Below are 144179 nucleotides of genomic sequence, written 5' to 3'. Positions count from 1 at the left end.
GAGAATCAGAGGGGGGATTACCATTTTAGTACCCCTTTCTGATACTCCTGTGTCAGTTTGATTCCCCCCTTTGATCCCCCTGTGTCATTTTAAGTGATCCCCCCTACCCTGTGCCAGTGGACAGTGGATTATTCAGTCTCCCCCCCCCCCCCCTCCTACCTTTACCAGACATCCCCCACTACTTTATCAGACATCCCGCCCCCCCACCTCAGTCACCCCTGTGTGTCCGTGCTGGCCAAATTCCACACAATGTGCCCGACTCCTGCCCCGCACGACTCACTCACTGTCTAATTGCGAGTCAGACAGATTCTGGCAGGGCAGAGCAAGCAGCAGGCGGCAGCTTGTCCTGGCGGCGGCGCAGGCTCTCTGATTTAAAGAGACCTCGCACTGCCTGAACAGTTCTGGCTGCACTGCGGCTAATCAGTGAGCTGCACGGCGGCGGCCTTATTATCGGGGAGGTCTTATTTTCGGGGGGATGCCTTATATTACAGCGAGAGGCAAAACTGGAAGTAGGTCTTATTTTCGGGGGATGTCTTATTTTCGGGGAAACACGGTAGTTATCAAATAACATTCACCATATGCCTACTTTATGTTGACATAATTTTGTAAATGTCATTTTTATTTTTTTATGACATTATGGTTTAGAATTTTAGAAGTAATTTTTAGAAAAATACTATTTATGACCAACTTAATACAATTAGACAATAGTTGCTTGTTAATACAATGCGACAGTAGTATTTTTGTATTAAGTTGGTCACATATGACCAGCTTAATACAAGCAACTATTGTCTAATTCGGGGATTGCCTACCTAGCGAGCGTCAGTAGAACAAGAAAGCCCAGCATCTGTCTGGGTTTATCTATACATTGAACAAGTACAGAGATATTAGTGGTGCAGAAAGGATCAAGCACTATATCTGGATGGCTGTCATGTTCTGTGATTAACCAAGACCAACAATCACCAGCCTGTTTACTGGATAATGTTACAGGAGTATCAAATCCACAACAGTGTTATTACCATGTCACATGTGCAGTATTTCTGTGAGAAAGCCAGTACTGAAGAGTGAGGGCGCGCAAGTCATCTGTAACCCTCTGGTACAGTGAGTAACTGATAGTAAAGACAAGTGATAAAAGTACAAAGTAGTTGACCACCCTATTATATACCCTATTTTAGCTCCATGCTCTCTGACTTGAAGTACTATATCCGATGGGACATTGTCCTGTTTATCATTTGTAAATTTTAACTAACGATTCATAATGGTGATTATATAAATTTACCATCCGTTGATATGTATTTTGGTGGACATTATGACACCACGTCTATGAGACATATTTATTGGAAATACATCCTACTGGATAAATAACGACTACTGTTGGCAAACAAAGGGACAATTCAGTTTATGAATTGTAACATGAATTGTTTAACCCCTTAAGAACCCGCGCGGTACATGTACAGCGCTGGTGGACGTGACTTAAGGACCAGCGCCAAACATGTAAAAAAAAATATGGCTCTAAAACATGCTTTTATTGTGTTAAATGTAAAAAAAATAAAAAAAAGTTGACATATTAGGTATCGCTGCGTCCGTAATAACCTGCTCTATAAAAATACCACATGACCTAACCCCTCAGGTGAACACCGTAAAAAAATAAAAAATAAAAACGGTGTCAAAAAAGCCATTTTTGTCACCTTACATCACAAAAAGTGTAATAGCAAGCGATCAAAAAGTCATATGCACCCCAAAATAGTGCCAATAGAACCGTCATCTCATCCCGCAAAAGTGATACTATACCTAAGACAATCACCCCAAAAATCTCAGACTATGGAGACACTAAAACATGTTTTTTTTGTTTCAAAAATGATATTATTGTGTAAAACTTAAATAAATAAAAAATTATACATATTAGGTATCACCACGTCCGTAAGAACCTGCTGTATAAAAATATCACATGATATCACGAACACCTAAATAAAAAAGTGTGTCAAAAATGCTTTGTCATCTTACATCACAAAAAGTGTAATACCAAGCAATCAAAAAGTCATATGCACCCAAAAATAGTACCAATCAAACCTTCATCTCATACAGAAAAAATGAGCCCCTACATAAGACAGTCACCCAAAAAATAAAATAAAAAACTATGGCTTTCAGGATATGCAAAACTGTAACAAACAACCAAAAAAGTCATATTTGGTATTTTTCGCGTCCGTAACAACCTGTTCTGTAAAAATACCACATGATCTAACCTGTCAGATGAACATTATAAATAACAAAACATAAAAACGATGCCAAAACAGCTACCATATTTTCCGGCGTATAAGACGACTTTCTAACACTAGAAATCATTTTCAAAAGTCGGGGGTTGTCTTATACGCCAGGTATATTCTAACCCCATTCTAACCCCATGGTTACATCAGTGAGAACATGAAAACTCAGATCCGATGGTATATTCTAACCCCCAGGCATTCCCTTGGTGACGGGGACGCTTGCCTGGGGGTTAGAAGCTCACAGGAGTATACATTTATAAACTGTAATCCGTATCCTGCAGTAACTTTAACTTTAAATCAGCACTCTCTTTACTACCTTACACTCAGTTCCGGTAACAGGCAGTGCAGGCGGCGCTCACTCACTGGCGTCACGCGCCTGCTCCTCCTACTAGGCGGCGCAGGCGTGTGACGTCAGTGAGTGAGCGCTGCCGCCCGCACTACCTGTTACCGGAGCTGAGTGTAAGGTACGGTAGTAAAGAGATGAGCGCTGATTTAAAGTTACTGCAGGATACGGATTACAGTTTATAAATGTATACTCCTGTAAGCGGCGGGGAGGGGGATCTGTGGATGGCACTGTTATGGGGTGGGGGATCTGTGGATGACACTGTCATGGGGTGGATCTGTGGATGACACATATAGCATAAGATGCTATACAGTGTCATCCATAGATCCCCCCATAGCAGTGTCATCCACTGATCCCCCTCTCCATAACAGTGCCATCCACAGATCCTCTTCCTTATAACAGTGCCATCCACTGATCCTGCTCCCCATAACAGTAGCATCCACAGACCCCCCCCCCCCAATAACAGTGCCATCCACAGATCCCCTCCATAACAGTGCCTTTCACAGATCCCCCATGGTAATGGACCCACCATCTTTTCCTAGCCCCTAGTGGTTCCTATGTGGGAAACTGGGAATGTGAAAAGAAAAAGATAGGTTACCATGGCAGCCAGGATGCTACTGAAGCCCTGGCTGCCATGGTCAGTTCCCTGGACTGGAGAAGATCGTCTTAGAGACAGGGAGGGCTGGGCAGGCAGGGGTAGTCTTATACAGCAAGTATAGCCCAAACCCTTTATTTTAAATGGAGAAGTTGAGGGTCGTCTTATGCACCCAGTCATCTTAAACGCCGGAAAATACAGTATTTTTCTTTACCTTGCCTCACAAAAAGTGTAATATAGAGCAACCAAAAATCATATGTACCCTAAAATAGTACCAACAAAATTGCCACCTTATCCTGTAGTTTCCAAAATGGGGTCATTTTTTGGAGTTTCTACTCTAGGGGTGCATTAGGGGGTCTTCAAATGTGACATGGCAACTTAAAAATATCCCAGTGAAATCTGCCTTCCAAAAACCATATGGCGTTCTTTTCCTTCTGTGCCCTGCCATGTGCCCGTACAGCAGTTTTTATGACCACATATGGGGTGTTTCTGTAAACTACAGAATCAGGGCAATAAATATTGAGTTTTGTTTGGTTGTTAACCCTTGCTTTGTTACTGTAAAATCTTTTATTAAAATGGAAAATCTGCCAAAAAAGTGAAATTCTGAAGTCTCATCTACATTTCCCTTTAATTCTTGTGGAACACCTAAAGGGTTAAGAAAGTTTGTAAAATCAGTTTTGAATACCTTGATGGGTGTAGTTTCTAAAATGGGGCCATTTATGGGTGGTTTCTATTATGTAAGCCTCACAAAGTGACTTCAGACCTGAACTGCTCCTTAAAAAGAGGGTTTTGGAAATTTTCTGAAAAATTTCAAGATTTGCTTCTAAACTTTTAAGCCCTCTAACGTCCCAAAAAAAGAAAATGTCATATACAAAATGATTCAAACATGAAGTAGACATATGGGAAATGTAAAGTAATAACTATTTTAGGAGGTATCACTATCTGTTTTAAAAGCAGAGAAATTTAAATTTAAAAAATTGCAAATTTTTCCAAATTTTTGGTAAATTTGGTATTTTTTAATAAATAAAAATGAAATATTTATACTCAAATTTACCACTGTGATTAAGTAAAAATTTTTGACGAGAAAACTATCTCAGAATGGCTTGGATAAGTAAAAGCATTTTAAAATTATCACCACATAAAGTGACACATGTCAGATTAGCAAAAAATGGCCTGGTCCTTAAGGTGAAAAATGGCAGGGTCCTGAAGGGGTTAAATGGTTGCTTCATTTTTATATCTTTTATTTACAGATTTTATTCTTCTTGTTATTATATAGATTTTTTATTTTTATATTCCCTTTTGGGGTAGTAATAAATATTTTAAATTGTCAAATTTTCATATTGATAGCATAAAAGAGCGAGCACTCACTCTGTGGCAAAATACTCAGATTTAATGATAAAAATCGATAATCAATAAACAATATAACAATAAAAAATATCACAATAAAAATATCACAATAAAAATAAAGTATTACAAAATAGTAAAATACTTGGTCGACCAAATTAGTATCGCATTCCACCTTGATAGGGGGGCATAACTCAATAGTAAAATAACGGTGTCTTAAATAAGAATAAACGTGATACTAAGCTGTGAATTTAAATATAAAAATATAGGTCCGATGGATTCTCCGTGTAAAATGAAAATCAACAGTGCTACAAATCAACAGTGCTGCAAATCAATCAACACAAATGTGCAATAGTGTAATCAACACATATTAATAACAACATATAATGCAAATAAATGTGAAGAGGTGATGGGACACCTGATAGGCTTTATGGGCCAAGAAGTTCCTCCTATAATATTGAATAACCGCAACCAGCAATGGCCAAATCAGCCGTTGGAATGTCTCAGCTTAATAGCTGTATCACTTTCAATGATGGCAATAATGTAACTGTCTTTGTTCCAAAAAGGTAAACTTTCCTGGGTATGGAGTCTTACCTCCTATGATGGTATACTGCTGCTGTGCACGTGTGTAGTCGTCCACTTACTGTTTGTTTGAAAATGCCGGCACTCCGCTGTACGAGACGCGCTGACGTCCGCGCTCTCGTTGGTGCTGCTTGTAAGGCAATGACGTCTGGTCTCGCGGTGTTACGAGTGAGACTTCCGTCCGATCTCTCTATCCGCTCAGACGCTATACAGCAGTTTGGTTATCCCAGCAAAAGTAATTTTGCTATTACCACTGAGGAAGGGACCGGAACAGTCCCGAAACGCGTCTGGGCGATACTCAGCTATAACCTCCAGGAGAAAGAATTTTCGCATGGCCATGCGCTAATAGACATTCTTAAAAAATTACTTTTGCTGGGATAACCAAACTGCTGTATAGCGTCTGAGCGGATAGAGAGATCGGACGGAAGTCTCACACGTAACACCGCGAGACCAGACGTCATTGCCTTACAAGCAGCACCAACGAGAGCCCGGACGTCAGCGCGTCTCGTACAGCGGAGTGCCGGCATTTTCAAACAAACAGTAAGTGGACGACTACACACGTGCACAGCAGCAGTATACCATCATAGGAGGTAAGACTCCATACCCAGGAAAGTTTACCTTTTTGGAACAAAGACAGTTACATTATTGCCATCATTGAAAGTGATACAGCTATTAAGCTGAGACATTCCAACGGCTGATTTGGCCATTGCTGGTTGCGGTTATTCAATATTATAGGAGGAACTTCTTGGCCCATAAAGCCTATCAGGTGTCCCATCACCTCTTCACATTTATTTGCATTATATGTTGTTATTAATATGTGTTGATTACACTATTGCACATTTGTGTTGATTGATTTGCAGCACTGTTGATTTGTAGCACTGTTGATTTTCATTTTACACGGAGAATCCATCGGACCTATATTTTTATATTTAAATTCACAGCTTAGTATCACGTTTATTCTTATTTAAGACACCGTTATTTTACTATTGAGTTATGCCCCCCTATCAAGGTGGAATGCGATACTAATTTGGTCGACCAAGTATTTTACTATTTTGTAATACTTTAATTTTATTGTGTTATTTTTATTGTGATATTTTTTATTGTGATATTGTTTATTGATTATCGATTTTTATCATTAAATCTGAGTATTTTGCCACAGAGTGAGTGCTCGCTCTTTTATTCTATCAGTCTTTTCTTACATTGAGGTGAGGCGTCCTCAATTTTAGCTTGCAGCACCGCATCATCCATTAACAGCAGTGAGCCGCGACATTTTGTCAAATTTTCATATTGCCTGTGTCTGAAGCGCCGACTTAATACAAGTCTCACGACAAATCAGTACAAATAAATTCAAGATTTTCTGATCAATTAAATAAACATAAATAGAAACAATTACCATTTTCATATAATATCAGACACTAATATCAGCAGAAACAATTTCAATGCATTTGAAGGTCCAATATTTTGCAATGCCGTCTGAACGTGCTATCAGCAAAACTGATCTAAAACTGTTTCTAAATTGTGCCAACTGCAACAGGGTAAACATTGTCTGGTTCCTCTTCCTATTAAAACAAAGTTATTCAAACAGACAATTTAGTTTCATTTGAACTTTTATAAACTCTCTTAAAGTGTAGATGTCAGTTCAGTTTATTTTTATCCCCTTAACTCATAATCATGTGCATGTGCATTAATATGTGTAAGGGATTGTATGGAGTGGGCTGCTGCATTGAGCCCTCTCCATTTATTGTGGGTGCCGCCTGCAATGATCGGGATTGGCGAAGATGCCAAACCCGGTCATGTAACCCCTCAGATGCCTCATTTAATAGCATCTGTGGCAGAGGGAACGGCTCCCACTGCCTTCACATCGGAGGCCCCAGAGCGAAATTAGATAGCCCTGGGCCTGCTAAAGGTTCTCATAGCTGTCATGGTTAACTGCCTATAAAGCTGTGTGAGAAGCACTGCCCAGCAGGAAGAATGTCAGACTCCCATAGATCGCAATAGTACTCTATTATGGTCTACGATCAGAAGATCACAGATTCTAGTCCCCTAAGGGGGCTAAAAGCTATAGTATAAAAAACATAAAATTAATAGAAAATTATAATTATCCCCCATTCCCAATATTACCAATTTTTTTTTAAAAACAATAAAAAAATGAATATGGCAGGTATCGCCACATCCAAAAATTTAAGAACTATTAAAATATAAAATATTTTTCCTGTGCAGTGTAGGCTGTAATTCAAAAAATTAAAAACACATTGTAACGGATCTCCTGGCACCCCGACCGGGTACCTCCGTCGATAGATGCTGCTAGTGCTTTCTGAGGACTCCAAGCACTCCACTTGACACCATATGCACTGCAGACCCCACGAACCGCCAAAGCTTGGTTGAGGTCTCACCATCTCCTACCCACCCTGGACCTACGACAAGGCTCCAGGCTCCAGTGGGTGAACCTCTCCTAAAACCAGAGAGCAGGAACAGCTCTTACAAGAGCTAGTAGTTATGCCAGGGGAGTATAGCAAATCTTCAGCGTATAGCAATCCCCCAGTGTCGATCAGTTACCCAAACACCAGCCTCAACATGGTAAAGGGTAAAAACAGGAACTCCTTATTTGAACACACAAGCATTGATTTATACACATCTTCCAACAAGGTTACCAACCACAGGGTTTTGTAAAAACAGCCAATAACCACGTACAATACGCTCAGACACTCCCACACAAAATCCGCCCCTCTGCCTGTGATACGATTACCTCACACTGGGTTGATGCAATCATCACAGGCAGGAGAATACACATTGTCTTCTGTCCTGGAGACAACCGAGACGTAATTCAATTATCTCTCAGGACAAAGGGACATCGCCAATACACACAGAGAGACAATGAAACAGACCTCACTACTCAACGTATACAATGTCCCACCCTTTACAATACACAGACATTTAACATCCCAAAATGGCACGAATTAGACCAGGGGTTCAAGAAAGTACAAGTCCTTAGTGAACAAAGGAGGCCTGGCTGATGAGAGGGCCCATAATCTGGGGCAAGAGGCTGGTAGCCAGGCCCCTCCAAAACCCAGTGGCGAGGTTGGTTTCGCCACACACATGATTTGTCATTTTGGGTCAGCTTATCCCTCCCAAAAATATTTAATAACAGTGATAAAAAAAGTTGTACCTACCCCAATAAAAACTACAGTTCATCCTGCAGAAAACAAGGCCCCATACAGCTCTACAGACAGAAATATAAAAAAGTTATGGCTGTCAGAAAATGTTGATGCGAAGAAAATACATTTTATGCTATCATTTTTTTAAGTGGTATTGACCCGCAGAATAAGGACATCGTGTCATTCTTAGCACACCGTGAATGCTGTAATATCAAAACCCAAAAAGCCTTGGCAGAGTTGTTGCTTTTTTTTTTTTTTTTTGACGTTTTGTTTAATATTTAACAGTGGTTAGCACTTGCAGCGCTGGAGTCCTATGTTCGAATCCGACCAAGGACAACATCTGCATGGAGTTTGTATGTTCTCCCCGTGTTTGCGTGGGTTTCCTCCGGGTACTCCGGTTTCTCCCCACACTCAAAAGACATACTGATAGGGACCTTAGATTGTGAGCCCCATTGGGGACAGTTGGATGCTAATGTCTGTAAAGCGCAGCGGAATATAGTAGCGCTATATAAGTAGATAAAAAATAAATAAATAATAGTTAAAGGGATTCTGTCATGACATTTGAGGCCTATAACCTAAACATATGGCCAGGTCCCTACTAATAACCTGAATCCGAAACTGTCCATATTAACTGTGCCTGTGGCTCTATTAGCACATAAAACAGGTTTTTATAACCTGTCATTCACCTACCTAAGGTGCCCAAGGGGACGTCGCTTCATACAGGGTGCCCGGCTGCAGCCCCCTTCCTCACCTCAGCGCCGCCTCCCTCACCTCAGCACCGCCTCCAAAATCGTCCGCTGCCTTCAGCCAGATCCCGCGCATGCGCAGTAGGTATAACCTGATGCGCCCGTGCGGACTCCTGGCAGCGGCCTCGTTAAGCGAAGTGCGCATGCGCCGTCCGGCGCACTTCGCTCAAACCTGCCTTGACCGCCCTATTGCAGCCATCCTCTCACAGCCGCACTGGATCTGGCTGAGGCAGCGGACGATTTCGGAGGCGGTGCTAAGGTGAGGAAGGCGGCTCTATAGAAAGGGAGGACGGCGATTTCTAGTGGGAAGGCGGCGCTGGGCACCAGACGGAGATGGCTGCAGCCGGGCACCCTGTATGAAGCGACGTCCCCTTGGGCACCTTAGGTAGGTGAATGACAGGTTAGAAAAACCTGTTTTATGTGCTAATAGAACCACAGGCACATTTAATAAGGACAGTTTCGGATTCAGGTTATTAGTAGGGACCTGGCCATATGTTTAGGTTATAGGCCTCAAATGTCATGACAGAATCCCTTTAAGGACCCAGGACGAGCATTCTCGTCCTGCGGTCCTTCCTCCCCCTGCCTGCAGGAAGAGATCCGTCTGTTAATGCCGATGACGGTGGATTAACCCCTTATATGCTGCGGTCAGCGCTGACTGCGGCATATGGGAGGTTTGTGCTCCCTCACCTCATCCACCTGGTCCCCGCGCTGTGGTGGGGATTTGGTTGCCATGGCAGCCCCAAGCTATTCCAGGCTGGGTCTCCTAGGCAACTGTTAGCGTCTTACAGTGTTAGACACTAACAGTTCAATACAGCACAATACAGATGTATTGACTTGCATTGAAACAGGGATCAGACCCTGTAATGTTGAAGTCCCAGAGTGGGACAAATAATAAAGTTCATAAAATTTAAAGTTTCAAGTAAAAAAAAAAAAGCGTCCTTTTCCCAAAATAAAGTAAATTTTTTTTAAAAAAACAGGAAAAAAAAGAAAAGTAGACATATTAGGTATCGCTGCGTCCGTATCTACAAGCTCTATAAAAATATCACATGACCTAACTCCTCAGGTGAACACTGTAAAAAAATAAAAACGGTCACCTTACATCACAAAAAGTCATATGCACCCAGTCAAACCATCATCTCATACTGAAAAAAATAAGCTCCTACAGTCAAAATTTTAAAAAAATATGGCTTTCAGAATATTGAGACACTAAAAAAATCTTTTTTTTTCATTTTTTTTTTAATGCTTTATTATGTAAAACTAAAACAAACAACCATAAAAGTCATATTTGGTATTGTCACGTCCGTAACAAAATATATAAAAATACTACATGATATAACCTGTCAGATGAACACTGTAAATAACAAAAAATAAATACGGTGGCAAAACTGCTATTTTTCACAAAAAGTTTAATATAGTCCAACCAAAAATCATATGTACCCTAAAATAGTATCAACAAAACTGCCCCCTTATCCTGTAGTTTCCAAAATGGGGTCATTTTCTACTCTAGGGGTGCATCAGGGGGTCTTCAAATGTGACACAGCAGCTTAAAATTATTCCAGTGAAATCTGCCTTCCACTACTGTGAGATCCCAAGAAGTCCATGCCATATCTTCAGTATAGCACAATTAAGTCAACCTGGACTACACCTGGCAAGGTGTATATAAATCGATCATTTTCATGGGAAAAATAGCCACTGAGGAAGGAGTCTTAGTTAACTCCGAAACGCGTATGGTGATCAACTGTCCCATGAAACAAAGTACAGGACCGGAACATTGAAGCGCTTCAACCAAAAATACAGGGAGAGGGATAGGTAAAGCCGAAATCCTACAAATCTAGTGAAACCTGACCTTGCGCTTAATCAACTACCTGCGCAGGAATAACATCAGGAAATCACTAGTACGGCACACCTACAAACGACTACCAAAGATCCCCAAACCCACAGACATTTTCCTGGAAGCCAGATTACTGCCTGCAGCAACCATACTACACGTGGGACGCCACGATAGACGCAACACAACCGGCAAAAAATCAACAAAACAGTGAGTAAAATCAGTGCCGTATGAGTGTATAAGCAGGCAGCGATATCTGAGGTACTATATCAAATATACAAAGTGATCTAAACAAGTAAATATAAGTGACTATACCGAGGATCTCATTTAACAATTTGACTACCTAAATATTACCGACTGTGATAGCAGTTGGGTCAGTGAATTCACCGGAGGAATAACATCATTCATTCATTTATACAGAACCACTCTAGAGGAAGTGCTGACCAAATACAGGGATCCACTAGGACTATCCCTTTTTATGTTATGTTTTTATTTCTATCAATTATATGAATATAATGTGGATATATTTTTTTTAATAAGTATTTTATGTATAATGTAAGCACTTTAGTTTGAATAAATCTATTATCTTCATAAACTCTCCATGTGTAGCTGAATGAAGGTATGCCCTACTACTTTTCTAATTTTTCAACTATCTTTTAGAAGATTGGGTGAATCTTCCTTGTAGGTGCACCCATCCCATCCTTTGATCAGTAGGTGAGCCTTCTCTAATACCTAATCGCAATTTTATACTATCACCCACTGAGATTGAGCTCCCTCTTTTCAAGAAATGGACATTTGGAGCCACATGGAGAATAAACGCCTTAAGGTAGAATCTTTCACACTTGAGGATGATGAGGAAGGGCAGATAAATCTACCAAATGAAAAGTGAATGGCAGATATATTTAAGAAACTTGAAATCTTATTGCAAAAACAATTAAAACAACGCTGGGAAATCAGAGCCCTTAGACAATATATTGCACAGGGTAAATTCCAACTGGACTATTATTAACTAAAACTCTAGTGTATGATTTATACAATATAGATTTTGAGAAAGAATGGGAGAACTTTTTACGAACACAGTCCATTACACTAATGGAGATGGTCATAAAAAGGAGATCCCAGATTTTGGAACAATTAACAATTCAAATAGAGGAAATGAAAATAACCATTGCAAATTTACCTTAGAATGATGAATACAAAATATGGCAAGAAAGGATATGTAGGAATATAGACAAGATAGAGCATGATATAATTACTAAAAAAGTTAAGAAAATTCAAAACACAAAAAAAAGAGCCTAAAAAACAACAACAAAAGATGACTAACAGCTTACAAATATCACAAGCTGTAGAGACAGAACCAACACACAATAGAGATCAAGGCGAATTTAATATACCAACTTTGAATAGATATGAGATATTTACAGAGAATCATTTTTTAGACCAGACCCCACCCCACCACAAAGTAAGGTCACGACAAAAGACACCGAGAAGATCTCCACAAACACACACAACACAAATGGAGTCCCCAACACATCGATACAATTTGAGACACAGAAACAACAGTCGGGATCACCATTATCCAGGGGCGTAGATAAGGGGGGGATAGGGGGGTTCAAACCCCCCCCCCCCAGAGTGTCTGTCCTCCTAACCTGCCAGAGAACGGCCCTGGCGTGCCGCTGCCTGCAATAGCAGCGCGGGCAGTGCAGCACACAGAGAGGTGATGGGGCCGGGCAGCGCAGGGGGCTAGGTACAGCGGCACAAGTAACTCACAGACACACACAGGGCAGCCAGGCAGGGATGACGCTGATGATCACATGGCATGCACGCTGCCTTCAGGCTCCGCCTGTTGTACTTCTGGACCCCGGCTAGCTTCCTGCCTGCGCGTGCCTGCTACTCCTGGGCGGCGGCTGACAGAGCACAGAGCCTGGAGATCTCAGAAGATTAGAAGAGAGAGAGAAGAAAGAAAAAGAAGTAGTTTGAGAGAGAGAGAGACAGACACCATGCTGGTCCACATCACTTATTGTGCAGGCTGCATGGTTTGATGTATTTTTTTTTAGTCTCCTCAACAATAAAGAAACACAATTTCTTATGGAAATTACAAGAGTAAGCTAGCATGTGATGTGTTATGCGTGCCATAGACTGTCACTCCAGACTGGAGTGGGTAGGAACCAATTCCGAGTCTTTTTAAAATAGTTTTTTTCAATATGGTGTCAAACAACTAAATCGGTATTGCTCAAGGTAAAGGATTGGTTTAGGAATGAGATGGCTGGTATATTTTTTTCAAACCCTGGTGTGTCTGCTAGATAAAGTCTTATAATTTGAGAAAGCTGAACCACCCCCCCCCCCAGTAAAAAAAATGATCTACGGCCTTGCCATTATCACAAAACACGTCAGCAATACAAGACACCACAATCATGAAAAACAACACGATACGGGGAGCCTCAGAATCCACAAAGACACCAACACAAATCACAAATACACGAAAGAGGAAATTACGTAGAGGACTTAAACAGAAGAAAATACAACACTCATTACAATTAGAAGAGTCAGACGCGATTGTCAATTTAAGCACGATCACTCTCACCCCATCACAGATAAAATTATTAAACAAAGGTCTTAAATTTGCACCATCGAATCAATTAAATAAATTTGATACCCTTATAGGCATAGAAAAATACATCAGAAAACTTTGCCTAAAAAAATATTTCATTAAAAACCCAATGATGAACGAAGTTAATTCAATAGAAGAAAGAAAATACATCCATACAGATGTGAAAAATAAATCAACAAAATACCCAAGACAGGAAATTAGCGAAGAAATTACCAATTTTAGACAAGCAGTGGAATACGACATTAGAAAAATATAAACTAATAACAGTAGGGAGAATAACCTATCCAAAGCAGAAATACAAGCAATAAAACAATTACAGAGAGATCAAAATATAACAATACGTCCAGCAGACAAGGGAGGAGCCATAGTGATATGGGACACAGAGAATTATAATAAAGAATGTATAATACAATTGTCAGATACAACCACTTATACACGATTACATGCTGACCCTACAATAGAATACCATAAAGAACTAGTAAATCTATGTGAAGAAGGACAAAAGCTAGGCATTCTATCTAAACAAGAATACTAATATATTACCAACAGCCAATGTAGATTACCGGTGTTCTACTGTGTCCCTAAGCTACATAAGGATCCCATTAACCCACCAGGACGACCGATAATCTCAGGAATAGGCTCCCTCACTGCAAACCTGTCACATTATATAGACAAACTTTTGCAACCCATAGTCAAAACAACTAAATCCTATATAAAAGATACCACGGCAATTATACAAACAATAGAAAAACTGCAATATAATCCCCAATGGATCATAGGGACACTGGATGTACAATCCCTATACACAGTGATAGATCACAAACAGGGGATAGAAGCAATGGGACAACAACTACAACAAGAAAGTCAATTACCTAAAGACCAGATAGAATATTTGCAAACAATTACACGATACATTTTGAGCCATAACTATTTCTGGTTCAATTCAGACATAGATCTACAAGTATGTGGTACGGCGATGGGCTCCAGGTTTGCCCCAAGCTATGCCAATCTTTTTTATGGCAAATTGGGAACAGGAGACCATTGATCCCAAGCTGGGGTCAGACCTGGTGCTCTGGAAAAGGTACATTGATGATGTCCTATTTGTATGGAAAAACAACCTCTGGATACATTTCTGGAACAAATTAACCAAAATAAATATAACTTACGGTTTGCAGCGAAGACTAGTCAAACGATGGTAGAATTTCTAGACCTACAAATTAAAATAGAGGATACCATACTACACGTGGGACGCCACGATAGACACAACACAACCGGCAAAAAATCAACAAAACAGTGAGTAAAATCAGTGCCGTATGAGTGTATAAGCAGGCAGCGATATCTGAGGTACTATATCAAATATACAAAGTGATCTAAACAAGTAAATATAAGTGACTATACCGAGGATCTCATTTAACTATTTGACTACCTAAATATTACCGACTGTGATAGCAGTTGGGTCATTATATAGACAAACTTTTGCAACCCATAGTCAAAGGGGCCCGTAACTAGAACTGACTGGGCCCCACAGCAAATTTTTTACAGGGCCCCCCTCCCTTAGGGTCCATTCAGACGTCCGCAAGTGTTTGGCGGTCCAAAAAATGCGGATCCGGAAAACACGGATACCAGCCGTGTGCGTTTCGCATTTTGATAGAAATGCCTATTCTTGTCCGCAATTGCAGACAAGAATAGGACATGTTCCATCTTATTTGAAATTAATGGGTTTGCACCTGTGTCCCGCAAAATTGTGGAACGGATGCGGACCCAGAACAACGGACGTGTGAATGGACTCTTACTTAAAATAAAACCTTTGAAAAAAACTATTTGTCTTTGTATCACCATTTTTTGACAGCTAAAACTTTTTTTTTGATTTCTGCCTAAAGAGCTGAAGCTTTTTTTCAAGTGGATGAATTGTAGTTTTTATTGGTACCCTTTTTGAATTAAAATTATTTATATTTTTTAATAGTGAAGACATTTTTGGACATGGCAATGCTTTTTTTAATGTTTATTTACCTATATTTAAAACACTGTGAAAGGGGGTGATTGGAACTTTCATCCCAACCTCTGCCCACTCCTTCCTCTGCCAGCCTCCTGTACTATAGTATGCGGTACGTGGCAGCCTCCCCTCTCTGCCTCCGCTGCTCTGCCATATACTAGTGCTTATTATGACACACATATGCATGCACCTGATGCCAGCCCAGAACCATCCTGGCATCACATTTGTGTATATGTAACTTAAAAGAGTGCCATAATAAGCACTAGTAGATGGCGCAACAGCAAGCAGAGAGGGGAGGCTGCCACGTACCGCATGCTATAGTACAGTTGGCTGGCAGAGGAAGCATGGGCAGAGGTTGTGATCTGGCTACCTGGCAGCTACATGCTGAAGGCTTCAGCATGCAGCTGCCAGGTGGTGATCCCAGAATCTGCCAGCCTCCTGTATTATAACAGAAGCAGATGAAGGCATTTTATTATATAGGAGGCTGGTGGGACTGGGATGACAGCCTGTGGCAGCTACATGCTGCAGCCTGCCATGGCTTTACACTTAGAACTTTGCCTGCTGCTGTACCTGGCCTTACCCCTTCTCCTCTCCAAGTCTGTGAACTTGACAGACTGGGAGAGGAGGAAAGGGTTAACTACTTTGACTCTGTCCTGCCCTCCTCTTTCCTCATGCCCAGAGAGGCACCAGAACCACTGTGCACTCGTGCGCAGCAGCAGGCAAGGGGGGAGAGGGGCCCAGGCACATACCTGGAAAGTGCTGTGCAGCATGCTTGTTGTGCCTCCCTTCGCCCTCTGCCATGATGCGCTGCTTCTCCCAGCCTCCCCGCCCCTTGAGGAGGGCTTCATTTGGGGGCGGGCTGCCACTGTGCTGCCTGAAGAGATTAATATGCATAGCGTGCTGCCGACTTGTTCTCTGGCAGGTGTCACGCTATGCAGGCAGAAGAGGCAGCACAGCAGATAATCATGCATGGAGTCGCCCGCCGAAGCGGGCCCTGTGTTAATGAATGGGGGTGTAGGATGGATGGGAGGGGTGGGCGGGCCTGGCCCCGGGCCCGGCCCCTATGTGACCACACCAAATGTAAAGGGGAGGGGATTTGGAGGGGTTGTTTTCGGGGGTGGAGCCGGCCTGAAAATGTAAAGTTATTTACACACAGTAAGTGTGTGTGAGACACTGCTCCCGGGCCCCTTAGCAGCCGCTTCCCCTGCTTCCCTGGTAGTTACGCCACTGATTCAATCATTTATAAAGAACCACTCTAGAGGAAGTGCTGACCAAATACAGGGATCCACTAGGACTATCCCTTTTTATGTTATGTTTTTATTTCTATCAATTATATGAATATAATGTGGATATATATTTTTAAATAAGTATTTTATGTATAATGTACACATTTTAGTTTGAATAAATCTATTATCTTCAAAAATTCCATGTGTAGCTGAATGAAGGTGTGCCCTACTACTTTTCTAATTTTTCAACTATCTTTTAGAAGATTGGGTGAATCTTCCTTGTAGGTGCACCCATCTCATCCTTTGATCAGTAGGCGAGCCTTCTCTAATACCTAATCGCGATATTATACAGATATATTATGTAATAAACAGTCGAGTCACATTATTATGACCACCAGCTAATATCCAGAGTAACAGAGTAAATGTATGCAACACAGACAGTAGCTAGATGGGCTGGAAGTAAGGTCCTGGTAGGTTGCCACAGGTATCTGGAACCAGGCTGACTGCAGTACATGCCACTGCTGGAGGATGCATGGTGAAGGATCCACGGAGCAAACACAATGATCGAGGTGGTCTCACAGATGCTCAATTATGCTCAATACTACTTTGAAGTCTTGATCATGCTCTTCCACTCAATATCAGACATTTCAAGCTGTGTGACATGTTGCATTGTCTTGCTGGAAGATTCCATCTGCCACTGGGAAGACAATCGGCATGGAGGGTGTTCATGATCTGCAGGGAAGGATCCATGCCCAAATTGCACTTAGTGCACTTGGAAGTGCTATGATTTCTGCCATTGTTTACATGTATACTGTTTTATCGTGTTGAACTGCAATTTATATATTTATTCTTATACAGTTTGGTTACACTGTTATTGCACTATATCTGCACTGCTCTGTGCAAGCAGGTATCTCCCAAGAAAGAAAATCATCTTGCAAGCCCCATCTATTGGAAGGGGCTTCCTATGAGTCAAAATCCTACTTTCCAACAGGCTATGGGATTTGACAAGGGAATATAGCCAGACCAGATATCCATCTGTAGACAGCTGTGGATCAGTGCGATGCCTTAGAAGCTGGCCAAGTCTCCATACATGACTTGATGCTTTAAGGACATTCAGCACCCTGCCTAAGTTGCACTGTGGAAAGTATCAATACACAGCCTGCTAATTCTAAGAGACTTTGGGACTTTCTACCTATGCATTGAGAAGCTAGTAATTTTCCACAAGAATATGCAGAATTAAAGGGGTATTACGGTTCCCTGAATTGGGTCTAGTTTAAAAGCACTGTGTAGGTTTTACAAATGTCTAATATACTGCAATAAACGTTTTAGCACTGTTCTCTTATAATATCTAATTACTTCTTAGGCTACTTTCACACTAGCGTTTTCCATTCCGCTATTGAGATCCGTCATAGGACCTCAATAGCGGAAGAAAATGCTTCAGTTTTGTCCCTATTTATTGTCAATGGGGACAAAACTGAACTGAACAAAATGGAGTGCACCAAAATGCATTCCGTTCATTTGCTTGCGTCCCCAGTCCGCGATGTGGTGCAGAGCAAGACGGATCCGTTCTGACACACAATGTAAGTCAATGGGGATGGATCCGTTTTCTCTGACACAATAGAAAACGGATCCGCCCCCATTGACTTTCAATGGTGTTCACGACGGATCCGTCATGGCTATGTAAGACATAATACAACTGGATCCGTTCATGACAGATGCATGCGGTTGTATTATTGTAACTGAAGTGTTTTTGCAGATCCATGACGGATCCGCAATAAAAGTTAGTGTGAAAGTAGCCTTAGTCAGGGGGGCGGAGCCTGGACTGAGAGCATGGTGGACGTGTGTTAGCTCGCTCCACCACACTAGGCCCGTGCACATCTCATACCTTAGCTGTTCTTGCTGCACTAATGGTCAAAACCGGCAAGGACAAAGCCAGAGACTCAAGAGACCTCACGAAACCTGATTTGAAAGGTGCCGACATGGAGAAATATCTCAGCAAAGCGGCCGCCACGGCGGGAGACCGCGAGCGCAAGATGGCGCCTGAAAGACGGAGAGACCAGTCGATTGAATCAGATGCAGGCAGCGTCTCTGACTCTACTGTTGCCAGCGGTAATGGGACACAGGACCGTATTACTAAGCGGTTCCTCAAGCAAGCGCTATCCCGCGCCATAACCCCGGTGATGAAAGAGCTGGCTGATATTAAAGGTGACCTGAAACAAATAGGGCACAGGGTCGAGACCTTGGAAAACAATCAAGCCGAAATGGTTGCGTTCAGCTCCCACCTGGAGAAGCGATCTGCCCTGCAAGCGGAATCCATTAATACTGCATTCACCCTCTTGGAAGACCAGGAGAATCGCAGTCGGAGGAGGAATGTCCGGATCCGAGGAGTCCCTGAATCCATCCTCCCTGACCAGATCCTGGAAGTGGTCTCATCTATTTTTTCTGATCTCCTGGGGGATGAAAGAGCGGCTACAATAGTAGTTGAAAGAGCCCACAGGGCGCTGAGGCCTGTGCCTAAGCTGAATGAACCCCCCAGGGACATTGTATGTGGCCTACTGAATTACCTGGACACTGCGGCCTTGCTTAAGGAGGCCAGAAGCCGCACTGACCTGCAACATGGCGGAGAACGTATCCAACTGTACCAGGACATTTCTCCTGCTACCCTCAACAAGAGGAGATTGCTACGGCCTCTTACAGATCATCTGAAAGCCAATAACATCATGTATCGGTGGCTTTTTCCGTTCGGTCTGGCGTTTTCCAGCAATGGCCGGAGGTGTATCGTTCGGAACCCGGCTGACTTACCTGCTGCTTGGCTCATCCTCCAGATCGCGCCAATAGAGATACCATCTTGGCTCCAGATTGATACCTCAGAGGACTCACTGCCGGACTTGCCGGAATCGGGACCCTGGTCGCAGCCGAAGAAAAAGAAATCCATCAGCCGGGACACTGCCAATCCGTGAGAGTTCTCAGCCTTTAGTTGCGCTGTATGTGCTACTGTTGCAAGTTACATGACCTCAAGTTAGAAGTCGCATGTTTTTGCGACCCGATTTTATGAGGCATATCCCGTTTGTTCGAATGGTGGAGGCGAGGGAGTATGGTGGTTTTCGCCTCACCACAAGAGTTGCCTTATCTAGGAGTAGAAACACATGGCGGGTAGTAGTAGTGCGAGCAGGTGTTTCGCCGCACCACCCTGCGTTCCCATCTCCGGCGTAATGTATTTTATACTGCCTATGCTTGTTATATGTCTGACTGCAGTTATGTTGTTTGATTTACAGTCTCTACTGTGCTTGAGAGGCACGGGCCTGATGGACCTCTACCAGGCTCATATGTTGCTCTCCTACTTGCTTCGTCTGGTAACCCCCATTGGTGACGGAGTGGATTTAAACTTCTGGGCAAACTTCTATTGCCTTTTGTCATTTTACTTTCACTCCATATTACTGTTTAGTTTATGTAGTGGTTCACAAATGTGGATCTTATGTTTGTTTGTGACTCTGTCTTCTCCCCCCCCCCGTGTTCCATGGCCTTTCCAACCCCCTCTTTCCCTACCCCCCTTCATTGCAGTATAAGGGTTGTGTGATGCCGCGTTCTGTACTAGAAATTTAACACAATGACTCAAGTAAACTGCACTACTTTTAATGTTAGAGGCATGAATACGCCACAGAAATGCTCCCAAATTTGTAGGTTGCTACGTCAGTCCAAAACTGACATATGTTTTTTGCAGGAAACACATTTTAAAATGGGTCGCATTCCGTGCATGACACAACATCATTTCAAAACGTGGTTCCACAGCACTTATGAGAAATCATCAAGGGGAGTAAGCATTGCCATTGCAAAAACTGTACCCTTTTCACATATTATGACGCAAGCTGACCCAGAGGGGCGGTTCTTGTTTGTTAAAGGAAAGCTAGGGTCAGATATAGTCCCTCTTGTGAACTTATATGCTCCCAACAAAGGTCAGGGGTTCTGGCTTAAAAGGACACTTTCCAAGTTGGACGTCTTTACTGAAGGTGTCAAGATTGTAGGAGGGGACGTCAACCTAGCCCTGTCGCCAGTTTTGGACACTTCATCTGGGTTATCCAGCCATTCTCAATGCTCTCTGGGAGGTGTGTATGGTACTCTGAAAAGAATAGGCCTGGCAGATGTCTGGAGGCTATTACACCCCACGACTAAAGATTTTAAATTTTTCTCGGCTGTACATGGCACCTTCCAGAGACTTGATTATGTGTTTATTTCCGAGCAGCATTTAGAACTAGTACGTTCTGCTACCATAGGTCCGGTGACTATTTCGGATCACGCACCAGTATCGGTCTCTATATGTTTTACTAATCTACCTGCCCGGGCGAAAACCTGGCGCTTAAACGAAACCCTTCTAGATAGGGAAGTAGATTGCAAGTCCTTACATCAAAAGCTCTCCCTATTTTTTCAGGAGAACCCCCCGGAAGACACCTCCATGATGACAGTCTGGGAGACCCACAAAGCTGTAATTCGGGGTGAACTCATCTCTCTAGGATGTAAGCTTAAACGAGATAGGCAAAAACAAATGCATTCCTTATTATCCCAGATCACCAGTTTAGAGTCCCTTCGCAAACAGGCTCAGGTTCTCGAGGTCCAGAAAGATCTTGCACTCTTGAGGGGTCAGTTAAAAGACCTACTCAATGTGCAGTCAGCAAAAGCTTACCAGTATGCTAAAGTGAAAATGTACGCTCATGGAGACAGGGGCTCGAAATATATGTCCCGCCTTATTAAACAACGTAAGGATGCTGCATATATTCAAGGGATCAGGACCTCGACTGGGGATAGGGTGACTAAAACAGCGGAGATAGCGGCGGCCTTTAAAGACTTTTATGCTCAGCTTTACAATCTGGGGGGTAGTGGGATGGTAAAGGGGTGTGAGGGGGTTAAAATGATGGATGAGTTTCTTGACTGACTACATCTCCCATCTATTAATGCCAGTGATTGTGATTCACTGCTTCAGCCTATCTCAGAGAAGGAACTCAGATCAATTATAAATTCCATGCCATCCGGGAAAAGTCCAGGACCAGATGGATTTCCTATAGGCTACTATAAGAAGTTCCTCCCTGTGCTCCTTCCTCATATGTCTAAATGGTGTGGTTCACTACTAGCAGGGGGTTCCCTACATGCCCAATCCCTTGAAGCTATTATAACCATATTGCCAAAAGAGGGTAAGGACTTGGAGCAATGTGAAAGCTACAGACCGATATCCTTGCTGAATGTCGATGTAAAGGTTTGGGTGAAAGTTCTAGCTTCCAGATTGAGCCGACTCCTACCTGGATTAATACACCCTGAGCAAGCTGGCTTCGTTCCGGGGAGGGAAGGCAATCCTGTCAGCCATGGCATATGCCAAAAAATGTTCTCAGCCCCTTGTATTTCTTAGTGTTGATGCTGAAAAAGCATTTGACCGGGTTGACTGGGTATTTATGTAGAAGGCACTTGGTCGTTTTGGCATACCCGCAACATTTATTACGGCGATCATGTCATTATATTCCTCGCCGGGTGCTAGAGTGAGGGTGAATGGCACTCTTTCAGCGGCGTTCTCCATAACCAATGGAACCCGTCAGGGGTGCCCGCTGTCGCCCTCACTCTTTGTACTGGTTATGGAAACATTAATCCAAGCAATACGGGAGCATCCTAATATACACGGGTTGAAACTACCAGACCCCTTGCCTCAACAACATGCGGCCGCCTTTGCGGACGATTTGTTGATCTTCATCACTAATTCCCTGGAAGCATTCCCGCATTTATTGGATGTATTTGACAAGTTTGGTGCGCTTTCTAATTTTAAAGTAAATTGCACTAAATCTGAGGCTATGAATTTTTCGGCCCACCCCTCGGTGGTTACCAAAATACAGGGTCTTACCCCCTTTAAATGGCAGTCATCATACCTTACTTATTTGGGAATTAAAATTCCCTGGGAACTTGTAAATACTTACAAAATTAACTTCCCTTCTATGGTAGCTAAAATTCAGAGCCAGCTTGCATCCCTAGCGGTCCCATATATTTCTTGGATGGGTCGAAAAAATCTTCTTAAGACTTTTATTATGCCTCAGCTACTATATGTCTTACAAATGCTCCCAATTTTCATCCCCAAGAGTTTCTTTCAACAAATCAAATCCTCCTTTTTGAAGTTCCTATGGAATAAGAAAAGAGCAAGATTGCCCTATGCTAGATTAGCTATGAGGAAGGAGCATGGCGGTTTTGGGCTTCCAGATCCATATGTGTATTACAAGGCAATACTTATGAAGAGGTGGCTCCAACTCAACTCCAGAAACAAGCAAATTTATGGAGTGGATATGGAACTCATCTCTGTTACTCCTCCTCAATTAGCAGGTCTTTGGGGTTTGAAAAAGAATATCCCTCCCTTCACTAACCCGATACTTCAGGGCATAGTAGTGATGATGCACTCAGTAACAAATGACAGGGACATCCTGGGTTTGCCTTCGCCTTTAATGCCGGCTTCACTGATTCCTTTCCTGTTGAGGCCGCAGTCCCTCAATGCGCCTCAGATTTGGAATAAGTTTAGGGATCAGACTTGGGCCAGTTTTAATGCTGATATGGTTTGTAGTGACGGGTTACCTCAACCACCAGACGTTGGCATGATCACGTCCAATTTTCTTGATAGGGCGGAACTATTGTCAGCGTGTAAGATCCTGTATTCCAATAAGCCGTTGATAAGTGAACTGACTTGGTTTGAAAAACTCTTGGCCAAGTCAGATCTGCCCAAGAAACTAGTCTCAATCCTCTAGCATTCCCTTTTAACTGGGCAAAGCAAAAGTACACCTACATATATACCCCACTGGTCAAAAGAGTTAGGTAGCACGTTCATAGAAAGAGATATAGTAAGGATGCATTCATGTTCACATGGGTTCTCGAGATGCGTTAGAGTTCAGGAACATTCCTACAAGGTCCTAACACACTGGTATAAAACCCTGCAACATTTATTTACAATAGGTCTTGCTGAGTCAGGAAATTGCTGGCGATATGGGGAAGACTCAGGCACATTGAGTCATATTTTCTGGTTTTGTCCTAGAATTGTTGAGTTCTGGCGTAGAGTGGCTTCGGAAACTGAGGGTATCATAGGCAAACGATTGCTGTTGTCCCCTGAATCCGTTTTGCTCTGGCTCCCCACCGAGTCTTAGTGCCCGGGCAAGAAGGATCTCGCGACGCAGTTAATCCAAGCGGCTAGATTGCTTATTCCTCTTAAATGGATGGATATCAACTCCCCGACACTGGAAATGTGGATTGATAAAGTAGACCAAATCTAGCGATTGGAGGAACTTGTGAGTTGGGAATTACGGAAACACCAGGGGTTTCTGAAGTTCTGGGCTCCCTGGAAAAAATATAGGACTCAAGCCCTTCCAGCTTGATTCTATGCTCTTTAATTCCTTTTGCCGATACTTTCAGTTTTTGGTCGCTGCAGCTTATTCATGTAAATCTGAGTCTTTAGTTCTATTGTGTTCTATTGATGAGCTCTGTTAGTGGAATCCCCCTCCTCCCTCTCCCCTTTTCCCTGTGTATTCCCCTCTTCATCTACCTGCCCCTTCTTTTTGACAGCACATATCTCTGCATGTTCTTCACGCTAGAGGATAATGTGCATTCCCTTATTGATATGTACTGTACAGTTACTGTCAGATGTAATGTCTTATTGCTTGTGTGAACCGATATGTATACCTCATATATGTATACCGTCTGTGTCGACGGTTATTCAGGGATGTTCATACCAAATTGAATTTTCAACCCGATGCTGTATTATCTGTTTTCGCTTTCAATAAAAAGAAATTTGAAAGAAAGAACGTAGCCTTAGTGTCCCTCTGCCTTGTTTACACTCCTGCATCCCTTGGTTAGGACCTGTCTGCTCTCTCCTGCTGCTGGTTGATCATGCTCAGTTTCTCTGCGTCTAGTCCCTGCTCTATGAATGTGCATTCTCTTGCACCTAGGACTAGCTCTGGTCAGGGCTTCTCTGCTCTGAACTTCCTGTTTGCCGAGAGCCAGAGCTGACAGCTGATTCCACAAGGCATGTAAGGGAGCTGTGCTCTACATCACCTGAAGTTGGTTTGCTGAATAAGCCTGACATGTAACAGTAAGCTGAGGTTTTGTTGTATGTTTCTTTTTTTAGCTTGCCTTTGTAGATCTTGCTCAGTGTCACTTGGTCTTTTCCTATCTACTTCATCTATTACTTGCTGCTTCAAACTGCTTTCATTGTCTGTCTTGATGTTGGTTTCGGCCTTTTACATAGATATCTGTATTTTTCTGTTTCTGTATTACTGTATGTCAATATGTCTGAGCCTGTCTGTCTGCAAATCTTACAGTATGTCTGTATGCTTTTCGCTATGTATCTCTCACTATTTCTCCATGTCTCTCTCTGTATCACTTGTTCTGTATTTCTCACAAACATCACATGACAGAGGATGCACTCTCCTCCACTGTGTGTTTCAAGAAAGAGAAGCAGACCTGGAAGAAGTGGGGTGCATAATTTAAAAACAGTCACTTCAGAGGCTGATATGTATCAGGTTAGTTTAAGTGCACTTAACCGGCAGATAGAGGAGGAAACCTTGTAATTCTTGGGCACCTCCAATACAAAATGATGTGCAGACAATTGTTAGATGACAAGGGCTGTTATCGTATTCTACCCTCTGATCCCACAGAGAGATTTCTTGGGGAACTCACATCTATACTTAATGATGGACTACTAAAGAGAGTAATCAGCGACGCGGAGAATCGATTCTTGTTGCCTAGCACACCCCAGACAGCTACGTTTTACGGGCTACCCAAGATTCACAAGGGTGTTTCTCCTCTAAAAGGTCGTCCCATCGTGTCTGGGGTGGGCTCGCCAATACAGAATAGTGGTATCTATATAGATAACATACTTAAGAGTTTTGTGTCCTCATTACCCTCTCATACAAGAGACACGATGGACTTCTTGCGCAAAATTGAAGCTCTCAACATTGATCCATCGTGTTCTCTTGGAAGTATAGATGTGGAAGCACTCTACAGCTCAATTCCCCATGAAAAAGGCCTCATGGCGACGTCAGAGTTCTTGAAAACTAGAGCCATCTGTCATAAATCACACAATATCTTTGTCGTGACCCTTCTCGAGTTCGTATTGACTCATAACTTCTTCCTCTTCGACGGGCAATTCTTCGATCAGCTCAGGGGGACTGCCATGGGGAGTCCTTGTGCTCCGACCTATGCAAATCTCCTCCTGGGCTGGTGGGAGGATGTCAAGGAACCATGAACCAGACGTACAACAAGAGATAAGTGGAGATAAGAAGGCTTTATTGAAATCAAGCTGTAAGCAAAAGTCCAAACGGATGGCTAAACCGAAGCAGGGTCTTGCGTAGCCAGAGGTCAGGAACCAGAAGGGTAGTCAGACGAAGCCTGGATCAGGAACCAGCAGGGTGGTCAGACGAAGCCAGGATCAGGAACCAGCGGGGTAGTCAGACGAGGCCAGGATCAGGAACCAGAAGCAGCAGCAGTCTTAGAAGCATGTGAACACAGGAGGACCAAGCAAGGAACTGAAGCCACAGACCTCCTATATATATGAGCTAGGCATCCAGCTCCTCCCAGTGGGAAGGAGAAGCCGCAGGGTGGGAGGCTACAAGAAACCCAGAAACCAAGATGGCCGCCAGCACATGTCAAACGAAGGAGGACGGCAAGAAGGTAAGACCATGACAGTACCTCCCCCTCAAGGGCCCCTCCTCCGCGGAGTAAGGAACAGTTTCTGAGGGAAGCGAAGCACTCGGAAGGGACCAACAAAGCGAGGCGCCAACTTGGGAGTGGGCACTCGAAGGTTGAGGTTGCGGGTGGACAACCATACACGGTCTCCGACCTGGTAGGAAGGAGCGGGCGCTCGTCTGCGATCAGCCTGGAGTCTCTGGCGCTGCGCAGAGACCTCAAGGGACCTCTGGATCTGTACCCAAGAAGCACGTAGGACGGAAAGGTGATCCTCCACAGCCGGAATATCCAAGGCAGGAGGTCAACCCAATTGTCTTGGTGATCGGAGACATAGCAACGAAGGAATTGCTCCAAGGCCTGATTGGATCGTTCTGCGGCCCCATTGGACTGAGGGTGGTAGGCCGAGGAGAAAGAGAGATGAATCCCCAACTGGGAACAAAAGGCGCGCCAGAACCTGGACACAAACTGACTCCCCCGATCCGACACAATCTCCTTGGGCAAACCGTGCAACCGGAAGACCTCCCTGGCGAAAATCGTGGCCAACTCTTGTGCAGAGGGTAACTTCTTGAGAGGAACACAGTGGCACATTTTGGAAAACCGATCCACAATCATGAGAATGACCGTATGGCCTCGGGATGCAGGGAGGTCCACAATGAAATCCATCCCCAGGTGTGACCATGGGCGCTCCCCGGTGGCTATGGGTTGCAAAAGGCCCAACGGAAGGTGCCGAGGGGACTTACTCTGGGCACAAACGGAGCATGCCGCTACATATGCGGCGATGTCGGAACGTAGAGAAGGCCACCAGAACAGACGTGAAACAGCCCAGGACAGCTGATTCTTTCCAGGATGCCCCGCGGCCTTGGAGTTATGGTAGGTTCGCAACAACCGAGTGCGCAACTCCTCAGGCACAAAACATCTGCCGTTGGGTCTCCCAGAGGGAGCACCAGATTGAGCCGCCAAAATCTGCTCACCCAGGGGAGAGGTCAGGCTGGTGCGAATGGCGGCCAGGATCTGATTCGGAGGTATGACCGAAGTCGGAATCGACTCCTCCCCGGACAGCTCGGAGTACTGCCGTGATAAGGCATCCGCTCTGATGTTCTTGGAACCGGGTAGGTAGGAGACCACGTAATTAAAACGTGACAAGAACAGAGCCCATCTGGCCTGACGTGGTGTCAATCTCTTGGCCTCAGAAAGGTAGGTCAGATTCTTGTGGTCCGTCAGGATGAGAACCGGAACCACCGAACCCTCGAGCAAGTGCCTCCATTCTTTAAGGGCCTGCACGATGGCCAATAACTCCCTGTCACCAATCTGATAGTTGCACTCCGCGGAAGACAGTTTCCGGGAGTAAAACCCACAAGGAAGCAGAGGACCCTCTGGTGTTCTACGCTGAGACAGAAGGGCGCCTACTCCCGTCTCAGACGCGTCCACCTCGAGGACAAAGGCAACCCAGGGTTGGGATGCGACAGAATCGGAGCCGACACAAAGGCGGACTTTAGAGCCTCAAAAGCTCGGATGGCCTCGAGCGGCCAGACCTGGAAATTACTGCCCTTCCTGGTCAGATCCGTGAGAGGCTTGGCTAGCATAGAAAAGTCCCTGATGAACTTCCGATAATAATTGGCGAAGCCCAAAAAGCGCTGCAGGGCACGGAGACCACTGGGCTGGGGCCACTGTAAGACAGCCGAAACCTTCTCAGGATCCATGGAGAACCCCTCAGCGGAAATGATGTAACCTAAGAAGGTTACCTGGGATCGGTGAAATTCGCATTTCTCAAGCTTACCGAACAGCCTGTTCTCTCGTAACCGTTGCAACACTCGTCTGACATCCATAATGTGGGCCTCCATGGATTATTCAGAATATACCAAGATGTCATCCAAATAGACCACCACACACTGCTGCAACAGGTCACGGAAAACATCGTTGATGAATTCCTGGAAGACTGCGGGCGCATTGCACAACCCAAAGGGCATAACCAAGGATTCATAATGACCGGTCCTGGTGTTAAACGCGGTCTTCCACTCATCGCCCGCCTTGATCCTTACCAGGTTATATGCCGCCCTCAGGTCGAGTTTGGTAAAGACCGTGGCCCCTTTGAGGCGATCGAACAGCTCGGAAATCAAGGGTATCGGGTAAGCGTTCTTGATCGTGATGCGATTGAGACCCCTGTAATCGATGCAAGGCCTCAACTCACCGCCCTTCTTTTTCACAAAGAAAAATCCAGCCCCTGCCGGGGACGAGGATTTGCGAATGTGTCCGCGTGAAAGCGCCTCCCTCACGTACTCCTCCATGGCCTCATTCTCCGCTACCGACAGTGGATAGACCTTGCCACGAGGAGGAACGGCACCAGATTGTAACTCTATGGCACAATCGTATGGGCGGTGCGGAGGTAGGGCAACCGCGCGCACCTTATCGAATACATCCCGGTACTCTTCGTATTCAGGAGGCAACAGAGAGTCCGAGGAAGTACACAGCAACTTGACAGGCCCATGGATGCAACTAGCCCCACACTGCGGTGACCACGAGAGGATCTCGGCCGATCTCCAATCGAAAGTCGGATTATGCTTCTGGAGCCAGGGGTACCCCAAGACCACCGAGTAGTGTGGAGACGAAATAACCTGGAGACAGACCGACTCTCTGTGAACGGCACCAATGGCTATCCCCACTGGAAGGGTCTCATGAGTCACGTGTGGCGCAGAAGGGGTCTGCCGTCTATCGCCTCAAGAGCCAGTGGGGAACCTCGAGGCTGCAGAGGAATGGAATTGGCGGCAGCGAACACACTATCAATGAACAAACCACCAGCACCAGAGTCCACCAACGCCTGGGTCTTCACCGAGCCCCCGACCCAGGAGAGGACAACAGTGATCAGTGGTTTGTCAACACGGGAAACCGGGGACGAGGAGACTCCACCCAAGATCTGCCCCCGACAGGATCTCAGGTGCGAGCGTTTCCCGGACGGTTCGGACATGCCAACCGAAAATGCCCACCGAGACCACAGTACATGCATCGGCCCTCGCGTCTCCGGAGTACCCTCTCCCCCTCGGACAGGCGAGCAAACCCCAGCTGCATGGGTTCACCCCCAGACAAGTCATCCCCAGGAGGCGTGGGAGGAGATGGGTCTCTCCCTGAGTCTGGTGTCAATCAAAATCAGGAAAGAAATAAGAGACTCGAGCTCCACTGGTAGGTCCTTAGCTGCAACCTCATCCTTCAAGGCATCCGAGAGACCATGAGAGAAAGCAGCGACCAGAGCCTCATTATTCCAGCCCACCTCTGCTGCCAGGGTACGAAACTCAATGGCGTATTCAGCTACGGATCGTGAACCCTGTCTGATGGACATAAGGAGCTTCGCAGCAGAGGCAGCACGAGCCGGCACATCGAATACCTTCCGAAGAGAAGCAACAAAACCGGAAAACTCGGCAACCACCGGATTGTTGTTCTCCCATAAAGGGCTGGCCCAGGCCAAGGCCTTGTCCGAGAGCAGCGAGATCAAGAAGCCCACCTTTGATCTCTCAGTAGGAAAGGCATGTGGCAGCAACTCGAAATAAATGCCCACCTGGTTAAGGAAACCTCGGCACTGAGTTGGCTCTCCCCCAAAGCGCTGTGGAAGGGGGGCAGAACCGGTCATACCCCGAGACACCGCAGGCGCAGCAACAGGTGTCAGGGTAGACTCTGGCGCAACAACCGGAGCGGCAGTAGGAGCGGGCCCAGGAGCGACAACCGACCCATCGGCAACGGAAGCGAAATGAGCCGTGCGTTCAAGCAGGGTTTGCAACGCCACAGCGAACCGACCCAACAGGTGATCCTGCTGATCAAGTCTGGCAACCAGCGTAGGTAGCGAGGATGGCCCTGTACCGTCAGAATTCATGGCTTGGTCCTAATGTCAAGGAACCATGAACCAGACGTACAACAAGAGATAAGTGGAGATAAGAAGGCTTTATTGAAATCAAGCTGTAAGCAAAAGTCCAAACGGATGGCTAAACCGAAGCAGGGTCTTGCGTAGCCAGAGGTCAGGAACCAGAAGGGTAGTCAGACGAAGCCTGGATCAGGAACCAGCAGGGTAGTCAGACGAAGCCAGGATCAGGAACCAGCGGGGTAGTCAGACGAGGCCAGGATCAGGAACCAGAAGCAGCAGCAGTCTTAGAAGCATGTGAACACAGGAGGACCAAGCAAGGAACTGAAGCCACAGACCTCCTATATATATGAGCTAGGCATCCAGCTCCTCCCAGTGGGAAGGAGAAGCCGCAGGGTGGGAGGCTACAAGAAACCCAGAAACCAAGATGGCCGCCAGCACATGTCAAACGAAGGAGGACGGCAAGAAGGTAAGACCATGACAGAGGATCAAGTGGTTTTTCCTGACAGTCAGAGATGGTGGGGTGACGAGATCGTCTTCTGGACCCGATACATTGATGACGTCTTTATCATCTGGAGTGGCACTCCAGAGGAGTTTACCCAGTTCGTTGGGGCTCTCAACACCAACGAGCTGGGACTCTCCTTCACCTCAGAGTTTCACCCTGACTCATTAACGTTTCTGGACGTCAGGGTCACAAAAACCGGAGGCGGTCTTGTCACCTCCACCTTCAGGAAGACCACTGCCACCAACAGCCTACTGCACTGGGATAGCCATCACCCAACCACCTTGAAGAGGGGTATACCCAGAGGGCAGTACCTGCGGATGAGGAGAAATTGTTCGAACCTAGAAGGGTTTCACCAAGAATCAAGGAAACTACAGAAGAGGTTTGCAATACGAGGCTATCCACAGCGCATCCTTAGGGAGGCCTTTCACAATGCATCAGCCTGTGAGCGAAGCTCTCTCTTGGTACCTAGAGAATCAAGGGGGAAAAAGGAAGAGATAGTTAGGATTATCTCGACATTTGATACAAAGAATCGGGAAGTCAGAGAGATCATCAATAAATATTGGCCTATCCTCCTGATGGATCCGGACGTGTCAGATATTCTATCTCCTCATCCCAGTATATCGTTCAGAAGGGGGAGATGTCTTTGCGATCGATTGGTTCACAGTCACTACTCAGGGCCCGTCCCGGGGGGAACCTGGCTCGATCGCAAGCCAATAGGCACCTTCCGGTGCGGGTCCTGTTTAGCCTGTAGGAACATTAACACTTCTAAACAGAATCTATGTTCACTCACGGGCAGAATTTACGATGTAAGGGACTTCATCAATTGCCGTAGTAAGGGAGTTGTGTACCTGGCCCAATGCACGTGTCCCAAGGATTACATCGGGAAAACCTTTCGGGAATTCCGCAGACGAATCCTGGAACACGTGAATGATATCAAAAACAAAAAGGACACACCCATAGCCAACCATATGTGGGAGCTCCACAACGGGAACCCCCAACTGGTCAAATTCTCTGCTCTAGATTTGTTTAGACCTTCCCCCCAGGAGGGGTGACTGGGACCGGAGGATCCTCCAGAAAGAAACGGAATGGATCTTCCGGTTCCGCTCACAGTCCCCAGGTGGATTAAATGAACAATTAACATTCTCCAGTTTCCTTTGAAACACTCGGTCATCCTGTCAGTACCATGCTTCCTTCCTTAGGACGAAACTGGATATCGACACGTGAAGTGTCATTTTCGGTACCATCAGGACCTTCTAATGATTAAGGCCTTAATCTTATTTCTTAAGTATCTATTACACATAGTACCAACTAGCTCCCTAGTCAAGATATCTAGAAAACGTTTCTTACTTTAACCCACGGGGTGCCAAACTGACACCCATGGGGGACAAGACGCCTCCATTTTAGGATATCACTATCCAGTAATGATTAACAAGCCCAGTACCGGATATCTATGAATATATGTGCGTTAATATGTATGGGCTTTCCTACTTTACTGGGCAGGATAGATGCACCGGTATACCCTCACCTCCTAAGACTCTTTTGTGGAGGAATGATGCTTATTATTTGAATTATTTTAAGTACACGTATTGATCACTGGTATTTTGAATTATTTAAAATATCATCATACCACCAACATATTCTATATACCTGATGGCACCTTTGTCCAATGAGTAATTTAGGTAAAGTCCTTAAGGTAAGCAACATTAATATACCTCTTTATACTCACTATATTCATCTAGGGGTTAACCCTGTTTATACCCCCTCCAGAGGCCTATCCCCCATTATTAAAAATGATCCCACTCACTCTATCCAGCTTAGTTTCGCTAGCAGCCAGCCCTAACATGCCGTGGAACGCATAACCACGCCCACGGGAGGCCGCAGTGGAACGCAAACACAGGTGCGATCCAGGAGTCGCGCCCCCGTGATGACGTGGATGGCCCTGATTGGCCGCATTGCGGTGGAACGCACGGCCATCTTTAAACCTCGGCGTGCGTTCCACAGCGATGTCACAGGTCTAAGAGGTGAGATCGCCGGCGATTTTAGCATTAATGGAAACCGGGAAAGAGGTCTAAAAGGAAGAGGGGGGAGTTCGTAAGTGGAGACTGTATCCTTTATATACTTATGCACCTATATGGAGGTATATACATTTATAGTTAACTGGCCTCTGCAGCTATGAAGGTGGGGGGCTGGGCACTGGCCAGATCATATGATGCCCCAACCGCCATCATGATTGGAGGCTCATTAATTGATACCGCCCTACTTGGAGGCTTAAATAGACTAGGGAGGAGCACACACATTGGAGCCAAAACTTTTTAGTGCCCCCTGGAGCACCCCAGTCCGCTGGCTGCTGCTGAGGATCCAAACAGCATAAGATAAGTACTTACTTAATCTAAATCACCGTTTTTTGTCAGCATTGGCTGTCATTCACTTCGGTATTGTTCTAAGTAAATTATCGTTTTTGTCTGAAGTGGATTTTAATGCACCATAAGCATTGTTCTAATCAGAATTATTGTTTAAATCTGAATTTGTTGTGATCTATCATAGCACACGACCAGGGTGCAACGTGTGTGGTCGCTATATGCGGTTCTGGGGGTGCTCCAGTTATTATTATTTCATTATTATGATTTCGGTTTATGTTGGTTAAACCGTGGTGTGTGACCATAAAGCATCGAGTGTGGCCCACCTGACTTTCTTCGTTGTCTCCTGATGAACCTGTTATCGATAGGGGAAACGCGTTAAGACCAAAAGTTGTTGTGTTTTTTATCTATAGAAATTATTGAGTGTATCTATTCATAGCATTGAATGACCCGGGCATCCATATGGGCCAATCTGTGCGGTAAGGGCCTTTCAAGGACAGATAGTCTAGGCACGGGGACAGAGTGCCTCTACCATCTGGGGGCATCTCTGGGCAGAGAAGAAGACTAGGATCATCCTAGGGATACACCAGGGACCCTGTATGGTTGCCCAGTACCCATTGTCATTATTAGGACATCGCTATCTGATCCTTGTTGGCGTCCTACGTTTTTTGTTTGTCTATGTTGTATTCGCATTTAGTCCCCAAGTGAGGGACCTTTTTATCTGGTATAAAAATAAAAGTTATGTTTTAGGTAGTTGGCCTCTGTGACACTAGTTTAAGTGCACCACATACACATCAACGCTACAGGAGTTTAAAAAATTTACATAACTGGAATACCCCTATAAGTTTTGGAGGGGAAAAAAGCAGACACACTGACCTTTTGTACGGCATGCAGGACTTTTGTCTCCGCTCCAAAATCATCTTCTAAGCGTAAACCTAACGGACCCCATTATAGTCTATGGGGTCCGTAGGCTCCGCTCGGCTCAGTTATGTGCCCAATCTGTCCTTTCCGTTCTCCTGCTCCTATAACGGAGCAGGAGAACGGAAAGGCTGAACGCTGGTGTGAACGAAGTCTAAGTTGTTTACGTCTGAAGACTTGTTTATATGATAGACTGAAATTGCAACATTATTTCTGTTTAGGCTGTGATTCTCCAACCCACCTACTAGAAGGTTCTACTTCAGTTAGAAATTGTAAACAAGGAAAGCAATTAGAGCTCCTAGTTATATGCAGATAGCGACCAGTGTTTAGTAGGAGAGATTCTGCCGGTTTGCAAATACAAACCAATGTTTAGTAGGAAAGACACTGCCAGACTATACGAGTGACCAGAAGAAGATGCTGAGATGGGGATACTCTCAACCTTCTGAGAGGGAGAGAGACAGACAGCCAGCTCAGGCCTTTCCTCAGCACAGAACCTTCTTCTGCCAAGGAGGAGCAGGGAAAGCCAGCTTAGTGCCTTGTTACAGTAAAGAAACACACTGGTTTACTGTAAACCCTGACTCTCTGGAATTATGTCCCATTGTGCACCACACCATCTTTTCTGGAAAACTGCAACACATGCTGACATCTCAACATTGTCCGGGGGACCCAGCTTGGCCGCTCCAAGTACCTTTAACATGGATGAGTAGGCCCAGAGAATGCCAAGAAAACATTCCCCAGACCAAAGTGCTGCTACCACCAGCTTGCATTCTTCCAGCAATGGTTGCAGGGTGTTTTTTCTCTCTTGTCTAACATGAAAATGTCCATCCATTCAATAAAGCAGACAATGTGACTCACTGGAAAGGGCAACCCCTTGCCAATTAACGGAGGCCCAATTCCAGTAGTGCCATGAGAATTTAAACCTTTTCAGCTGATGCGACTTTGTTAGCAGAGGTGCATTGACCATCAGTCTGCTTCAGAGCCGCATCCTCAGTGCACTTCACTGAACTGTTGTTATAGACATGTCTGGTAGCCCCCTGCTTCATTTTGGTGTTCAGCTGCTCCACTGTAGTGTGTTGGTCCGCCCTTGCGCACCTTTGTAGCCGATGTTCACCTTTTACATAAATGGCACCCCAGCAGAACTAAATACCACTGTGCCGCCCCCATTGCAGTATTCAACTGTATGTCACGATGGGAAGTAGAGGAAACCCCCCACCGTTTAATGTAAAAGGATAGTAGATAGCTGCTAGGCCAAGAAGCCAGAAAAAGGGAAGCAGGTCACCTCCTATAGCGTCCCTAATCCTCTCCCTAACTCCTCACCGTATGAGCGGACTTGGATGGTAGGAAGGCTCATATCCTGGATACCTGAGGCCCTGAGTTGCCCTGAGAATCCCTCACAAAGGAGCTGAGGAGAGGCGCCCTGTTCTTCCAGGACACGGAAGAACATGAGTCTCAACAGGCCTAGTAGCAGGGAAAAGGAGAGACCATACACAGCAAGAGGATCGGCAGGTAAGAACACAAGACAACACACTTACCTGCCGAAGTCTCCACGACTGGAACCCGTGCATACGTACAGGAGCCCTAACACCAAACAGGACGCCGTACCAGCAACTCGCATAGGTATCCAGCACACCAAACTCCGCCAGGACCCCCATGCCGCAAGGTGCATGGCAGCCTCAGGCAGCGCTGCATACAGGCTTGGGACAAACAACAACAGCCCAGACATGTAACAACATTCAAGACGTACAACACACCCTGAACATAAATCCACACCTAACATACAAGTGAGGTAGGGTATAAGGAGCATACAAAAGGAAGACAATTTATGTCCAACAAGGTGGCCCTCAAGGACTAGGCAGAATCACCCAGGAAAGGAGCAGAGCTCCAACACCAAACAAGGCTTTAGTACCACTGCCCTCAGCCAGGAAGCCATAGATATAGTCAAGCTAGTGGCCACACTCTGGACACACCTAAATCCCCACTAGCTAGAAGAATAACCCCTCGCTCACCAAACCGCAGGGAGACACAACTTAAAGGGGGAATGCACGTGCAAACCGACAACACGTTGCCACCAGCAACCAATCTGCACGGCAACCGCGTCACGGTCAAAAAACAATATGACCGTGACATTGTATCACTCTCCTGAGAATGGCGATACAGCTGAATTCTGGAGGGATCTGCGGCTGTTGGCCAAGTGCATAAGTACCTGATGCTTCTAGCATTAATTACTATTGAGAGCATGAGTTCATTATGTATCCAGCTGGTGGCCATGAGGAGGGCTCAGGTGGCCCGCTGGGCATTGGCCCACCTGGAAATTTCCTTGTAGGCTCTATGGCCAGTCAGCCTCTGGTAGTAGTAGAGGTCATAATAATGTGATTCAACTGTGCATAATCCAGTATAATACAGGGATTTCCCTTTATTAGGGAAAGATGCTTCTTTGTACTAGAAAGCAGGATTTAAAGAGTCTTCTTAGCAAAGCTCTCTGGATCCGGCATTGCCAGGTTCTGCCTGAATGCCCACAAACCCCATTAACTATAATTGGGACTGACAGAGATCCAGCCCCAACCCGTCAAACAGGGGTGTTGCTATAGGGGAAGCAGCTGCTTTGAGGCCTTAACTCAGAAAGGGTCCACCCAGGAGGACTAAAAGATTTTATTGTCAAGGCCCCACAACAGTATTATAAATTGACATAGAGATATATACAGAGACAGTGTAGGAAACGGACAGCTGGGCCTTGTCTGAGAGAGTGATCTTGAGTAGAAACAGGAGTGGGTGTTGCAAGGGAGGAAGGGGTTGCGAAGAAATTGCTATGGGGGGGGGGGGGGCTTTCAAAAATCTGCTGTGGGGCCCAGTCATTTCTAGTAACGTCAGTGCTGGCAAATATGAGGAGAATCGCCAGGATGAAGCTACATATCAATATTTAGGTAGATCTATGGCACACCAAAATACTTTTGCAATGCTGCTTTAATTAGTTTTAATATTCAAATCATTTTGTACATTCTTTTATATCCAGATTTTTATCTTAACAGGCCATAGAAGTCCCAACGTTTCTGTCGATTGACGACTTTTATCAAGGGATCTGTGGCCCAAGTCCCATGGGTGCTACTTTTAAAGGGTTGTTCTCTGCCTTGGCTTATAGAAGGGGTCATGAGCATTGGATGCCCCTCTATAACATTTATACCCTAGGAGGGCATATAAACAGGGGTTTTCTTAATGAGACAACACCTTTAAGAGACTTGGATTTATCATTACTACCAGTCTTGATCTGGTCTGAAAGGACCTTTGTGGTGGTTTGCTAGACAACTCTTCCATACTTTCTCTTCACCCTGTCCTTCTCACTATTCTTAAAGAGGTCCTAACATGTCGGTTTTAGTAACTAACTAGCAGAAGGACCCGGCTTCACACAATTTTTTTTCATCTATTTCATTTAATGTTTGTGTATGTCATTAAAAGATATTGACAGTATCCCCCATAACAGTAACCTCTACACAGTGGCATAGCGTGTGTTGCCAGCACCCGGGGTGAACCTAGTATGGCGCCCCCTAACTTTTGTGCATGCGCCTTTTTATAGAATGACGCCCCACAGGCATACCAAGACCAATATTACCACTAATACTATAAAAGAGACATATACCGCAATTCATTGCAGGATCTCATAAAATACAGGGTTCTATTAACCCCATCAGAATTAAACAGGGAGGGGAGCCTGCATGAATACTGAAGTGAAAGCACAGGCTGCAGTACTGGACGTTGCTCCTAGCAACCAGCATTCCGGCGGTTGAACAGCCTGACGTATCTGTCCCACCACTAGTTTACACGTGCCTCTGGACTGCCGCTCCATACCTATTGACTATAATGGGGGTGTTGGCTGAGTTCCGGCGGCAGTACGGCAGCGCACAGTAAGAGGCCACCAGAACTCCACTACCGCCCCATTATAGTCAATGGGGATGGATCGTCAGTCCGGGGGCACATGTACATCACCGGCAGGATCCGTCAGGCTGTTCACCCGCCGGACAGCCTGCCCTGCCGCTAATGAGAAATTAGCCTAAAACCTGGTCAGCGACTGCAGAGATACTTGTCTGGACATGAGGTGAAGAGGAAGCTGATAGCCAAACAGCAGGTATGCAGTGAAGTGCCATGAGAGCCAGGCAGGCCAAGCAGGTGGCAGTCAGGGTGCTGGTGAAGGGTGACCAGAGACAGTACTGACTCTAGGATGCCATCTTCTGCCCATCTCTGCTGTCCATAACAGCCCAGGCCCAGGGTAGGCCTGGCATAGAGCTGAGCAGATGGCATCCCAGAGGCAGTACTGTCTCAGTGCCTCTCTACCGTTATCCTGCCACATCAGAACCATGAATGCCAGACTGCCATGCCACCTATTTGGCCTGGCAGAGCTCTGGCACTTCACTCACTGATTTATTACCCTTATTATTGCATGCCCAGGCAGTGGTGCACACTGTAAACCCACCAGCCACTACCCCCCCCCCCCCCCCCCCACACACACAGACTCAGGGAGGTCATCATTCATGGTGACATGGTCACTAATTCACTTGAATATGATAATGTTGTAGACGTACTGCTCAAAAATTATGATTTTGGTCTAATGCTCCTGATGAAATACCAACAATAGTCAGATAGGGAAACGCGTCGAGCATTAGACTGCAGTACAGAAATACATGAAGACTGACTCTCGCTTCCATACTGAGCCTATTAGGAATTAATCTTCTAAGTGTGAGATCCTATACAGCACTTACCAAGGGGTTTACAGCCCCGTATATGTAGTGCAAAAATATCCCTGTAAGATCACTAGAGGATTTTTTCCATTATCCATATACTCCTAAATATAAAGGAGTCTTTGTGGTAGGGTGTTACTAGGAACCAGCATATAAATAGTCTGAAATATTCCAGTTCACCTTATCAGCCTATTCATGTGGAGATTTTATATTTTTAACATTATCAAATAAAGTGTTTTTAACGTACTTTAGATAGGCAGTAAATGGTGACATGGTCATCCAACTTAATCACTGACATGACAGTGACACTAACAGTTACTCAGCCTCAGCGGCGTGGGGCAGCAGCTGCCTGGCTCCCCCCTACCTCTGCTCTGTAGTCTGGACTCTAGGCTCAGGGCTCACTCAGGCTGACTGGTCAGTGACTGACTGACTAAACAGTTCTCTCTGGACTGGAGTCTGAAAGGACTCAGTTGTCACGGAAGGTGTACAGAAAACTAGAAGACACAAAATGAAGATCCGACTGACTGGATCCAAAACTAAGGAACCAAAGGGAGAGCCCTGCAACAGACCTGGCTCTCTCCCTAACTGCTCAGCCTATGCAAAAATCTCAATGGTAGATGATCACATATCCTCGTTCCTCAACTTCCTCGACTGTATAACACCCTATAATAGTGAGGGGACACGACCACCGGCTCCCTACACTTGATACGGAGGGAATCAGGGTCACCTGGGATCCAGCAAACAGGAAAACACAAATGAATGAACAAAACTTATCTGTAGAAGACTCAGTAGTAGCATCCAGCATGCCCACACTCCAGGAAGTTGTATAAACCGCAAAGTGATGCAGTATGGGAAGGGATTTAAAGGGATGCAATCAGTGCAACTACATGACAGCTGAGAGAGGCTAACGAGATGAGAAAACGAAAGCAAAACAAAAGGAACCTCAAGCAGGAGGTTCTGAAGAATGTCTGACAGAGCGTCTCTGATGTCTGGTGGTGACAGTACCCCTCCTTCTACGAGTGGACTCCGGACACTCAGAGCCCACCTTCTCAGGATGGGACCTATGGAAAGCCCTGATGAGACGAGTGGCCTTAATGTCCGTCACTGGGACCCACATCCTCTCCTCAGGACCATAACCCTCCCAATGAACGAGGTACTGGAGAGAACCGCGGACAACGCGAGAATCCACAATCCTAGAGACCTGAAATTCAAGATTACCATCAACCACAATCGGAGGAGGAGGCAAAGACGAGGGTACAATGGGTTGGACATAAGGTTTTAATAAGGACTTATGAAAAACATTATGGATCTTCCAAGTCTGAGGAAGATCAAGACGGTAGACAACAGGATTGATGACGGACAAGATTTTGTAAGGCCCAATAAACTTAGGACCCAACTTCCAGGAGGGAACCTTCAATTTGATATTCTTAGTAGACAACCACACCAGATCACCAACATTCAGGTCCGGACCAGGCACACGTCTCTTATCTGCCACACGCTTATATCTCTCACTCATGCTCTTTAGATTATCCTGAATCTTTTTCCAAATAGATGACAAAGACGAGAAGAATCTGTCCTCATCAGGTAAACCAGAAGACCCCTCTCCAGAGAATGTCCCAAACTGCGGATGAAACCCATATGCACCAAAAAATTGTGACTTATCAGAGGACTCCTGACAACGGTTATTTAAAGCAAACTCAGCAAGGGACAAAAAAGAACACCAATCCTCCTGATTCTCCGCCACAAAACAGCGCAGATATGTCTCCAGATTCTGATTGACGCGCTCTGTCTGGCCATTCGACTGCGGGTGGAAAGCAGAAGAGAATGACAACCGAACCCCCAAGCGAGAACAGAAAGCCTTCCAGAATCTGGAAACAAACTGCGTGCCCCTATCAGAGACTATGTCTGAAGGAATACCATGCAATTTGACAATGTGATCAATAAATGCCTGCGCCAGCGTCTTAGCATTGGGCAAGCCAGGAAAAGGAATGAAATGCACCATTTTGCTAAAACGGTCCACCACCACCAGAATCACAGTCTTCCCCGAGGAACGAGGCAGGTCCGTAATGAATTCCATGGACAGATGTGTCCATGGGTAACGGAAGGAGAGGACCTGATGGCCGTGAATGAGGGACCTTGGCACGAGCGCAGGTCTCGCAGGCTGCCACAAAACCCTCAACTGACTTACGAAGCGCCGGCCACCAGAATCTCAGAGCGATGAGATCCACTGTGGCTCTTGCCCCCGGGTGCCCAGCAAGGACAGTATCGTGGTGCTCCTTAAAAATCTTGTGTCTTAAAGCGAGAGGCACAAACAACCTCCCAGGAGGACAAAGATCAGGAGCCTCTGACTGGGCTACCTGAACCTCTGCCTCCAATTCAGGATAAAGAGCAGAGACCACCACACCTTCAGCCAAAATGGGACCCGGGTCTTCAAAATTCCCACCTCCCGGAAAACAACGTGACAGGGCATCCGCCTTCACATTCTTAACCCCAGGGCGGAACGTAACAACAAAATTAAACCTTGAAAAGAACAAAGACCATCTGGCCTGTCTCGGGTTCAGACGCTTGGCTGACTCCAAGTAGGCCAGATTCTTATGGTCAGTAAACACGGTAATAGGGTGTCTGGCTCCCTCTAGCCAATGGCGCCATTCCTCAAAAGCTAACTTGATAGCCAACAACTCCCTATCTCCCACATCGTAATTTCTCTCTGCGGAGGAGAGTTTCTTCGAGAAAAAGGCACACGGTCGCCATTTGGCAGGAGAGGAACCCTGAGACAAGACCGCACCCACACCCACCTCAGAAGCGTCCACCTCAACTATGAAGGACAGAGAAATATCAGGTTGTACCAAGATGGGAGCGGAAGCAAAACTCTCCTTGATACTAGAAAAGGCCTTACGCGCCTCTACCGACCAGGAGGAAAAATCTACCCCCTTTCTAGTCATATCAGTGAGTGGTTTAACAACAGAGGAATAATTCAAAATAAACTTCCTGTAATAATTGGCAAAACCCAAAAAACGCATCAGCGCCTTCTGATTCTCAGGAAGCTCCCACTCAAGCACAGCGCAGACCTTTTTGGGGTCCATGCGAAAACCAGAAGCGGAGAGAAGAAACCCCAGAAATTGAATTTCTGGAACCGCAAACATACATTTTTCCAGTTTAGCGTACAATTTAGGCTACTTTCACACTTGCACATGATCGGATCCGTTCTGAACGGATCCGATCATATTAATGCAGACGGAGGCTCCGTTCAGTACGGATCCGTCTGCATTAATAACTTAGAAAAATTTCTAAGTGCGCAAGTAGCCTGAGCGGATCCGTTCAGACTTTCAATGTAAAGTCAATGGGGGACGGATCCGCTTGAAGATTGAGCCATATGGTGTCAACTTCAAGCGGATCCGTTCCAATTGACTTACATTGTAAGTCTGGACGGATCCGCACGCCTCCGCACGGCCAGGCGGACAGCTGAACGCTGCAAGCAGCGTTCAGCTGTCCGCCTGGCCGTGCGGAGGCGAGCGGAGCGGAGGCTGAACGCCGCCAGACTGATGCAGTCTGAGCAGATCCGCATCCATTCAGACTGCATCAGGGCTGGACGGAAGCGTTCTGCTCCGCTCGTGAGCTCCTTCAAACGGAGCTCACGAGCGGAAAGCAGAACGCTAGTGTGAAAGTAGCCTTATTCTCCCGCAGGATGGGCAAGACCTGACGTAGGTGGTCCTTATGAGTTTTGAAATCTGGTTAAACAGGTCCGGGATCAGAGGAAGCGGATAAGGGTCACGAATTGTGATACTGTTCAGCTCCCTGAAATCCAGACATGGTCTTAAAGAACAATCTTTTTTCTTAACAAAGAAAAAACCAGCGGCAACAGGTGACTTCGAGGGTCGTATGTGTCCCTTTCTCAGGCTCTCAGAGATGGGAGAGATTGTATAAACGAGATTTAGGAAGCTTGGCGCCTGGGGTGAGATTAATAGGGCAATCGTACTCCCTGTGAGGGGGTAATTCCTGAACACCACTCTCAGAAAACACATCCGAAAATTCAGAGAGAAAAGATGGTACAGTCTTAGTAGAAACCTCAGAAACAGATGTCGTGAGGCAATTCTCTCTGCAAAAGTCACTCCAACCATTTATTTGCCTCGCTTGCCAATCAATGGTGGGGTTCTGTTTAGTGAGCCAGGGTAGCCCCAACACTAGAGGAGTAGGCAACCCGCTTAGGACGAAACATGACACATCCTCAACATGAGTATCACTCACAATTAAACGGATATTGTGAACTATGCTCTTTAATGATTTCTGAGAAAGTGAAACGGAATCAATAGCAAAAACAGGTATATCCTTTCCCAAAATGCATACCTGGAAACCATGAGTTATAGCAAATTGATTATCAATGAGATTGACAGCTGCTCCACTATCTACAAAAATCTCACAAAAAAATGTTCTTGCTCTCTAGCGCCACCCTGGCAGGTAGGACAAAACGGGAACTACAAGCAAACGGAAAACCTTCAATTTCCGCATCAACCTTGCCAATAGTAACAGATGGAACGTTTTTAGAGGATTTTTTTCTTTTTGTTTCTTTCTTACTCTCAAAAAACTGCCTGAATCTCCTAGAGGGACAAACATTTGCCAAATGATTTATACCTCCACAACAGAAACAAACCTTCCTATGAGAGCTGAATCTTCTATTGTCATAGGCAAGCAAACCCAGCTGCATGGGCTCCTGCTCAGAAGGGATTGAGAGCGACTGAGACCCATGTGCACTGAATGAGACCGCCGCACTGTCCTTGGACTGAGTATGACAGGAAGGAGTTATCTCTCCTCTCTCTCTAAGACGCCTGTCAATACGAACGGCCCGAGACATGGCAGTGTCCAAGGTCTCTCATGAAAGGCAAATGCATCTTTCAATTCCTCTGAAAGACCATGGCAAAATTGACTTCGGAGTGCAGCATCATTCCAACCAGTATCAGCTGCCCATCTCCGAAATTCTGAACAGTATATCTCTGTGGACTGTTTACCCTGGCATAAAAGACGTAGTCTAGACTCAGCCAGAGCAATACGATCCGGATTATCATATATCTGACCCAGGGCTAAAAAAAATTCATCCAATGAACAAAGGGGCCGTGCCCCCAGCGGCAGTGAAAAGGCCCAGGACTGAGCGTTATCCCTGAGCAGCGAGATGATGATCCCCACCCTCCGCTCCTCATCACCAGAGGAATGGGGAAGTAGGCGAAAATGGAGTTTGCAAGCCTCTCTAAAACGAACAAAATTCTCACTACCCCCGGAGAACGTATCCGGAAGCGAGATTTTAGGCTCAGAACAAATTCCATGAACGCAAGCAGAAACGGTCACCTCAAACTGAGAGACAGTTTTCCGGAGATCTGCTACCTCCAGTGAAAGACCCTGCATGCGGTCAATCAAGGTTGAAACCGGATTCATGCTTAAGACGGTTTTGGCGGTTTATAATGTCACGGAAGAAGTACAGAAAACTAGAAGACACAAAATGAAGATCCGACTGACTGGATCCAAAACTAAGGAACCAAAGGGAGAGCCCTGCAACAGACCTGGCTCTCTCCCTAACTGCTCAGCCTATGCAAAAATCTCAATGGTAGATGATCGCATATCCTCGTTCCTCGACTGTATAACACCTGAACACCCTATAATAGTGAGGGGACACGACCACCGGCTCCCTACACTTGATACGGAGGGAGTCAGGGTCACCTGGGATCCAGCAAACAGGAAAACACAAATTAATGAACAAAACTTATCTGTAGATGACTCAGTAGTAGCATCCAGCATGCACACACTCCAGGAAGTTGTATAAACCGCAAAGTGATGCAGTATGGGAAGGGATTTAAAGGGATGCAATCAGTGCAACTACATGACAGCTTATAGAGGCTAACGAGATGAGAAAACGAAAGCAAAACAAAAGGAACCTCAAGCAGGAGGTTCTGAAGAACGTCTGACAGAGCTTCTCAGATGTCTAGTGGTGACATCAGTCTTCCGCCGCCGCCTCCTGCTCCTGGCAATCTTCTACTGGGCAACTGGCAGTGCCTTCTGCTGGCTCTGGCTCCCGCACTGTGTTTCCCGCCTGGAAAGTGGGTGGAGCCGGAGGGAGCCAGGCCAGCCTGATTGCCTATCCCGACCCTATGTATGTTAAGTTAACAAACTGAAGTGCGCCACGCCCGCACCGCACAAATGAATCATCTGGGCGCGGCGCGCTATCAAACAGCTTTCAGGCCGTTGCGCAGGGCCCGGCACTCCGGCAGAGAGAGAGACGCCCTGAAAAACTAACTTTTACTATTAGCCTTATCTGCCGGCGCCAGAGTGCCCCCCTGCAGTTTGGCGCCCGGGGCAACGCCCCCCCTCACGCTACGCCCCTGCCTCTACAGCATCCCGCCCCTTTAACAGTGAACTCCACAGTCCACCACCCCTTAACACTGACCCCCCTCAGTGCCCCGCCACTTTAAAATGGGACCTCCACAGCTGCCCATCCCCTTAACTTTGACCTTCACAGCAGCCTGCCCCTTTAACAGCGAGTTTCACAGAACCCCACTCCCTTGACAGTGACCTCCTTAGGGACCCACCCCCTTAACAGTGACCTCCACAGTACCCCGCTGCCTTAACAGTGACCTCCACAGCAGTTGCCCCTTTAATAGTGGCCCCTGACCCCTTAACAGTGACCTCCACAGCGGCCTGCCCCCATAACAGTAACATCCACAGTGAACACTTCTTTAACAGTGACCTCCACAGTGCCCGCCCCTTTAACAGTGACCTCTACAGCGCCCTGCCCCCTTAACAGTAACATCCACAGTGAACACTTCTTTAACAGTGACCTCCACAGTGCCCGCCCCTTTAACACTAGGGCTACACGACGACATGTCGTGCGACATTTTGTCTCAACACGATTTTGTCCAAGATGGATTTTTCCGCGACTGTCGCGTCGCAGCATTTCACATGTCGCAGTGCAACACCATAGACCATCATTGTTGTGCGACACAGCAGTGTAGTTGTGCCGTGCGACTTATTGTTGCGTGGCACATGTCGTTGTGTAGCCTTAGCCTAAAGTTGACCTGCAGCAGTGAAGAAAAATGCCTGGGTTGTTATGGAAACCTGGAGAAAAACTGTGTGTATGTGGAGATTAAGGGCCTGCGAGCTTCTATTGGCTGATAAGGGACATGTGACAGTATGTATGGCAGTTGGGATATGAAGAGAAAGACTTGCAGGCTTGTATTGGCTAATGAAGGTCATTTTTTGGGAATATCTCAGGAACAGTACGTCCTAGAGAGCTGTGACCCCCACAAGATTTCTTTCCAGGTAGCAAGGGATGTGTATACCAAGTTTAGTTGAAATAGATGGTTGCGTTTTTGAGTGATCGCGGAACATACATACATACATTCAGTACAGACCAAAAGTTTGGACACACCTTCTCATTCAAAGAGTTTTCTTTATTTTCATGACTATGAAAATTGTAGATTCACACTGAAGGCATCAAAACTATGAATTAACACATGTGGAATACATAACAAAAAAGTGTGAAACAACTGAAAATATGTCATATTCTAGGTTCTTCAAAGTAGCCACCTTTTGCTTTGATTACTGCTTTGCACACTCTTGGCATTCTCTTGATGAGCTTCAAGAGGTAGTCACCTGAATGGTCTTCCAACAGTCTTGAAGGAGTTCCCAGAGATGCTTTTGCCTTCACTCTGCGGTCCAGCTCACCCCAAACCATCTCGATTGGGTTCAGGTCCGGTGACTGTGGAGGCCAGGTCATCTGGCGCAGCACCCCATCACTCTCCTTCATGGTCAAATAGCCCTTACACAGCCTGTAGGTGTGTTTGGGGTCATTGTCCTGTTGAAAAATAAATGATGGTCCAACTAAACGCAAACTGGATGGAATAGCATGCCGCTGCAAGATGCTGTGGTAGCCATGCTGGTTCAGTATGCCTTCCCCAACAGTGTCACCAGCAAAGCACCCCCACACCATCACACCTCCTCCTCCATGCTTCACGGTGGGAACCAGGCATGTAGAGTCCATCCGTTCACCTTTTCTGCGTCGCACAAAGACACGGTGGTTGGAACCAAAGATCTTAAATTTGGACTCATCAGACCAAAGCACAGATTTCCACTGGTCTAATGTCCATTCCTTGTGTTCTTTAGCCCAAACAAGTCTCTTCTGCTTGTTGCCTGTCCTTAGCAGTGGTTTCCTAGCAGATATTCTACCATGAAGGCCTGATTCACACAGTCTCCTCTTAACAGTTGTTCTAGAGATGTGTCTGCTGCTAGAACTCTGTATGGCATTGACCTGGTCTCTAATCTGAGCTGCTGTTAACCTGCGATTTCTGAGGCTGGTGACTCGGATGAACTTATCCTCTGCAGCAGAGGTGACTCTTGGTCTTCCTTTCCTGGGGCGGTCCGCATGTGAGCCAGTATCTTCGCTTGATGGTTTTTGTGACTGCACTTGGGGACACTTTCAAAGTTTTCCCAATTTTTCGGACTGACTGACCTTCATTTCTTAAAGTAATGATGGCCACTTGTTTTTCTTTACTTAGCTGCTTTTTTCTTGCCATAATACAAATTCTAACAGTCCATTCAGTAGGACTATCAGCTGTGTATCCACCTGAACCTCCACAACGCAACTGATGGTCCCAACCCCATTTATAAGGCAAGAAATCCCACTAATTAAACCTGACAGGGCACACCTGTGAAGTGAAAACCATTTCAGGTGACTACCTCTTGAAGCTCATCAAGAGAATGCCAAGAGTGTGCAAAGCAGTAATCAAAGCAAAAGTGGCTACTTTGAAGAACCTAGAATATGATATATTTTCAGTTGTTTCACACTTTTTTGTTATGTATATAATTCCACATGTGTTAATTCATAGTTTTGATGCCTTCAGTGTGAATCTACAATTTTCATAGTCATGAAAATAAAGAAAACTCTTTGAATGAGAAGGTGTGTCCAAACTTTTGGTCTGTACTGTACATATATACTGTATGTTTGTCACGGAAGGTGTACAGGAAACAAGACAATGCAAAATGAATATATGACTCACTGGATCCAAAACTAAGAAACAAAAGGGAGACCCCTGCATAAGACCTGGCACTCTCCCTGTCTGCTCAGCCTATGCGAAAATCCCAATGGTGGATGATCGCATATCCACGTACCTCGACTATATACCACCTGAACACCCTACAATAGTGAGGGGACACGACCACCGGCTCCCTACACTAGACACGGAGGGAGTCAGGGTCACCTGGGATCCAGCAAACAGAAAATCACAAATAAATGTACAGCACTTATCTTGTAGAAGGCTGGAAAATAGGATCAGCATGCACACACACTCCAGGAAGTTGTATAAGCCGCACACTAATGCATTATGGGGAAAAATTTAAAGGGATGCAATCAGTCCAACTACATGACAGCTGAGAGAGGCTAACGAGATGAGGAACTGAAATTCAAAACAAAGAAAACTCAAGGAGGAGGTTCTGAAAGGCTTCTGTCAGAGCTTCTCAGCTGTCTGGTTGTGACAGTACCCCTCCCTCTACTAGTGGACTCCGGAAACTCAGAGCCCACCTTCTCAGGATGGGACCTATGGAAAGCCCTGATGAGACGAGTGGCCTTAATGTCCGTCACTGGGACCCACATCCTCTCCTCAGGACCATAACCCTCCCAATGAACGAGGTACTGGAGAGAACCGCGGACAAGACGAGAATCCACAATCCTAGAGACCTGAAATTCAAGATTCCCATCAACCATAATCGGAGGAGGAGGCAAAGGCGAGGGTACAATGGGTTGAACATAAGGTTTCAATAAAGACTTATGAAAAACATTATGGATCTTCCAAGTCTGAGGAAGATCAAGACGGTAGGCAACAGTATTGATGACAGACAGGATTTTGTAAGGCCCAATAAACCTAGGACCCAACTTCCAGGAGGGAACCTTCAATTTGATATTCTTGGTAGACAACCTGTCATGGAACCATGAACCAGACGTACAACAAGAGATAAGTGGAAAATAAGAAGGTTTTATTGAAGAGCAAGCCGTAGCAAAGTCCGAACGGATGGCTAAACCGAAGCAGGGTCTTGCGGAGACAGAGGTCAGGAACCAGAAGGGTAGTCAGACGAAGCCAGGAACAGGAACCAACGGGGTAGTCAGACGAAGCCGGAATCAGGAACCAACGGGGTAGTCAGACGAAGCCGGAATCAGAAACCAACGGGGTAGTCAGACGAGGCCAGGATCAGGAACCAGAAGCAGCAGCAGTCTTGGAAGCATGTGAACACAGGAGGACCAAGCAAGGAACTGAAGCCACAGACCTCCTATATATATGAGCTAGGCATCCAGCTCCTCCCAGTGGGAAGGAGGAGCCGCAGGGTGGGAGGCTACAAGAAAACCCAGAAACCAAGATGGCCGCCAGCACATGTCAAACGAAGGGAACAGCAAGGAGGTAAGACCATGACAGTACCTCCCCCTCAAGGGCCCCTCCTCCGCGGAGTAAGGAACGGTTTCTGAGGGAAGCGTGCGTGGAAGGCTCGGAGCAAGACAGGAGCATGGACATCTGCGGAGGGAACCCAGGAACGCTCCTCTGGACCATAACCACGCCAATGGACCAAAAACTGCACCCGGCCGCGGACCAGGCGTGAGTCCAGGATATTGCTCACCTCATACTCCTCACGATTGCCCACTTGGACCGGACGAGGCCGAGGAATCGAGGAAGTGAAACGATTACACACCAGTGGCTTCAACAGGGAGACATGAAACACGTTGGAGATCCGCATGCCAGGAGGAAGCGCAAGGGCATAGGCTACCGGGTTTACCCTGCGAAGCACTCGGAAGGGACCAACAAAGCGAGGCGCCAGCTTGGGAGTGGGCACTCGAAGGTTGAGGTTGCGGGTGGACAACCATACGCGGTCTCCGACCTGGTAGGAAGGAGCGGGCGCTCGTCTGCGATCAGCCTGGAGTTTCTGGCGCTGCGCAGAGACCTCAAGGGACCTCTGGATCTGTACCCAAGAAGCACGTAGGACGGAAAGGTGATCCTCCACAGCCGGAATATCCTGGGGAGAGAATACCTCCGGTAACACGGCAGGTTGGAACCCATAATTGGCCATGAAGGGAGACGTCCCAGAGGAAGAGTTCACCGCCGTGTTCCTGGCAAACTCAGCCCAAGGCAGGAGGTCAACCCAATTGTCTTGGTGATCGGAGACATAGCAACGAAGGAATTGCTCCAAGGCCTGATTGGATCGTTCTGCGGCCCCATTGGACTGAGGGTGGTAGGCCGAGGAGAAAGAGAGATGAATCCCCAACTGGGAGCAAAAGGCGCGCCAGAACCTGGACACAAACTGACTCCCCCGATCCGACACAATCTCCTTGGGCAAACCGTGCAACCGGAAGACCTCCCTGGCAAAAATCGAGGCCAACTCTTGTGCAGAGGGTAACTTCTTGAGAGGAACACAGTGGCACATTTTGGAAAACCGATCCACAATCATGAGAATGACCGTATGGCCTCGGGATGCAGGGAGGTCCACAATGAAATCCATCCCCAGGTGTGACCATGGACGCTCCCCGGTGGCTATGGGTTGCAAAAGGCCCAACGGAAGGTGCCGAGGGGACTTACTCTGGGCACAAACGGAGCATGCCGCTACATATGCGGCGATGTCGGAACGTAGAGAAGGCCACCAGAACAGACGTGAAACCGCCCAGGACAGCTGATTCTTTCCAGGGTGCCCCGCGGCCTTGGAGTTATGGTAGGTTCGCAACAACCGAGTGCGCAACTCCTCAGGCACAAAACATCTGCCGTTGGGTCTCCCAGAGGGAGCACCAGATTGAGCCGCCAAAATCTGCTCACCCAGAGGAGAAGTCAGGCTGGTGCGAATAGCGGCCAGGATCTGATTCGGGGGTATGACCGTAGTCGGAATCGACTCCTCCCCGGACAGCTCGGAGTACTGCCGTGATAAGGCATCCGCTCTGATGTTCTTGGAGCCGGGTAGGTAGGAGACCACGTAATTAAAACGTGACAAGAACAGAGCCCATCTGGCCTGACGTGGTGTCAATCTCTTGGCCTCAGAGAGGTAGGTCAGATTCTTGTGGTCCGTCAGGATGAGAACCGGAACCACCGAGCCCTCGAGCAAGTGCCTCCATTCTTTAAGGGCCTGCACGATGGCCAATAACTCCCTGTCACCAATCTGATAGTTGCACTCCGCGGAAGACAGTTTCCGGGAGTAAAACCCACAAGGAAGCAGAGGACCCTCTGGTGTTCTACGCTGAGACAGGAGGGCGCCTACTCCCGTCTCAGACGCGTCCACCTCGAGGACAAAAGGCAACCCAGGGTTGGGATGCGACAGAATCGGAGCCGACACAAAGGCGGACTTTAGAGCCTCAAAAGCTCGGATGGCCTCGAGCGGCCAGACCTGAGGATTACTGCCCTTCCTGGTCAGATCCGTGAGAGGCTTGGCTAGCATGGAAAAGTCCCTGATGAACTTCCGATAATAATTGGCGAAGCCCAAAAAGCGCTGCAGGGCACGAAGCCCACTGGGCTGGGGCCACTGTAAGACAGCCGAAACCTTCTCAGGATCCATGGAGAACCCCTCAGCGGAAATGATGTAACCTAAGAAGGTTACCTGGGATCGGTGAAATTCGCATTTCTCAAGCTTACCGAACAGCTTGTTCTCTCGTAAGCGTTGCAACACTCGTCTGACATCCAGAATGTGGGCCTCCATGGATGCAGAATATACCAAGATGTCATCCAAATAGACCACCACACACTGCTGCAACAGGTCACGGAAAACATCGTTGATGAATTCCTGGAAGACTGCGGGCGCATTGCACAACCCAAAGGGCATAACCAAGGATTCATAATGACCGGTCCTGGTGTTAAACGCGGTCTTCCACTCATCGCCCGCCTTGATCCTTACCAGGTTATATGCCGCCCTCAGGTCGAGTTTGGTAAAGACCGTGGCCCCTTTGAGGCGATCGAACAGCTCGGAAATCAAGGGTATCGGGTAAGCGTTCTTGATCGTGATGCGATTGAGACCCCTGTAATCGATGCAAGGCCTCAACTCGCCGCCCTTCTTTTTCACAAAGAAAAATCCAGCCCCTGCCGGGGACGAGGATTTGCGAATGTGTCCGCGTGAAAGCGCCTCCCTCACGTACTCCTCCATGGCCTCATTCTCCGCTACCGACAGTGGATAGACTTTGCCACGAGGAGGAACGGCTACCGGATTGTAACTCTATGGCACAATCGTATGGGCGGTGCGGAGGTAGGGCAACCGCGCGCACCTTATCGAATACATCCCGGTACTCTTCGTATTCAGGAGGCAACAGAGAGTCCGAGGAAGTACACAGCAACTTGACAGGCCCATGGATGCAACTAGCCCCACACTGCGGTGACCACGAGAGGATCTCGACCGATCTCCAATCGAAAGTCGGATTATGCTTCTGGAGCCAGGGGTACCCCAAGACCACCGAGTAGTGTGGAGACGAAATAACCTGGAGACAGACCGACTCTCTGTGAACGGCACCAATGGCCATCCCCACTGGAAGGGTCTCATGAGTCACGTGTGGCGGCAGAAGGGGTCTGCCGTCTATCGCCTCAAGAGCCAGTGGGGAACCTCGAGGCTGCAGAGGAATGGAATTGGCGGCAACGAACACTCTATCAATGAACAAACCACCAGCACCAGAGTCCACCAACGCCTGGGTCGTCACCGAGCCCCCGACCCAGGAGAGGACAACCGTGATCAGTGGTTTGTCAACACGGGAAACCGGGGACGAGGAGACTCCACCCAAGATCTGCCCCCGACAGGACCTCAGGTGCGAGCGTTCTCCCGGACGGTTCGGACATGCCAACCGAAAATGCCCACCGAGACCACAGTACATGCATCGGCCCTCGCGTCTCCGGAGTACCCTCTCCCCCTCAGACAGGCGAGCAAACCCCCGCTGCATGGGTTCACCCCCAGACAAGTCATCCCCAGGAGGCGTGGGAGGAGAGGGAGGCACGGGTGGGACAGCAAACGTAGGCGCCAATCTGTTAGGAGACCTCCGCAGGCTCTCCTTAAAGGAAGGTCTCTCCCTGAGTCTGGTGTCAATCAAAATCAGGAAAGAAATAAGAGACTCGAGCTCCACTGGTAGGTCCTTAGCTGCAACCTCATCCTTCAAGGCATCCGAGAGACCATGAGAGAAAGCAGCGACCAGAGCCTCATTATTCCAGCCCACCTCTGCTGCCAGGGTACGAAACTCGATGGCGTATTCAGCTACGGATCGTGAACCCTGTCTGATGGACATAAGGAGCTTCGCAGCAGAGGCAGCACGAGCCGGCACATCGAATACCTTCCGAAGAGAAGCAACAAAACCGGAAAACTCGGCAACCACCGGATTGTTGTTCTCCCATAAAGGGCTGGCCCAGGCCAAGGCCTTGTCCGAGAGCAGCGAGATCAAGAAGCCCACCCTTGATCTCTCAGTAGGAAAGGCATGTGGCAGCAACTCGAAGTAAATGCCCACCTGGTTAAGGAAACCTCGGCACTGAGTTGGCTCTCCCCCAAAGCGCTGTGGAAGGGGGGCAGAACCGGTCATACCCTGAAACACCACAGGCGCAGCAACAGGTGTCAGGGTAGACTCTGGCGCAACAACCGGAGCGGCAGTAGGAGCGGGCCCAGGAGCGACAACCGACCCATCGGCAACGGAAGCTAAATGAGCCGTGCGTTCAAGCAGGGTTTGCAACGCCACAGCGAACCGACCCAACAGGTGATCCTGCTGATCAAGTCTGGCAACCAGCGTAGGTAGCGAGGGTGGCCCTGTACCGTCAGAATTCATGGCTTGGTCCTAATGTCATGGAACCATGAACCAGACGTACAACAAGAGATAAGTGGAAAATAAGAAGGTTTTATTGAAGAGCAAGCCGTAGCAAAGTCCGAACGGATGGCTAAACCGAAGCAGGGTCTTGCGGAGACAGAGGTCAGGAACCAGAAGGGTAGTCAGACGAAGCCAGGAACAGGAACCAACGGGGTAGTCAGACGAAGCCGGAATCAGGAACCAACGGGGTAGTCAGACGAAGCCGGAATCAGAAACCAACGGGGTAGTCAGACGAGGCCAGGATCAGGAACCAGAAGCAGCAGCAGTCTTGGAAGCATGTGAACACAGGAGGACCAAGCAAGGAACTGAAGCCACAGACCTCCTATATATATGAGCTAGGCATCCAGCTCCTCCCAGTGGGAAGGAGGAGCCGCAGGGTGGGAGGCTACAAGAAAACCCAGAAACCAAGATGGCCGCCAGCACATGTCAAACGAAGGGAACAGCAAGGAGGTAAGACCATGACACAACCACACCAGATCACCAACATTCAGGTCCGGACCAGGCACACGTCTCTTATCTGCCACACGCTTATATCTCTCACTCATGCTCTTTAGATTATCCTGAATCTTTTGCCAAATAGAAGACAAAGACGAGGAGAATCTGTCCTCATCAGGTAAACCAGAAGACCCCTCTCCCGAGAAAGTCCCAAACTGCGGATGAAACCCATATGCACCAAAAAATGGTGACTTATCAGAGGACTCCTGACGACGGTTATTTAAAGCAAACTCAGCAAGGGACAAAAAAGAACACCAATCCTCCTGATTCTCCGCCACAAAACAGCGCAGATATGTCTCCAAATTCTGATTGACGCGCTCTGTCTGGCCATTCGACTGCGGGTGGAAAGCAGAAGAGAATGACAACCGAACCCCCAAGCGAGAACAGAAAGCCTTCCAGAATCTGGAAACAAACTGCGTGCCCCTATCAGAGACTATGTCTGAAGGAATACCATGCAATTTGACAATGTGATCACTAAATGCCTGCGCCAGCGTCTTAGCATTGGGCAAACCAGGAAAAGGGATGAAATGCACCATTTTGCTAAAACGGTCCACCACCACCAGAATCACAGTCTTCCCCGAGGAACGAGGCAGGTCCGTTATGAAGTCCATGGACAGATGTGTCCAAGGACGGGAAGGAATGGGTAAGGGAAGGAGAGGACCTGATGGCAGTGAATGAGGGACTTTGGCACGAGCGCAAGTCTCGCAGGCTGCCACAAAACCCTCAACCGACTTACGAAGCGCAGGCCACCAGAATCTCCGAGCGATGAGATCCACTGTGGCTCTTGCCCCCGGGTGCCCAGCAAGGACCGTATCGTGGTGTTCCTTAAAAATCTTGTGTCTTAAAGCGAGAGGCACAAACAACCTCCCAGGAGGACAAAGATCAGGAGCCTCTGACTGGGCTGCCTGCACCTCTGCCTCCAATTCAGGAAAAAGAGCAGAGACCACCACACCTTCAGCCAAAATGGGACCCGGGTCTTCAAAATTCCCACCTCCCGGAAAACAACGTGACAGGGCATCTGCCTTCACATTCTTAACCCCAGGGCGGAACGTGACAACAAAATTAAACCTTGAAAAGAACAAAGACCATCTGGCCTGTCCCGGGTTCAGACGCTTGGCTGACTCCAAGTAGGCCAGATTTTTATGGTCAGTAAACACGGTAATAGGGTGTCTCGCTCCCTCTAGCCAATGGCGCCATTCCTCAAAAGCCAACTTGATGGCCAACAATTCCCTATCTCCCACATCGTAATTTCTCTCTGCGGAGGAGAGTTTCTTCGAGAAAAAGGCACACGGTTGCCATTTGGCAGGAGAGGAACCCTGAGACAAGACCGCACCCACACCCACCTCAGAAGCATCAACCTCAACTATGAAGGGTAGAGAAATATCAGGTTGTACCAAGATGGGAGCGGAAGCAAAACTCTCCTTGATAATAGAAAAGGCCTTACGCGTCTCTACCGACCAGGAGGAAAAATCGACCCCCTTTCTGGTCATATCAGTGAGTGGTTTAACAATAGAGGAATAATTCAAAATAAACTTCCTGTAATAATTGGCAAAACCCAAAAAACGCATCAGCGCCTTCTGATTCTCAGGAAGCTCCCACTCAAGCACAGCGCGGACCTTCTCGGGGTCCATGCGAAAACCAGAACCGGAGAGAAGAAACCCCAGAAATTGAATTTCTGGAACCGCAAACACACATTTTTCCAGTTTCGCGTATAATTTATTCTCCCGCAGGATGAGCAAGACCTGACGTAAGTGTTCCTTATGAGTTTTGAAATCAGGAGAAAAAATCAAAATGTCATCCAAATGCACTAATATAAATTTTCCCATTAAATGATAAAAAATGCTGTTCACGAAATGCTGAAAAACGGCTGGGGCATTCATCAAACCAAAAGGCATAACCAAATTCTCAAAATGGCCCTCAGGGGTATTGAAGGCCGTCTTCCATTCGTCTCCTTCTCTGACGCTGACCAGGTTGTATGCCCCTCTTAGATCTAATTTGGAAAATACTTTAGCCCCAACAATCTGGTTAAACAGGTCCGGGATCAGAGGAAGCGGATAAGGGTCACGAATAGTGATACTGTTCAGCTCCCTGAAATCCAGACAAGGTCTTAAAGAACCATCTTTTTTCTTAACAAAGAAAAAACCAGCGGCAACAGGTGACTTCGAGGGTCGTATGTGTCCTTTTCTCAGACTCTCCGAGATATAAGCACGCATAGCGACCCTTTCAGGTTGGGAAAGATTGTATAAACGGGATTTAGGGAGCTTGGCGCCTGGGATGAGATTAATAGGGCAATCGTACTCCCTGTGCGGGGGCAAATCCTGAACTCCACTCTCAGAGAAGACATCCGAAAATTCAGAGAGAAAAGGTGGTACAGTCTTAGTAGAAACCTCAGAAACAGATGTCGTGAGGCAATTCTCTCTGCAAATGTCACTCCAACCATTTATTTGCCTTGCTTGCCAATCAATGGTGGGGTTATGTTTAGTGAGCCAGGGTAGCCCCAACACAAGAGGAGTAGGTAATCCGCTAAGGACGAAACATGACACATCCTCAACATGAGCATCACTCACAATTAAACGAATATTGTGAACTATGCCCTTTAATGATTTCTGAGAAAGTGGAGCGGAATCAATAGCAAAAACAGGAATATCCTTTCCCAAAGTGCACACCTGGAAACCATGAGTTATCGCAAAATGATTATCAATGAGATTGACAGCTGCTCCACTATCTAAAAAAATCTCTCAAAAAATGTTCTTGCTCTCTAGCGCCACCCTGGCAGGCAGGACAAAACGGGAACTACAAGCAAACGGAAAACCTTCAATTTCCGCCTCAACCCTGCCAATAGAAACAGATGGAACATTTTTAGCCCCGCTAGGTGAAACCCCCTTCATGACCAGAGCACTTTTTACACTTCGGCACTACACTACTTTCACCGTTTATCGCTCGGTCATGCAACTTACCATACAAATGAATTTTACCTCCTTTTCTTCTCACTAATAGAGCTTTCATTTGGTGGTATTTCATTGCTGCTGGCATTTTTACTTTTTTTGTTATTAATCAAAATGTAACGATTTTTTTGCAAAAAAATGACATTTTTCACTTTCAGCTGTAAAATTTTGCAAAAAAAACGACATCCATATATAAATTTTTCGCCAAATTTATTGTTCTACATGTCTTTGATAAAAAAAAAATGTTTGGGCAAAAAAAAAATGGTTTGGGTAAAAGTTATAGCATTTACAAACTATGGTACAAAAATGTGAATTTCCGCTTTTTGAAACAGCTCTGACTTTCTGAGCACCTGTCATGATTCCTGAGGTTCTACAATGCCCAAACAGTAGAAAACCCCCACAAATGACCCCATTTCGGAAAGTAGACACCCTAAGGTATTCGCTGATGGGCATAGTGAGTTCATAGAACTTTTTATTTTTTGTCACAAGTTAGCGGAAAATGATGATGATTTTTTTTCTTTCTATTTTTTCTTACAAAGTCTCATATTCCACTAACTTGCGACAAAAAATAAAAAATTCTAGGAACTCGCCATGCCCCTCACTGAATACCTTGGGGTGTCTTCTTTCCAAAATGGGGTCACTTGTGGCGTAGTTATACTGCCCTGGCAATTTAGGGGCCCATATGTGTGAGAAGTACTTTGCAATCAAAATCTGTAAAAAATGACCGGTGAAATCCGAATGGTGCACTTTGGAATATGTGCCCCTTTGCCCACCTTGGCATCAAAAAAGTGTGACACATCTGGTATCGCCGTACTCAGGAGAAGTTGGGGAATGTGTTTTGGGGTGTCATTTTACATATACCCATGCTGGGTGAGAGAAATATCTTGGCAAAAGACAACTTTTCCCATTTTTTTATACAAAGTTGGCATTTGACCAAGATATTTTTCTCACCCAGCATGGGTATATGTAAAATGACACCCCGAAACACATTCCCCAACTTCTCCTGAGTACGGCGATACCAGATGTGTGACACTTTTTTGCAGCCTAGATGCGCAAAGGGGCCCAAATTCCTTTTAGGAGGGCATTTTTAGACATTTGGATCCCAGACTTCTTCTCACGCTTTAGGGCCCCTAAAAAGCCAGGGCAGTATAAATACCCCACATGTGACCCCACTTTGGAAAGAAGACACCCCAAGGTATCCAATGAGGGGCCTGGCAAGTTCATAGAATTTTTTTTTTTTTTGCATAAGTTAGCGGAAATTGATTATTTTTTTTTTTTCTCACAAAGTCTCACTTTCCGCTAACTTAGGACAAAAATTTAAATCTTTCATGGACTCAATATGCCCCTCAGCAAATACCTTGGGGTGTCTTCTTTCCAAAATGGGGTCAGTTGTGGGGTGTTTGTACTGCCCTGGCATTTGAGGGTCTCCGCAATCATTACATGTATGGCCAGCATTAGGAGTTTCTGCTATTCTCCTTATATTGAGCATACAGGTAATGAGATTTTTTTTTCCGTTCAGCCTCTGGGCTGAAAGAAAAAAATGAACGGCACAGATTTCTTCATTCGCATCGATCAATGTGGATGAAAAATTCTCTGCCAAAAAAAAAAAATGGAGGGGAAAGGCGTCTGCCAGGACATAGGAGCTCCGCCCTACATCCATACCCACTTAGCTCGTATGCCCTGGCAAACCAGATTTCTCCATTCACATCAATCGATGTGGATGAATAAATCATTGCCGGGATTTTTTTTATTTATTTTTTATATATATATATACAAAGTGCTTGCCAAAGCATAGGAACGCCGCCTCCTCCTCAGCTCGTATGCCTCGGCAAACGTATCTGTCACTGCAGAGGAGAAAATCCCGTCTTGCAGCGCCGCATACACCGACTTGCGTGTAATCTGACAGCAGCGCAATGCTTCTGTCAGAATGCACATCGGTGCTGCAGCTAGTCAATCGGTTGGTCCACCTGGAAGGTAAAAAAAGAAAAAAAAGAAAAAACCAGGCCGCAACGCAATAATTTTATTAACTTTGCAACAGAACATATAAACTTTAACTTTTTTAACTGAACATTAACGTGTTTGCTTACTGGTGTGTTTTTTTTTTTTTGTTTTTTTTTTACCTTTATAGAACAAACCTCTCCTTCCCCATGGGTCAATGTGCAAAGCGCAAATCGCCCAAAGATGTGGCGAAGTGCGTTATGCACTTTGTCCCATGTGAAAGGAGACGTTTGCAGCAGCAGTGAGTGAATGGGCCCTAATAGCCCTGTGTGCCTGTCCTGGTGAGATGATCCCTATGCTAATCGTGTACCTGTGAGTGGTACTTCCGGAAACACTCTCCAAAGCATAGGGCAGGGTGGTCCGGACAGTCAGGACAGAAATAGCGGGTGTCACGCCTTATTCCACTCCTGCTACAGACACGACATCTTTTTCGGGGTGACGGTTGGGTTGAGATACCAGGAACGACACTGGGGAAATGTCGCTCGTGTAGACGGCTAACTACACTGGTGGTTGGGGCCACGGAACCTCCTGGATACAGGAGGTTCTCGATGATCTCTTCCTGAAATTTGAGGAAGGATCCAGTTCTCCCAGCCTTACTGTAGAGAACAAAACTATTGTACAGAGCCAATTGAATCAAATATACAGACACCTTCTTATACCAGCGTCTGGTGCGTCGGGAAACTAAATACGGAGACAACATCTGGTCATTGAAGTCGACCCCTCCCATGTGGAGGTTATAGTCGTGGACTGAGAGGGGCTTTTCAATGACACGGGTTGCTCGCTCAATTTGTATTGTCGTGTCTGCGTGAATGGAGGAGAGCATGTAAAAGTCACGCTTGTCTCTCCATTTCACCGCGAGCAGTTCTTCGTTACACAGTGCGGCCCTCTGCCCCCTTGCAAGACGGGTGGTAACGAGCCGTTGGGGGAAGCCCGCGCGAACTACCACAGGCGCCAATCCGTTCTAGAAACAAATGCCTAAAGAGGGCCACACTTGTGTAAAAATTGTCCACATAAAGATGGTACCCCTTGCCGAATAAGGGTGACACCAAGTCCCAAACTGTCTTCCCACTGCTCCCCAGGTAGTTAGGGCAACCGACCGGCTCCAGGGTCTGATCTTTTCCCTCATAGACCCGAAATTTGTGGGTATAGCCTGTGGCCCTTTCACAGAGCTTATACAATTTGACCCCATACCGGGCGCGCTTGCTTGGGATGTATTGTTTGAAGCCAAGGCGCCCGGTAAAATGTATCAGGGACTCGTCTATGCAGATGTTTTGCTCTGGGGTATAAATATCTGCAAATTTCTGGTTGAAATGGTCTATGAGGGGCCGAATTTTGTGGAGCCGGTCAAAAGCAGGGTGGCCCCTGGGACGGGAGGCGGTGTTGTCACTAAAGTGCAGGAACCACAGGATGGCCTCAAAACGTGCCCTGGACATGGCAGCAGAGAACATGGGCATGTGATGAATCGGGTTCGTGGACCAATATGACCGCAATTCATGCTTTTTTGTCAGGCCCATGTTGAGGAGGAGACCCAGAAAAGTTTTAAGTTCGGAAACTTGGACTGGTTTCCACCGGAAAGGCTGGGCATAAAAGCTTCCCGGGTTAGCGGTGATAAATTGTGTGGCATACCTGTTTGTTTCGGCCACAACTATGTCTAAAAGCTCCGCAGTCAAGAACAGCTCAAAAAATCCCAGGGCCGAACCGATCTGAGCCGTCTCAACCCGAACTCCAGACTGGGCAGTGAAAGGGAAAACTACAGGTGCGGCTGAAGTTGGGGACTGCCAATCAGGGTTTGCCAGCACCTCTGGGATTCTAGGGGCTCTACGGGCACGTCTTTGCGGTGGCTGCGACGGGGTCACTACTGCACGTGCCACCGTACCAGCTTCAACTGCCCTTCTGGTGCTCGCTACTTCACCAGGTTGTACGGCAGTGCTGGTACTAGGTCCAGGGAGGGCTGGGCTGCTGGTGTATGCCTCACCACGTAATCCGACAGCACCAGCCCCACTCTGCTGCTCTTGAAGCGGATCCTGTGCAACCTGCGGTCTAGCGACACGGGGCCAAGTACGCCTGGTGGTATCAGGGACCTCAGCCTCCTCGTCCGAACTTTGGGTCAGAGAGCCACTGCTTTCTACAGGTTCGTATTCTGACCCGCTGGATTCATCAGATGAGGGTTCCCACTCCTCATCCGACTGGGTCAGAAGCCTGTAGGCCTCTTCAGAGGAATACCCCCTGTTAGACATGTGGGCAACTAAATTTAGGGGTATTCCCTGAGACTACCCAAGAAAAAAAAAGCAAGCCTGTCTTACAAAGGGGAGGCTAGCGAAGTACCGGAGGCCGCTGCGGTTGATAAAAAATATCAAAACTGATTTTTTTATCGCCGCAGTGCGTGTAAAGTGAATGTGCAGTGATCAAAAAAACATTTTTTTTTTGTCACTGCGGTGGGGCTGGTGTGGGCGAACGCACGTGTGGGCGACCGATCAGGCCTGATCGGGCAAACACTGCGTTTTGGGTGGAGGGCGAACTAAAGTGACACTAATACAATTATAGATCTGACCGTGATCAGTTTTGATCACTTCCAGATACTATAAAAGTAAAAATGCTGATTAGCGATACGCTAATCAGCGAATAACGGACTGCGGTGCGGTGGGCTGGGCGCTAACTGATCGCTAACTACCTAACCAAGGGACCTAAACTATACCTAAAACCTAACGGTCAATAACAGTGAAAAAAAAAAGTGACAGTTTGCACTGATCACTTTTTTCTTTTCACTTGTGATTGACAGGGGTGATCAAAGAGTTAATTGGGGTTCAGGGGGGTGATCAGGGGCTATAGTGTAGTGTTTGGTGTACTCACTGTGAAGCCTGCTCCTCTGCTGGATCCAACCGACGAAAAGAACCAGCAGAGGAGCAGGCAGCCATATAACAGATCATATTTACAAATATGATCTGCTATCTGGCACTTTGATTGGATTTTTTAAAAATCAGCAACCTGCCAGCCACGATCATTGGCTGGCAGGTTGCTGACGAAATACTTCTGTGCGAAATGCCGGCGCGAACTGCGCATGCGCGCGCGCATAGTCGCGTCATCTCGCGTCTCGCGAGATGACGCGTATATGCGTGACTGTGCGCAGCGCTGCCACCTCCGGAACGCACATGTGCGTTAGGCGGTCCGGAGGTGGTTAAAAGATTTTTTCCTTTTTGTTTCTTTATTACTCCCAGAAAACTGCCTGAATCTCCTAGAGGGACAAACATTTGCCAAATGATTTATACCTCCACAACAAAAACAAACCTTCCCATGCGGGCTGAATCTTCTATTGTCAGAGGCAATCAACCCCAGCTGCATCGCAAAATTGACTTCGGAGTGCAGCATCATTCCAACCAGTATCAGCTGCCCATGTCCGAAATTCTGAGCAGTATATCTCTGCGGATTGTTTACCCTGGCATAACAGACGTAGTCTAGACTCAGCCAAAACAACACGATCCGGATCATCATATATCTGACCCAGGGCTAAAAAGAAATCATCCACTGAACGGAGGGGCCGTGCCCCCACCGGCAGCGAAAAGGCCCACGACTGAGCGTTACCCCTGAGCAGCGATATAATGATCCCCACCCTCCGTTCCTCATCACCAGAGGAATGGGGAAGAAAGCGAAACCTCTCTGAAACGCACAAAATTCTCACTACCCCCGGAGAACGTATCCGGGAGCGAGATCTTAGGCTCAGAACAAACTCCATGAACGCAAGCTGAACCGGTCACTAGAAACTGAGAAAGAGTCTTACGGAGATCAGCTACCTCCAATGAAAGACCCTGGAAGCGTTCAGTCAAAAGTGAAACCGGATCCATGCTTGAGACGGTTTTGGCGGCTTATAATGTCACGGAAGGTGTACAGGAAACAAGACAATGCAAAATGAATATATGACTCACTGGATCCAAAACTAAGGAACAAAAGGGAGACCCCTGCATAAGACCTGGCACTCTCCCTGTCTGCTCAGCCTATGCGAAAATCCCAATGATGGATGATCGCATATCCACGTACCTCGACTATATACCACCTGAACACCCTACAATAGTGAGGGGACACGACCACCAGCTCCCTACACTAGACACGGAGGGAGTCAGGGTCACCTGGGATCCAGCAAACAGAAAATCACAAATAAATGTACAGCACTTACTTGTAGAAGGCTGGAAAATAGGATCAGCATGCACACACACTCCAGGAAGTTGTATAAGCCGCACACTAATGCATTATGGGGAGGAATTTAAAGGGATGCAATCAGTCCAACTACATGACAGCTGAGAGAGGCTAACGAGATGAGGAACTGAAATTCAAAACAAAGAAAACTCAAGAAGGAGGTTCTGAAAGGCTTCTGTCAGAGCTTCTCAGGTGTCTGGTTGTGACAATGTTCTTCTTTATATATATATATAGACTAGCTAAAGGACCCGGCTTCGCTCGAGTATATTTAATCTATTTAATTTAATGTTTGTATATGTCATTAAAAGATATCAACACTATCCACTATAACAGTGACATCTACAGCACCCCGCTCCCAAAACAGTGACCTCCACAGTGCCCCGTCCCTTTAAATTGGCCCTCCACAGCAGCCCACCCCCTTAACTTTGACCTTTACAGCAGCCTTCCCCTTTAACAGTGACTTTCACAGCATACCACCCCCTTGACAGTGACCTCCACAGGGGCCCACCCCCTTAACAGTGGCCTTTACTGGATCGGACGCGTGTCCTTTTGAACAGCTCACTCTGAGACAGCAGCACTGTATTGTCTGATTGTGAGCTGCAGGGAGAAAGTCACCCTCCCTCCAACCTCTTCATTGATTTTTACCTTCATTTTTTTCAATCCCTGTCAGCTGAGGAGTGGAGGGGTCATGGCCTAGCCAGATCAGGGGCATTGCTTAGAGGGACCTAAAAGTTGATTTTTAACTTCATTTTTTCAATCTCAGTCGGCTGAGGAGTGGGAGGGGGCATGGCCTAACTGTTTCAGGGGCGTGTCCTTTTGAACAGCTCACTCTAAGACAGCAGCATTGTGCTGTCTGAGTGTGAGCTGCAGGACGAAAGTCACCCTCCCTCCCCTGTAGCTGACAGAACTTGATTTTTACCTATATTTTTTCAATCCCTGTCAGCTCAGGATTTGGAGTGGCCTAACTAGATCTGGGCGTGGCTTAGCGGGACCTAGAAGTTGATTTTTAACTTAATTTTTTCAATCTCATTTGGCTGATGAGTGGGAGGGGGCGTGGCCTAACCAGATCGGGAGCGTGTCCATTTGAACAGCTCAACTGTGCTGTCTGAGTGTAAGCTGCAGGGAGAAAGTCACCCTCCCTCCCACCCCTGCAGCTGATAAAAGTTGATTTTTACCTTCATTTTTTCAATCCCCATTGGCTCAGGAGTGGGAGGGGGCATGGCCTAACCAGATTAGAGGCGTGGCTTAGCAGACCAGAGGCGGGGTTTTAAGTCTTTTGAGAGTGGACTTATTGTAGCAGGGGGTGTGCCTGGGCTCCTTTCTGCAAGAGTGACGCCCCTCTGAGCACCTTACTGGCTCATTTGCATACTAAATAATTTGAATTTTCAGAGGATAACAACATCTATTGCTGGAACAAAGGCGCATCTGGAAATAAGGTACTAAGTGCTATTAGGCCATGGCTTCACTTCAATAGCGATTATCCTGGTTATCCTGGTGACAGATTTCCTTTAAAGCTCCTACAGCAGTGAAGATAAATGGCTGGGTTGTTATGGAAACCTGGAGTAAAACTGTGTATGTGGAGACTGGAGGACCTGCGAGCTTCTATTGGCTGATAAGGGTCATGTGACTAAGCTTCTATTGGCTAATGCATTTTTGGGGAATATCTCAAGAACGGTACGTCCTAGAGAGCTGAGACCTGGCCTAAAACCTTCCTGAACACCTAATGTACCTGTGTGCCAAATTTCGTGATTGTAAATGGGACGGTGCGCACTCCTTTAGCGGACATACACTCAGCTTTATATATTAGATTGCATTCCTCATGTAATAACAATTCTAGAGCATCTATTCTTATGGCTCTATCTTGTGCCGTTCCTTTTTTAATTCTACTAGAAGTTATGAATGATTGCTGGCAGTCTGCAGTAAGGGTACAGAGGGGTGGTAACCAGTTGGAAGGGTCCCTCCACAGTCAGACACCAGCAGTACTTACTGGATAGCGTCAGACACACCATCTGCTGGTAACACCCAGCAGTATCTTTACTGCCAACTGCTGGCAATTTATTTGTAAATTTCTACCAGGAATAATACAGGAACGGCACAACATAGAGTCATAAGAAGAGATTCCACAGAACTGTTCTTACATGGTGAATGCAATTAGTTACTAAAACTGACGTGTCAGGAGAGGTGACAGGTCCTCTTTAAACCTAAAGAGGTAAAGAGCTGATTTCCTTAGTAATCTAGGCTATAGCCCAGGGGACACTAAACAAGCACTGCGTCCTTGGCTGTGACCATACTGTATCTTGTGAGCTCGACGTAGTTGACGTCAAACGGGCACGAGGGGTGGTATCCCTCACAAGCGCTCAAATACATTTCTATTAGAGCTTATGAATATAATAATAGTACGCCACCGACTGCTCGGCCCTCCTATAACACAGAGTAGCCAATCCACAGAACAGCCATTGATTTCAGTAGGCACCGTGTAATACTTTGTGAATACTGGCCAGCCGCTTCCCCTGGTGACATCCAGACATTGTCCTGTAAGGACAACCTCTGTCCACACGCCCTATGACGCTGGGTTCAGACCTGAGCGTTCTGAAACGAGCGCTCTGTATGCGCGATTGTACGGGCGTTTACAATCGCGCATACAGAGACTGGCGTTCACACATTGTCGCGCGTTCCCGAATTTCTATGTGCGGGAACGCGCGACAAACGCCCAAAAAAAAGCTCAGCACTTGTTTGAGCGTCGGGCGTTTTACAGCGCGATCGTACGTGCTGTAAAACGCCCAGGTGAGAACCATTCCCATAGGGAATCATTGGTTCTTGCCTGTTGTGCGTTTTACAGCGCGTAGGAACGCGCTGTAAAACGCTCAGGTCTGAACCCAGGGTCAAGGCACATGGAAGAGGGGGTCTCACGCTTAACCCCTAAGGCTGGGTTCACACTTGAGCGTTGCGCAAACGCGCGTTTTACGCGCGTTTTTGACGCGCATTTTTATGCGCGTTTTTGTAATAGTAAACGCGCGTTTGTGTGATTCACTACAGTGTCCTATGGCCACAAACGCCCCAAAAGTCGCTCATGTACTTTTTGGAGCGTCGGGCGTTTTACAGCGCGATCGTACGCGCTGTAAAACGCCCAAGTGCGAACCATTCCCATAGGGAATAATTGGTTTCTCCTTGTTGAGCGTTTTACAGCGCGTAGGAACGCGCTGTAAAACGCTCAGGTGTGAACCCAGCCTAAGTGAATGTGAGTAGCGCTGCAGTAATCTGGCGTAGACGCTATACAGGGGACAGATCTGTGTAGTTCCATGTGAAAGCAGCTGATTGGAGGAGCGTCCTGGGATATGGGCCCCTGATGATCGGGTATTGATAAGGGCAGGGTGCCAACAAGTCCTGGAAAACAACTTTAATGACAGATGTCAAAGGCAAAAAAAGAGATTCGGTGTGTCAGAGGACTTATCCCTGACCTGTTCATTCATGGTGCTGCCATCACACAGGGCAGCATCTTCTGATGACACATCTATACAGCAGGCAGCATGTCTCACGTCTCACCAGGGGCGGACTGGGAACTTGGAGTGGCCCTGGAAAAAACTTAAAGTGGCCCCAATGTTGTAGGCGAGTCCAAACTGACAGAAACTGGGGCAACAGAAGTAGGTCTGCCCCAGCAGAACTAGATACCACAGTGCAGCACAATATACTGCCCCAGCAGAACTAGATACCACTAGTGCAGCACAATATACTGCCCCAGCAGAACCAAATACCACAGTGCAGCATAATATACTGCTCCAGCAGAACCAAATACCACAGTGCAGCACAATATACTGCCCCAGCAGAACCAAATACCACAGTGCAGCATAATATACTGCTCCAGCAGAACCAAATACCACAGTGCAGCACAATATACTGCCCCAGCAGAACCAAATACCACAGTACAGCAGCACAATATACTGCCCCAGTAGAACCAAATACCACAGTGCAGCACAATATACTGCTCCAGCAGAACCAAATACCACAGTGCAGCACAATATACTGCCCCAGCAGAACCAAATACCACAGTGCAGCATAATATACTGCTCCAGCAGAACCAAATACCACAGTGCAGCACAATATACTGCCCCAGCAGAACCAAATACCACAGTGCAGCACAATATACTGCCCCAGCAGAACCAAATACCACAGTGCAGCACAATATACTGCCCCAGCAGAACCAAATACCACAGTGCAGCACAATATACTGCTCCAGCAGAACCAAATACCACAGTACAGCAGCACAATATACTGCCCCAGTAGAACCAAATACCACAGTGCAGCACAATATACTGCTCCAGCAGAACCAAATACCACAGTGCAGCACAATATACTGCCCCAGCAGAACCAAATACCACAGTGCAGCACAATATACTGCTCCAGCAGAACCAGATACCACAGTGCAGCACAATATACTGCCCCAGTAGAACCAAATATCACAGTGCTGCACAATATACTGCCCCAGCAGAACTAGATACCACAGTGCAGCACAATATACTGCTCCAGCAGAGCCAAATACCACAGTGCAGCACAATATACTGCTCCAGCAGAACCAGATACCACAGTGCAGCACAATATACTGCCCCAGTAGAACCAAATATCACAGTGCTGCACAATATACTGCCCCAGCAGAACAAGATACCACAGTGCAGCACAATATACTGCTCCAGCAGAGCCAAATACCACAGTGCAGCACAATATACTGCTCCAGCAGAACCAGATACCACAGTGCAGCACAATATACTGCCCCAGCAGAACCAAATACCACAGTGCTGCACAACATACTGCCCCAGCAGAACTAGATACCACAGTGCAGCACAATAAACTGCTCCAGCAGAGCCAAATACCACAGTGCAGCACAATATACTGCTCCAGCAGAACCAAATACCACAGTGCAGCACAATATACTGCCCCAGCAGAACCAAATACCACAGTGCAGCACAATATACTGCCCCAGCAGAACCAAATACCACAGTGCTGCACAATATACTGCCCCAGCAGAACTAAATACCACAGTGCAGCACAATATACAGGGAGTGCAGAATTATTAGGCAAGTTGTATTTTTGAGGATTAATTTTATTATTGAACAACAACCATGTTCTCAATGAACCCAAAAAACTCATTAATATCAAAGCTGAATATTTTTGGAAGTAGTTTTAGTTTGTTTTTAGTTTTAGCTATTTTAGGGGGATATCTGTGTGTGCAGGTGACTATTACTGTACATAATTATTAGGCAACTTAACAAAAAACAAATATATACCCATTTCAATTATTTATTTTTACCAGTGAAACCAAAATAACATCTCAACATTCACAAATATACATTTCTGACATTCAAAAACAAAACAAAAACAAAATCAGTGACCAATATAGCCACCTTTCTTTGCAAGGACACTCAAAAGCCTGCCATCCATGGATTCTGTCAGTGTTTTGATCTGTTCACCATCAACATTGTGTGCAGCAGCAACCACAGCCTCCCAGACACTGTTCAGAGAGGTGTACTGTTTTCCCTCCTTGTAAATCTCACATTTGATGATGGACCACAGGTTCTCAATGGGGTTCAGATCAGGTGAACAAGGAGGCCATGTCATTAGATTTTCTTCTGTTATACCCTTTCTTGCCAGCCACGTTGTGGAGTACTTGGACGCGTGTGATGGAGCATTGTCCTGCATGAAAATCATGTTTTTCTTACCTTGCAGACTTCTTCCTGTACCACTGCTTGAAGAAGGTGTCTTCCAGAAACTGGCAGTAGGACTGGGAGTTGAGCTTGACTCCATCCTCAACCCAAAAAGACCCCACAAGCTCATCTCTGATGATACCAGCCCAAACCAGTACTCCACCTCCACCTTGCTGGCGTCTGAGTCGGACTGGAGCTCTCTGCCCTTTACCAATCCAGCCACGGGCCCATCCATCTGGCCCATCAAGACTCACTCTCATTTCATCAGTCCATAAAACCTTAGAAAAATCAGTCTTGAGATATTTCTTGGCCCAGTCTTGACGTTTCAGCTTGTGTGTCTTGTTCAGTGGTGGTCGTCTTTCAGCCTTTCTTACCTTGGCCATGTCTCTGAGTATTGCACACCTTGTGCTTTTGGGCACTCCAGTGATGTTGCAGCTCTGAAATATGGCCAAACTGGTGGCAAGTGGCATCTTGGCAGCTGCACGCATGACTTTTCTCAGTTCATGGGCAGTTATTTTGCGCCTTGGTTTTTCAACACGCTTCTTGCGACCCTGTTGACTATTTTGAATGAAACGCTTGATTGTTCGATGATCACGCTTCAGAAGCTTTGCAATTTTAAGAGTGCTGCATCCCTCTGCAAGATATCTCACTATTTCTGACTTTTCTGAGCCTGTCAAGTCCTTCTTTTGACCCATTTTGCCAAAGGAAAGGAAGTTGCCTAATAATTATGCACACCTGATATAGGGTGTTGATGTCATTAGACCACACCCCTTCTCATTACAGAGATGCACATCATCTAATATGCTTAAAGGGCTTCTGTCACCCCACTAAAGTGATTTTTTTTTTTTGGGCTAGTGAAATTAGTTATATTGTGATATATGACAATATAATTGTGTTACTTACTTTGATCCAGCAATTTCTGCAAAAAACGAAGTTTTATCATATGTAAATTCGGTCTCTACCAGCAGGTAGGGCGGCTACTTGCTGGTAGCTGCTGCAGAAATCCGCCCCCTCGTCGTGTTGATTGACAGGGCCAGCCGGGATATCCTCCTCCGGCCAGCCCTGTCGGCATTTCAAAAATCGCGTGCCTGTGTGGATTCGGCGCAGGCGCTCTGAGATGAGGAGGCTCGTCTCCTCAGCACTCCCTCAGTGCGCCTGCGCCGATGACGTCTTCTATTTCGGTGATGTCATCGGCGCAGGCGCACTGAGGGAGTTCTGAGGAGACGAGCCTCCTCATCTCAGAGCGCCTGCGCCGAATCCACACAGGCGCGCGATTTTTGAAATGCCGACAGGGCTGGCCGGAGGAGGAGATCCCGGCTGGCCCTGTCAATCAACACGACGAGGGGGCGGATTTCTGCAGCAGCTAGCAGCAAGTAGCCGCCCTACTTGCTGGTAGAGACCGAATTTACATATATTAAAACTTTGTTTTAATATATCACTTTAAAATCACTTTAGTGGGGTGACAGAAGCCCTTTAATTGGTAGTAGGCTTTCGAGCCTATACAGCTTGGAGTAAGACAACATGCATAAAGAGGATGATGTGGTCAAAATACTCATTTGCCTAATAATTCTGCACGTAGTGTACTGCTCCAGCAGAACCAAACACCACAGTGCAGCAAAATATACTGCCCCAGCAGAACTAGATACCACAGTGCAGCACAATATACTGCTCCAGCAGAACCAAACACCACAGTGCAGCAAAATATACTGCCCCAGCAGAACTAGATACCACAGTGCAGCACAATATACTGCCCCAGCAGAACCAAATACCACAGTGCAGCACAATATACTGCTCCAGCAGAACCAAACACCACAGTGCAGCACAATATGCTGCTCTAGCAGAACCAAATACCACAGTGCAGCACAATATACTGCCCCAGCAGAACCAAATACCACAGTGCTGCACAACATACTGCCCCAGCAGAACTAGATACTACAGTGCAGCACAATATACTGCTCCAGCAGAACCAAACACCACAGTGCAGCACAATAAACTGCTCCAGCAGAACCAAACACCACAGTGCAGCACAATAAACTGCTCCAGCAGAACCAAACACCACAGTGCAGCACAATAAACTGCTCCAGCAGAACCAAACACCACAGTGCAGCACAATATACTGCTCCAGCAGAACCAAACACCACAGTGCAGCACAATATACTGCCCCAGCAGAACTAGATACCACAGTGCAGCACAATATACTGCCCCAGCAGAACCAAACACCACAGTGCAGCACAATATACTGCTCCAGCAGAACCAAACACCACAGTGCAGCAAAATATACTGCCCCAGCAGAACTAGATACCACAGTGCAGCACAATATACTGCCCCAGCAGAACCAAACACCACAGTGCAGCAAAATATACTGCCCCAGCAGAACTAGATACCACAGTGCAGCACAATATACTGCCCCAGCAGAACTAGATACCACAGTGCAGCACAATATACTGCCCCAGCAGAACCAAATACCACAGTGCAGCACAATATACTGCTCCAGCAGAACCAAACACCACAGTGCAGCACAATATGCTGCTCTAGCAGAACCAAATACCACAGTGCAGCACAATATACTGCCCCAGCAGAACCAAATACCACAGTGCTGCACAACATACTGCCCCAGCAGAACTAGATACTACAGTGCAGCACAATATACTGCTCCAGCAGAACCAAACACCACAGTGCAGCACAATAAACTGCTCCAGCAGAACCAAACACCACAGTGCAGCACAATATACTGCTCCAGCAGAACCAAACACCACAGTGCAGCACAATATACTGCCCCAGCAGAACTAGATACCACAGTGCAGCACAATATACTGCCCCAGCAGAACCAAATACCACAGTGCAGCACAATATACTGCTCCAGCAGAACCAAACACCACAGTGCAGCACAATATGCTGCTCTAGCAGAACCAAATACCACAGTGCAGCACAATATACTGCCCCAGCAGAACCAAATACCACAGTGCTGCACAACATACTGCCCCAGCAGAACTAGATACTACAGTGCAGCACAATATACTGCTCCAGCAGAACCAAACACCACAGTGCAGCACAATATACTGCTCCAGCAGAACCAAACACCACAGTGCAGCACAATATACTGCTCCAGCAGAACCAAACACCACAGTGCAGCACAATATACTGCTCCAGCAGAACCAAACACCACAGTGCAGCACAATATACTGCCCCAGCAGAACTAGATACCACAGTGCAGCACAATATACTGCCCCAGCAGAACCAAATACCACAGTGCAGCACAATATACTGCTCCAGCAGAACCAAACACCACAGTGCAGCACAATATGCTGCTCTAGCAGAACCAAATACCACAGTGCAGCACAATATACTGCCCCAGCAGAACCAAATACCACAGTGCTGCACAACATACTGCCCCAGCAGAACTAGATACTACAGTGCAGCACAATATACTGCTCCAGCAGAACCAAACACCACAGTGCAGCACAATAAACTGCTCCAGCAGAACCAAACACCACAGTGCAGCACAATAAACTGCTCCAGCAGAACCAAACACCACAGTGCAGCACAATAAACTGCTCCAGCAGAACCAAACACCACAGTGCAGCACAATATACTGCTCCAGCAGAACCAAACACCACAGTGCAGCACAATATACTGCCCCAGCAGAACTAGATACCACAGTGCAGCACAATATACTGCCCCAGCAGAACCAAACACCACAGTGCAGCACAATATACTGCTCCAGCAGAACCAAACACCACAGTGCAGCAAAATATACTGCCCCAGCAGAACTAGATACCACAGTGCAGCACAATATACTGCCCCAGCAGAACCAAACACCACAGTGCAGCAAAATATACTGCCCCAGCAGAACTAGATACCACAGTGCAGCACAATATACTGCCCCAGCAGAACTAGATACCACAGTGCAGCACAATATACTGCCCCAGCAGAACCAAATACCACAGTGCAGCACAATATACTGCTCCAGCAGAACCAAACACCACAGTGCAGCACAATATGCTGCTCTAGCAGAACCAAATACCACAGTGCAGCACAATATACTGCCCCAGCAGAACCAAATACCACAGTGCTGCACAACATACTGCCCCAGCAGAACTAGATACTACAGTGCAGCACAATATACTGCTCCAGCAGAACGAAACACCACAGTGCAGCACAATAAACTGCTCCAGCAGAACCAAACACCACAGTGCAGCACAATATACTGCTCCAGCAGAACCAAACACCACAGTGCAGCACAATATACTGCCCCAGCAGAACTAGATACCACAGTGCAGCACAATATACTGCCCCAGCAGAACCAAATACCACAGTGCAGCACAATATACTGCTCCAGCAGAACCAAACACCACAGTGCAGCACAATATGCTGCTCTAGCAGAACCAAATACCACAGTGCAGCACAATATACTGCCCCAGCAGAACCAAATACCACAGTGCTGCACAACATACTGCCCCAGCAGAACTAGATACTACAGTGCAGCACAATATACTGCTCCAGCAGAACCAAACACCACAGTGCAGCACAATATACTGCTCCAGCAGAACCAAACACCACAGTGCAGCACAATATACTGCTCCAGCAGAACCAAACACCACAGTGCAGCACAATATACTGCTCCAGCAGAACCAAACACCACAGTGCAGCACAATATACTGCCCCAGCAGAACTAGATACCACAGTGCAGCACAATATACTGCCCCAGCAGAACCAAATACCACAGTGCAGCACAATATACTGCTCCAGCAGAACCAAACACCACAGTGCAGCACAATATGCTGCTCTAGCAGAACCAAATACCACAGTGCAGCACAATATACTGCCCCAGCAGAACCAAATACCACAGTGCTGCACAACATACTGCCCCAGCAGAACTAGATACTACAGTGCAGCACAATATACTGCTCCAGCAGAACCAAACACCACAGTGCAGCACAATAAACTGCTCCAGCAGAACCAAACACCACAGTGCAGCACAATAAACTGCTCCAGCAGAACCAAACACCACAGTGCAGCACAATAAACTGCTCCAGCAGAACCAAACACCACAGTGCAGCACAATATACTGCTCCAGCAGAACCAAACACCACAGTGCAGCACAATATACTGCCCCAGCAGAACTAGATACCACAGTGCAGCACAATATACTGCCCCAGCAGAACCAAACACCACAGTGCAGCACAATATACTGCTCCAGCAGAACCAAACACCACAGTGCAGCAAAATATACTGCCCCAGCAGAACTAGATACCACAGTGCAGCACAATATACTGCCCCAGCAGAACCAAACACCACAGTGCAGCAAAATATACTGCCCCAGCAGAACTAGATACCACAGTGCAGCACAATATACTGCCCCAGCAGAACTAGATACCACAGTGCAGCACAATATACTGCCCCAGCAGAACCAAATACCACAGTGCAGCACAATATACTGCTCCAGCAGAACCAAACACCACAGTGCAGCACAATATGCTGCTCTAGCAGAACCAAATACCACAGTGCAGCACAATATACTGCCCCAGCAGAACCAAATACCACAGTGCTGCACAACATACTGCCCCAGCAGAACTAGATACTACAGTGCAGCACAATATACTGCTCCAGCAGAACCAAACACCACAGTGCAGCACAATAAACTGCTCCAGCAGAACCAAACACCACAGTGCAGCACAATATACTGCTCCAGCAGAACCAAACACCACAGTGCAGCACAATATACTGCCCCAGCAGAACTAGATACCACAGTGCAGCACAATATACTGCCCCAGCAGAACCAAATACCACAGTGCAGCACAATATACTGCTCCAGCAGAACCAAACACCACAGTGCAGCACAATATGCTGCTCTAGCAGAACCAAATACCACAGTGCAGCACAATATACTGCCCCAGCAGAACCAAATACCACAGTGCTGCACAACATACTGCCCCAGCAGAACTAGATACTACAGTGCAGCACAATATACTGCTCCAGCAGAACCAAACACCACAGTGCAGCACAATATACTGCTCCAGCAGAACCAAACACCACAGTGCAGCACAATATACTGCTCCAGCAGAACCAAACACCACAGTGCAGCACAATATACTGCTCCAGCAGAACCAAACACCACAGTGCAGCACAATATACTGCCCCAGCAGAACTAGATACCACAGTGCAGCACAATATACTGCCCCAGCAGAACCAAATACCACAGTGCAGCACAATATACTGCTCCAGCAGAACCAAACACCACAGTGCAGCACAATATGCTGCTCTAGCAGAACCAAATACCACAGTGCAGCACAATATACTGCCCCAGCAGAACCAAATACCACAGTGCTGCACAACATACTGCCCCAGCAGAACTAGATACTACAGTGCAGCACAATATACTGCTCCAGCAGAACCAAACACCACAGTGCAGCACAATAAACTGCTCCAGCAGAACCAAACACCACAGTGCAGCACAATAAACTGCTCCAGCAGAACCAAACACCACAGTGCAGCACAATAAACTGCTCCAGCAGAACCAAACACCACAGTGCAGCACAATATACTGCTCCAGCAGAACCAAACACCACAGTGCAGCACAATATACTGCCCCAGCAGAACTAGATACCACAGTGCAGCACAATATACTGCCCCAGCAGAACCAAACACCACAGTGCAGCACAATATACTGCTCCAGCAGAACCAAACACCACAGTGCAGCAAAATATACTGCCCCAGCAGAACTAGATACCACAGTGCAGCACAATATACTGCCCCAGCAGAACCAAACACCACAGTGCAGCAAAATATACTGCCCCAGCAGAACTAGATACCACAGTGCAGCACAATATACTGCCCCAGCAGAACTAGATACCACAGTGCAGCACAATATACTGCCCCAGCAGAACCAAATACCACAGTGCAGCACAATATACTGCTCCAGCAGAACCAAACACCACAGTGCAGCACAATATGCTGCTCTAGCAGAACCAAATACCACAGTGCAGCACAATATACTGCCCCAGCAGAACCAAATACCACAGTGCTGCACAACATACTGCCCCAGCAGAACTAGATACTACAGTGCAGCACAATATACTGCTCCAGCAGAACCAAACACCACAGTGCAGCACAATAAACTGCTCCAGCAGAACCAAACACCACAGTGCAGCACAATATACTGCTCCAGCAGAACCAAACACCACAGTGCAGCACAATATACTGCCCCAGCAGAACTAGATACCACAGTGCAGCACAATATACTGCCCCAGCAGAACCAAATACCACAGTGCAGCACAATATACTGCTCCAGCAGAACCAAACACCACAGTGCAGCACAATATACTGCTCCAGCAGAACCAAACACCACAGTGCAGCACAATATGCTGCTCTAGCAGAACCAAATACCACAGTGCAGCACAATATACTGCCCCAGCAGAACCAAATACCACAGTGCTGCACAACATACTGCCCCAGCAGAACTAGATACTACAGTGCAGCACAATATACTGCTCCAGCAGAACCAAACACCACAGTGCAGCACAATAAACTGCTCCAGCAGAACCAAACACCACAGTGCAGCACAATAAACTGCTCCAGCAGAACCAAACACCACAGTGCAGCACAATAAACTGCTCCAGCAGAACCAAACACCACAGTGCAGCACAATATACTGCTCCAGCAGAACCAAACACCACAGTGCAGCACAATATACTGCCCCAGCAGAACTAGATACCACAGTGCAGCACAATATACTGCCCCAGCAGAACCAAACACCACAGTGCAGCACAATATACTGCTCCAGCAGAACCAAACACCACAGTGCAGCAAAATATACTGCCCCAGCAGAACTAGATACCACAGTGCAGCACAATATACTGCCCCAGCAGAACCAAACACCACAGTGCAGCAAAATATACTGCCCCAGCAGAACTAGATACCACAGTGCAGCACAATATACTGCCCCAGCAGAACTAGATACCACAGTGCAGCACAATATACTGCCCCAGCAGAACCAAATACCACAGTGCAGCACAATATACTGCTCCAGCAGAACCAAACACCACAGTGCAGCACAATATGCTGCTCTAGCAGAACCAAATACCACAGTGCAGCACAATATACTGCCCCAGCAGAACCAAATACCACAGTGCTGCACAACATACTGCCCCAGCAGAACTAGATACTACAGTGCAGCACAATATACTGCTCCAGCAGAACCAAACACCACAGTGCAGCACAATAAACTGCTCCAGCAGAACCAAACACCACAGTGCAGCACAATATACTGCTCCAGCAGAACCAAACACCACAGTGCAGCACAATATACTGCCCCAGCAGAACTAGATACCACAGTGCAGCACAATATACTGCCCCAGCAGAACCAAATACCACAGTGCAGCACAATATACTGCTCCAGCAGAACCAAACACCACAGTGCAGCACAATATGCTGCTCTAGCAGAACCAAATACCACAGTGCAGCACAATATACTGCCCCAGCAGAACCAAATACCACAGTGCTGCACAACATACTGCCCCAGCAGAACTAGATACTACAGTGCAGCAGAATATACTGCTCCAGCAGAACCAAACACCACAGTGCAGCACAATATACTGCTCCAGCAGAACCAAACACCACAGTGCAGCACAATATACTGCTCCAGCAGAACCAAACACCACAGTGCAGCACAATATACTGCTCCAGCAGAACCAAACACCACAGTGCAGCACAATATACTGCCCCAGCAGAACTAGATACCACAGTGCAGCACAATATACTGCCCCAGCAGAACCAAATACCACAGTGCAGCACAATATACTGCTCCAGCAGAACCAAACACCACAGTGCAGCACAATATGCTGCTCTAGCAGAACCAAATACCACAGTGCAGCACAATATACTGCCCCAGCAGAACCAAATACCACAGTGCTGCACAACATACTGCCCCAGCAGAACTAGATACTACAGTGCAGCACAATATACTGCTCCAGCAGAACCAAACACCACAGTGCAGCACAATATACTGCTCCAGCAGAACCAAACACCACAGTGCAGCACAATATACTGCTCCAGCAGAACCAAACACCACAGTGCATCACAATATACTGCCCCAGCAGAACTAGATACCACAGTGCAGCACAATATACTGCCCCAGCAGAACCAAATACCACAGTGCAGCACAATATACTGCTCCAGCAGAACCAAACACCACAGTGCAGCACAATATGCTGCTCTAGCAGAACCAAATACCACAGTGCAGCACAATATACTGCCCCAGCAGAACCAAATACCACAGTGCTGCACAACATACTGCCCCAGCAGAACTAGATACTACAGTGCAGCACAATATACTGCTCCAGCAGAACCAAACACCACAGTGCAGCACAATATACTGCTCCAGCAGAACCAAACACCACAGTGCAGCACAATATACTGCTCCAGCAGAACCAAACACCACAGTGCAGCACAATATACTGCTCTACCAGAACCAAATACCACAGTGTAGCACAATATACTGTTTCAGCAGAACCAAATACCACAGTGCAGCACAAAATACTGCTCCAGCAGAACCAAATATTACAGTGTAGCACAAAATACTGCCCCAGCAGAACCAAACACCACAGTGCAGCACAAAATACTGCTCCAGCAGAACCAGATACCACAGTGCAGCACAATATACTGCTCCAGCAGAACCAAACACCACAGTGCAGCAATAAAATACTGCTCCAGCAGCACCAAACACCACAGTGCAGCACAATATACTTCTCCAGCAGAACCAGATACTACAGTGCAGCACAATATACTGCTCCAGCAGAACCAAACACCACAGTGCAGCACAATATACTGCTCCAGCAGAACCAAATACCACAGTGCAGCACAATATACTGCCCCAGCAGAACTAGATACCACAGTGCAGCACAATATACTGCTCCAGCAGAACCAAACACCACAGTGCAGCACAATATACTGCTCCAGCAGAACCAAACACCACAGTGCATCACAATATACTGCCCCAGCAGAACTAGATACCACAGTGCAGCACAATATACTGCCCCAGCAGAACCAAATACCACAGTGCAGCACAATATACTGCTCCAGCAGAACCAAACACCACAGTGCAGCACAATATGCTGCTCTAGCAGAACCAAATACCACAGTGCAGCACAATATACTGCCCCAGCAGAACCAAATACCACAGTGCTGCACAACATACTGCCCCAGCAGAACTAGATACTACAGTGCAGCACAATATACTGCTCCAGCAGAACCAAACACCACAGTGCAGCACAATATACTGCTCCAGCAGAACCAAACACCACAGTGCAGCACAATATACTGCTCCAGCAGAACCAAACACCACAGTGCAGCACAATATACTGCTCTACCAGAACCAAATACCACAGTGTAGCACAATATACTGTTTCAGCAGAACCAAATACCACAGTGCAGCACAAAATACTGCTCCAGCAGAACCAAATATTACAGTGTAGCACAAAATACTGCCCCAGCAGAACCAAACACCACAGTGCAGCACAAAATACTGCTCCAGCAGAACCAGATACCACAGTGCAGCACAATATACTGCTCCAGCAGAACCAAACACCACAGTGCAGCACAAAATACTGCTCCAGCAGCACCAAACACCACAGTGCAGCACAATATACTTCTCCAGCAGAACCAGATACTACAGTGCAGCACAATATACTGCTCCAGCAGAACCAAACACCACAGTGCAGCACAATATACTGCTCCAGCAGAACCAAATACCACAGTGCAGCACAATATACTGCCCCAGCAGAACTAGATACCACAGTGCAGCACAATATACTGCTCCAGCAGAACCAAACACCACAGTGCAGCACAATATGCTGCTCTAGCAGAACCAAATACCACAGTGCAGCACAATATACTGCCCCAGCAGAACCAAACACCACAGTGCAGCACAATATACTGCCCCAGCAGAACTAGATACTACAGTGCAGCACAATATACTGCTCCAGCAGAACCAAACACCACAGTGCAGCACAATATACTGCTCCAGCAGAACCAAACACCACAGTGCAGCACAATATACTGCTCTACCAGAACCAAATACCACAGTGCAGCACAATATACTGCTTCAGCAGAACCAAATACCACAGTGCAGCACAAAATACTGCTCCAGCAGAACCAAATATTACAGTGCAGCACAAAATACTGCCCCAGCAGAACCAAATATTACAGTCCAGCACAAAATACTGCTCCAGCAGAACCAAACACCACAGTGTAGCACAAAATACTGCTCCAGCAGAACCAAACACCACAGTGCAGCACAAAATACTGCTCCAGCAGAACCAAATACCACAGTGCAGCACAATATACTGCTCCAGCAGAACCAGATACCACAGTGCAGCACAAAATACTGCTTCAGCAGAACCAAATACCACAGTGCAGCACAAAATACTGCCCCAGCAGAACCTAATACCACAGTGCAGCACAATATACTGCTCCAGCAGAACCAAATACCACAGTGCAGCACAAAATACCTCCCCAGCAGAACCAGATACCACAGTGCAGCACAAAATACTGCTCCAGCAGAACCAGATACCACAGTGCAGCACAAAATACTGCTCCAGCAGAACCAAATACCATAGTGCAGCACAAAATACTGCCCCAGCAGAACCTAATACCACAGTGCAGCACAATATACTGCTCCAGCAGAACCAAATACCACAGTGCAGCACAAAATACCTCCCCAGCAGAACCAGATACCACAGTGCAGCACAAAATACTGCTCCAGCAGAACCAGATACCATAGTGCAGCACAAAATACTGCTCCAGCAGAACCAAATACCATAGTGCAGCACAAAATACTGCCCCAGCAGAACCAAATACCACAGTACAGCAGCACAATATACTGCCCCAGCAGAACCAAATACCACAGTGCAGCACAATATACTGCTCCAGCAGAACCAGATACCACAGTGCAGCACAATATACTGCCCCAGCATAACTAAAACCACAGTGCAGCACAAAATACTGCCCCAGCAGAACCAAATACCACAGTGCAGCACAAAATACTGCCCCAGCAGAACCAAATATCACAGTGCAGCACAAAATACTGCCCCAGCAGAACCAAATACCACAGTGCAGCACAAAATACTGCCCCAGCAGAACCAAATATCACAGTGCAGCACAAAATACTGCCCCAGCAGAACCAAATACCACAGTGCAGCAAAAAATACTGCCCCAGCAGAACTAAAACCACAGTGCAGCACAAAATACTGCCCCAGCAGAACCAAACATCACAGTGCAGCACAAAATACTGCCCCAGCAGAACTAAAACCACAGTGCAGCACAATATACTGCCCCAGCAGAACTAAAACCACAGTGCAGCACAAAATACTGCCCCAGCAGAACCAAACACCACAGTGCAGCACAAAATACTGCCCCAGCAGAACTAAAACCACAGTGCAGCACAAAATACTGCCCCAGCAGAACCAAACATCACAGTGCAGCACAAAATACTGCCCCAGCAGAACTAAAACCACAGTGCAGCACAATATACTGCCCCAGCAGAACTAAAACCACAGTGCAGCACAAAATACTGCCCCAGCAGAACCAAACACCACAGTGCAGCACAAAATACTGCCCCAGCAGAACTAAAACCACAGTGCAGCACAAAATACTGCCCCAGCAGAACCAAACATCACAGTGCAGCACAAAATACTGCCCCAGCAGAACTAAAACCACAGTGCAGCACAATATACTGCCCCAGCAGAACTAAAACCACAGTGCAGCACAAAATACTGCCCCAGCAGAACCAAACACCACAGTGCAGCACAAAATACTGCCCCAGCAGAACTAAAACCACAGTGCAGCACAATATACTGCCCCAGCAGAACCAATTACCACAGTGCAACACAAAAGAATACTGCCACCTGTGCCCACAGTATGAAACTGTATCATCGTCCTGAGCTTGGCAATACTGTTGAATTCAGGAGGGCACCTGGGGGGACTGGCCGGTTGCATAAGTGGTGATGCTCCTACATATGCTGAGAGCTTCAGATCTATATACACTCGGCAGCTAAGGCTTCGTTCACATCACCGTTCAGTCTTTCCGTTTAGGAGCAGAATGGAAAGGACGGATTCTGCACATAACTGAGCTGAACGGAGCCTAAGGACCCCATTGACTATAATGGGGTCCGTTAGGTTTCCGCTCAGAGGAAGATTTTTGAAGCAGAGACATAAGTCCTGTATGCACAACTTTTGTCTCCGCTCCATAATCATCTTCTGAGCGGAAACCTAACGGACCACATTATAGTCTATGGGGTCCTTAGGTTCAGTTCGGCTCAGTTATGTGCAGAATCCGTCCTTTCCGTTCTGCTCCTAAACGGAGCAGGAGAACGGAAAGACTGAACGGTGATATGAACGAAGCCTAAGGCTACGTTCACACTAGCGTTTTTGCTGGATCCGGCAGGGTGGAACCGAACCCAGATTCGGGAAATGTTTTTTTTTACAGTACAAATTAATGAAGTTATTGCGTGAAGTCTCGCCAGACTTCGCGAAGCAATAACTTCGGCTCAGTGGAGCCAATACATTTGAGTCGATTCGCTCATCCCTACTGATGATTACATCCGGTTGTATTATCTTTAACATACCCAAGACGGATCCGTCATGAACTCCATTGAAAGTCAATGGGGGACGGATACGTTTTCTATTATGTCAGAGAAAACGGATCCGTCCCCATTGACTTGCATTGTGGGTCATGACAGATCCATCTTGCTCCGCATCCCAGGACAGAAAGCAAACCACAGCATGCTGTGGTTTGCTCTCCGGTATGAGAACGGAATTTATTTTTGACTATTCCATTCTGTTCAGTTACGTTTTGTCCCCATTGACAATGAAGCGTTTTTGTTTCCGGTTTTGAGACTGTGTGACGGATCTCAATACCGGAAAATATTAACGCTAGTGCGAAAGTAGCCTAAGAGGAGGGCTTGGCGGCCGCCTGGGTATTGGCCCACCGGGAAATTTCTCTGTAGGGTCTATGGCCAGTCCACCCATTCACACCAGGCGACTTTTGGTAGGAGGCCAAATGTTTTCCGGTGGTTCCCCATGATACAATAGTTAGTAATGGCTGCTTTGTGGGCAGGAAGAGCTGCGTGCTGCCTGGACATGTCAGTGAATGGCTCTTTCACACCCCCGTGTAGAGTAAGCCTGCCCTACTCACTACACCCGGCCCAGTCTGTGAGGCACATACACACAAGTACTGCAGGAGCCAGCAGCAGTGAGCCCCCTCCTCCATCACATCGCCCCTGACCCCAGCAGCGCCCCCTCATCCTCCGCCCGCTAACTCCACTGTCTTACGTGCGCACCATCTCCTTACACTCCAATGGCAAGAGATGAGCAGAGCGCGCCGCAGCCAATCAGAGGAAAGCAGTGTGAGCAGGGCGTGCGCTTATTGGATGGCCGCACATGAGAATACAGACCCGGGCGACATTCGCCAATCAGAAAGAAGGCGTGTGAGCAGGGCGTGCATTGATTGGATGGCCACTTATGACAATCCAGACCCAGGCGACATTCGCAAATCGGGTCCTGCTGCAAGAGTGAGCGAGCAGGCGGTGAGGAGGCGGGGTCAGCACCGGCTGGTAAGTCCCCTGTAGCCTCCACCGCCCGTCACCTTCATTTACACATACGTCTGTGGAGGGGGCACTTCACCTGTCGCTCTCACAAGCTGCAAACATGCCAAGTCAGGTGAAGGCAGCGACCGAAGAAGAGGAGGTCACCACCTATCATCCTGCAGAACTCCTGCGAGAACATGCCCACGTCCCAGACCTAAGAACTTACAGAGATCTGTATGAGAAGTCCATCCAGCATCCACAAGGTACTCCCCTATCCATTCACTCAGGTTGTCACAGGTACAGGTAGGAAAAGCTGGGGTTGTCATGTGCACAGCTCATTATGATACCAGGGTGCATTACATAGGAAGCGCAAATGGTTAAATAACAAACCAAGCTCTGCTACATGACACAAGGAGACCATTGATGAGAATGTGCTTCCTCATACATGTCTTCCTTCTTCGCAGAATTCTGGATGGACGTGGCCAAGGAATTCTATTGGAAATCTCCCCCCACCGGCAAAGTCCTGGACTATAATTTTGATATCACCAAAGGCAAAATATTTGTGGACTTCATGAAAGGGGCCAAGACCAACGTGTGCTACAATGTTGTGGACAGGAACGTCCTGGAGAAGAACCTTGGGGAGAAGACGGCGTATTTCTGGTAATATAGATACCGCCTACTGATAGCGGATGTGACAGGGCTGGCTAGGTGGGGTATACCAGTACCCCTTCCTATGGGGCGGACATATCGTTACCCTGCATCAGAATCGAAGGGGTGTTCCTGTATCCACAAACTTGCTTGACCTTCCCAAAATCTCACAGGCTTGAATGGAAAAAGCCGCACACAATTTTGGCTGTGACCACTTCAGCTGGCGGATAGAGGGTCAGAGGTACTCCCAGCCATGCTGCGGGATCTTCATATTGATGGCGTATCCTCAGGATAGGTCTTCGATATTAGATTGGCAGGGGTCCGACTCCTGGCACCCGACTGATCAGCCGTTTGGGTAAGCTATGGAGCTCCTGTGAGCGCCCCAGCCTTCTCGTAGCTTACCCAGCACAGCGCCATCTATTTGATAGCGGCTGTACTTAGTATTGCAGCACATGCCCATTTACTTGTAAGCGATGAAGAGGCCTGGGGGGACATTCACACTGCGGCTTTTTAAGCAGAATTTTGGAGGTGACAGCCATGCCGAAATTTCGCTGAAAAACCAGTCCTCTCTGCCTCCCATACTTCTCGATGGGAGGCAGCGCACAGGATGGCGGTGCAGAGGCTTAAAGCCGCAGTAGCACCTAGAAATGACATATCCCTTCTTGGCGCACCCACGGCTTTAAGCCGCCGCTCCGCAATCCTCAGCGCTGCCTCTTATTGAGATCTATTAGAGGCACAGCAGGTTTTTTGGCTACATTTTGGCACGGCTGCGCCAAAATTCCTCTCGGAAAGCTGCCGTGTGAACGTCCCCTAAGTCTTCACGAAGCGCCGTGGCCTCTTCATACTGCTGATTGGCAGGAGTTAGACCCCCCACCGATCTGATATTGATGACCTGCCCTGGGGAGAGGTCATCAATATCAGAATCTCGGAAACCCCTTTAAATCCTGATCACCAATCCAAATAACAGGCAAGAATAGCCCTCTTTTGATCCTTCCAACCTGGATACCCCTCATTCTCATAGGTTCTGCCTACTTTGTGTAGCAGATGATAAAAGAAGACTGGTTGGTATGCGGATAATGTGAAGAGTGGAAGTTGTAGTTCAGGTGTACCTCCATTTTTTTGTTCCAGGCATTGTTAAAGGGGTTATCCAACGGTATAAACACCCCCCACAATGCCCAGGCCCTTCATATGGAAGATACTTACGCGGTCCTCGGCACCCGCGGTGTGCAGCCAATAGCACATGACAGTGACCTGCTTCCCTAGCATTAAATCCGTGCCCAAAATCTGCCCTTAATTCCTATAAGTTTTTAAGGAATCTGTTAGTTGTCTAGTAATGGACCGCATCACAAGCCAAGACATCGCCCCATATTTACCATTACTCATCTAACTGCACTTAAAGGGATTATACCATAATTGACGTAAATATTCATATATATAGTACATTACAGTCTATTACTACCAAAGCTAGAACCAGCCCTGTGTCTCACATGTATCCAGAGATCTCCCCAGTCATTGCTCCAGTTGTTCTGCCAGATTTCAGACTGGCAGCTCAGTGGGCGTGTCCTTTCTATGTGGGCGTGTCCTTTCTCTGTGGGCGTGTCCTTTCTCTGTGGGCGTGTCCTTTCTCTGTGGGCATGTCCTTTCTCTGTGGGCGTGCTCTTTCTCAGGAGCTGTGTTCTTTTTTGCCGCAGCTCTTTCCTTGTAACTGCCACAGCTTCTAACAGGTGATATGGCTGGTGACAGATAAGATTTAATCTGAGCATGTGCGACCATCTTTGTGAGGTGGATGGAGTAATAAGGAAAAGAACAGACAGCAGATTTTACAGATTTTATTGAATATCTCAGGGGCTGTACTGAATGTTTAATTCCATGCAATTACAAAAGTATTCAGATCCAGGTGCTGGTTTGAGAAATGTAGATTCTTTTTCGTGGGACGACCCCTTTAAGAATTAACATTGAATAGAAAGTCTTCAATCTCCAATCGCATGTTATGAAGGCAGATATTCTTTAGCACTGCTAGAGAACTGGAATGTCCCTTCTATGTAACATAATGCCGTGTCATCACTAAGGGGCCTCTTATATGTGTATAGATGGCATCAAAAATCTGCATTTATTGGCAGCCGAACAGGGAATTTGCTGCTGACAAATGAGAATTGTATGGTGGGCGAATGATCGTTTTACTGATTGCCTCTCCCGATACTCCCAGCGATTACCGTGTGTAAATGGCACTTAACAAGCGCCACTCGCCAGGCTGATCAGCGCGTGTTACATGGCAGAAATCTGTAAATGGACCCGTATACAATGTATATAATCCCAATTACTGTATCCATGTCATTTGTTACAAAGAACGTGTCTCAAAATTATTCCAAAGACTCGCTTAGGCAACTTTCACGCTAGCGTTTTTACTGGATCCGGCAGAGTTCAGCAAAGACACTTCTGTTACTGATAATACAACCATCTGCATCCGTTATGAAGGGATCCGGTTGTATCATCTTTAACATAGCCAAGATGGATCCGTCATAAACTCCACTGAAAGTCAATGGTGGACGGATCTGTTTTCTATTGCGGATACATCTTGCCGGAAAGCAAACTACACCGCTCTCTGGTATGGGAACGCAACTAAACAGAGCAGAATGCATTTTGGAGCACTCCATTCCGTTCAGTTCAGTTTTGTCCCCATTGACAATGAATGAATGAATGGGGACAAAACTGAAGCGTTTTTTTCCAGTATTGAGCCCATATGACGGAACTCAATACCGGAAAACTAAAACGCTAGTGTGAAAGTATCCTTAAAGGGAACCTGTCATCAACTTTATGCAGCCCATACTAACAGCAGAATAAAGTAGAGACGGGTGAGTTGATTTCAGCGGTCTGTCATTTATAAGTTTAAAGTAAGAGGTTGCCGAGAACCAACATCACAACCATTGCACAATCCTCACCTATCCACAGAATAGTGTCTGATTGGTAGGGGCCAACCGCTAAAGACTCACACGGGAGACCTTTGTCCCAACATGATCGAAGTAGCAGTTGAGCATGCACAGTGCCACTCCATTCAAAGAGTATGGGACTGCCAAAAATAGTTGAGTCCTGCATTGTGGATGGGAAATCTACTTTATTGGGCATATTACAATTAAAGAGGATATACTTACCGCCCTGAACCCCCTTTGATCCCAAGTCACCGCTCATCCCCGTTACTGCAGCTGTGATGGTATGTTCCTGTATAACACACGTGACCACTGCAGCCAATCACTGGCCTCAGCCATATACAGCACAAGACCGCTGAGGAACAGTGATTGACTGCAGAAGCCACGTGTGGTATACTGGCTGTCATTCCTGCAGGCCAGTCGGGAGGAGACGGCTGCGGCCCTGGATCACAGAGGACTTGGGGAGGGAAGTGTAACTTGTTGCTTTTATTCTAATTACTTCCCTTCCTTTATAACAATTAGGGCAGAAAACCCCTTTAAACCTATCCCCAGCAACTGAAATCAGATCATTAAGGATCATTCACATGACTATGATCGGTCAGGGCCCATGTGTCAGTCATATTTCCTGGACCGACCGCAGCTCCCCTGACTGGAAATGACTGTATCACAGTGATTTATGGTGTAGTCAGTCCCTATCTGATCGCGGGGGAGATGCGATGATGTCAGTATAGTCCATTAGACTGCACCATGAATCAATATGATGCAGATCGTTCAGGTCAGGGGGTTCGCAGTTGGTCAGAGAAATGCAGTGGACACACGGGCCGTGTTCCCTGGACCGATCATGGTCATGTGAATCAGCCCTTATCTGGTTTATAATCTTTTATGTTACCTCCTTGGAAATATGTACCTAAGGAGTCTTGATATGACTTTAGCGGTTTATTGTAGCATCATATATTAACTATTCTGGTTGACATTGTGGGGATTTCGCTTACAGTATATATATGAGCCATATACATAACGCAGTTGTTATAGCAGTTAAACTATGGATATGCATAAATGACCGGGCAAATTATTTACTATATTATCTGTACTTTGGGAACAGTTATGACATTATGGACTTTGTTACGGTAATTTACCCTTTGATGTCACACATACTCCCAAAATGTGTGTATAAATGTCTATACTTTTACAGTAAGCACATTTACTCATCCTTGCTGTGCAGGCCTACCGGTGGCGTAGCGTGGGTGGGGGGGCATGGAGGGGAAGTTGCCCCAGGCACCAAGTTGCAAAGGGGTCCCCTGTATATGTACAGCACTGGATGAAAGCTCCTGCAATCTAGCAGGAACAGGTCAGTGACAGCAGTGGACCCCAGGAAGACAAAAGCAGTTTATTACCACTTCTGCCTTCTCCTTTCCTCTGTGCATAGCACTCAGTGGGCGCAAATAGCAGAAGTGGCTACGCCCCCTACTCTAGTGGACCTGACGATTATGTGATCACCGGGCAGCGTAGAGATGCTGGTTCTTAGCACACCCTGATCAGCTCTGCATGTGTTAAAAAGGGCATGTCTACAGGTTAGGGGGCGCAATACTTGGCTTGCCCAGGACGCTGGCAACCCATGCTACGCTACTGAAGCCTATTTACAATGCTCTAGACTCCCTAAAGCTGGCTCTACATAAATACTTAACACCTAGATCATAGCTTTTTTTTTTTTTTTTTAAGTTCTTCAATGGCTGCATCAATAGTGAGGTACTTGTAAATTCATGGCAACGACCCCACTGCTGTGATTGGAGCAGTATTTCATCACCCATATCCTTGAAGATCTTCCACTAGGGCTATTGTTATAATGTGAAGATTTATGCCATGCCTTTTGCGTTATGACACAGATCATGGAAAGATGAAACGCATTTGTTAAGGAAATTGTGTTCGCTTATTTTGTGTGGTCGGTTTCTATTGAATAGACCCAACGTGATTTTGCTAAAAACAATAAGCAGCCTGAGGAGAGTTCTGTTTGGTTGGAGTGACTCACTATAAATGCTCCAGATTTAGAAAATATATTCTCAAATTCGAGACATAGAAAAGGTGTGGAGCTGAAGCCTTGAAGCTATTTTGGAGATGACCCAGATTTTAAAGATAATTTCAGTTTTAGGCCAGTCAACATCGCAACTTGTTATTGAAGAAAGATGGACTACATTCTGTCTGGGGCTGCAGTAAGCGATTATTTTAGAAATCGAGTATTCTACCGATTATTTTTTACGATTAATCGAGTAATCTAATAAGAAAACATGAATTCATGTTTTCCTTTATAAAAACTCATCAGACCCCCTGCCATCAGTCCCTAACACCCTTCCCCCTGTGTGATCAGCCCAAGTGCATCAGTTCCCCCCAGTGCCATCAGCTCTTCCTCACCCCAGTCCCACCAGCTACCCCCTCAGTGCTACCAGCTGGCCCCCAGTGCCACCAGATGCCCCCCCCAGTGCCATCAGCTGCCCCCCAGTGCCATCAGATTCCCTCCCAGTTACCCCCTCAGTGCCACTAGCTTGCCCCCAGTGCCACCAACTGCCACCAGCTTTCCCCCCCAGTGCCACCATCTTGCCCCCTAATGCCATCAGCTTGCCCCCCAGTGCCACCAGCTTGCCCCCCAGTGCCACCAGCGTGCGCCACCAACTGCCCCCCAGTGCCACCAACTTCCCCCCAATGCCACCATCTCCCCCTCCTTGCCATGTCCCCAGTGACAGTACTTGCCTTTCCTGTAGAGGCGCCGCTCCACAGCTCCTCCATCTTCTCTGCGCGCTGCACTGACGTCCCATAGCGTCTTTCATAGTGCGCGCTTACATGCACTATGACCTGACGATGTGTCAGGAAGAAAGTGCAGCGCGGTGCAGGCCAGTGGGTGACTACGGAGCGGTAAGTAATAGCAAGCGCTTCACTCCCGCTCTGTGGTCACATGACACTAATGAATCCTTGATGCAAAAAATTAGCATTGAGAATTTTTTTGTGTCGAATTACTCAATTAAATTGAATAATCGTTTCAGCCCTAATTCTATCCTAATTACAAAGAAGCAGAGCGTGTGTGTCGCCATTCAGTGATATTCTTAGTTCCCTGAGGTAAACAGGGCAGATATTGAATGACGTAAAGGACATACTTATAGGTCTGAATGACCTGTATGGTGGTAAGGACAAGGACAAAGAGGGACTACTACTGCTGATTTCACTAGTGCTAATAATGCTAATTTTATATTTATATTCAATGGTTAATGTGTATGTTAATCCTGTATATGAAGTATACGCTAATTCTTCTCCAATCGGCACTACTCAGAGATGTCCAGCAGAACAACAGAAACCTGCAGTCCTGAGTAAGGGATTCTTCCGGTGGTGTTAAATGGTACAAGACTAGCCGCGAAATCCATGCCAAAGAAGATCCACGGCACTTCACCTCACAGGTCTTTATTCAAGTTGTGCAATCTGCTTGTGTCCCTCCCGTTCATGTACCTGCTTGAGACCTGTGAAGTGCTGTGGATCTTCTTTTGCATTAATGTATATAGTATGGTAGCATATGCTGCTATGTAAAGTCTATATGGACACCTGATGCTATTGCTTTGTGGTATCAGTCTTTCAAGGTGCTTTCTGGGATTTTTATATTGATGGCGAATCCTCAGGATAGGTAATCAATATGAGATTGGCGGCACCCCCACTGGTCAGCCTTTTGATGAAGCCATGGCACTCACTAGAACTTCTCGCAGCTCACCAACCACAGAGACGTTCATTGTACAGCGGCTGTGCTTGGTACTGCACCTCGGCCCCATTCACTTGAATAGGACTGAGCTGCGTCTATGTCATATGACTGATGACTGTGTTGTCACTGTCATCAAGTTGTGATGTCAAGTGTTCAAAGAGCCCTCAGCTGCTTTCTACAGCTAAACGGTGGGGTGCCAGGAGTTGGACCCCAACACTCTAATATTGAAACGTATACTAATAGGTCATCAATGCGAAAATCCCAGAAAACCCCTTTAAGCGTATCATACTGTATAGTTCCACCGCCATACACCTCTGGCAGCACATATTTCAGGGAAACAGTAGGATCCTGAATGCTAAACTTACTGCTCACTATAGACAGCAGATTCTTTCCACCAGCAGTCTCATGTCTCTTAGCAGGTGTACATTTTTTCCTCACAAGTACCTGTAGGGCAGCGGTGGCGAACCTATGGTACGGGTGCCAGAGGCAGCACTCAGAGCCCTCTCTGTGGGCACCCGCCCCCTGGAAAAAGTCTATGGTGTACCGATATGCCTTATGCCTCTTTCACACGAGCGTGTCTGGATAAGGTCCGGATGCGTTGCGGGTGCAATGCATTTTGCACGCGCGTGATAAAAAACCGAATGTGGTACCCAGACCCGAACTTCTTCACAGAAGAAGGTTGTGTAGATTGTATTATTTCCCCTTATAACATGGTTATAAGGGAAAATAATAGCATTCTGAATACAGAATGCATAGTACAATAGGGCTGGAGGGGTTAATAAAAAAATAATAAAAAAATATTTAACTCACCTTAATCCACTTGTTCGCGCAGCCGGCATCTCTTCTGTCTTCTTCTTTGAGGAATAGGATTTTTGATGACGTCACTGCGTTCATCACATGATCCATCACATGATCTTTTACCATGGTGATGGATCATGTGACGGACCATGTGATGAGACGTCATCAAAGGTCCTATTCCTCAAAGAAGAAGACAGAAGAGATGCCGGCTGCGCGAACAAGTGGATTAAGGTGAGTGAATTATTTATTTATTTTTAACCCCTCCAGCCCTATTGTACTATGCATTCTGTATTCAGAATGCTATTTTCCCTTATAACCATGTTGTAAGGGAAAATAATAAAGATCGGGTCCCCATCCCGATTGTCTCCTAGCAACCGTGCGTGAAAATCGCACCGCATACGCACTTGCTTGCGATTTTCACGCAGCACCAGTCACTTCGATGGGGCCTGCGTTGCGTGAAAAACGCACAATATAGAGCATGCTGCGATTTTTACGCAACGCAAAAGTGATGCGTGAAAATCACCGCTCATGTGCACAGCCCCATAGAAATGAATGGGTCCGGATTCAGTGCTGGTGCAATGCATTTACCTCATGTATTGCACCCGCGCGGAAATCTCGCCCGTGTGAAAGAGGCCTTAGACTTTTCTTGCCATTCATCAGCGCAGGGCGCACTATGAGCGGCACGGGCAGCGCAGTGAATGCAGGCAGGCCATTATAGCTAAATGGTAAAGTACATGGAGGATATACTAGATTGGACTGTAGCATTCAGACTAAATTGCCGTGTTGGCACTTTGTGATAAAAAACTGGGTTTTGGGTTGTAGTTTGAGAACTCGGTCTCTAAAAGGTTTCGCCATCACTGCTGTAGGGTTTTAGGGTACGGCTATACGGTGACCCTGGTCGCACGACAGCTGTTGCAGACAGGTTCGCAGAGTAGCTGTTATCCCATAAAAATGAAATGGATTGCAGCACGAGTCATAAGAAATCCAACACTGTTGGTGCAGGTCATTCATGTATGTAACCCTATCAGTGTTCTCCAGAATTAGACATTTTCATCACCATTCTTTATCTACATACGATTTTCTAATAAGACATGGACGGAAAAATGTATAGTCTCTTTTACGCACTTTGTGGCATCCAAGCACAGTTCATCCTAGCCTCTTAACGGTGTATTCCGGTAGGTCAAAGTGAAGGCTGCAAACGGCATGGGTGTGTGCTGGATTTTATACACCTGTGGCAATGGGACTGAATGAAACTCCTTAATAGGACCTTTCCCTGGTCCTGACATTACCATATGAATACCTGGCAGTGTAGGGCATATTGATGACATGTAATATAACCTTTTTTTTTTTTTTCTGTGGACTGCCCCATTCCCCCTGTTCTGGTTTCCCGCCCTGTATGTAAATCCATACCATCGGTACAGGGAGTAGGGGGATATGCCACAAATGTCAGATAGGTACGAGTCCCAGAGGTGACCCCTGAAGTGATCAAAGAATATCTGCACATGCGTGGCCTCCCTCCCTTCATTAATTTTTATCAGACTACAGAATATAGCTGAGCTCGACTATTTTTGGTACTCCTATGGAAATGATTGAAGAGCATGCTGCTCATGTGCAGTGCACTCTTTCACTTTGGGGGCCCTATTCTAGAGCTAGGTGCAGGTCACAGAGGCGGGACCCACACATATCTCTAGGATATGCCACCAATGTCTTAGGTGACACAAGCCCGTTAGGATCATAAAGATCAGTAGAAGAGTCCCCCAGTAAGCACAGGTTGCCCCTCAATAACACTGCATTGGGAGTTGCTACTTGAGGGCTCTTGCAGGTACGGAGAGACCTTTAGGGTTCTTTCACACGAGCGGATGCCGTGCGTGTAATCCTCTGCGTGAAAGAGAGCCAAGCCCCGTCCCGGACAGCAGAGACACGGAGCAGTAACATGATTGATAATGCTCTGTGCCTCTCTGTGATCTTTTTACTACAAAATCACAGTGACAACTTTTTCTCACTGATTTTGTAGTAAAAAGATCACAGAGACGCACAGATCATTATCAATCATGTTACTGCTCCGTGTCTCTGCTGTCTGGAACGGGGCTTGGCTCTCTTTCACGCAGCAGATTACCCGCACGGCATCCGCTCGTGTGAAAGAGACCTTTAGGCACCCTAATACAAGCAGTTTTATAATTAACTTTATTGTTAAACCATTTTATATTTACACTGGGAAAGTTTTTTTTTTTTTTTCATGTGTAAATGGCTCTTTATGAAATTAGAACCTTATTACTTAAATGTTGTAATGTGAAAGGAGGCTGCCGGGTCCAGCCGTGTCCCAGCAGGGTTCTAACAACAATCTACTGTACAGAGGAATATGTTTGTCATAAAACATATCACATGTTATCAGGGCTGGGAGAGAACTAGACCTGGATATTCTGCAGACGTAATCCAGTTATTAAACAGTCGTTATCTTTATGTAGAGCAGTGACAGTATGAAAAGGGAAGAGCCCTGTGCTATTGAGGTTAAGATAACGAGTTTCCCTTGATCTAAATATATCTTTTTAATGACGTCTAGACCTATTTATAACGTTTTAGTTTAACAAATTCCTGGTTTTAAAAGGGTTGTCCTGGTTCAGGGTTGAACCCGAATAGCACCGCTTCTGTATTCACTTAGTATGTATGAGAGGAGCATCGGAGCATTCCCTTTGCCTGGCTGCATTGCGCAGCGCGAGCCCTGTTTGTTGTGAGCCGGACGGTGACGTCCCGGGATTCCCAACACTATGCTAGGCAGAGGCTTCCGCCTAGCAGTGAGCCCCGTGGTGTCACCGGCATAGGTAGACGGTGTATAGCGCTGCCCTAGGCTCTTTTGGAGGTGGGTACTATGCAAAGCAGCCATGTTTTTGTAATCCTGCACAATCCTGTGAACACACTCATTTATAAGACGTTGGAATAGATGGATGTTGTTCAGAAGATAACTGAGGTCATGGCTCACAATTTGTTTGGGTTTACAATCATGTTTGGACAAGTTGACGTTAAAAACAGCAACAAAAACAGCATAAGGGTACTTTCACACTAGCGGTGTTCAGATCCGGCAGGCAGTTCCGGCAAACCGTATGCAAATGGGAAGCTGTTTTTTTCCAGATTCATTAGATGGATCCAGTGGTATACCGGATCTGTATCATCTGGAATAATAGATACGGTGTTTAATTTTTTTCAAAGATCAGAAGCAAAAATAGCTCTTCTAAAAAAGATGTGTTTTTATGTGATTGACAAAGTGCTGTAAAGCAGTATCGCAAACTGCTGTGCACTTAATGCAGTTTCAAATTTTTGCAACTCTATCAGGGACTATGATTGTTCATACGTATTTTTCTGTTTGCTTGTTTTGTGTTAACAGTACCTTTCTATAATATCATCTGGTTCCACATCAGCAAGGCAGGGCGGAGGGCATGTCTTGTGTACATAGAACTTCATATAAGGACCTGCATCCCTTTAACTGCTGAAATGCCTGATAAGTCTCGTCTATAATAAAGAGTATTAGTGGGATCTATTACTCTCATATACTGAGTGGAGATGGACATCTATTGTAGAGATAAATAGCATTACTGCTTATTAACTGCAATGTTTCAGGGGGATCTAGAACAGCAACGGCAAGTTAGTTCATGTTCTCATGATGGTCTACCTTTTCTATCCTTTGGATAGGCCATCATTATTACATAATGGTGGTCAGAGGCGGACTGAGTGGCCCTAGACGGGTCCAGATTGACAGAAGACGGGGCAACACAATTCAGGACAACAGAAAAAGGCCAGCAATACCATAGTGCAACACAAAACACTGCCCCAGTAGAACCAAATACCACAGTGAGACACTGCTACCCCTAGCTAAAGTATTCAACTGTATCACCTTCCTGAGGATCAGATCATTATATGCCCGGCCGACAGCTGTGAAAAGGGTTTGGGCAGCCCCCTGGGCATCAGCCCACCAGGAAGTTTCCTGGTAGGGTCTATGGCCAGTTCACCCCTGATGATGGTCCACCTCTAGGCACCCCCTGTCAGTTATCTTTTTGAAGTGGCCATAGCATTAACCACTAAGGGTCCTTTTATTGTTTATTAGTGCTTTTGCTGGTATTACCCTTTACTACCACTTGATCCCATTCAAGTAAATGGGTCTGAGCTGCAGTACCAGGCATAGCCACAAGTAAAGGGTAGAGAAGAATTGAGTTTTTGGAGAAGATAAACTGCCTCCAGATCTTTTTGGCAGCGGCTTTCTCCGCTCTCTCCATTGAAAACACACACATTTGGCGATCTTTTGGCCGACAGCTGTTGAATGTTTAGGGCAGCCTTTAGGGTACGACCACATGGAGTGGCTGTGTGGGCCAAGTACTGCTCAGCCGTACGAGCTGCAGCTGCATCCTATAAAAAAATACCATTAACTGATGGTAGAAACAGTGCGTCTCGTATGGCCACACGGCACTCCACGGCAGGTGGCCGCACCCCAACCCCAGTACAGCCACACCGTATGGTCGTGCCCCTTACAGCAGTCATCAGGTCAGAATTAGCACACCATTGAGTGTTCTTTTTATTGAGTGCCAGTGTTTGGCCCAATAAATATAATATTTGATAACGTGCTGACATCTTTTCCATTTATGATGGTTTCTCATAGGCCAGCCAGTCAAATGGACTTTTCACAGCTATATGGATTGTGATTCGGAGACGTACTCTTCTCCTTTCTCTTTGTTTCTAAACCGTGACGTAAGGGCATGTTCACGTTTGCATAGGAGGCTTTGTTCAGGTCCAAAAGTAGTGGAGAGAAAGCTCTTGCATGCAGGACTTTTTCCTCTGCTAAAAAGCGTTCCTATCAGTTATGTGCCAAATCCAGCACTTCTGTTATTTTCATTGTTCTGCTCCTGTAACGGAGAAGAACAGCAGAAATAAAGAATGCTTATGTGAAAGATCCCTAAGACATGCACAAACTGCATACAATAATCTGCCCACGTATCACTTGTATAGATGAACACTGGGGTATTAACCTAAGGTCCCCCAGCTCTACTTGCAAAGACCTGAGTGGATTGTTGTCAAGACCCTGTCCCTCTACAGCAGGCATCCCCAAACTGCGGCCCTCCAGCTGTTGCAAAACTACAACTCCCAGCATGCTCGAACAGCCTACAGCAGAGCATTGTGGGAGTTGTAGTTTTACAACAGCTGGAGGGCCGCAGTTTGAGGATGCCGGCTCTACAGAGAAGGGTGCGCCTTAGACAAAGTCCTCGCCTGTCCTCATGAATGGTGCGTCCCGCCGCATGAAGAATAGGGTAACTATAGTCTAATATCAAATGTACTTCTAGAGCAATGGGAATGAAACTGACATGTGCCCTTTCCTTTTGTATTCCAGGGAAGGCAATTCACCCTCTGATTCCGCAGTGATTTCCTATGCCGAATTACTCAAGCAAGTTTGCAAGTTGGCAAATACCCTGAAGAAATTAGGTAAACAGCGTGATTAAGATGTTGAGTTAAGGGCATGTTCACAGCATTATTACTCCTGTTGTTCTGCTACGTTATAAGAGAAGAACAATTGAAATAAAGGAGGTGCTGGATTCGGCACTTAAAGGGAACCTGTCACTGGGATTTTGTGTATAGAGCTGAGGACATTGGTTGCTAGATGGCCGCTAGCACTTCCGCAATATCCAGTCCGTATAGCTCTGTGTGCTTTTATTGTGTAAAAAAAACACGATTTGATACATATGCAAATTAACCTGAGATGAGTCCTGTCCCTGAGATGAATCAGGGACAGGACTCATCTCAGATTAATTTGCATATCTATCAAATCAGTTTTTTGACACAATAAAAGCACACAGAGCTATGAGGACTGGATATTGCGGATGTGCTTGCGGCCATCTAGCAACTCATGTCCTCGGCTCTATACACAAAATCCAGGTGACAGGTTCCCTTTAACTGACAGGAACGGAGCCAAACTGATCCCATTGACTATGGGGTCCGTTTGGGAGAACTTTTTTTTTTTGCAGAGAATAAAGTCTTTTTTTTGCTCCACAATTTCACAAACTGCAATGGAGTCTCTAATGCAGATGTGAACATGCCCTTAGATTGCTGAGGGCACACAGATCATTCAACTTTACAGGTGTGTTTAAGTATTTAGCCGCATGTTTTATTACAGAAAAGTAATGTTCCTATGTCATATGCAGTACACAATATAAAAATAGGACACATCCTGCATAACCTGCTATACCAGCGCACGCTGTAGGAAGGCTTCCTCCAGATTGTTTGTGTGACTTGTGTGCTATTTTACAAATTCCACATTACCTAGAAAACCATGGGATACTATAGATTCCATTCATCTACATTTCATTTTTATTAATTTTTTTATTTGGTGCCACATCAATGGATTTTTCCAGGAGTTCGATATTGATAGTATAGCAACTGTGCTTGGTATTACATCCTAATCCTATTCACTTGAATGAGACTGAGCAGCAAATAGGACATGTGACTAATGAATGTGACTTCACTGGTCTAGGAAGAGCCTGCATCGCTCATGAGATCCTGAAGATAGGTCATAAATGTCAAACTCCTGGAAAACCCCTTTAATGGGAGGTTGAAGAAATGTTTGTTTTAGTAACTGCTATCATCCCCCATGCAGTAACAATTCTGAAGCATCTTTTCATATAAATCTACATTGCACAATTCATCTATTATAAAGCTTTTTTTTTTTGAATTTGCAAAAACGGGATCTGCTGTGACAGTACAGCCAAATTTTCTGAATACATTCGGTAAATGTGCTCCACATAGAAACTGCATTTCATGTAGGGTGAAGCAATTTGAAACCACTGGCTGTTTATGTCATTGGAGAAGTCCGGGGTGCCAGTGACTTCAGAAGAGACAGGACTCGAGCCGTGTACGAGCATAGTCCTAGAGAGTCGGCCAGGCTGACTAGTATGGAATTGGAACTGCTAGAGACCACGGTATGGTGATCACGTCTTATGAAAATGTCTGCTTTGTAAAGACATACAGATTACAAATTCTTCAGGAGCTAAAACCGGAGAACAAATTAAAACACTTTAGCATTGACTTGGGCCTCACCCAAAGTAAACATGGTCTGTGTAATGAGCAGGCGCAAAGTCTACGGTCCCTTCTTTTTTGCTGAGGATACTGTCACTGACTGCTTCTACCTGGAAATGTTAAGGGAATGTCACAGATAGAAGATCTGCCAAACCTAGTCTGTCAGCAAGATGGTACTCCTCCTCATTTCTAGTTGGATGTTCGCTGAAAACTGAATGAAGCTCTTCCTGCACGTTGGATCGGCCACTCCAGAATATTGGTGAAAATAACACCCTGTGACTATTTTCTGTGGGCCTACACATGAAGAACTCAATGTATCTGCACCCTCCCCCCCTCCCACTCCCGCATAGGATCGGAACAACTGGAGATGATGCATCACTGAAAAAGTGGACTACATACGTGTGGATATGCTGGCGCGCGTCTGGAAAGGACTGGATTACCGCCTAGACATCTGCCATATCACCAGTGGAGCTCACATTGAACATTTGTAATGTATAGATAAAACTCAGCTAGATAGTGTGTCTTTTCATGTTAATAATTGTATGTTATGTTCTCCCAGTTATGAATGCCAAGGCTATAATTCTGCACCCTTCTTTTTGATTGTATATTTGATTGTATTCTTGTCTTTGACAGTATGTCTTCCAAGTGCTTAAAAGAGAACTACGTAGTTTCTTATAAACTTATTTGTGAAAAATATTAAAACTACCGTACATATCTAAGGCTGCTTTCATACAACATGTGAGGCCCGTAATGCGGTCCGCGTGATGGCTGCATTTCTAGGACTGACCATGACTCGTGTGCTGAACTCACTGTATCATAATAATCTATGAGGCTGTAAGTTCCAGCCTAACCATGTGTCTTCTTTCCTGTACTCACATGACGCACTGAGTATGGGACAGTAGACCCGCGGTCAGACTAGAACCGATCATTGTGATGTATTAGGTTTGGGTCAAATGTGCAGTGGCCATCACATGGACCACATTTTATGGACCACACACAGCTGTTGTGCTGCATTTCCCTGCACAGTATGTGCCACGGTCCTAGAAAGAAGCTGAAGGAACCTTGTTTCCTCATTCTCAGGAGTCGATTCAGGGGAAATGAAGGATCTACTGTAGATTACATATTCACTAGAATATATTCACTAGGTTGTCTTCATAAGATAGGCTCTTTAATTAGCAGTAAAAGAGCTTGTGATAAATACTTGGACATTTCGCCTGATCCTATGACGTCAACAAGAGCATTTTATGCAGTGATAGTTCAGCTCAACCAAATCACAGCTAATGAAAATGATTGAGGGCTCATGCACACGACAGTATGTATGTTTTGCATGCTGCCATTTTCTTTTCAATTCAGTAGAAATGTTCTATCCTTGTCAGCATAACGGACATCTTTTGCAGCCCCATTGAAATGACACACGGTCGTGTGCATGAGCCCTAACACTGCATTTTTGTAGGCAGATAAGGCGATTACATGAACTTCTATGTTGATGTCATTTTTATGTTTTTTTTCTTTTGTACAAAACATGAAGTAATAGGAAATGCGACATATAAATGAAGTGACACATTTACAGAGAACACATGGATGGTTTAATATGCTATTCCTGTCAATGGTTTACTCATTTTATCACCATATCTAGTTACCTATTAGTCATTTACTGTTAATTGTGCCTGCCATTGTTTGCTATAATGTCAAATGAATTGGTTTAGTTTTGCACCCATGCCATATGCTGTGAATTTGATTGGATGACTGAAATATGATCTTTTGATCAGATTCTGCTCCTGCAAGTGTCCCAGAGGAGGTGCATCACTGTGAAGTGCTCTCTGCCTTGAGCTGATGAATAGCCCCTCCGCTCAGCAGTGACTGCGGTGGTATTCAACCAGAGGACCACTGCAGCTGTCACTAAGAGCAGAGGGGAGGGTCTGTGGAGCAGCACAAGGCAGGGAGCACTTCACAGTGATGCACCTCCTCAGGGGCACTTGCAGGAGCAGAATATTCACACTACGGATCATAAAATCTCCATAGTACATAGGTTTGTATTGGTCTCTCCAGCCCCTGCCTACTGCTGTAAACAGTTTTGCATGGTCATGTCGTAAACAACCCCTTTAAGGATAATTTTTCCCTGTTAGGTTTCCATTGTTCCTAAACAGCACAATAGTATAGTATATGGTGCTTTGCTGCCCAGTAAAAAACTGAGACCTACTAAACCTATTATGAGCCAAAAGGATCCTTTAGAAGCCATCAGTTAATGAAGTGAAGCGGATCGGTTATCTCTGTCATAAATCTGTTAAAATATAGAACCCATGCTGCCATTTTGATGCTTAGGCCTTGTTCACACGTCAGTTATTTGATCAGTTATTTCTGAAAAAAAACCAGTGTTTTTTACCGGCACCTGGTTTTGGCTCACAATAACCGAAGGAAATAACTGACCAAATTACTGACGTGTGTGCAAGGCCTAATGTGAGGAAACGAGCAGAAGGCAGGAAATTCTCCTAGATTTATACATTCAACATAACTTTCAGATATATCTTGGCAAAGCAAAGTCATTGATTGTGTTTTGCAACTGCCAGAAATAAAGATAGGAAATGTCAGTGAATCAGGGCATACTTACATACAGACATACAAGTCACAGGAAATAAGTAGCAGTTACACTAATATTCTTTGCTTATCAATTTTGAGGAACACAGTTTGAGATACAGCTCATGCGTTATGTATAGTTTTTAAAAGGGCTAACTAGGATTGCCTTGTTTTATAAATTTCACACCCACTCTGTGAAAGGTAGCATAACTACCCCCTCTTCAACGCTTGGTTTCTGATTCCTTGGGTTGTTTTAAAAGTGGTTCTGCACATTTGGGGAAGGGGGGGGGGGGGATTTAGCAACCCTCCCCCTCTTGGGCAGACCTGTGAAGGGAAGCATACTTATTGTACCTACTTCCCGGTGCTGGCTCCCTACTTCTTCTCTCCGCAGCCTTGGCTGCTCCACTACGCTCTTAGGGTGTAAACTTCTGTTTTGACTCCGCTGCAGCCAATTACTGGCACAGTGGTGACCTGCTCCCCTTGCATCACTTGACCATTTGACAGGTAGGTATGCTTACCTTTGCAGGTCGACCCAAGAGGAGGGGTTTGCCAAACACTCCTCCCCCCAAAGATGTGCAATCCTTTTAACTGCACTTCTGTGCTCACATGTAAGCTTATGGCATGGACAGTGTCATGTGTGCCACTGCAGCCAATGACTGTCCTCAGCAGTGATGTGTCCCCAAGTAGCACTCCACTTGGGGACACGTCACCACTGAAGCTAGTCATTGGCTGCAGCGGCGGATGTGACTGTCATGGAACCATGAACCAGACGTACAACAGAGATGAGTGGAAATAAGAAGGCTTTATTGGAAATCAAGCCGTAGCAAAAGTCCAAGCGGATGGCTAAACCGAAGCAGGGTCTTGCGTAGACAGAGGTCAGGAACCAGGAGGGTGGTCAGACGAAGCCAGGTTCAGGAACCAACGGGGTAGTCAGACGAAGCCAGGATCAGGAACCAACGGGGTAGTCAGACGAAGCCAGGATCAGGAACCAACGGGGTAGTCAGACGAGGCCAGGATCAGGAACCAGAAGCAGCAGCAGTCTTAGAAGCATGTGAACACAGGAGGACCAAGCAAGGAACTGAAGCCACAGACCTTCTATATATATGAGCTAGGCATCCAGCTCCTCCCAGTGGGAAGGAGAAGCCGCAGGGTGGGAGGCTACAAGAAACCCAGAAACCAAGATGGCCGCCAGCACATGTCAAACGAAGGTAAGACCATGACAGTACCTCCCCCTCAAGGGCCCCTCCTCCGCGGAGTAAGGAACGGTTTCTGAGGGAAGCGTGCGTGGAAGGCTCGGAGCAAAGCAGGAGCATGGACATCTGCGGAGGGAACCCAGGAACGCTCCTCTGGACCATAACCACGCCAATGGACCAAAAACTGCAACCGACCGCGGACCAAGCGTGAGTCCAGGATATTGCTCACCTCATATTCCTCACGATTGCCCACTTGGACCGGACGGGGCCGAGGAACCGAGGAAGTGAAACGATTACACACCAACGGCTTCAACAGGGAGACATGAAACACGTTGGAGATCCGCATGCCAGGAGGAAGCACAAGGGCATAGGCTACCGGGTTTACCCTGCGAAGCACTCGGAAGGGACCAACAAAGCGAGGCGCCAGCTTGGGAGTGGGCACTCGAAGGTTGAGGTTGCGGGTGGACAACCATACACGGTCTCCGACCTGGTAGGAAGGAGCGGGCGCTCGTCTGCGATCAGCCTGGAGTCTCTGGCGCTGCGCAGAGACCTCAAGGGACCTCTGGATCTGTACCCAAGAAGCACGTAGGACGGAAAGGTGATCCTCCACAGCCGGAGTATCCTGGGGAGAGAATACCTCCGGTAACACGGCAGGTTGGAACCCATAATTGGCCATGAAGGGAGACGTCCCAGAGGAAGAGTTCACCGCCGTGTTCCTGGCAAACTCAGCCCAAGGCAGGAGGTCAACCCAATTGTCTTGGTGATCGGAGACATAGCAACGAAGGAATTGCTCCAAGGCCTGATTAGATCGTTTTGCGGCCCCATTGGACTGAGGGTGGTAGGCCGAGGAGAAAGAGAGATGAATCCCCAACTGGGAGCAAAAGGCGCGCCAGAACCTGGACACAAACTGACTCCCCCGATCCGACACAATCTCCTTGGGCAAACCGTGCAACCGGAAGACCTCCCTGGCGAAAATCGTGGCCAACTCTTGTGCAGAGGGTAACTTCTTGAGAGGAACACAGTGGCACATTTTGGAAAACCGGTCCACAATCATGAGAATGACCGTATGGCCTCGGGATGCAGGGAGGTCCACAATGAAATCTATCCCCAGGTGTGACCATGGGCGCTCCCCGGTGGCTATGGGTTACAAAAGGCCCAACGGAAGGTGCCGAGGGGACTTACTCTGGGCACAAACGGAGCATGCCGCTACATATGCGGCGATGTCGGAACGTAGAGAAGGCCACCAGAACAGACGTGAAACAGCCCAGGACAGCTGGTTCTTTCCAGGATGCCCCGCGGCCTTGGAGTTATGGTAGATTCGCAACAACCGAGTGCGCAACTCCTCAGGCACAAAACACCTGCCGTTGGGTCTCCCAGAGGGAGCACCAGATTGAGCCGCCAAAATCTGCTCACCCAGGGGAGAGGTCAGGCTGGTGCGAATGGCGGCCAGGATCTGATTCGGAGGTATGACCGAAGTCGGAATCGACTCCTCCCCGGACAGCTCGGAGTACTGCCGTGATAAGGCATCCGCTCTGATGTTCTTGGAACCGGGTAGGTAGGAGACCACGTAATTAAAACGTGACAAGAACAGAGCCCATCTGGCCTGACGTGGTGTCAATCTCTTGGCCTCAGAAAGGTAGGTCAGATTCTTGTGGTCCGTCAGGATGAGAACCGGAACCACCGAGCCCTCGAGCAAGTGCCTCCATTCTTTAAGGGCCTGCACGATGGCCAATAACTCCCTGTCACCAATCTGATAGTTGCACTCCGCGGAAGACAGTTTCCGGGAGTAAAACCCACAGGGAAGCAGAGGACCCTCTGGTGTTCTACGCTGAGACAGAAGGGCGCCTACTCCCGTCTCAGACGCATCCACCTCGAGGACAACGGGCAACCCAGGGTTGGGATGCGACAGAATCGGAGCCGACACAAAGGCGGACTTTAGAGCCTCAAAAGCTCGGATGGCCTCGAGCGGCCAGACCTGGAAATTACTGCCCTTCCTGGTCAGATCCGTGAGAGGCTTGGCTAGCATGGAAAAGTCCCTGATGAACTTCCGATAATAATTGGCGAAGCCCAAAAAGCGCTGCAGGGCACGGAGACCACTGGGCTGGGGCCACTGTAAGACAGCCGAAACCTTCTCAGGATCCATGGAGAACCCCTCAGCGGAAATGATGTAACCTAAGAAGGTTACCTGGGATCGGTGAAATTCGCATTTCTCAAGCTTACCGAACAGCCTGTTCTCTCGTAACCGTTGCAACACTCGTCTGACATCCATAATGTGGGCCTCCATGGATTCAGAATATACCAAGATGTCATCCAAATAGACCACCACACACTGCTGCAACAGGTCACGGAAAACATCGTTGATGAATTCCTGGAAGACTGCGGGCGCATTGCACAACCCAAAGGGCATAACCAAGGATTCATAATGACCGGTCCTGGTGTTAAACGCGGTCTTCCACTCATCGCCCGCCTTGATCCTTACCAGATTATATGCCGCCCTCAGGTCGAGTTTGGTAAAGACCGTGGCCCCTTTGAGGCGATCGAACAGCTCGGAAATCAAGGGTATCGGGTAAGCGTTCTTGATCGTGATGCGATTGAGACCCCTGTAATCGATGCAAGGCCTCAACTCACCGCCCTTCTTTTTCACAAAGAAAAATCCAGCCCCTGCCGGGGACGAGGATTTGCGAATGTGTCCGTGTGAAAGCGCCTCCCTCACGTACTCCTCCATGGCCTCATTCTCCGCTACCGACAGTGGATAGACTTTGCCACGAGGAGGAACGGCACCGGATTGTAACTCTATGGCACAATCGTATGGGCGGTGCGGAGGTAGGGCAACCGCGCGCACCTTATCGAATACATCCCGGTACTCTTCGTATTCAGGAGGCAACAGAGAGTCCGAGGAAGTACACAGCAACTTGACAGGCCCATGGATGCAACTAACCCCACACTGCGGTGACCACGAGAGGATCTCGACCGATCTCCAATCGAAAGTCGGATTATGCTTCTGGAGCCAGGGGTACCCCAAGACCACCGAGTAGTGTGGAGACGAAATAACCTGGAGACAGACCGACTCTCTGTGAACGGCACCAATGGCTATCCCCACTGGAAGGGTCTCATGAGTCACGTGTGGCGGCAGAAGGGGTCTGCCGTCTATCGCCTCAAGAGCCAGTGGGGAACCTCGAGGCTGCAGAGGAATGGAATTGGCGGCAACGAACACTCTATCAATGAACAAACCACCAGCACCAGAGTCCACCAACGCCTGGGTCGTCACCGAGCCCCCGACCCAGGAGAGGACAACCGTGATCAGTGGTTTGTCAACACGGGAAACCGGGGACGAGAAGACTCCACCCAAGATCTGCCCCCGACAGGACCTCAGGTGCGAGCGTTCTCCCGGACGGTTCGGACATGCCAACCGAAAATGCCCACCGAGACCACAGTACATGCATCGGCCCTCGCGTCTCCGGAGTGCCCCCTCCCCCTCGGACAGGCGAGCAAACCCCCGCTGCATGGGTTCACCCCCAGACAAGTCATCCCCAGGAGGCGTGGGAGGAGAGGGAGGCACGGGTGGGACAGCAAACGTAGGCGCCAATCTGTTAGGAGACCTCCGCAGGCTCTCCTTAAAGGAAGGTCTCTCCCTGAGTCTGGTGTCAATCAAAATCAGGAAAGAAATAAGAGACTCGAGCTCCACTGGTAGGTCCTTAGCTGCAACCTCATCCTTCAAGGCATCCAAGAGACCATGAGAGAAAGCAGCGACCAGAGCCTCATTATTCCAGCCCACCTCTGCTGCCAGGGTACGAAACTCAATGGCGTATTCAGCTACGGATCGTGAACCCTGTCTGATGGACATAAGGAGCTTCGCAGCAGAGGCAGCACGAGCCGGCACATCGAATACCTTCCGAAGAGAAGCAACAAAACCGGAAAACTCGGCAACCACCGGATTGTTGTTCTCCCATAAAGGGCTGGCCCAGGCCAAGGCCTTGTCCGAGAGCAGCGAGATCAAGAAGCCCACCTTTGATCTCTCAGTAGGAAAGGCATGTGGCAGCAACTCGAAATAAATGCCCACCTGGTTAAGGAAACCTCGGCACTGAGTTGGCTCTCCCCCAAAGCGCTGTGGAAGGGGGGCAGAACCGGTCATACCCCGAGACACCGCAGGCGCAGCAACAGGTGTCGGGGTAGACTCTGGCGCAACAACCGGGGCGGCAGTAGGAGCGGGCCCAGGAGCGACAACCGACCCATCGGCAACGGAAGCGAAATGAGCCGTGCGTTCAAGCAGGGTTTGCAACGCCACAGCGAACCGACCCAACAGGTGATCCTGCTGATCAAGTCTGGCAACCAGCGTAGGTAGCGAGGATGGCCCTGTACCGTCAGAATTCATGGCTTGGTCCTAATGTCATGGAACCATGAACCAGACGTACAACAGAGATGAGTGGAAATAAGAAGGCTTTATTGGAAATCAAGCCGTAGCAAAAGTCCAAGCGGATGGCTAAACCGAAGCAGGGTCTTGCGTAGACAGAGGTCAGGAACCAGGAGGGTGGTCAGACGAAGCCAGGATCAGGAACCAACGGGGTAGTCAGACGAAGCCAGGATCAGGAACCAACGGGGTAGTCAGACGAAGCCAGGATCAGGAACCAACGGGGTAGTCAGACGAGGCCAGGATCAGGAACCAGAAGCAGCAGCAGTCTTAGAAGCATGTGAACACAGGAGGACCAAGCAAGGAACTGAAGCCACAGACCTTCTATATATATGAGCTAGGCATCCAGCTCCTCCCAGTGGGAAGGAGAAGCCGCAGGGTGGGAGGCTACAAGAAACCCAGAAACCAAGATGGCCGCCAGCACATGTCAAACGAAGGTAAGACCATGACAGTGACGCCGTCCATGCTGGATGTTTACATGTGGGGAGTGAAGCGCAGTGATTATAGCTGGGGACCTACAGAGCCGAGCGTCAGGGAGCAGGCAAATATGCTTCCCTTCACAAGTACAGCGGGGAAGGGGTAGGGATTTAAAAATGTGTCAATCGTGAACTGCCCCTTCAAGGAATTTCAATATGTATTTTAATATGCAGTAAGTATAGTAGATAGACAGGGATGGTTCACGGTGCTTCAATAGTAACTGATCCACTGAGCAAATATATTCATATAGCATATTGGGAAACATCTAAACTCTAGCCCATGCAATGCCATTAAGGGTGTAGTGTGACACCATGGTTCCTATTTAATAACATAGTTTTCCTTTATTGCTAAGGTGTGAAGAAAGGAGACAGGGTGGCCATCTATTTGCCAATGATCCCAGAGCTAGTATATGCCATGCTGGCGTGTGCAAGGATCGGTGCCGTTCATTCTATAGTGGTAGGTACCTCTTTTATGATAATTTCAGACTCGGGGCTTGAAAATGTTACTAGAACTGCATCAGGACACTGTGTAAAGCCTCTTTTGTATCTTGCATGCTTTATTTCTAATGTTGTGACTTTTCTTATTAAAGCGAATGGAAAAAATAAGCAACAGAACTGTGACAAATGACCGCAACAAGCCATGAAAAACTGCAGAATGTGAATGAGATGGTTACAGATCTCTTGTACATTTCTGGACACTCAAGGTCTAACAAAGATACCCAGCAGAGTGTGAACATGGCCTTTCACCAGGATACATGTATTGAAATAGTTATATTACCTTACAGTGCGGCCCCCAGTGATGTCTTTCAGTTTTTTTCTAAGGACCCTCCGCTGTGGTCCCTGTTTGTTTTGGCGCCCGGTATGCTAATGAGGCGATTCGGTTTAACTAGGCGGGGACAAGCATTTGATTTTCCTCCAGAAACGTTGGAGTGATATGTAAAAAATGTAACCATAATTCACTCCATTCAAGGGGATCATTTCCTATAGAGGACCTTTCACCAGGATACATATATTGAAATAGTTATATTACCTCACAGTGCGGCCCCCAGTGATGTCTTTCCGCTTTTTTTTTTCAAAGCCCTCCCTTTTCGTCCGCTGTGGTCCTTGTTTGTTTTGGTGCCTCATATGCTAATGAAGTGATTCGGTTCAACTAGGCGGGAACTTGAATTTGTCCTGGGTGCGGTTATCTTCTCCCTGGCTGCGAGCGCATCCAATCAGAGCACTCCGCTCTTAGCCAGGGAGAAGGAGCTCAAGTTCTCGCGAGAACTTGAGCTTTTACACATCCCGAGCCGTGCGCCATCTTGAAGTCCCCCGGCGGAAAGCAACGCAGCGGCATAGGCGGCAGCAGCAGCAGCATCCGCCGGGGACTCCAAGATGGCGCACGGCTCGGGAGAACTTAAGCTCCTTCTCCTGGCTAAGAGCGGGGCGCTCTGATTGATGCGCTCGCAGCCTGGGAGAAGATAACCGCGCCCAGGACAAATTCAAGTTCCCGCCTAGTTGAACCGAATCACTTCATTAGCATATGAGGCACCAAAACAAACAAGGACCACAGCGGACGAAAAGGGAGGGCTTTGAAAAAAAAAAGCGGAAAGACATCACTGGGGGCCGCACTGTGAGGTAATATAACTATTTCAATATATGTATCCTGGTGAAAGGTCCTCTTTAGGAAATTATCCCCTTGAATGGAGTGAATTATGGTTACATTTTTTACATATCACTCCAACGTTTCTGGAGGAAAATCAAATGCTTGTGCTTGTTCTGTTGGAATTGAAAAATAATTGTGGCATGCATCATCTGACTCTGCATGTACTACCAGATTTGTCTTCTCCCACAGGCCACGTTCGCACAGTCAGTATTTGGTCCATATTTGTCATCAGTACTTGTAAGTGGAACCTATAAAGGAAAAAGTACAGTGAAAATGTGAACCACCCCTGTGTTTTGGACCACTCCTGGTTCGGATGAAATATACTGACCAAATACTGAAAGTAGCCATAGCGGAGAACATCTCTGTCCGTACAGCACAGGGGCTCGGCTGTGTGCCTGAACCCTAATACATAATACACAATAATTCTACAATGCATTGCTCTATGATGACAAAAAGCTAGCAAATTAGCTTCCAAAATTAGCGTAAATCTAAACAGTCCTTGTGGACATACGTGCATGTCATAGATCAGGAGGAGCTGAGCAGAATATGTAGTTTTTTCAGAAAAGATTCAGCTTGCATTTAAAGAATAACTGAACTTTAATTCAACTCTTTAAAAAAAAAAATCCAAAGGCCCTGAAAATTATTTTTATAAAATGCTTTATTTTTATTAAAGAAATTGCCACCCAAAGTCCAGGTTTTTACCACGCTTTAAATTCACTATATTCGGGCATCGCTGACTTCTCAATGTATACGGAATACAGATTCTTTTCACTGTAGTTGAGTAAAAGTTTAGTTACTCTTAAAGGGAACCTGTCACCAGGATTTTGGGTATAGAGTTGAGGACATGGGTTGCTAGATGGCCGCTAGCACATCCGCAATACCCAGTCCCCATAGCTCTGTGTGCTTTTATTGTGTAAAAAAACTGATTTGATACATATGCAAATTAACCTGAGCTGAGTCCTTTCCCTGACTCATCTCACGTACAGGACTCATCTCAGGTTAATTTGCATATGTATCAAATTGTTTTTTTTTACACAATAAAAGCACACAGAGCTATGGGGACTGGGTATTGCGGATGTGCTAGCGGTCATCTAGCAACCCATGTCTTCAGCTCTATACACAAAATCCCGGTGACAGGTTCCCTTTAAATTCGTCTGCTTTGGAGTCCAGTGGGTGGTTCTACTTAGAGACTCTCAGAAGGATTTGACATACAGGGATGGCTGTCAATCACTGTCAAGACCTCCCACTGTCAAAGCGTGGAAAAGCTGGAATTTCCGTCAATAAATTTTTCCAAGGTCTACATTCACAAGACTGTATCCGTTTTGTAGTCCACAAATCACACATCTGCCTAAGGCCTCTTTCACACGGGCGTCATGTTTTTTGCCCGGATAAGAGGCGGGTGCGTTGCGGGAAAATGCACGATTTTTCTGCGCGAGTGCAAAACATTGTCATGCGTTTTGCACTCGCGTGAGAAAAATCGCGCATGTTTGGTACCCAGACCCGAACTCCTTCACAGAAGTTCGGGCTTGGGATTGATGTTCTGAAGATTGTATTATTTTCCCTTATAACATGGTAATAAGGGAAAATAATAGCATTCTGAATACAGAATGCATAGTATAATAGTGCTGGAAGGGTTAAAAATAATAAAAAAAAAGTTAACTCACCTTCTCCTCTTGTTAGCGTAGTTCCCGGTCTGTTCTTTAGCTGTGGACTGAATGACCTGTGGTGACGTCAGATCACATGCTCCAATCACATGGTCCATCACCGTGGTGATGGAGCATGTGATCTGACGTCATCAAAGGTCCTTTAGCCCACAGATAAAGAACAGACCGGCATCTACGCTAACAAGAGGAGAAGGTGAGTTAACTTTTTTTTATTATTTTTAACCCTTCCAGCACTATTATACTAAGCATTCTGTATTCAGAATGCTATTATTTTCCCTTATAACCATGTTTTAAGGGAAAATAATACACTGAATAGACTGTCACCTAGCAACCATGCGTGAAAATAGCACGTCATCCGCACTTGCTTGCGGATGCATGCGATTTTCACGCAACCCCATTCATTTCTATAGGGCCTGCGTTACGTGAAAAACGCACAAAGAGGAGCATGCTGCGATTTTCACGCAACGCACAAGTGATGCGTGAAAATCACCGCTCGTGTGCACAGCCCCATAGAAATGAATGGGTCAGGATTCAGTGCGGGTGCAGTGCGTTCACCGCACGCATCGCACCCGCACGGAAAACTCGCCCGTGTGAAAGGGGCCTAAGGCTACATGCACACGAACTTTTTTTTTTTCCGTGTCCGTTTCATTTTTTTGGGCAGATAGGATGCGGACTTATTCATTTCACAGTGTGCTGTCCGCATCAGTACATCCGTTCCGTTGCCCCTCAAAAAAAAATTGTGCATGTCTTATTTTTTTTCTAGTTTGCGGACAAGGATAGGCATTATTACAATGGATCCGCAAAAAAACGGATGCCATACGGAACGTCATCCGTTTTTTTTGGCGGACCGCAAAACACATACGGTTGTGTTCATATAGCCTTAGGGCTCGTTCACACGACCGTATGGTTTTGCGGTCCATTTTCACGGATCCGTTGTTCCGTTTTTTGGATCCGTTGTGTTTCCATTCCGTTTTTCCGCAAAAACAGGAACTTTGTATTCATTGCAAACACCAAACACATGTGCAAAATGGGCTGGGCATAGTATTTCTACAGCATGGATCCGCAAAAAACGGATGACATATGGACATGTGTTCCATATTCATTCTGTCTTTTAGACGGACCCATTGACTTGAATGGAGCCACTGAACTTGATTTGCGGACAATAATAGGACCTGACTAAAAATGTTGCAGAACGGAAATAAGGAAACGGAATGCACATGGAGTACATTCCGTTTTTTTGTTGTTGTTTTTTTTGCTTTTGCGGACCCATTGAAATGAATGGTTCCGTATACGGAACGCAAAAAACGGCCCTTATACGGAAAGCAAAAAAATGTTCGTGTGAACGAGCCCTTACACAAATGAATGGGTCTGTGTACGATCCACAAAAATTGCAGATCGGACGTGGATCCCAAACACAGTCGTGTGGATGTAGCCTTATACTGAATGTTTTTCATTGTGACAGGATCATTTTAAGATATAAACAGAGAATATAAACTGAATTTAAATTATAATCATTAAGAATGGAGGAGAATATTTCCCAGTCCAAACCCTGTCGGACAGGTTTAATTTACCGATCAGCATTATTTCATGCCTATGAAATGTGACAATGACTGACATGCCCTTGATTTCTATTGTGTTAGTTTGCAGGATTTTCCTCTGATTCACTTTGTGAAAGAATCTTGGACTCGCAGTGTGCACTCCTGATTACTGCAGGTACTGTATGGTACTGCGGATCGCAGCCTCGGGGTATATTCACACACAGAACAGGAGAGGGGTTGTTTCTGCAGCATGTGCATGCATTTTATTTAAATGGAAACATCCATCCACATTTTAACAACATGTTTGTGAATATTCTTTTTTTTAAATGAGAGGATCATTTCCTGGATATCATTTATCGAAGTCGCTCTACTGTATTATACTTCCTATCCCGGCCCCTAGCTTCCTTATTGTTTGGACCTGTAGCATAAAATGACAGGCTGGCTGGACCTTCTCAGTCAGACCATCACTGTGGCCTGAGAGAGCAATGCTCTGCTATGGGCATCTTTATCTAGGGCTTTCAATAAAACATACGGTTTTCTCAGTCCTACACTTACTATTATCACAAGGAGTATCCTTCTGAGAACAACCCCCTCATGGCAGAAGTAAACTGACAATGGATTACCTATCTATAGAAGAAGTTTTGTCATTTGTGTTGACGGTTTTCCTTTAAAGGGGTTTTGTCAGTTCAACAAGTGGCATTTGCCATGTAGAGAAAGTTAATACAAGCCACTTACTAATGTATTGTGATTGTCCATATTGCTTCCTTTGCTGGCTGGATTAAGTTTTCCATCACATTTTACACTGCTTGTTTCCCTTGGTTACGACCACCCTGCAATCCAGCAGTGGTAGTTGTGTTTGCACACTATCGGAAAAAGTGCCAGCCGGTCCGGTGACCGGGACCGTGGGACTGCACATAGGCAGGTGCTTTTTGCTATAATGTGCAAACACGACCTCTGCTGGTGGATTGCAGGGTGGTCATAACTATGGAAATGAGCAGTGTATAATGTGATGGAAAAATTAATCCAGCCAGTAAAGGAAGCAATATGGAACATCCCAATACATTAGTAAGTGCCTTGTATTAATTTTCTCTACATAATAAATCCTATTTGCTGAAGAGAGACAACCCCTTTAAATGTATGTAATGGCTGTGGAAATCTTTGCAGTAACTCTGCCATGTGTATTTACTTTTACAGAATTCTTGATACTTTGTGACGCACATTGTGTGGCCATCAGGCCTGAAATAAATGTTTATTTTGCAGATGGTGTGTTCAGAGGAGAAAAACTCATCAACTTGAAGCATATTGCAGATGAGGCTATACAGAAATGCCTGGAAAAGTATGACTTTTGAAATTATTTTTTTCCTAATGTCTGTTGCCTATCACTACCCCCTGGATACATGTACCCCCATAAATGACATCATAGTGTAATGATTGCTACCCAAGTCATTCCTCCTTCACTCATTTCATCTGATTATCGGCAATGTCCGTGGAACGCGGTCCGTGAGATACCGGACTGGCAATGCGGGAGCGCATGGCGTCATAGCAACCAATGACACCGTGCACTCCTGCAATGCCAGTCCGGTATCTTCCGGACCGTGTTCCACGGACGTCTGCATGAGGCTTTACACAGGGAGATGTGCTGCCAATAATCCAGCATCTTTCATCCTGATGAAACGAGTGATTGCTCATTTATTGGCTAATTGGCCATTTATTAGGAACGAGCATTTCAACAGTTGTTCCCGATATTTGGGCCGTGTGATAGGGGCTTAAGTGGCGACATTTCCTAACCTGCTATCATAAGGGTCCATTCACACGTCCGTTTTTTCTTTCCTGATCTGTTCCGTTTTTTGCGGAACAGATCAGGACCAGATCTGGACCCATTCATTTTCAATGGGTCCTGGAAAAAATCGGACAGCACAATGTGTGCTGTCCGTTTCCGTTTGTTCCGTTCCGCATGTCAGTTTAAATATAAAACATGTCCTATTCTTTTCCGCAAAATTCGGATCCTGGTACAATACAAAGTCAATGGATCCGCAAAAAACGGAAGACATTCGGATGTCATTCCGTATGTCTTCCGTTTTTTGCGGAATCCGTTCCTGGAAACACATAGCAAATTTTTTTTCAAAGAAATCCAAACAACTTTATTTGATTATTGAAATGTATACATGTTTCTGTTTTTTGCGGATCCGCAAAAAACGGATGACATACGGAAACATTTTCAGGAACAACGGATCCGCAAAAAACGGACCGAAATTCGGATTATAGAAAAATACTGACGTGTGAATGTAGCCTAAATGAGCGCGTTCCTTCCCTGCAGAGGACGGCACTCATTGGCTATTACTACCTCCTGTCCCACAGTTATAGGTTATATCTGGGTGACAGGTACCATGTAATAACCATACTAGCGGGAATAGCGCTCATTGGTTAACCCTTTAATGATCAGGCCCGAAAAAGCCTTAATGACCAGACACATTTTTGTGATTTAGCACACATGGTGGTTTAACAGTTGTACCTTTTTTGTTGGACCACCAAAATAATTTTTTGCAACTTTTTTACGTGAGACATATTAGTTTATAATACCGGTATATATTTTAGCAATTTTTTTTAGCTTTATTTGGGGAAAATGGCGCAAAATGTATTTAATAAGTACCATAATTTTCTTCCTCCAAACTATAGCTCCTTATTTTTTAAATATTCAAACTGACACCAAAATAAAAAATTATTTTGTGTCGGTCGTTTTGATGTATAATATGTATAGCTTCACGTGAACAGCTTTGGTTGGCATGGGCTTTTTTATATATTTTTTTTACTTATTTGTATTATATTTCATCACTCTTTTTTAATATATTTTTAGAAGAAAATATTTTCCCCAGGAGGTCTTTAAAAAACTTCTAGCCGACACTGACACGTTTTTTTTTTCACTTTTAGCACTTTTTCTACTTTAACTGGGGCATCTAAAGAAACCCCAGTTACAGGTGAAAACAGCCCCTTGTGGGGGAGGGGGGGGGGCTCATTGTATACTGGCAGACCTGATCAGGGTCTGCCAAGAGCCTCCCGCTCTGCTTGCTGTGCCCAAGACATCCGCCAATAATGTGGTTGCTGGGTCCACAGCCACTTCCTCTATTTACTGCATGGCATTCATTGAGCGCAATGCACCGAGCACAAGAGAAAGCACAAGCGGTAATAAAGCCATTCTGTCCTCTCAAACTGCTCCTGCGGGAGCTTTAATCCATGGTCATACGGCGCTCAGGCAGACGATCAGCTGTGTTTCCTGTCCAGCAGGACGGGGGCTGCAAACCATGGCTTTGAGGGCCATGGGTCGTGCATCCGTGCCTTAGAGACATGGCATGTATCTCAAACTGCTGGCCCGTGGATCACGCATGTTAAAGTTCAAGTCTTTTAAAAGCATTAGTGGGGAGTCGGCTTGGAATTTTGTGTTAAATTCACTTTTTACTACGTATGGGTGTTAAGCAGCAAATTATTATAGAGACTGGCATGTATTTGTTAAAGGGGTTGTGCAGGATGGCACGCCAGGATAGCTGAATGGGGCGAGCAGTTGTAATTGCACTGCGCCGCCTCTACAAGGGAGACGATGCCCAGGTAATTTTGAAGAGGAAGTAGTGCTCGCGGGAGTGCAGCTACCCCTTTAGACAGCTGAAAGGCGGGTGTGTCGGGGGTCAGACCCCAGCAATCTGATATGGATGACCTAGCCTAGTCACTGCACAACCCCTTTAACTCTAACATCCTGACGCTCGTGATGCGTTAATGTGTTGGGTCATGTACGTACATACTGCATGTTTACACTGTATTTGTCACAAAGGACGCACACTGTGAAGAACTGCATTGTGGTGAGGCACCTGAGCGGGAGGCTCAACAACCAAAACAAGTCAAAACTTCAGGTAATTCCCCCAGTAATATACTTTATGGATAATATTCTTTTCATTTGCCAGAGACTTTTACAGTCTTGCCTGAGCCTAATTTTCTTCAGTACTGTAGTTTTCTGTCGTGTATCCGGCATGTTTTTAGTGACTTTTTTTTAACGCCTATCTGTAAAGAATAAATCAAGGCAACTGGACGTACTGTAGATTTCTTGAAAACGTTTCACTCGTTCTTCCAACGAGTTTTCTCAATTCTGAGTGACTGTACAAGAATTCTCAGTTTTTTGTGATGTATTTTTGGTGGAAAAAGAAACGCCAGCTTCAGATGTTACCTGAAAGTCTGTGGGAAATATAAAATACAGGACACATTTTTTTGCTACTGGAATTTTCATTAATTGGGTGGCATTTTTTGTGTCTCTAGCAATTTTTTTTTTTAATGCAGCATGTTAAAATGATGGGTTTTTTTCAAGCATTTTTCCATCTTTATAAGGGAAAAAACACCATTAATACATTTGTTTTGAAAAAAAAAAAACACCACTGAAAAACCATATAAAATGCATGTTTTCCATTAAGGAAAAAAATAGCATGTTCTATATTGTTTTTTTAGTGGTCAATAAACACCAGAGCAAACGTGTGTGTGTGTGTGAGGAGCCCTAAGGCTGGTTTCCCACACAGTCTTTTAGGCCGAATGCACACGGCCGTTGTTCAGTGTATTACTGTACTGTGGCGGCAGCAGGGAGCGCACGGCGTCATAGCAATCCATGACGCCGTGTGCTCCTGCACTCAGCAGGAATCCAGGCCGCGGTTCCACGGAAAGCTCACGGCCGTGAACAACGGCCGTGTGCATTCGGCCTTACTAGAATTTTTTGGAGCTAAGACTTTTGGTCTTAGTTAAAACCCTGCTGGCTGTAGAGCCGACCAATTTATTAAAAGGTGCACCTTCTACTGTGTGTGCGCCAGAACAGAAATCTACTCCAGCTAGGAGATGAAGTAGATTCCTGGAGTAATGTATTGTGTTTTCTGGGGCACATGTTGCAATTTTTTGGAAAAGTGGAGAGGGTGTCTGAAAAACCCAGAAGTCAAAAATGTTGTCACCATGCAGCACTTGCAACAAAATTAGCGACTTTTCTTCGCCCAAAAAATGGAGTAGGCCGTCCATGACCCCTAATATTTGTTTTAAAAAGTCACAAAAAAGTAGCACTAAGTTGGCATATTTGGGTGCGTTTAAAAAAAAAAAAAAAAAACAAGCAAACCCCTCTTTCTTATATGATGATTTTTCATTTTTGTATGGCCCCCTCACAAGAGACAATTATACGTGTTTACCAGCAGTCTAATGTCGCAGTTCCAAGAAGAGAATAGTTGTGTACATTTTCTATTCCTGACATTGGTGTGCAGTGCACAGTACATTATGTTTTGCAGCTGTTCGTTCTCATTGGTAGCCCTGGTCACTGATGAACATTTTGGCCCTGTCTGCAGATTGCCTGGAATCCCGATACTGACAGGTGGCTGGATGAGCTGATGGTGGAGGCGGCTGAGGAGTGTGAACCTGAGTGGCTGGACGCAGAAGAGCCTCTGTTTATCCTTTATACAAGTGGCTCCACTGGAAAGCCAAAGGTAATTATAATCTCCACTAAAAATAATGTAATTATTGGAAAGGTATTACCGTATTTAGATTTTTTATTTCATTTAGATTATTTTTTCCCTTAAGCACAGCTAAACTGGTGAGTTTTAATTATTTTGAACAAACGATAGTTAAAGGGGTTTACAGAATTAGAAAGACTTGGCTGCTTACTTTCTGTAAACAGTAGCAGCCCTCCTGACTGCCGGTGGCCAGGTACGTAATGATCTGATGTTCTCAGCAGTAATTAACACTGGGAGCATCAGGAACTTATGTCACTGCCTGACGGCCACATATACCCTCCTGAGTTCAGTTGTACCGCTGTCCTATGGTATTGCAGTGGCATTGTACTTGAGTTGCCCCAACTTCTGTCAATTTGGACTTGCCTACAACATGGAGACCAGTTTTAGGAGTTTTTCCAGGGTCACTTTAAAGGGGTTGGCCCATCTCATACCGTACATTGGTGGCATATCGCTAGGATATGCCACCAGTGTCTGATAGTTGTGTGTCCCACCTCTGGGCCCCACACCTATCTCTACAATGGAGCCGCAAAGTGTAGGAGAGTGGACTGCCCTCTATTAATTTCTAAGGAAGCACGTCAGCTCCATAGAAGTGAATGGAGCGTTGGCCGCTCAGTTTGCAAGCTCCGTTCCACAGATAGGTGTGTGGCCCAGAGGTGGGACCCACACCTATCAGACATCAGTGGCGATATATGCCACCAATTAATGAGATGGGCCAACCCCTTTAGGTTCCCAGGTCATAACTGAGTGGAGCTGTGCTGCACCTGGAGACTCTGTTCTCTCTCTTTACTTTGATTGACAGGGCCAGGCAGTGTAAACGTGACCACACATGTCCCTGCCAATCAAAGTGGGCAGGGAGCGGCAGTTGCAGAGAAAGCCAAACCTCTAGGAGTAATGGCAACGCCCCCGTTGCTCCTAGAGGCTCATTTGCATATATTGAAACATAATTTTTTTTCTCAGCAATGTGGGCACATATGAACTTGGGACCAACACAGATGCCTTCAGCTGCCAAGCGCACATGCAGCAGGCCAGACAGTTTAATAGGTGCAAAACTGCTTTTGGCTGCATTCAGGTTGACAACTGTGATGATCTGCATGTTGACACTGTTTTGGCAGCATCATTGGTGGACCTAAGCCACAACACTGATGAAGTGACAAGGTGCTACCACCTTTTAGCACGTGTTAGACCTAGTGTTCTTTATCTTCCTAATCCACCATGTGCTATATGTTTCCTTACTAATGAGGGTGTGGACTTGTCATCTTTCTGTTTTCTTCAAAACCTACTAACCTGGTTGTCAGATACCAGGAAACTCGGGCAAGAAAATGCCACATCAGCCATGTCCACGTATGTGGGACATTTATAGACACATTCTTTCTTTTATGACATTTAAGCAGTGCCACTCCCTGACCAAACATTCCAGCTCATACAGTGTGACATTTGTGTTTTCCAGTACAACATCCTGGAAGACATACTGTTTGTAGTCTTTTTCTATATTCGCAGCCATAAAGCACAACAATGAACACGTTTCATTGCAGAGGATATCTTCCCCCAGTAGACTCAAAATCAATAAATGATGTATTCATTGTTTCCTCAGTTTTGTCAGTAAAGATAAGAAACTGCTTCACCGGGTGATGCTTTGTATATTCCTAGACAAGTTAAAGGGGTTGTCCAAGGACAGGTCACCGTTGCACCTAAAAGTCTGAAATTACCAGGAAAGAGTTTTTGACGTGTCCTCATCTGTGAAGGTTTTTCATATGATATTCAACCATTTCATAGGAATCTTCTTTTTTTTACCTAAGTAACAGATACTTCATGATAATGACCCCCTTACGCCGCCCTTCGAGCTTTCCATGCACCCTCAATGACATAGTCTGCATTGTTACATAAATATAGCTCTGATATCTACTCATTTAGTTCTGCCAATCACATGTATGCTGTCACTTTATCAGCATTCAGGAAACGGTGTATTACATGCTGTACATATACGTATGTTTCTGATACCGATTGATTTCTTTTGCACAGGGTGTTTTGCACACAGTTGCAGGATATCTGCTGTACACTGCTCTGACATTCAAGTACGTCTTTGACTACCATGAAGAGGACATTTACTGGAGCACAGCTGACATCGGTTGGATCACCGGTCATTCTTACATTACCTACGGTCCACTAGCTAATGGTGCCACCAGTGTGATGGTAAGCTGGCCAAATTATGTCATATCTGAGGTTCCTCACCCAAGACAGCATTATATACGGTTATACAAAGTCCTGATCAAAATTTTTAGACCACTGTAGACCACTTGAAAAATGGCAAAAAATCATATTTAGCATGGCTGGATCTTAACAAGGTTCCAAGTAGAGTTTAAACATGCAACACGAAGAAATGGGAGTGAGACAAAACATTTTTTGAGCATTCAATTTAATGAAAATAACTAATAAACTGAAACAGGCTGCTCCGGCTCAGTGCTGATGAAATTTTTTTGGGTCTTGCACTTGAACTTTTTGTTCCATAACCCTCAGGATCATTTAAGAAATTCCAAATGACTGTCTTACTGCGTCCCACCTCAGCAGCGATGGTGCGCTGTGAGAGACCCTGATTATGCAGTTCAACATCCCGACCACGTTCAAAAAGGGAGAGTTTTTTTGCCTTTGCCATCACAAAGTGTGACTACCTGACAGCAAATGACAATGAATCCACATCTTTGCACAGATTTGGCCTTTTAAAGGCATGTGGTCCTAAACTTTTGATCAGCTGAAAAACAGTCTGTTTCAGTTTATTCGTTGTTTTCATTAATTCCTTTCCTTCTTGTTGCATGCTGAAGCTCTACTTAGAACCTTGTTAAGATCCAGCCATGCAAAATATGATTTTTTGCCATTTTTCAAGTGGTCTTAAACTTTTGATCAGGACTGTATCACAGTCCAGTTATCCAGCATATTTAATCTAATCCAGCCTGTAATGCTTCTTTCACACTAGCATTAGGTTTGTTTGGCAGGCTGGTCCTGCAGGGGAACGGCCTGCCGGATCTGTACTAACGCTATAGCCCACGTATACTGACGGAAGTCCGGCCCGGCCCCATTCACTATAATGGTGACGGGCAGGAGCTGCAGCTGCAGCATGGTAAACATGCTGATAGGCGGCTGGACAAGAAACGCAGCGTGCTGCAGTATATGTCCGGCCACCTCTTAGCTAGTTTGCCGTGCTGCGACCGCATCTCCCGCCCATCCCCATTACAGTGAATGGGGCTGGGCTGGATCTGTTAGTATGGATCTGGCAGGCCGTTCCCCTGTCAGAACAGCCTGCCGGACAAACTTAACACTAGTGTGAAAGAAGCCTAACAATCCAGCACTTCCGTCTATTGACCTGGATTTCACAACATGAGAGGCCGAATAGAGATATCTCATTAAAAGCATATTTCATGTTGACATTATTTTATTTTTGGGTTACAAGTAAATTTTTGTTGCCATTTTTCATATATGCATCTGCAAATTAGCTCTCCTCCAAAAGAAAGAAAACTGTCTCTCTCTCTCTAGTGCCACCTATAGGTAGCTACCATATAAATGACTGCCTAACCCATTACAGAGATATTTCTCCTTGTCAGTACAGAGCAGGGTTCTTGCTGGCTTTTATTAATATAAAAATAAAAATCAGACATCATATAGTACATGACAATCTCTGTCTAACAAAGCTAGAACCAGCCCTGTACCTCACATTGATCCAGAAATCTCCCCATTCATTGCTCCAGTTACTATGCTAGATTTATATCAAGCTGGCAGCTCAGGAGACATGTCCTTTCTCTCAGTGAGGTGGACAGAGAAATCAGAAAAACACAAACAGCAGGTGGCGCTATACAGATACATTTTATTGAATAACTCAGTGGCTATGCTAAATTATTAATTACACGCAATTACAAAAGTATTCAGATCCTGGTGCTGGTTTGAAAAATGTTGAATATTTTTGATGGAACAACCCCTGTAAATGACTTTGATTCAGCTCTTTGGGGGTATTGGTTGTCCTTGCTGAGCTAGTGTTAAGGGCCACTATAGATGCAGTTTTCTTCCTTTTGTAGGAAAGCTAATTTTCATATTTTTTCCCCAGAGATTTGCCTGTAAGATTCTCTAAACCAGCTGGATCTCTGCAAGGAGTACCAGTGTCCTAGAGATGTATGCATCTGAAAACCATTCCAATTATTCTATGCTTTTTAGTTTGAAGGTATTCCTACCTATCCACATGTGGGAAGATTTTGGCAAATCATTGAGAAGTACAAGGTGAACCAGTTTTATACTGCACCCACTGCCATACGCTTACTGATGAAATATGGAAATGATGTCATTCAAAAGTGAGTTTTTGTATTTTGATTGAGCACATTGTATATCACATTGCTTGCTGCAGGCCTCAAACACTTTCTCATATTTACCTAAAGGCTATGTACACCTTCGGGGGCAGTTTTTTTATGATTGCATTTTACACACTTTGTGCTAAAAATCTTTTTTTCAATTGGTCTTTATTAAAAATATTGAGCCATTCTGTCACAAAAGGTTAAAGGGGTTGTCCAAGTTATATTAATTGATGACCTATCCTCAGAATAGGTCATCAATAGGTCAGATCGGCTGGGGTCTGACACCCGGGGCCCCCACCGATCAGCTGTTTGAAGAGAATGCGTGCGCCGTGCCAGTGCTGCCTCCTCTTCATTGTTTACCTGCTCCTGAGGATAGGTCATCAATAAATATAACTTGGACAACCCCTTTTAACAGTTTTTCTAGCTGTGTGAATGGTTCTTTAACTTTCACTTTGTGCTAGTCATCTAATAAACCTCATCTCTAAACTACTGAGAGGTCATAAACACTTACATAAGCCACATTCTTATCAGTAAGAAAATAATAGAGCTATAATAAGTGTTTATAAGGTCAGAGATAAGGAGCCCAGACCAGCAGAGAGAACATTCAGAACCAGCTACTAGATAAACTCAAAGCTGTGCAGGGAAAACTGCTCAATATTTAAAAAAAGACCAATTGAAAAAATTATTTTTAGCCCAAAATGAGTACAATGCAATAATAATAAAAAATTGCCACTAAAAGTGTACATAGCCTTAAAGCTTTGGATGGTTTAGATAAGAATAATTGGATTATTACAGAAAAAAGTTCAGTTCATTTTATTATAATTTCGCTGCTATTTCTTCTTTTGTTTACTTTTTGAAGGAATAATAACAGATCCTCTAGGTATCAATTAACTTTATAATTACTTTAATGATCATCCCTGATGTCTCTTATTTTCCTCCAGGTATGATCTGAATTCTTTGAAAATTCTGGGGACTGTAGGAGAGCCTATAAATGCAGAAGCATGGTTATGGTACTATAATGTTATCGGTAATCAGAGATGTCCCATTGTTGACACTTTTTGGCAGACAGAAACAGTAAGTAGTTCTTTAATAAGTCCTGATGGTATTTTGGTATGATATGCTAGAATCATGACTTGTATAGAGGAAAGCTTTTCATTATACAGCGAAATAACTAAATAGTAGGACCTCGCTGATCAGAAAGTAAATGTATATACTAATGATATGTCATCACTTTTTGTGATGGATAAACTTATATTAAACCGGATCCTGAACCACCTGGGACTGCACTTAAAGAGAACCTGTCACCTCTTCTAAAAAAGTCTGTTTTAGTAAATACTTGTATTCTTCATAAAGTACCAATCCTGAAGCATCTATTCCAGTGGTGGCGAACCTATGGCACATGTGCCAGACGTGGCACACAGAGCCCTCTCTGTGGGCACCCACGCCCTGGAAAAAGCCTAAGGCGCACCAATATACCTTAGACTTTTCCTGCCATTTATCAGCGAATTGCGCACTATGAACAGCACAGGCAGCGCACTGAATGTAGGCAGGCTGTTATAGCTAAAGGATAAAGTACATGGAAGGTACACTATATTGGTATTCAGGTTACATTGCTGTGTTGGCACTTTGTGATAAATAAGTGGGATCTGGGTTGCCGTTTGGGCACTCGGCCTCTAAATGGTTCACCACCACTGATCTATTCTCAGATCTCTGCATTGTGATTCCTCTATTATCACTGCTAGAAATGTGTGAATAAATTGACAACAGGGTGTTACCAGTTGGGGGCGTGACCCTGCTCTCTCTGACATTGCTCAATCCCTGCTTTGTAGAGACATTGTCCTGAAGGGAACCTGTGATCATGACAACACATTGTAACCACAAGCAGCATGTTACGGAGCAGGAAGTGCTGAGCAGATTGATATATAGTTTTGTGGGAAAAGATTCAGTAAATCTTGTAATATTTCCATTTCTATCCATGCTTATTCTGGACTTTGAAGATAGGAGGCGGTCCTATCAGTGATTGACAGCCTTCCCTCTATTACAGTGTATACAGAGATAGCTGTCAATCACTGATGGTACCGCCTCCCTGACTTCAAAGCCCAGAATGAGCAGGAATTTAAATGTATAAATTACAAGTTATACTGAATATTTTCCCATAAACTATATATCAATCTGCTCAACTCCTCCTGCTTGAAACCACCCTGCGTGCAGATTACAGTGCTTTTACAATGTGACATATTCCCTTTAAACACCCAGTTGTTAATTTATTGATAAGGAATAATAGAGGAACGACGCAACATATAGATCTAGATGCTCCAGAATTGTTATTTCATGGGGGAACAACAACAGGTGAGGTGACAGGTCCTCTTAAAAGCTAACTACAGCATTCCAGTCCTTTTTAGTCAAAATTCTACAAGTTTAATAGATTGTGCCTAAACAAAATAGAAAAAAATGTAATGTGTATTTTCTATTTTCAGGGAGGTCATGTTATAACCCCTTTACCAGCAGCTACACCTCTGAAACCAGGATCTGCTGTAAGTCATTATTGCCATAAATTCTGTCTCCTGGTAGAGATTTGTAGCTATGCTGTTAAGATTCACTGTTCATGCCAGTGAGCTCTGTATATATAGATCATGCAGTGGCCATGCTGCTTCCGGCTCCAGTCCTAGCGATCTTGTGATTGCCAGGAAACTGCAGGAGCTGCTGGGTCTTAGCAGTACCCAGCTCAGCACTGCAGTACATGTCACAAAGCTGTATTCCTCCTGTAACTGGGTCTAGTGTGTCAGCCCCAGCTACAGGAGAAATCAGAAATAAAAAATATCATGTTAAAATGTTCTCCAAAGGTCGTGTGTGACATGAGAGGGCACCACATGTACAATAAAAAACTAAATACCTCCGCTTTAGGCTTTACATTATGTATTATACATGGTGTAAAGCCGGTGGGCAGGGATTGATTCTTTTCAAACATCAAAGAAGGAGACACTGAGGTAGTACTTAGTGCATACCTTATTTCAGAGTTAGGCCATATAGGACTGAGTATATAGTATATATCTGTGATGGCTAACCTCCGGCACTCCAACTCTGGTAAAACTACAACTCCCAAGATGCACACTTGCTTGGCTGTTCTCAGAACTCCATAGAAATGAATGGAGCATGCTGGGAGTCGTAGTTTCACCCACAGTTGGAGTGCCAGAGGTTAGCCATCACTGGTATAGATCATTTTCATTTTATACCATAATTATACTTTTTGGAGGAAATGCATAAAAAATAGTTTAGCCTGAAGGGAAAAAAGAGTCGTGGCCTGCTCTGCTGGATGTGTGTACATAGTTAACAAGTATTGCTTAAGGCATAAATTGTCTCGTTTGATCTCTGTTTTATGTACTAGCATATAAATCAGTACATTATATGGGCCCCGAGGCCCCTTTCACACGAGCGTGACGGATTGACTCCGGGTGCGTTCAGTGAACCTCGCACCATTTTGCAAGCAAGTTCAGTCAGTTTTGTCTGTGATTGCGTTCAGTTGTTAAATTTTTTTCCGCGCGGAGTGCAGTGCGTTTTGAAGCGTTTTTCACTCGCGTGATAAAAAACTAAAGGTTTAAAAACAACATCTCTTAGCAATCATCAGTGAAAAACGCATCGCACCCGCACTTGCTTCCGGATGCAATGCGTTTTTCACTGAAGTCCCATTCACTTCTATGGGGCCAGGGCTGCATGAAAAACACAGAATATAGAACATGCTGCGTTTTTCACGCAACGCAGAACTGATTGGTGAAAAATGAGTCCGGATTCAGTGTGGGTCCTATGTGTTCACGTCACGCATTGCATCCGCGCAGAAAACACGCTCGTGTGAAAAGGACCTAAGGCAGGCATCCTCAAACTACGGCCCTCCAGCTGTTGTAAAACTACAACTCCCACAATACCCTGCTGTAGGCGGATACCTGTAGGCTGTTCGGGCATGCTGGGAGTTGTAGTTTTGCAACAGCTGGAGGGCCGCAGTTTGAGGATGCCTGACCTAAGGGTTAGACATCTGCAAGCGTTTTACAGCCATTCCTTTGTGTCTAGGGGAGACCAAAAAGATGTTAGCGTTCCTGATCTGGTTTGAGTTTCTCCAGCATGCTTCCTATTACGGTATAGGGTCTAAGCTCCACGTATTGTGCTAGTTTTAGGTTGTATATCTGAGGCAAATGTTCGGGTTCCTATTTGGATGAAAGGATGAAAGCTGCCTTCATCAGTTTCATTATATTAATGAAATATTTTCAGATAATATTAGACCTGGTATAAACCTTAGTGATGTGATTATCCATGCTTATTCCAGAATACAGTGTTTGCATTTCTCCATTTTATACTGATTTACACCGCCAAGTCTTAATACTAGTGTTCTCATTCTTGCCTGTGTCTTGATCAAATTCTGGGTCTTGCAGACTTTCCCGTTCTTTGGAGTGGTACCCGCAGTACTGAATGAGCATGGAGAGGAGCTGAAAGGGGAAGCTGAGGGCTACTTGGTAAGTCTTCTCCCACTCGTTCTTATTTTGTTATATCCAAGCACTTGCATTAAAGGATTAAAAAAGTAGGGCTAATTTCTTTCAAATGCAGCACCACACCTGCCCACAGGTTGTGCCTGGTATTGCAGTTACCCCCATTCACTAAAATGAAGCTGAGCTGCAGTACGAGACGCAACTCATTGACATTCACTTGATCAGTACGGTGTTGTACTTCTGGTTTGAAGTGGTGTTATGCATGGAAACTGTTTAGTGATCAGTGGGGATCCAAGTTGTCAGACTTGGGCTGAAACGATTACTCGATTGAATCGAGTAAATCGACAGAAAAAAATCCTCAATGCAATTTTTTTGCATTGAGGATTAGTTTGTGTCATGTGACCATGGAGCGTGAGTGAAGCGCTTGCTATTACTCACTGCTCCGTGGTCACCCGCCGGCCCGCACCGCGCTGCACTTTCCTCCTGACACACTTAAGCGTGCACTATGACCTGAGGCTGTGTGACGTCAGGACGACAGTGCAGCTCGCGGAGAAGAAGATGGATGAGCTGTGGAGCGGCGCCTCTACAGGAGAAAAAAGTATTTATTTTATTTCACTGGTGCTGGGGACATGGCTAGAAGAGGGAGATGGTGGCACTGGAGGGGCAGCTGATGGCACTGGGGGGCAGCTGATGGCACTAGGGGGGAGAGCCTGATTGCATGGGGGGCTGATGAGTTTTTATAAAGAAAAACATTCTTTTAATCAGTTTTTTGTTATTAGAGTACTCTATTAATCGTTGGATTAATTGATAGAGTACTCGATTACAAAAATAGTAGATGGCTGCAGCCCTAGGTCAGATGTACATGTGATGGTTGGAATACTCCTTTAATGCTAATGTATCGTTTAACATGTCTCTTCATGTTACAGTATTGTGTATTATGAAACTATGATGACGGGGCTCTGACTGCTGAGACCACGGCTCTGTCCACTTCTATTAGATTGCTGACTATGCTTTTTCCATAGAAGTGCATGGAGCAGGGGTCATGCATGCACACCACCACTCCAGTTCTCCGAGCAAACTCAACCTCCATTTTCGTGATCACTGGATAGAGGAAAAGTGTTGCTAGTGGGCAAAAAGAAGGGAACCTGCCATCATTAATTTGCCATATGCAGCTAAATATATTGCACTGTAGATCACATTACAGTAAATTCATTGCCTTCTCTTTCAAAGTTTTCAGCGTTGGCGTTTTGATATAATAAATACTGTACCTTTCTACAAAGAATTCAGGGTGTGGCGTCATGGGGGCGTCTTCTTCTTCTTCGTCTTCACTGGCCGAGTCACTCCCAGAAGCCTGCCCATCTCAATGTGATTGGCATCTCCCTTCATGCTCCACGTCATCCCCAGCGTGTCCGAAAACTCCCGCATGCGCAGTAGATCTGCTTTCCCCAGCAACTCCTGACATGCGCAGTGAGTTCCTGAAGTTGCTCATGTGTCAGGAGAGAAGAAGGGAACGGCCATCTACACCGCATGTGTGAGATTTCATACACGCTGGGGGTGACGTGGAAAAGGAAGGGGGATGCCAAACACAGTGAGAAGGGCAGGTTTGCAAAGGTGACTCCAGTGCCCCTTATTTGCCTATATAAAGGCACAATTTCAAAGTGTGATTATATCAAAATGGCAACGCAGAGAGATCTGAAATAGACAGCAATGTTATACGGCACCATAAGTAGTTGCGTGTATCAAACTGTGATAACAGATTCTCTATAACCTCAATATGTCACTGAAACCCACATTACACACGCAAGGGTCCAGCAAGTCATATGGCAGTATTTTGGTGGTATCATGAAATAGAGAGCTACTATAGTTGTCTGAGGAAGGAGAGGTGATGGTGCAGTTGAACTTTTTTGACCCAGTATCTACCACTGAACGTCTTCAGACTAAATTTTTACCAATTTCTCATTTATTTATTTTTTTAGGTCTTCAAGCAGCCATGGCCATCTATAATGAGGACTGTGTATGGCAACCAGGAACGGTTTGAAAGCACGTATTTCAGAAAGTTCCCTGGGTATTATGTTGCTGGAGATGGTAAGATACAGTTATAGGTCTCAGATACTGATTGTAATGAGGTCATTGTGAGTGATCCTTATGTCTGCAGAGCTGCAATTTATTAATAATTGTAATTGTGAAAAATGATGATATCGCAAGGTTATTATAGATGTGGACAGAAGGATTCCATAGTCTGGGACATGGGGGGACAAGCAATATGCTTGTAAATACAGCTTCCGCAAGGATTGTCGCCTTTCTGCAGTATTGAATAGTAAACCTGCTAGTTATACAGGTATTGCTCCTAATTGCTGTACATTGTACTGTAAGAATGTTCAAATGTATAACAATCTGAGCTGGTGGCAGACATATTGTCACTTGTTGCCCAAATTTTGTAAATTCTTTAACTTTCGATAGCAGCCTATTGTACCTTTTCAACAACAACATTCTCCTCTGCTCCCTACCAATCAGTTCCAGTTGCATGGTTCCCTTCAACGGTCTTTTGGTCCCTGTCCTGTAAACTTCCAAACAGACGGGTCAGGTGTACCACTGCAGCCAATGACTGGCCTCAGCAGTGACGAGGCCACAGCACTCACCGGAGGACTATAGCCACTTTAAACAGCTGATTATCAGGGGTGTCGGGAGTCAGACTCCTACCCATCAGATATTGATGACTTATATGTCGTCAGTATCCTACTCCCGGAAAACCTGGGAGTTTATACGGCTAGTTTTACATCTCCGGCATTGTGATCCAGCAGCCAGTTCTGGCACAGAACGCCCAGGCAAAAATCACAGCGTGCAGCGGTTTCTGTTCCGGCTGAATCTTGGCATTTTTGCCGGATCTCCGCTGGACCCCATTATTGTTAATAAGGGGGGTGGGCATTCCGGGTTCTCTGCCTATAGATGTAAAACTATCCTTAGAATGGTGAGAATGTATAAGTATGGTCAGTCCAGTTTCATTGTTCCTCATGTTTTTTGACAATCCTGTTTACCCATTGAAGTGCTAGGATCAAACCTCAGTAGTGGATCTAAGGGAGAATATCCAGAAATTCAATCTGAACTTACCAATAACTGTACTGTAGAAACAGCTGCGTAGTAATGGTACATGTGGGTACAGGTGGGTGTACATGAACATGAAACAGTGTGGATGATGGCTTAATGATGTTTTATGACCGTTTCAGTATTTTGAGCACCACAGCTCTCTGTTAACCTCATACTTTCCATTTTATTAATAGGATGCAGGAGAGATAAGGATGGATACATCTGGATTACAGGACGCATTGATGACATGCTGAATGTGTCAGGTAAGTGTAAAGAACAGTTAGTTATAGGCTAAATGCACTGGATTTTCAATTGTGGCCTTTGTGTAGTTCAGACCCTGTCCATTTTGAAAGTTCATCCAAACACTAGAACAGGGGTAGGCAACCTCCGGCACTCCAGCTGTTGTAAAACGACAACTCCCAGCATGCATACTTGCTCTGCTCTTCTAAGAAATGTCATAGGAATGAATGGAGCATGCTGGGAATGGTAGTTTCACAACAGCTGGAGTGCCGAAGGTTGCTGACCCCTGCAGTAGAACCTAGTGCACAGGCTCCATATGTCTCCCTAGTACAGAGTGTATGGTCCTGTGTGTTGTTCTCTAGGCTTGGAGGGGAGAGTGTCTCCTTACATAGAGCATCTGATCAAGCTTGCCTTATGCACCTCTATTACAGAGAACTCTTACCCTCAAGAGTATTGTGGGTTTGATCTGAGGTCTGATTAGGGGTCTGATTAAGGTCCCTTCTACACGAGCGAGTTTTCCCTGGCCCCATAGAAGTGAATAGGGCTTCAGTGGAAAACATTGTTGCATCCGGATTTAATCTGGACGCAGTTCGGGTGCAATGTGTTTTTTACTGATGGTTGCTAGGAGGTATTGTTTCTAAACAGTGATGGCCAGTTTGCCGTGTTCGCCTGTGCCGGGAGCCGGTCTGAAACAAATGCGGTCACCGGGAGCAGGCAGTTCCGAGATCAGCCGCCGGGGGCCTTCATCGGGCTGTTCTCGGAACTGCCTGCTCCCAGTGACCGCATTTGTTTCAGACCAGCACAAGCACAGGTAAGGACTTACCTGTGCATCGCCGGACTTGTGAGTTATTATGGCAGCCCGCATGTGTTTGCCGGCGAACTGGCCATCACTTCAGGGTTTTTTTTCACCCGCGTGAAAAATGCATCAAAACACATTGCACCCGCGTGGGAAAAAAATTTACGCAATCACAGACAAAACTGACTGAACTTGTTTGCAAAATGGTGCGAGTTTCACTGAACGCATCCTGACACAATCCGTATCTTTCGTGTGAAAGAGGCCTAAGGCCTCGTTCACACTTCAGTGTTTGGTTAGTGATTTCCATCAGTGATTTGTGAGCCAAAACCAGAAGTGGAGCCTCCACAGACATGAGGTAGAAGGGAAAGATCTGTTCCTGTTCTGTGTTTAGAGTTGCACCTGGTTTTGGCTCACAAATCACTGATGGAAATCACTGACTAAACACTGAAGTGTGAACGAGGCCTAACAGGTGGGGGTTTGAGCTGCGGTCTAATTAACATTGGTGGTCTGATCTGAGGTCTGATTAACATTGAGGGTCTGATCTGAGATCTGATAGGGGGTCTGATCTGGAGTGTAATTAACATTGGGGGTCTGATCTGAAGTCTAATTGGGGGTCTGAGCAGAGGTCTAATTATAGGGGTATTCCAGGATTTGAATATTAATGACATATCCTCAGGATAGGTCATCAATATCAGATCGGCGGGGTCCGACACCATGCACCACCATTGATCAGCTGGTTGAAGAGAAGGCCACGCTCCCTTGCTGGTTTCTCCTGCTTGCCGTCGACATTACAGCAGTGAGCAGGTGTAATGACAAGCCGCTCCATTCACTTCTATGGGACGGGTCCTTCCTATACACTTGAATGCCTCAACCACTGTGACGTACTAGAAGGGGTTAAACTTCCTTTTTTTTTATTTTTTTTTTATGAGGACAGATATGCTATTCATGGTGATAGGTTCTCTTTTAGTATTATTATCCCACACAGTTTTAAAGGCTAGACTTCTGTTCCACTTACCGCACACATTTCTTACAGTGATTAGATATTGGTTAAATATCAACTGTAATATTTTCAAGTAGTCTGCGTACCTGATTATCTTGACATCCACTTGAACCCCAGCTTCTTCTCAAAAATTATAATCATAACCAAAGCCCATAAAGTGCTTATAGGAAACCGCTAGGCAATACAAATAATGCAGCCTGGGGCTTCAGTGGGGTGGAGCATGACACACATATTTAAATAACATTCTGCCCTGAGGCCCTGCAATAGGCATCACTGTATATTAGCGTTCCCTGAAGTGCTCCTTTTAATTGTCCTTCTATCTTTTATATGCAAAAATATGTGATTTAAACTTTTGACAGTATCATTACAGCGGGCTTCTCGGATGAGAACGGCATTTAATACCTGACAATTTATCTTTCATCTAACCATAACGCCAAACCCTAGGCCAGCAAAGCATATTGAACTGATTACATGAGATTTCTCCATTTGTCATATGTCTAATTACGTGAGTGAAATATTTTCAGCAGTTCTCCTGTGTAGTCAACATGTGTTTGTCCTGTAGGTCACCTGCTAAGCACAGCTGAGGTGGAGTCCGCCCTGGCGGAGCACCCGGCAGTAGCCGAGGCAGCAGTGGTAAGCCGACCGCACACCGTGAAAGGAGAATGTCTTTACTGCTTCGTAATCTTAAAAGATGGGAAGAAATTTACAGAACTGGTTACAGAAGAACTTAAAAAGCAAGGTAAAGTATTGTATTGTACTAACTGTCCTGTTGTCTGTTATCCTGCATTTCTGCTTTCTTTTATAGGTTTTATCTTATGGTATAAAAGGGTAGCTCCAGCAACAAGTTTGGCCATGTCTTCTGTTGGGCAGTTCAAAAGTAGAGTTCCCTGGGCCAACGGACCACCCACTCTCCTTGCGTTGTCTCCAACTGTCACTTTTAAACTTCTTCTGGAAGGCATGGCCAGTTTTGTTGAACTACCCTCTAAAAACAGCACTGTGTTTACAGAAGTACACCATGAACGTCACAATATATGGGTCCAAGAATCTAAAAATGAAGAGCGAACACATTGTACCCTAGTGAGGCAGATTTACTAACCCTGTAGATGGCGTACACTTAGACAGGCTGTCTGGACCTCAGGGTGGATGGTAAATGTGGTGCAGGACCAGACCCTTTTTCCAACTCTATGACAACTAATTGGTTAGCTTACTTTAGGACAGGATTTTACTCCAGAAACGTGGTGCACTTGTGGCTCAAAAGTCACATCTTAGGCCACTCTCCTTTATTTGAAGCAATGCTAAGCCCCACCTCCATTTCGAGCAAGTTAGGAAAAGTTTGAGAAACGCAGTAGCGCCAATTCGCGCCACATTTTATACATTCTAGGCAGACACTCATTAGTAAATCTGAGCTACCCGGTGTTAAAATGTTGCAATTGAGAGCGGTTGCAGAATAAACTGATGGAGCTTTTTATTATAATTTTCTTCTATTTAAATAAGTTTTCCGTGATTTTCATATTGATGGCCTATCCTCATGTCATCGATGTAAGATTGGCAGGGGTCCAATTAGTGGCATCCCCGCCGATTAGCTGTTTGATGAAGCCACGGCACTCGCTGGAGCTCTGGTGAGTGCAGTGACCTCCTCGCTGCTTACCAAGCACAGCGCCGTCAATTTGATAGCGACTGTGCTTGGTATCACAGTTCAGCTCCATTACTGAGCTAAGCCTAGGCCATGTGACAGATGAATGTGACATCACATGGCCTAGAAAGAGGCCTAAGCACTGACAGAGAGCCGCGGCTTCTTCATACCGCTGATCAGCAGGGGTGCGGGGAGTCAGACCCCTGCTGATTCTGAGGATAGGACAACCCCTTTAAAGTCTAGCTATTTTTCACTTATACTTCCTTTTTCTTAGAGTAAAAAAATCTAAATTTTATCTATTTGAACCCATGTTTATAAAATGTATTTTGTGCTATCCGTGTAAATAAATAAAAAAAATGCTTAATCTCATTATTTGCAGTTCGGGAGAAAATTGGGCCAATAGCGACTCCTGATTTTATACAGAATGCTCCAGGATTGCCAAAGACACGATCAGGTAAATCCCCTGTGTTGCATTTTACCAGTTCTGTAAATCTGATGTGTACCGACGTGCAGAAGCAGGTGCAACGACATAGAGATCCCTTTCATCCTCCATGAAAAATTGCATAATTGCATGTAATTAATAATTGGTTTGGTAAGTTGTTAATGAGAGCACGATTACAGTAGAACATTTATACATTAGGTAATATCAGTGTAATCGCTCATGTAAAGGTTACTGGCTTCTATCCAGTGAGTATGCCTATTGCTTTCCAGGTGTAATAATTCATTTCCTTGCTATTGTTTTTCAAGATTCAGATAATATCTACAATAAATCTTTCCTAGCTTAAGGCCCCTTTCACACGGGCGAGAATTCCGCACAGGTGCAATGCGCGAGGTGAACTCATTGCACCCGCACTGAATCAGGTCCCATTCACTTCAATAGGGCTGTTCAGATGAGCAGTGATTTTCCCGCATCACATGTGCGTTGCGTGAAAAACGCTGAATGTTCTATATTCTGTGTTTTTCACGCAACGCAAGCCCCATAGAAATTAATGGGGCTGCTTGAAAATCGCAAGCATCCACAAGCAAGTGCGGATGCGGTGCAATTTTCACTCATGGTTGCTAGGAGATGATAGGGATGAAAGCAACCCCGGAACCCATTAAAGTGTATTCCCTGTATTATTTTCCCTTATAACATGGTTATAAGGGAAAATATTAGCATTCTTAATACAGAATGCTTACTAAACTGTAGATTGAGATGTTAAAAAATAAAATAAAAATTAACTTACCTGTTCCAATTGTTCACGCAGCCGGCATCCCCTTCTTTCTTCTTCTTTCAGGACCTGCAAAAGGACCTTTGGTGACGTAATTGCGCTCACCACGTGGTGAGCGCAGTGACGTTAGCGCAGGTCCTGCTGAATGAAGATAGAAGATTTCTATCTTTTATTTCTAATCTCATATAACCCCTTTCACCCCCCTTTTTAAGATAATATGGTGAAAGGTGCTTTTAAGGGCTCATGCGCATGACCTTATGTTTGGTCCGTATCCAATCCGATCCACATCTTTTGCAGATCGGATTGCGGAACTACTCATTTTAATGGGACTGCAAAGATGTGGACACCACGTGCCGTTTTTCGTCTGCAAGTCCGTTCTGTGCCCCCGCTAAAAAGATAGAACATGTCCTATTGTCCATTTTGCGGACAAGGATAGAACATTTCTATTGAAGTGAAAAATAAAATGGCAGCATGTACTCGGCCAGGATCCGTGTTTTGCAGACCACAAAACACATACAGTCATGTGCATGAGCCCTAACAAGTATCCAATCAACATGCATTTCTAAACTGTATTCTCCCTTTTTATAGGTAAGATAATGCGGCGAGTACTGCGACAGATTGCGCGGAATGAGAAGGATTTGGGAGATATATCTACTCTTGCTGACCCCAGTATAGTTGAAGTCTTATTCAGCCAGCGATGTGAAGCAGCAGCCTGAAGGATCTTCAGCACAATTCTTCTCCTTTTTTATTGATGTTTTTTATGGATTTAAATCAGTTTATATATTTAAAATATATCTCTGGATATCAGGATCCGTCCATGAGGAAATCCTCTTCAAGCCATGATGTCATTGGAATCGGCCCACTGCTTGGGATGACATCATGGCCTTACTTAGTGAACTGCTGTCTGGATTAGATACCGACTTAATTCGCTTTAATAATCTAATTATATTATCATTCAAAAACCTAATATATAAGGCCACAGTGATTTCTCCAGACAATAATTCAGGCAGTTACAAACGCTCACCAATGAATACGAATTGTAGGTTGTAATGTATGAAATGCCTCAAAATTGCTGCATTAAATGTGAATGTAAAATGCTAGCAATACTTGTTATTTTGCGCAGCGTACGTTGTGTGATTTGTGTACCTGACAATAAAATCTATTATGCTGTCAGGTCCGTACAGGTAATACCAGGCCCAGCATGCATCCAACAATACCGCAGCTCTTTGACCCTAGCTCTTTTCTGACAGGCAATGTCCTGTGTGTATTTTAAGAAATGATACCACAGGCTAAGGTAAAGCTCCCAGCCCCCATACACATGCATGCTCGGCTGAGCATGCATGTGTTGTGAATGGGAGTGAAGAAAGATGATGTCGGACACCTCCGTTGGCAGCTTATCTCCCCATAAACAAAAGGATCAAGTGTGTTGAAGTCCAACATGCCCAACCCTTCTCTCCCTTGACATCTGTCATCGGGAGAGAGTCAGGAGGCCGATGTACACATTAGATGGTCGAACAATGCAGATCAAATTGTAGGCTTGGCCAACACACATCTAAAATGTATTGCCAGCTTAAAGGAGTATTAACATTATGTTATTAACTATTGGATTGTGAGGGTCCTACAGCTGGGACCCTGACCGATCACCAGAACTAGGGCTCCGTACCCCCTGCAGCTCACTGAAATGAATTAAGCGGCCGGTCAGGCGTGTGCATGGCTGCTCCATTCATTTCTATGGGAGTTCCAGAGATGGCCTAGTACAGCGCTGAGCCATCTCAGGAAATCCCATACAAATTAATGGTGCAGCTGCACACATGCAGACCGTGATCGTTGAGGGTCCCAGCGGTAGGACCCTCACCAATCTAATACTTAATGTAACTGGAATACCCCTTTTAGGGTAAGTTGGATTTATTGCAGAAGGATCTGCAACCATCTCATCCATCTGAATGAGGCTGGCAAAAATGCATGCCCAAGCTGCAGAAAGAACTCTATTCACGTGTATGAAATGACATTTCCAATCACAGACATTTCTGCAACAAATTTGCCACTTGGTAATTTACGCTAATTGACCAAACATAAAAGTAAACAGATTTACAAAGCAAGAAGCACTTAGACCAAACAAAGAAGCCGTGTCTACCTTTTCTAGGTCTTCTAAACCAGGTATGCACAACCTTTTCTGCTTCAAGGGTCTCATTGTCAGATTTAACCCATCCCAAGAACCGCAATAGAACTTGAAGAGGTATCAGTCATCTGAGACATTTATGACATATCAAAGGTACTGTATATGCAATAAATATCTGATATGTGCAGGTTCTACTTCGCGGGCTCCTACCTGTCGGGAGAATGGGATTTCACTTCTCCATCTATGTACTCCAGAAAGGAAAAGACTGTGCTTGTATGGGGCTCTCCCAGGGGTCAGGAGACCTTTATTTTGCCAATATATGGAGTACCAAAGATGGCCACGTAGTGCATACATCACTAGTAGTGTTGAGCAAACTTGTGTTTTAAGTTCGCCGTCTAAAGTTCGGGTTATCGAAGTATCCCGTTATGGATTCTAAATTCTGTTATGGTCCGTGGTAGCGGAATCCATAACGGGATACTTCGATAACCCGAACTTTAGACAGCGAACTTAAAACACAAGTTCCCTCAACACTAATCCCTAGTACTTCCCATCTCTGCTCCTGCCCTACTCACCACTCCTCTTATATTTTTTTTTTTACATGTAAAAAAAAAAAAATATGTGAGCTCCTGGGCCGCAGGTTGTGCACCCCTGCTTTAGACTATGCGTACACTGTTTTAATCATATTTTGTTATTTGTCAATTTGTTGTCATTAACGGACAAAGAAAAACGAATTCATATGCACGATGCATATTTGTTAATGTAATTACCACATATGTTAAGCAACAGCACTTTACCATGTCTGGACTTGAGGTTGGGTGTAATTGAGAAATTGTTACAATGATGACATGTCTTATAAAACATCTTACTAGTTGAGTCACATTATTAATAACGGCCCGCTGTAAGGTACAAGGAAGGAAATTAATGATTGTACATACTGATTTTATACAAGTTCTGACCTTCCATGTAAGGGTATATGCACACGGTGCATATTACATGTGGATTTTCAAGCAAAAAAAATAGCATAATACAGTACCAACTAAGTGGATGAGATTTTCAAAATCTCATGTAGAGGGTTATAGACATTTTCCATATGAAAATTGACCTGCGGTACAGATTTTGAAATCCAGAGCATGACAATTGTTTGTGCACATTTTCAGTGCAGATCTCACCCTTTCAATGCAAAGGGTGAAATCTGGGGCAAATCCATGTCAAATTCCACAAGTAGCACAGGTGGATTTTGGTGCAGAATTTCATCGAAAAGTGCGCAAAAATCCAGGTGGAAAAGTCGCATTAACTACACTGCCGTGTGCATGTACCCAAATACATTCTGTTCTGCCCTTTATACATGCCGTGTCACTGCACAGATGAATCATAGAATGTTTCATTGTTTTTCGTCATATGTTTTATGTTGAATTTTTGTATATACTATATTTGAATCACATATAAACTACAAGGCCTGTAAGGCGAGAATGGGACTTTTTATCTTTTATTAAAATTTTTATGCCTTTTTATGATTGTATTGTAATAATGTGTTTACAGTTCCCAGTTAATAAACGCTATAAGTAAAATATACCACAGCTTCCATTTTTTTCATTTACAGTATTTAATTTTAACAATATAGTGTTTTTTTTTTATAAAATAGAATGCAAGAAGTCACTTTGCTAACATATAAATTGAATAATTTTACAAATGCACATTTTTATAATTAAATAAATAGCACAGCAAATCTTTATTACCATATCTTCAAAAGAATGAACAAACATTTAAAACACATACCTGATGCATACGTGGAAGTGCAAACCATGGTAAAGGGCTATTCACATCTCGTTTTTGCTGTAAGTCAAGCGGATACATTTGTAAACAGAAAAAATGGCTCGACATACCCATAGACTGTCATTGGGCACAAGTACTTCAAAATTGCATTCTTTTGACGGTGTTTATCATTGTTTACGTTTTCTGTATGTTTTTTTTGCAGGACAATTTTTATTTTTTTTACATTGTAATTAGGGATGAGAGAATCGACTTCGGATGAAAGATCCGAAGTCAATTTGCATAAAACTTTGTTAGAATACTGTACAGTATTAGAATGTATTGGCTCCAATGAGCCGAAGTTATTACTTCGCGAACCCTTACGAAAATCTTTGCGTAATAACTTCATAAACTGATTTCTACAGTAAAAAAACATTTCCCGAACTCTGGTTCGGTTCCAAGTGGTACCTTGGAACCGAACCCGAGTTTGGGAAATTATTTTTTACAGTAGAAATTAATTTATGAAGTTATTACGAGACTTTGCGAAGTAATAACTTCAGCTCATCGAAGCCAATACATTCTAGTACTGTAACATCGACTTCGGATGTTTCAGGGCAGGCGGTGGAGTATCAGAGTCGGTAACAGGCAGTACACTGGTAGACATACAGAATATCACACAATTGCTGGTAAACTAGAAATACTGCCTGCACTCTGCAGTTTTTGTCCGGCCGCCTCTCAGCATGGTTGCTGTGCTGCGGCCGGATCTCCAGCCCGTCCCCATTATAGTTGTCACAGTGCGGTTCTCTGTGACATTTATGGCTGTGTAGGCTGGCTGCATGCCCTCTCGCGTACTGGCTGCAGGCTGACTCCTGTGTATGCTGGTTGCTTGGGGCTGCATGCTGGCTGCGGTTTTGTGTGTGAACTATGGCCTGTCTGCATCTCTGTGGTTCCTGTCACAGGTGTCGTGCTGGCTGGATGCATGCGCTTTGTGTACTGACTGTGGGTGTTCCCATGTATGCTGGTTCTGCGATGAGTGCTGGCTGTGACCTTGTGTGTGATCTATGGTCTGTATCGTTTGTTCAGTGCTTCTTGTTAATCTTGGTTTTGATGGGTTTAACATTCCCTGGTCTGTTCCTGGGTGTGGCTTATCAGGTGCCCTCGTTATCGCAGCTATACCTACACAACGTGCAGAATTATTAGGCAAATTAGTATTTTGACCACCTCATCCTCTTTATGCATGTTGTCTTACTCCAAGCTGTATAGGCTCGAAAGCCTACTACCAATTAAGCATATTAGGTGATGTGCATCTCTGTAATGAGAAGGGGTGTGGTCTAATGACATCAACACACTATATCAGGTGTGCATAATTATTAGGCAACTTCCTTTCCTTTGGCAAAATGGGTCAAAAGAAGGACTTGACAGGCTCACAAAAGTCAAAAATAGTGAGATATCTTGCAGAGGGATGCAGCACTCTTAAAATTGCAAAGCTTCTGAAGCGTGATCATCGAACAATCAAGCGTTTCATTCAAAATAGTCAACAGGGTCGCAAGAAGCGTGTGGAAAAACCAAGGCTCAAAATAACTGCCCATGAACTGAGAAAAGTCAAGCGTGCAGCTGCCAAGATGCCAGTTGCCACCAGTTTGGCCATATTTCAGAGCTGCAACATCACTGGAGTGCCCAAAAGCACAAGGTGTGCAATACTCAGAGACATGGCCAAGGTAAGAAAGGCTGAAAGATGACCACCACTGAACAAGACACACAAGCTGAAACGTCAAGACTGGGCCAAGAAATATCTCAAGACTGATTTTTCTAAGGTTTTATGGACTGATGAAATGAGAGTGAGTCTTGATGGGCCAGATGGCTGGATTGGTAAAGAGCTCCAGTCCGACTCAGACGCCAGCAAGGTGGAGGTGGAGTACTGGTTTGGGCTGGTATCATCAAAGATGAGCTTGTGGGGCCTTTTTGGGTTGAGGATGGAGTCAAGCTCAACTCCCAGTCCTACTGCCAGTTTCTGGAAGACACCTTCTTCAAGCAGTGGTACAGGAAGAAGTCTGCAAGGTAAGAAAAACATGATTTTCATGCAGGACAATGCTCCATCACACGCGTCCAAGTACTCCACAACGTGGCTGGCAAGAAAGGGTATAAAAGAAGAAAATCTAATGACATGGCCTCCTTGTTCACCTGATCTGAACCCCATTGAGAACCTGTGGTCCATCATCAAATGTGAGATTTACAAGGAGGGAAAACAGTACACCTCTCTGAACAGTGTCTGGGAGGCTGTGGTTGCTGCTGCACGCAATGTTGATGGTGAACAGATCAAACACTGACAGAATCCATGGATGGCAGGCTTTTGAGTGTCCTTGCAAAGAAAGGTGGCTATATTGGTCACTGATTTGTTTTTGTTTTGTTTTTGAATGTCAGAAATGTATATTTGTGAATGTTGAGATGTTATATTGGTTTCACTGGTAAAAATAAATAATTGAAATGGGTATATATTTGTTTTTTGTTAAGTTGCCTAATAATTATGCACAGTAATAGTCACCTGCACACACAGATATCCCCCTAAAATAGCTAAAACTAAAAACAAACTAAAACTACTTCCAAAAATATTCAGCTTTGATATTAATGAGTTTTTTGGGTTCATTGAGAACATGGTTGTTGTTCAATAATAAAATTAATCCTCAAAAATACAACTTGCCTAATAATTCTGCACTCCCTGTATCTGTGAGCTGTGGGGCTTTCTGGGTGTAGCCCCTTGCTGCTGACCCAGGGGGTTTTGCCATCTGCCCTTCTGTGTGGTGTCGCCTGGTAATGCATTGTTGTTGTTGCCTTGTCTGATGTTCTGTACCTGTTCTGTGGTGATGTTGTTATCCTTGTCCATGCCTTGCCTTTTCTTCTGTACCTGTTCCATGTCTAATCTAGCAGTGCTCTAACTGCGTCTGATAGCCTGGCAGTGCAAAACTGCTTCTGATCCTGTCCTTTGTCCAGCCTGGCAGTGCCTACTGCTCCTGATCTAGTCTGTTCCCTTGTCTGTCCTGCAGTCCTTACTGCTTCTGTTCCTATGTTTGTCCTGCCTTCGTGAGAGGGACCCTGGGTTCTCCGGAGGGAGGATCTCTTGTCTGTGTGCAGCTCTGTCTGAGACCACCATGCTTCCATTCCGCATGGGGTCCAGGCATCTGCTTCTGTCCTGGTTCTGGTTTGTCTGATCCATTTCCTGTGTTTGCTTGGGTTCCAGTTGTGTTTGTTCCGCTGGTGCTTGCACCAGCATGGTTCTTTGTAGGTAGCGGCCAAGTGCAACCAGCGAGCCCTAGGCCCAGTTCATCCCCACCACCAGGGGCTCTGTGAAGAACGGGGCTCACTGACTCTTCGACCACCTGGGTTTTGCCTCTGGTCTGCCTGCGCACTTGGGTCTGTGGTAGTGCTACCACTATTGCCTAACCTGCATATGTTACTGTCATGTTAATTTAATACATGTGTAATAAAGTACTCTGTTGGTCCCTGGTCTGTTATCTGCCCATGTCCTGTTTGCAGGATGTCCCGGAGGCCTGCCTTGGGCACCCGCACGTGACAGTAGTGAATGGGGCACTACCTTAATCAACCCCTCTGTTCTGTCAAGCGGTCCAGACACTCTACCCCTCCTCATCCTCACCCACAGCAGGTCCAGCCGCCGGAGTATCCTACTCCTTCTGCAGGATGTAGCATGCGCTTAGCTGGTATGTCTGCTCTTCCCATCCCTAGGGAGAGTGTGCTTCTTGGCTCTTAAAGGGACAGAGCACACATCTTAATGTGTGCTTAATGGCTGCCTCAGTGTATTTAAGGCACTTTCCCCAGTGGGAGTGCCTGAGCATTAGGTATTCTAGCTTGCTAGTACTAGTGAAGGTGTGGCCGTTCTGTTTGTCCCTATACTGAACTCGGTCTGTTTACTGACTTTTTCTATGAATACGCATGCTCACTTGTATGTTGCAGTAAAGAACCTGTCAGCTCCCCTGCTGTAGTGTGGTATAGAAAACCTATCATTTCTCTTGTGTGGTGTAGTATAGAGGACCTTACTGCTCTCCTGTGTGGTGCAGTATAAAGAACCTGTCCGCTCTCCTGTTTGGTACAGTATAGAGGACCTGACTGCTCCCCTGTGTGGTGTAGTATAGAGGACCTGACTGTTCCCCTGTGTAGTGTAGTATAAAGGACCTGACTGCTCCCCTGTGTGGTGCAGTATAGAGGACCTGACTGCTCCCCTCTGTGGTGCAGTATAGAGGACCTGACTGCTCCCCTCTGTGGTGCAGTATAGAGGACCTGACTGCTCCCCTGTGTGGTGTAGTATAGAGGACCTGACTGTTCCCCTGTGTGGTGTAGTATAAAGGACCTGACTGCTCCCCTGTGTGGTGCAGTATAGAGGACCTGACTGCTCCCCTCTGTGGTGCAGTATAGAGGACCTGACTGCTCCCCTCTGTGGTGCAGTATAGAGGACCTGACTGCTCTCCTGTGTGGTGCAGAATAGAGGACCTGACTGCTCTCCTGTGTGGTGCAGTATAGAGGACCTGACTGCTCCCCTGTGTGGTGCAGTATAGAGGACCTGACTGCTCCCATGTGTGGTGTAGTATAAAGGACCTGACTACTCTCCTGCGTGGTGTAGTATAGAGGACCTGACTGCTCCACTGTGTAGTGTAGTATAGAGGACCTGACCGCTCCCCTGTGTGGTGCAGTATAGAGGACCTGACTGCTCTCCTGTGTGGTGCAGTATAGAGGACCTGACTGCTCCACTGTGTAGTGTAGTATAGAGGACCTGACTGCTCCCCTGTGTGGTGTAGTATAGAGGACCTGACTGCTCCCCTGTGTGGTGTAGTATAGAGGACAAACAGAGAAAAAACAAAGATTAAAACATCCTGCATGATATGATATGGAAAAGTGCGGATGTCCCTGGCCATATCATTAAAGAAAACCACAGAAATGCACTTTGTAAAATAGATGCAAGCATTATATATGGACTAAGCCCTCATTCTGATATGATAATATCTGAGACACTTAGCCAATATATTTTGATCAAAATACATCTGTGCCCACCTACCAAGCGCCAAGGTAGTCTCAGGTCAGACGGGTCCTACGCTAAACCTACCTAAGCCGTTGGGCTTCTATGTGCAGGAGTGACGATGCCGCACATATGGTGTGCTGCTCCTAGTCACCTCCATGTGCATCAAGCAACCAATGGGAGGAGGAGCAAGCACAGCCATATGTACCACCGAATTAAGGCGCTCTATTGGATAGGGGAGGGGGCAAAAGTAGGACACGCTGACCTGAGACTACCTTGGCGCTTGGTAGGCGGGCTCAGATGTATTTTGATCAAAATATATTGGCTAAGTGTCTCAGATATTATCTGTCACGGCGGACAGTAACTCAGATACACAAACAACCAAATACACAGGTGTCTAGGCTAGATGCTGGGGACAGGTCACCTCCTAGCACATCCCTGACTTCTCTCCCTATGCTGCTAAGCCCACTTTCAGACCTTGATGATAGGTAAGAAGTGTCCTCGTGCCTGGGCTGCAAACACCCTAGAATCCCTGAGATGGTGAAAGGGGAGAAGGGGCAGAAGACACACAAATAGCCTAGACCGCAAACAACACAAACAGAAATGAAACTTATCTGAGCTGGAACAGACAATCCTTCCTTCCTGAATCCAAGACCAGAATGAATACTATAACCCGCACGGCCCTCTGGGATCGAAGACAATTTAAGCCAATGACCCCACCCAGAGCACCTGAAGGAAGGCGGATCCAGCATGATTCCAAAACAAACAAAAAGGTTAGACACGTGCTGCCAATCTGACAGACCTCTGCACACCGTCCGAGCAAGGCATGACATTATCATATCAGAATGAGGGCTTAGTCCATATATAATGCTTGCATCTACTTTACAAA

At 45.9% G+C, this 144179-nt stretch overlaps 1 protein-coding gene across 1 annotated transcript; it reads left to right on the top strand.

The window, feature by feature from the left end:
- The first annotated feature begins 83445 nt into the window (after positions 1-83445).
- Positions 83446-137094, top strand: LOC122938510 (acetyl-coenzyme A synthetase, cytoplasmic-like). Its single transcript, XM_044294062.1, has 18 exons — positions 83446-83722; positions 83924-84119; positions 96934-97025; positions 107617-107720; positions 112213-112285; positions 113371-113446; positions 115931-116009; positions 117465-117602; positions 119649-119819; positions 121827-121960; positions 122902-123034; positions 124438-124494; positions 126382-126462; positions 128412-128520; positions 129714-129782; positions 132118-132294; positions 133568-133642; positions 134988-137094. Exons 1-18 carry the CDS (start codon positions 83581-83583, stop codon positions 135113-135115), a joined length of 2034 nt encoding a protein of 677 aa, XP_044149997.1. The 5' UTR covers positions 83446-83580; the 3' UTR covers positions 135116-137094.
- The last annotated feature ends 7085 nt before the right edge of the window (positions 137095-144179 follow it).

The sequence above is a fragment of the Bufo gargarizans genome, chromosome 5 (assembly GCF_014858855.1).
Source record: "Bufo gargarizans isolate SCDJY-AF-19 chromosome 5, ASM1485885v1, whole genome shotgun sequence".
In the NCBI taxonomy this organism is placed as follows: domain Eukaryota; kingdom Metazoa; phylum Chordata; class Amphibia; order Anura; family Bufonidae; genus Bufo; species Bufo gargarizans.
Note: the sequence above shows the minus strand (reverse complement) of the source record. Positions and strands in the feature narration are given on the sequence as shown.

Coding starts and splice junctions, on each gene's coding strand:
- LOC122938510 (XM_044294062.1), top strand. CDS start 83,581: ATGCCAAGTCAGGTGAAGGCAGCGACCGAAGAAGAGGAGGTCACCACC. Junction 107,721..112,212: donor GTGCCGTTCATTCTATAGTG/GTAGGTACCTCT, acceptor CTATTGTGTTAG/TTTGCAGGATTTTCCTCTGA. Junction 113,447..115,930: donor ATACAGAAATGCCTGGAAAA/GTATGACTTTTG, acceptor TTTGTCACAAAG/GACGCACACTGTGAAGAACT.